The 144,179-nt window shown below is 39.2% G+C and overlaps 4 protein-coding genes across 13 annotated transcripts in view; 1 reads left to right on the top strand and 3 right to left on the bottom strand.

The window, feature by feature from the left end:
* Positions 1-756: 756 nt before the first annotated feature.
* Positions 757-46,611, bottom strand: limk1a (LIM domain kinase 1a). Of its 3 annotated transcripts, XM_068710419.1 has the most exons (16): positions 46,421-46,611; positions 44,035-44,134; positions 24,639-24,777; positions 11,520-11,629; positions 10,202-10,417; positions 9,777-9,882; positions 9,378-9,583; positions 8,818-9,004; positions 8,447-8,533; positions 6,686-6,817; positions 6,398-6,457; positions 5,872-5,937; positions 5,330-5,498; positions 5,104-5,159; positions 4,328-4,485; positions 757-3,979 (listed from the first exon to the last, which is right to left on the bottom strand). In XM_068710419.1, the coding sequence occupies exons 1-16, from the start codon at positions 46,476-46,478 to the stop codon at positions 3,811-3,813; spliced, it is 2,019 nt and encodes a 672-aa protein (XP_068566520.1). In that variant the 5' UTR covers positions 46,479-46,611; the 3' UTR covers positions 757-3,810. The 3 variants fall into 3 exon arrangements, with proteins under 3 accessions (XP_068566520.1, XP_068566528.1, XP_068566537.1); XM_068710427.1 differs by lacking the exons at positions 44,035-44,134; positions 46,421-46,611 and adding an exon at positions 36,394-36,633; XM_068710436.1 differs by lacking the exons at positions 24,639-24,777; positions 44,035-44,134; positions 46,421-46,611 and adding an exon at positions 17,306-18,489.
* A 1,227-nt stretch (positions 46,612-47,838) lies between these two features.
* On the bottom strand, positions 47,839-98,035 carry elna (elastin a). Of its 8 annotated transcripts, none has more exons than XM_068710454.1 (56): positions 97,664-98,034; positions 88,519-88,587; positions 87,997-88,044; positions 86,619-86,774; positions 85,907-85,933; positions 74,071-74,151; positions 73,873-73,962; positions 71,443-71,517; positions 70,963-71,037; positions 70,251-70,298; positions 70,037-70,099; positions 69,521-69,553; positions 69,355-69,429; positions 68,341-68,382; positions 68,164-68,247; positions 68,021-68,071; positions 67,814-67,903; positions 67,257-67,307; positions 67,094-67,165; positions 66,325-66,414; positions 65,763-65,813; positions 65,600-65,671; positions 64,840-64,920; positions 64,629-64,679; positions 64,421-64,537; positions 64,227-64,262; positions 63,931-64,077; positions 62,896-63,117; positions 62,239-62,367; positions 62,050-62,136; positions 61,910-61,942; positions 61,544-61,624; positions 61,406-61,444; positions 60,980-61,093; positions 60,751-60,885; positions 60,462-60,575; positions 60,186-60,245; positions 60,042-60,074; positions 59,011-59,103; positions 58,881-58,916; positions 58,437-58,487; positions 57,292-57,318; positions 57,182-57,196; positions 57,024-57,053; positions 56,804-56,830; positions 56,282-56,308; positions 55,549-55,596; positions 54,338-54,397; positions 54,199-54,234; positions 53,907-53,942; positions 53,510-53,578; positions 52,801-52,839; positions 52,046-52,102; positions 50,914-50,949; positions 49,460-49,540; positions 47,839-49,349 (listed from the first exon to the last, which is right to left on the bottom strand). In XM_068710454.1, exons 1-56 carry the CDS (start codon positions 97,737-97,739, stop codon positions 49,303-49,305), a joined length of 3,813 nt encoding a protein of 1,270 aa, XP_068566555.1. In that variant the 5' UTR covers positions 97,740-98,034; the 3' UTR covers positions 47,839-49,302. The 8 variants fall into 8 exon arrangements, with proteins under 8 accessions (XP_068566555.1, XP_068566563.1, XP_068566572.1 ...); XM_068710462.1 differs by having other exon boundaries at positions 63,931-64,074; positions 86,619-86,777; XM_068710471.1 differs by having other exon boundaries at positions 56,282-56,305; positions 86,619-86,777.
* Positions 98,036-136,015: 37,980 nt separating this feature from the next.
* On the top strand, positions 136,016-143,830 carry LOC137872317 (protein NipSnap homolog 2-like). Its single transcript, XM_068710515.1, has 10 exons — positions 136,016-136,130; positions 137,203-137,342; positions 137,431-137,476; positions 137,847-137,941; positions 138,553-138,623; positions 138,752-138,892; positions 140,398-140,429; positions 141,662-141,756; positions 142,582-142,665; positions 142,828-143,830. Exons 1-10 carry the CDS (start codon positions 136,039-136,041, stop codon positions 142,890-142,892), a joined length of 861 nt encoding a protein of 286 aa, XP_068566616.1. The 5' UTR covers positions 136,016-136,038; the 3' UTR covers positions 142,893-143,830.
* Positions 143,831-143,832: 2 nt separating this feature from the next.
* psph (phosphoserine phosphatase) overlaps positions 143,833-144,179 on the bottom strand; it is a 2,699-nt gene continuing 2,352 nt past the window's right edge. Inside the window, exon 6 of the mRNA XM_068710525.1 lies at positions 143,833-144,179. This exon is cut by the window's right edge and continues 176 nt beyond it. The gene's annotated coding sequence lies outside the window, so the exon portion shown is untranslated.

Below are 144,179 nucleotides of genomic sequence, written 5' to 3' on the forward strand. Positions count from 1 at the left end.
CATTAGAGGCACAGTGTAAATGTTTATACTATGACAGCTAAAAAAAACCAACGTATATTAACGTATTTATGTGGTACATTATCGTCATACATTAATATTATTAGTAGTAGTAACACTAGTAGTATAAAGTCAGTCAGTGGTGGAATGTGACATAGTACAAGATTATACTTTAGTCTGTGCTTTACTTGAATCCCTTATTTAAAATGTGTCTATTCAAATGTTTCATTCCACTATTTATTTGGCAGCTTGTAGTTACTACTATTATGAAATCAAGATTTTAAATGCATTTTCAAATTAATACATTTAAATAAATGAATTGATAATACACCTGTGCTGCATTCGAATGAGTAACACTAAAAAATATACATACTGTCCGCCAAAGGGTGATGAGCAGCTGCATATTATGTTTTTCTTTTATACTATATAATTTCACCATAGAAATGAACAGCTGAGATAAATAGTGACATCTAGCGGTCAATTTGTTAACACGTTTCTAATTAATTCACCTTTTCTTTTCCAAGCAAACGCAGGCACTATTTTGTACCACTGTAGCCCACACATTAAATAACTGCCAATAACGCAGTTTTCTTCTAGTGTGACCTCAGCAGATTTTACACATATTATTGGAGCTCTCACACTTTGTTCTCTGTGTGTGCTTCAGTATTACAAATGCAGAGGAAGTTGATAAGAGTGATTATGAATAGACTAACAGTGACTGAGAGAGACATCATCATTATTGTACAAACACTTTGAGTCTTTGGTTTGTTTTAGACAATTTTATTTGTAGCTGTGACAAAAGGGAGAAAAAAAAACAGTCGCCTCCTCAGAGTCTAAACGTTCGCGTTCAGGATTAAAGTGCAGAATTGTTTTCACAGCTTGTGTAAAAAAAAATTAAATAAGAAATATAATGTTAAAATATCCAAACTAACAATGGAGATCTGGAAAACATAAATAGGATACAGAACAAGATGAGATCTCATACAACATTGTATCAGCAATGATATTCAATCCACTTAAATCAGGCTTGCACTTATGATACATAAAAAAAGGAAATCAGTTCACGTTTTCGAGTCGTTGGCAAGGCTAGCTTACATCAAAGGCACAGCATTGTTCAGAGGTAACGATCCTTTGCAAAGAAGTGCTGCGGCAACATTCTCATTGATCCTCAACACGTCCTCACAGACACACCTAACATGCTGGACAGAACAGAAACATGGCAAAGCCACTTATGTACAGTGCATGCCCACGGACGAACACACCAACCAGTGGGGCTTGTTCTACAGAAGCATATTTTGTGTTATCAGCCTTTACATTGACAGAAGGTTACATGCTCTGTGAGTCTCACTGTTAAAGTGTTGAATCCTGCTCTCCTATTAAGCCTGCTGAGTTAACTGAATTAATAAGAAAGATCCAGAAAAAGTACGGCCCTGAGCCAAAGGAGTGTGACGAGGAGGTGAGAGGTGAGTCAGGCCAGTTTAAGTGCTCTAATATCAGAAAGACCAGCAGTGGTTGCAGCCTCTGTGGGCATCACACACAAAACCAAGCAGTCAGAAAAAACACAGAACATCATTCGCAAAGGACCAGTCTGTAGGCAGCAGGCAGACCTGGGACAACACATCCTCTCGGTAGCAAAGACATTTTGGTGCCAAAGCTTGAAAAGTAAAATATAGTCATGCTTTCCATAGATATATGACTTCAATGCTGAACCATGCACAAAAATGCATGTAAATATTTAGAAACGTTTCACTATCAAGAGGATGCATTTCCCAGGTCCCATTTTTTACAGTTGAAAGGCTCTATCAGTGTCTTGCATTCATATATCTACCTGAACCAACATCATTTATTTCCTTATCACAAGTAGCCCAAGAGAGGAAATTAACAAACATGGCTTCAACCGGCCATTTGGTAATATAGTGCAAATTAAAGTACTCAAATCTATACAAAAAGATTTCAGTGGTTATATATATAAAAAACAGATGATGTGTTTTTACTCTTTCCTTTTTAGCTTGACTTTCTTTGTCTTTCACTCTTAGTTTTCTTATTTAAAATCACATCATTTAGAGACAAAAAGTAGCTTGGTTTAGAAGTTGAGCAGACAGAGTACATCATGCAGTTTGAGAAAACAGCAGGAAATTAAAAAAAGAAATGTTTTTAGATTGGAGACAGATCATTAATGTTAGAAGGTGCAAGAGAGATATCTGACAGTGGAAGAAATGATTTCTGAGGGGTGAGCATATTTATGCAATGTACGTAGACAGATGCACAGACAGACGCATATATACATGATATTTACAGCTGAAATTTACATGTAAACACACAGTGGGTCGTCCACAGGAGGAGAGACAAATATGTGGACAGACAGCTGACATTATGAGGCAGTACTTCATCACACCTGAACTACTTTACAGTACATGAGATGAGAGTGAGGAAGTGATTAACATTTGATTGCCCTCAAAATTCTAAAATCACATATTATATATTATTAGAGTTGATGGTAATATGCAGATTTAGCAAGTTTAATTTGATTTAATAATCCAGTATTACAATTAAATTTACTCCAGCACATGAAAAGATGGCAGGTCAAGTGTTGAGAAACACTTTTTTTGGATGACAGACTGTAACATTTACTGAGCTTAAACTGAGGGTAGGGGATATTTTGTGGTGATCGCGTTTGCGATAAGATTCCTCTTATCGCAAACGCTAAAAGCCCCTAACCTGCCACAGTAGCGACAATGTAGAAAAAACAACAACAACAAAGCTTTCAGCTGTGCCCTATCGACTGCAGTCAAACTTTTACTCTTCGTAATTTGAACTGATCGGCCAATAAAAATATGGCAATGTAGCATACGTATATAAAATATGTCTGTACATTTACAATATTTAAAACATTTACAATGTACACTGGTATGTGTTTGAATGTATAAGATGCCACATCAATGTGAATGAGATGCGCTAACAGCTCTTTAAATTGGGAGACAACGTACCGAATCTATGCAAAAGATCTCAATGTTAAGTCAGTGCTACACAATAAATGAGGGAGAGGGGCCACAGACGCATGTAGGTCTCGTAGTTTGTGACCAAATGAGGTCAGAAGGACACGATGAACCAGGATGTGACCTGACAGCATTATTTACACTCATGCATTCTTCAGTGAATTATTTAAAGCTTGAACGGTTTAGTTGGTCTTGTAAAAGTGGTCAGCGAGTTGATCTTGTCCTTTGTGTCTTAAGCGACAGGCGGGCCCTCTCTCCTCTGCATTTTTCTTAAGTTCAGTTTTGATGTCTAAACCAAAAGCAAAATCAAACCAAACTCACACAGAAACACCTGCAAACACGTACAGTACTGCACAATGTAGAGGCCCAAAGTGAGGAGGCTGAAGCTTTGCTTTATGCCTGGTCTTTTGGACTACTTTGTCCTTATGAATATACACACTACAGTAAGTATTTTTTAATGGTATGACCGCTAAAGTTAAATCTACGTGATTCAAGAGTCTAGTCATGATTTGAAAGTTGGGTCTGATTGCATATGACACGTTCCACTTTAGCTTCGGGTGCAGCAGAATCAAGCTCTCGTAGTTAATGTCTCTTGATTTGACTTTGAATGTGTGTGTGCATCTTGCACAGGTGGCTTTTCAGATCCACGTGTTCCCCCTGAGTCTGCCCATTAAGTCTGAGCAAGCCTACGCCCGCAGCTTCAAACGTGGAGGAGCATATACACGACTCCTCCGACCTTTGCTCCGCCATGAGGCAGATGATCGCTGCCCATGTGGGGGGTTACTCCAACTTCCCAGTCCTCCAGTCGTGTTAAGCCTTACTCCGGCTGTTCGGGGTGGGTGTGCAGGCCGTTATCAGGGCGCGCGATGCTGTGGTTCACCCAGAAGGCCTTGTGCAGCTGCTCCACTTCAGACACCAGCGGTAGACCAATGTCCAAGTGCATCTTCAGGTTCTCCAGCCACTCCTCAAGTTTGGAGAAAGCTGGCCTAAAGATTAAGAAAGCACATAGGCGTCTCAGTTTAAAATATTATTATATGCCTTTACATTCACCCCAAAACACAATAAAAAGCAGTCCTCTTGTGCAGAATTCTAGCTAGAACTGGTTCTTGTTTCTTATTAAAAATATCAGTAATATAGTTCTCAGTGAAATGTTGCACAATAACATCTTATATTTGGTAAAGAAACATTGCCACTGTATATACTTTATTAGGGTGAGCTACAGCTAACAGATACAAAATTACCCTGAAACTTTGAGTGAGAGTAAAAAAAATGTATGTTGGGTGAACCGAGCCTTCAGGTAAAAATTCAATGCAGATTTATTGTAGATATCTGACCGTTTGTCTGCATCAAGGTCACAGCACACAGCAGCCATAGGGAAGAAGGCAGGGGGACAGTTAGGGGGACAGAAGTGCTCCAGGAAACCAGACACATTCAGTCCGAAGTCCATCGCCCTGGGGAGGTAGTCTGGGTCTGCGTTCACCCTGCCAATTATCTGGAGAGGGCAAAAAAAAATAAAAAATAGAAAAACGGAGAGAAAGAGAAAGAAGAGTTAAACATGGATTCTCCTTCTCCGATCTGCTGAAACCAGTAAACCCTCCAAACTGAAGCTGATCGTTCCCAGCAAACCACAACCACCGTTTGTCTGCCTGTTGGAAGCCACATGAAGACAACTTTGCTTTCCTGCTCCCTCTAATCCCTAAAATATTCTCTGGCTAATGGTGTCCATCTGGGGAAGTCATATTCTGGGGCTTCAGAGAGACTGAACTAAACTGTTGAGCGTAAATCATGTGGATGGAAAGGAAAAATCTGGAATTTTGGAGAAGCACGACTTTTCCCTCGTAAATTTAAATAGATGTTTCATAAATATTGGGAGGACTTGACATTTTTGAAGCATGGCTACATTTTCCATATTTTGCACGAAACCTGTCAAAATACAAAGTTTAGAACAATGAAGCAAGATTTCATTTAAAAGTAACAAGGAAAGCAACTTTAACAAATTACTTTTAAGCTTTTGGGGGAAAAGCAATGAAGCAATTTTAGTTCTGCTAATCAAACAGTAACCCCTCTGAAAAACCTACTTGCTTTTATATTAGTACTGAGAGTCACTCACCTCGCAGAGCATGATACCAAAAGAAAAGATGTCTACTCTCTCATCGTAGCTCTTCCCTGAAAAGGGAAAATGACAAAATTAGGCTGTTTTTAAGTTTTAGGAGGAAAGCCACATAAGTCATTAACTGTAGTTTTCTTCATCTTAGGAAGACGTGAATCGGTTTAAATAAATAAATTACTATTTCCATATTACTTAAAAAAGACACGTGTGTCCCTGTAGATCATACCGTGGATCATCTCAGGAGCCATCCAGTAGGGGTTTCCCACCACGGTGTACCTCTTTCTACGGTCGTGCTTCTTGAGGCCGGGCAGTTTACCATGTGACAACTTCTCCTCGTGTTTGTCGTCCACCATGAGCCGCGCCAGCCCGAAGTCTGCCACCACCACTGTGTTGTTCTACACAAAGAAAATAAAAAACATCATAAAATGGTTATTGTTATGCTGCAAGCATGCCTAATACTGCACGAGAGAGTGATACAAGAGCTTCAAGGTAACAGCTTTACAAAGCCTGAAATTCAGCTTCAAGCTTCTGATTTCTCTTAGGGTGGATTTTCCAAACACATTCAGATGTACTGACTCTGTTTGAGTAGGGCAAGCAGGAAGTTTCCACTGCAAGGTACTGCTAACAAAGCTCAGTTTTTGAGGTGCCCCAGGAAATGACAGAGGCACAGGTGTTAAATCCGCAAAGAAAACATAGTGTACATACATGAGGTATGTCCTCACACACACACACACACACACGCTCGTACAGGAATGCATAAGGTCTTACCTCTCGGACTAGACAGTTGTATGAGTTCAGGTCCCGGTGGATTATGTTCATGGAATGCAGATATGTCTGAGTGACAGATAGATAGACAGACAGACAGACAGACAGCAGAGGACAGAAGGGAATAAACAGAAAACATAGAAGCTTTTAGTGGTGCTGTAATCTGAAACCCATGCCAAGAGGAACAATCCTGCCTTGTTTCATCTCAAGTAGCTGGTGTTGTAAATACAATGATCCAGTCATGCACAACATTCTTCATTGTAGTCATATCGAGGGAAAACATTAAGCAGTGGTGGTCTATTCCTGCAGGAATTTATGCTGTAATTTCAATAGTGGGGGATGGAAAAGATTGTGCACATTATTAGCAGAAGTGTTGTGTGTGCAACTTGCTAACACGACCAATAGAGGGAGACAGCAGGGAAGATAACCTCCTTTACTGCTGCATTTCAAGGAATTTCACTTTCTGAGGAGGCTTCACAGTTTACCGCAACTATTAAAATTACATGCAATTTTCAGTCATTGAACTCACCATCCCAGCAGCTATGTCCTTGGCAAAACTGACCCGCTGGTTCCAGGGATAGTTGCTGTCCTGTGAGCAAAAATCATGATCAAATGTCATTGTCTTCAGTGGCAGTTGACGCTGATGAATCATGACATCTAAACAAAAGGTTACACCTACAAATTACAAAGACTCCACCTGAGGTAGTGCAAGACTAGACCGTTTCCTCAATTACTAATAGCTCTACTGAATGCATTTTGAATACTGAGCAGGAAGCAGACAACCTCAAATGTCTGCAGGCACACGCTGCCCTCTCACCATTTTCTTGATGATTTCTCTCAAGGTGCCTCCCTTGATGTACTCTGCGATGAAGTTGAGCCTCTTGTCCTTGTAGAGGACTCCGATGAACTTGAGCACGTTGGGGTGATCCAGGCAACGCATGACCTTCACCTGATCAAACAAAGCAGACATATTTACACACTTCACACAAGGATCTTGACAGTCTGACCAAAAAAAACATTAGGTCTGGGTAAAATTAAAAGCGATAGTTTGCCATTTTGGAAAACACAAATACTGCTATCATCAGTCTTTTCATCTTGAGAAAGTAAATTAGTTTAGTTTTAAGAATACTTATTTGAGTATGAGCATTTGAGAGTCCAAATAAAGTTTGAGGATTTTTCTCAGTTGGAATTAATTGTACCAATTAATTTCAGGGAATCTAGTTGCTCAAGATTGTTTGTCAAAAAGTTGATAGTCCTATAATCAGTCTATTAAATGTGCAGACTGAATGTAATCAGGTGGACAACGTCTAGTTCACAAACTGACATCTAAATCTCAGCTTTAGTCAAACCTTTGTCCCATTTTCACTGAACCCCACAACACATGCTTACAGGTTTATGCTCTATTTATTTTGATAAGCAAGGCAACGGAGAAACTTCCTGCATAGTTGAGAACTACTAAATAAACACAGAGCGCCAAGCAAAGAAAAAGCTGCCCAACAAGTGTGATGTAAGAGGTTACAAGTAGTGTTCACAGCACTACTACAGTATGACACCTCGTAAAACATTTCCCTCCCTGAGGGTAGGGGTGTGAACGAGGAGGAGGAGAAGGCTAGTCTCTATTACACACACATAAACCTGAAATATTATCCTTCAAGTCTCATGATGTCTTTGTCTGAAATGTTTGGTGCATTCCTTTTCTCAAACCAGATCACAAGACACTGAGTAATGGGAGACTTCGGCAACCTACAAACAAACAGCCAGCGAGAGTAATAGTCATGCTTCATTGTGGTTGGGGTTTGTTTTATAGCCCCTCTGTCGTCGTCTACACCAATTACAAAGCAAAGACTCTGTATTATCGTAACCTAAAAATAAATCTATTACCCCACACATACGGGAACAATTTTCCTGAACTTCAAACATCCCAATTAGAAGGTTGTTAAGTGGATGAGTGAGTGAGTCTACAATACAGAAGTAATTCAGATCACTTCAAGGGTAAAAATAAGTCAACAAGTCTGACGGAATCCTAAACTTCAGCGTATGAGTCATTTTCTGTTATGTTTGCAGATTAATGGAAGGACAGGAGATAAATTAAGCTTTGTGTGGCAGTGAAATGAGTTCTACTCTTCGTCCATTTTTTGAGAGAAAGGACTGTGTTAACACTCCCTTTTGTCCTATTTCAGAAGTAATTTCACTGTACTTTCATTTATTCAGGTGAGAGAACCCTTCCTTTTTTATTCAGTCATGTCCTACATTCACACTGAGGAGATGCTAATTTTAACTACAATTTTCAGCTTCTGGTCATGATCTTTTTTTTCTTCTTCCTCAGCACAGATTTTCCCAGCTGGTCCAGAAATTCAAACCGGCAACAAACGTACTCCTCTAACTTTAGGGTACAGACTGCCCTCATTTTGCTGACTAAAATTATGTTTGTATTCAAGGAAATTATTAATGAATGTACCGCTTATTTTATGATCTGAGGTCAACACTTAATGATTTCATATTTCTGTTTAGGAAGACTAAATAGAAAACTGAGTTAATCTTTCAATCCTTAATGACGCAACATCTGGGATCCACTCACCTCTTTCAGGAATGTTCTCTGTGTCTCGTCATCAAAGCGGATCAACTCCTTCATCACCATCACCTCCCCAGTTTCCTTGTGGGTCACCTACAAGATGCAACGATGCAAACAATCAAGCTGATCAACAAGCTGGGAGACTGAGGCAATGTTAACCATTAAGTGTATGAGAGTTTCATTCCTTCTGCATGTCAGGAAGGGAAATACAAAATGAAAAAGTCCAGGATATGTTATAACCAAAAACATTTGAACCTTCTGCCGCTTTACACTTCTCTTTCTTGTTTCAATGCTGCCACCTTCTGGACATTGTGAGTATGACAACATTTGTTCTCTAAAACGTTGATGAATGCTGCAGATGTACTTTACAAATCTACCTTGATGGCCTGTCCAAAGCAGCCCTTCCCCAGCACCTCTCCATGGATGAGGTCAGATGGGCGGAAGATGCGATGCGTCTGATTGGACACAACGCGGAGCGACTCTGATCGATTGATGTCCTTCCTCTGGGAGATGGGGGACGCTGCGTTGCTGGAGCCTGGTGACTTATCAATGCTGTAGCTCCTCCTGGAGGGTGAGAGGGGAGACGGGAAGAGTCACAGGAAGCGAGAGACGAGAAGGAGAAGAATAATAGGGGTAGAGAAGTATTTGATTAATGTTTGCTGCTGCTATGATCTCATTGGGAATAACAGAAGTTTTCATCTAAGCTTATCCTTATCAAGGACAGGTTCAGTTTAAATGGACAGGAAGAAGCTCATACACTTGACAACTTTTCTATCATGTGCTAACTCAAGTTAGAACTGAACCTAAAGGAATTCATTTTTGGCAATTAAATATATAATCTACACATTTAGGGGTAAGAGCGACTTTGGTTCAGGAGGTAGAGCTAATAGCAAAAATATCTCAGTCTGCAATAAGCAGCACTAAATCTGTTTCTTACGTGATGATACGGGATCTCAGGCTGTTGATGTCGGGGTTGGGGGGCTGTGTGATGGGCAGGATGGGGCTGGGGCCCCCTGACAGCGGGGTGGACAGGGGGCCGTCCACTTGCTCTTCAGCCTCTGAGGAGCCTCCCTCCAGACTGTGAGGGTCGTGTTCGATGGTGAGCTGCAGCAGCCGGCTCGTCTCCTGGATGAGCAGGTCGATCTGGAGAGGTAGCGTTCAGATGAAGGTGCTCAGTGCACATTTACAACAACAGAGGTCATTATTATAGCTGGAGAAATTCTCCAATGGATGGAATCTGCTGAAATGCTTAACAGTGCTGCAATGAAGAAAGAATGAGATCAAGATTTTTCATTTGCATATACAATAATGTAAAATCTTTCAGTGTGGTCAATACCTCATCCAGAGGGACATTGTGAATGGGCGTCCCATTGATTTCAAGGATCCTATCTCCAACATGAATGGAGTTTTTCACATCTGGACTGATGCAGTCTGGTTCCACCCTGAATAAAGAAGAAAAGCAGAACAAAATATCTCTTCAAACACCTTTCTGCACACATTGAAACATTTTTGTTTGGACACAGACCTGTTCTCTGATAAAGTCTCAGCTCATTTGAATAACAGTGGCTTAGATTTCTGCTCATTTCCTTTTTCCTTCCCCTCTATTATACATTTTAAATGAATCCCATCTATCACACTGTCTACCCTTGCTCATCCTTTGTCTTCCTCCACACTGACCTCTTCTCCTAGAGTTACTGTCTCCTCTCTTCACACAATGGCAATCCACAAAACACCCACACAAACACGGACAGATGGACTCACTGGGAGACTCTGACAGTGGGTCCATGTTCAGGGCTGTAGCCGTTGGTCGGGCTGAGCGGCTGGTCGATGGCCACAGAGAATCCTCGTCCTCTGCGTCCGTTGTTCCCCTCGGCGGATGCCGGGATGGACACAAGTGTGACCGTGTGAGGGATCCGTGAGCATGGCGTGTCCGGCAGAGACACCGGCGTGACGATGGTCTGGTAGTAACAGTGACCGCTGGAGCCAGAGAGGAAGTGAATTGGAAAGAAGGAAGAAAGTTATGAAAGAAAAGGGAATCCTAGTGAGGTTTCTGGCTCTAAAGCCGTCCATGCAATCATAAGGGGAACATCAAGTTCTCATTACTGCAGTTTTATAGCATCACATGTTGCTTTGCTGAGTTTGGGAAAACACTGAGCTAACTATTATTCCCTGAAACATGAAGAATGCTCAGAATGTAAGGACTCATGACATAGCTATGAAATGATTCAAAACTAAGAGACAAAATGTAATCTGAATGACCTTTTTACAAAACACACAGCCCACTTTGACCCAATCGGGTAAACCTCTTAATAAATGTAATGATCTGAGACAATCCCACTGTCATCATCCATTTCCACTCAGAGAAGAGGACAAAGGCTGCTCTGTCTGTTTGTATATCTGTGTAGTGCAGCTTGTTACACATTGAACGCTGGCAGTCACAATGACACAACCCCGGAGCTAAACAAGTCAAGAACAACCTGAACCAGAGACAGAAACCAAAAGAGAGGGAGATGATTTTTTATAACGAACTGATTGTTGTATTTTCAGGTTTACGATTAGCCATCGCAACAAATTGAAATGATCTTCTCTGAATCAACTGTACTTTGAGCAGCTTTTTGTGTTGTATATTTGGTAGAGAATACCAAAAAAAGAAGCAACACATCTCAAACAGTGTGAATGTGAATTTCCACCATGCATTACAGTCAGTTGTCGCCACAGTTGGTCGTAGTGTCGACAAAAAGTCTTTGAAGCCCAAAATAAGCTGCATGAATTTAAGATTTTGTCAATCAACTGCAGCTTTGGCTTCTTGTACGTTTTTTGTGGATTCATTACACTTCAAAGGGATTTCAAGGGGATTAGTTTGTTGCAGAAGAGAGAATAAGGAAAACTAACTAAAAAAAGAGAATAATAGTTTGGTAAATTAGTCGGGTAACGGAGCTACCACACCATAAACTGCACAAGCTTTGATTTGCCAGTTTTAAAACATCAGGCCGGTTTACATTTCACAGTGTGATTTGATTTTGACAGACTTTGATATTCAGGTGTTTGCATGTCTTATAATATTGTGCTTGAGGCTCACCAGTAGAGTTTGGATCTCTCCACCAGAGCGTATGTGTCGCCATCCCCGATAAACGTCCTGCAGTTCAGACAGGTGAAGCATTCTGGGTGATATTTCTGTTCCCCTGCAACCTGTTAAGAGAAAAGCCAAAGACACAGTTAAAAGGACATTCTGTCTTCTCTGGGCTGTGAGCATTCAATGTACAAAGATGTCAAAAGGATTGTTTTCTGATCTCTAGTGAAAACACTGCAGGCCAGGAATTCACAACAGTGTTTCTGATGTGACCGGAGCAACAGGCAACATGAGGCTTTGATAACTGGTCGGGGAAGTAGGGCGAGGTCTGGTCACTGAGGGTAATACTGAGAGCTGGGAGATTGAATTTGCTGCTGCCAGATCCCCCTCCGAGAGCTTAGGGCAGTTTTGCAAACAAGAAGGAATTGAGTTATGGCCAAAAAGCAGAGCAGGCAATGAGCAGATTAATCACACGGGCAGATCTGAGGACGACGCCGCCGCTGGAGGTTTCAGCTCTCCATGTTCTTCAGACCAACGAGAGAAAACCAAACACTTTATAAGTATTCACATAAATCACGACAAAATGAGAAGATCAACTCCATCGAGTAACAACCTTCCCACTTTCACAGCTGCTCATTAAATCTGTTTGTCCTTGCTTGTGACTCTGATCGACTGAGACATCGATTAAGTGGCCCACACCTCCACATATATCAATATCGACCCCCTTTTAACTCCTTCAAGGTAATTTTGCGCCCATCAATGTAAATGAGCCACCCACTCGCATACCTGATGACTTCTATGATTAAACATGAGCTATGATGGGTCGGGTCCACCAGAGCCGTTTGCTCCCCTGAGGCTGTGCTCGTGGTTTCATTTTGTGCTTTAAGAGGCAGAACATTTCGGAGGGAGTGAGCCCTCTGACAGCACTTCTCAACTGCAATGATCTGCATTGCAAATTTAGTATACCAAGAGTGAGGTGGGGCATTTCATGGATGGGTGCTGAACAAAGAACAAACTATTAAATCCAAAAGAAAAACAGAAATTTGGCATTGTGTAGTATCATTATTTTAAAAGAAAAATGATATTTGCATATTATTTCCTTTAAAAAAGTACATTTAGGATATATTAAAATACATAATTCAGAGAAAACATCTAGAACATAAAAGGTTTACTAATATTTGTAAATATGATGAGCAAAACATGAGCTCATGGATGCAGACAGAAGTCTGAGATGTCTGAGATATAAACTGCTGTAAAATTACAGCAGAACTACCTATCACCCGAAAAAAGAAACCCTACTTCTAAATGGTCCATAAAGCTGAAAGTAAACGGCGTAACTGAGACAAAAAGGAAGAAAATGTGAAGATCAAAGAATCAATAAACTCCCTACAGCCATATGTGTGCTGCCCCACCCTCCTTGGAGAGCAGCAGTGAAACCAAGAACACACACCAACAGATAAACACATGCTGACGACCCTCAGGCTGCAGGGACGAAGACACTGTACAAGCATATTAATTAACTGCTTTTTAAGTAATTAATCTGAGCAGAACCTTCCAGCAAAATACCAGGAAAACATGCCACAACTTGGTTTAAAAAAAAAAGAGGAAGATAACATCCCCACTTTGCTGTATTTTGTGAAGTTATGGTTTTATATCCTCAATTTTCCTGCTTTTAGAGTGAAATCAATAAAGACTGACCCTGCAACAAATAGGAGACACACAATAGGCAACTTGCAGATGAAGAATTGTCCTCCTTTTCAACCTTGTTTAATGTCCATGTTGAAAATACAACATTATTTTAGAGAGACAGAGAGACAAAGACAGAGAGAGAGAGAGAGAGAGAGAGAGAGAGAGAGAGAGAGACAGAGAGAGAGACAGAGAGAGAGAGAGAGAGAGAGAGAGAGAGAGAGAGAGAGAGGAGAAACCAGATGTAATGGCTTTGTAATGGACATGGAAAGAAAGCAGCTGTAGGGTTTATTGACCGACTTAATTTCTTTATGTGTCCTCCAAGCAGCCTCATAAAAAGGAGCCATAAACAATAACTGTCTGATATTGCCAGCAAGAGTAAACACAACGCATCAGAGAATCAAAAGTATGAATGAGAGATGAGTGAAGAAAATCTAACGACGTAACCAAAATAAGAATACTGTGGAATGGAAAGATCATTTCAAAGTTAAATACAACTGTTTTATCATGATTTTTAGCATCAGAGTCATTAGTGGATGGCTTTTAATTTAAATGTGTGTGTGTGTGTGTGTGTGTGTGTGTGTGTGTGTGTGTGTGTGTAGGTGTGTGTGTCACTTAGGTGCAGCCCTACAAATGGGAAAGACCGGAAGAGAGGACAGCTGGACGGAGATGAAAAGGGTGTGTGGCTCTACACTGTGGCTGCTATTTGCTTGCCAGGCAGGCATGACACACACACACAGACACACACAAACAAACACACACTCTCTTAAACAGCATTTGACAGGCGACAGCTGCTGTGCTCACATTTAGGACATGCTTCCTCTCCAAAGAGTAGAAATGAAGACAGTTAAAGAAAAGGAGAAATATCAGATAAATCATCAGTCTATGTGATATCAAACCTTCCAGTCTCAAACAGTATTTAATTATTTGTGATTAGCTCATCGTGCTCGCGTGTGTGTGACTGCGTTTAAGTCGGTCATGAAGCCTCGTGGCCTTTTCTAGTGACAACGAACCAAACTGTGTACACGTGTCTCCCCGGGGGAAGGGTGAGAGGGTCGACGGGGTCCAGAAGTAACTGTGTCAAGTTGCAGCACAATGTTCAGTTGCCATGTGTGATGAGGATCTCAGAAACAATTTACATTTCTGTAGCTTACATGCTGAAGTTATTACACTCAACTTTTTAGTCCCATATTTACCATATTATCTTTTTTTCTTCTGATCCCTTCCCTCCTCATATGTTTAATTTGATCTTTTAGAGGCCTGGATTGGGTTGTATGTTGGAACATATCTGCCAAACATACATGTGTGTTTCAGAGTCCATATGCATGCAGTTTAGATGGAGTGGGAAATATCGGATTACACTATCTTTAATTAGTAATTTAGTGTTATGGTATTGCCATAGAGGTTTGTAATTTAGGGGTACGTTAGACTATTTTTGTGAAACGTCATTTAAAATCCTCCCAGTTTACATCAATAATAAAGTGAAATAACATATGTCATTATTTCTTATACTACCTTTGGTATGAGTCATATTAACAAGCTAACGTTTGGTTTGTCAGTTAGCTAGTTAGTTTAAAAATGCAGTAGTTATACCTTAAATTAAAAACAGTTTTGGTGCAACTCGTTTTCATTTAGTGTTGATTGAGTAAATACTAAATGAACTAGTTATTTTATATTTACTAGTTATTGTAAATACAATAACTAGATACGTTTCAACTTATGAAGAGCTGTTACAAACTCAAGATCTCACTCTCACCACTTTCCTCCGACACGTTTATGCTAAATAATGTCTTTGTCAATGCAAACATGGTTAAGTGGATGAGGACCGGCCTGAGCCATCGGTGCCAGACTCACAAAAGAGACTACATGCGATGGTCGTCCACAGAGACTGCCGTCTTGGCGTGTCAGGGCCCTTAAGCTTCGTTTGTTTTTAATGATTTATCTGTGTGACCTTAAGTTAGCTGTGGAATGTGAACGGACCCTTTTAAGCCATCTGGAGGAATTTATGGTGGTCTAATGCTCTCAGCGACACTAAACAGTGAAGAAACATGTTGGTAATAAGTCATGGATGCTTTAACTCCTCCAGACCATCAGTCACCCATGTTGACTTTTCCTAAGCTACGGTCTAGGTTAATACTTCTCTGGATTATAATTAGTTTGGACCTAATGTTAAAATTTGAGATTTGAGATGAAAACTATACAGTGACTCATAGGCCACTAGAACTGAAGATTGTAATAATAATACAGAGATAACAATTTGAATAATTTGATTAAAAAAAAGGTTTTCCTTAAGAAGTTGATCTCTCACTTCTACTTTTTAGTTGCTGTTATTATTGGTTATGTTTCAAACTCAATCATTTAGTTTCTTTTTTGCCCTCAAAATATTTCTGATTTTCTCTGTGAAAGTTTCCATTTTCCTCACATCACTTCACATTTCCCTTGTTGATTATATCTGGTGATGAAATGGGCCTGAGTGTGTGTCTGCCAATCGTCAGTAATAAAAAAACACACAGATGAAGAGCATCATTAGACGCCAACTGTTCAGATATAAAAGAAGTTACTTGAAAATAAAAGGCAAGGTGATTATCTGATGTCTGTTGAGTGAATCAAGGGGCTGATGATACGTCTGAGAGACCTTTCATAAAATCACGACATGTAGTAGCTGAACATTTTCCTCTGATTGAAGTAGATGAGTATTTGTCAGACACAATGATTAGCCACTTATCCAATCCAGCACTGCATTTTAGACTCTTTATGAGTAAAGTAACTTGGAAAATGTTAACTAGCTCTGCTGGGCCAAGCTTTGGTTGAGCACACAGAGGTTGGAAGTGCTGAGGAGCATTCTATACAAAAGCCATGACTTATGTGTGTAAGTGCATGTGTTCATACACAGCAGGACCTCATCAGGGAACCTCTACACGCCTGCTGGTCTATTTACCTCAACAAGTCCCACATAAACACCAGTTGGACCCTCTGACTTCACTCCGCTCCGGCTAAATGTGGAACGATGAGCTCATAACAACACCGCTGGAGGTGCTTCTGAAAGGCATCGCTAAATTACGGGAGATCTGGCTCTCCTTAACCCTCCTGTTTGATGTAATGAACTTTACTTAAACAGCCAACCTTCATTATCTAAACTCAAACACACATTCCATATGCGACTTAGAATCAACACGTAGCTTTAGAGTTGTGTTTAAAAAATGATGTTGTGCGGATGTTTTGAAGAAAAAGAGCAAAAAAACAACACGTGCATTTCTGATAGAGCTTACAACTGGGTCAGAGCCCCAAAATGTGTCTAAGGGAATTCCTCAAGACTGATAGAAATACAATGTATGATCAAGATGTTTCACACTGTTGCAATCAAGGCTGTTGGAGTAGAAATGAAGTCAAAGGAAGGCATGATCCTGGTGCCCTTTTAGACTTCCTACAGTAGACATCATTAAACCAAATACAATTAGACTGAAAGCCTGAGAGAGAAAACAGTAGACCACATTGATGCTGTCTGAGTGGAAACCCCCTTCAGCTACAAACTATCACAGCATCCACTGGCCTCGGCTTTACATGTCGTAATGTATTCCGCTTGTTCCCTCCTCTCTGTTGGTCATCCACAGTAAACTGTGATTTACAGTGTGCCCTTCATGTAGGTGGTAAATAAAAATAAAACGGTGAAGTGACACAGTTATCAGACACTGTTGCTTATCTCTGATTGTGTGAACTCACACACTTTGAATCCTACTTTTATCAGAGGAAGAATGCTCTCTATAAATAGCACGAGTGGCATGGCTCATCAGTTTTCCATCACATGAAAAAAGAAAAAGCTAGAGCGCTCTACAGTAACAGAGGAGCAAATCTGTAATGATTAGGCACATGCAATACACTGACCCACTTTAAAATGGCACACAAAACACAGCAGTGCAGAACATCAGACTTTAGCTTTTTAAATCAAAGAGATTAAGATGGAAAGCATCTCTGCAGGAGCAACCGGCAAACCCATCTCAACCAGCCGCTTGAGGCAGTCAGCCTCCCTCCCTGCCTCCTCGCCGGCTCCCGACAGTACATCACCCATCAGACACCCGGTAACTCATGGCAGCAGCAGTGAACAGCCTCACCTTCTTATCCCTTTTCCACAGCCTGAGACAGCAGAAGCTCCAGAAAAACAAGTCTCCCACCATGTCAGCGAGAGCCGGCGACTCTCCTCACTGCCTAGTTCATTCCAGTGAGGCAAGCGATTCCCCCGCTGTCACAACAAAACCCTGGCAGCAGCCAAACCGGCCGGAGAGACGGAGCTGCGGGAGGGAGGGAGGGAGGAGAGAGAGAGAGAGAGAGAGAGAGGGAGAGAGAGCGAGAGCAGCCCACGCCTTTGCAGCTGAGCTCATCTCTGAATCAAAGTCACTCCTCCTTGCCCCCCCCCCCTTCCTTTCCTCGTTTCTCTCACTTTTGCTATGACCTCATCGTTTCCTGTTTGGCCCCGCCCACTCTTGCACACGCGCCACCCGGCTGCTTCAACCACACACACGCACACACACACACACACACACACACACACACACACACACACACACACACACACACACACACACCCTTCCAGCCCCCCTTCATCTCCTGGTGTCTTCAGTTAATTCCTCAACCCTTCTCTTCTGCCCCCGCTCCTGCAATCTCATTTCCAAACCAGTTACAGTTACAGCCTTGACTCATGGGGTATTACGTGGGGGAATGTTCTACATTAGTTAATTTGTTTGTGTTTGTATGTGGAATTTCATTTATTTTGTAAAAGTCAAACAAAGGCACAATAGCATTGTTTAAAGAATATGGTAAACACATTTAATGCTGCACACTGTAGAAAATGACATAACTTTATTTGACAATTAACCGTTAAGTCACTAAAAAGGTCAGAAAATACTGAAAAATGTGTGACAGCCCTTGGTGATGTCAATGATTTGTGACATTTATGTTTGATAAGTGACTTAAATGATTCAGTTGATCATCAAAATCAACCATCGACCATTCATTTTCTGTAAATCGCCTAATCGATGAGTTGTTTCAGCACTAGTCCTAGTTATAGTTCTAAGTGAAATTAATTATATGAACTACTAGAACAACTGTTATGATCACAAACTGAAGCTCTTTCTCACTGTAACTTTTCGAACACAGTGTGTGTGTGTATGTCACAATTTTTTTCTTAAAATTGTCTGGCTTGCCAACGAAATCCTTGTTTGACATTTTGCAAACTGCTTAATTAAATATTCAGAAACAGTCAATAGATTAGTTCATTCTCTCGCTGCACACTAATAAGATGACGACCAAGTGAAAATGAAACTAAGAAAGTGACAAGAATTTCCACTTTCAACAGAGACACAGTCTTAAGTCGTAAGTAGAATAAGTGTGATGTTATTGTCTTTCTTTAAATGTAGACAACAGATCACAGTCACACAGCATTGAGTATAAATTAAAACATGTGATATACTTGTGTGATTTTAATTATAATGTCTTATTAGCTCTGACCTTCCTCTCTACTTCTCTCCTCTCTTGCCTCGTATATTTCTCTCCCCAGGTTTATCTTTGCTGCTGCGTCACTCTGTTTCCCGCCCTCCTGTCTCTGGCTCCGTGTCTCACTGTCCTTGCGGTCTCACTTTGTTCATGTCCCTAACATGTCCTGCATGCCATGTGTCGACCCCTCAGAGGACCATGTGAGTGGGAAGATATTAATACTCTCTGCACTGCCTGTTAGTTCTTGTGTTAAAGCAGCAGAGACAGAATGCAAAGGGAGATGTCTTCTACAGAAAATGAATAAGTTAGAGTGGGCATTGCTTTGTGGAAGCTGCATCAGTAACTGCTCCAGAAAAATCCAGACTAAAGGTCAACAAACAGAAAATGCAACAGTGGTGTTAATGTTGTATTCATACACAACTAAAAATATAAATTGGACATCAGTGTTATAGTCAAAACACTATTAAAGCAAATACATTTTATGAATTTCTTTTGCGATGAGAATTTCTTTTGCCTTTTGTTATTCATTTTAGTTACACCATCATATACAACTTTTAAACATACTCTTTCAGTTCCTGCATACATACATATCTGTACCTTGGTAGTACCTTGTGTCTGTCACTAGGCTAATTAATGGCAGCGGAAACAAGCTGTGTGAACACTGACATTATCACCTTTGGTACCATGACGAAAAACTTGAATCAGTGACTTCATGTTCAATGAGGTGCGGTGGAGTTTAGTCAAACCTGCAGGCGGTTAACTCAGAAGTAAAACCCAGCAGCCCACAGGGGGGATTTCAGCCCAGAGAGGCCGCTGCTCTCAGCCCACAGAGGCTGCTGCTCTCGTCACAAGTTCCTCTTTGGAAAAAGGAAATGCTACACAAGTTTCAATAAATCACTTTAGTGAAGGACACTGATCAGGGTATGATCTCTCTTAATCTCAGTGTTGATAATCAGTGTTCAGTGATCAGTGTTTGAAACAAAACAAAAGATCAACACAAATACTTGAGTCCGATCCTCCATCACAGCATTGAGCCATCCAGCTTAAGGGCCCTTGAGCAAGACACTGAGGCCCCAGCAGCTGTATTAGACTTCCCTCTGTATATGAGACTCACCTCTGACCTCCCTCAGGAGTTTTAATGAAATGACAACACTGTGACAGAGTGCCGTATCCAGACTGGGTTCAACATCACTGATGAGATCATCAACAACTGGTCCTGTTGCTAGGAAAACAGTGTCCCAACCTGAACTGCAACAACATCTTAACAAATACGATTACCCAACACTTTCCCCACACAAAACAATCATCAGGCATTTATAAAAACAACTGGCTGATTCCCACTCAACCACAGAGCTACCTCACACCAGTGGGAGTTGAGAAAGCACAATAAATATTTGGGACTTTCCATTGGTTTGGTGGCCAACCCCCCAAAACATCTCCATTTCTCAATATTAACCACATACGTAGGACCATGTTTGTACTCATAAAGTAAGAATAATTTCAATGCAACTAAACCCAGATCTGCTGTCTCTCACTGATCTGTTAGGCAGTTTAAACGAAACCATTACATAAAATATAACAACAAATCAACAAATGAAACAAACTTCCCTAAAAACACTCACTATTAGTCTCACTTCTCCGATCAGGTCGGTTATTTTAGACAAGGATGTCCATGTTTTACTTATTCTTTCACATTATTGTTTTTCATTGCTTTCTTTTTATTATTTGTAAACATGTATAAGGGAAATATCCAAATGTATTTTGTAACAGAAAACAATGTGATGAGGGGAGCTTTCAGATCTGGATTTGAGTACATATGATGCCAAAAATGTCCCAAAGAATCATAAGCACTTGTGATTTCAGGGAAATGTCTTGGATTTCACCTTCTGCTATTTGTAACTTCTTGTAATCTCAGAAACAAAGAAAGAGAAAATAAGAAATGAATTAAGTTCCCAAGATTCAACAAAATCACTATCAGCTTCTCTGAAGCAGTCACATGATGAGTGAATACACAAAACAGCTAATTCATGATTGGTCATGACAATAATGGGACCTGATGCACTAACAGCCAGAGGTTTAATTATGGAAGCCTTTCAAGAGAGACTATCTGAAAATGAGCACTGCTATCTCCTTATTTAATCGATATTGCATCTTTCGCCCCTCTGTGATGAGGATTTTCAGCCCATCTTTGAGTGTGGAATGAAACACTTTTTCATCCCAACGTTTGACTAACAACAAGTTATACAAAACACTTATTTTCTAGTATAACCGGGCCTTTACAGTCAAACACGTAGCCTTTTATCCAATCATTCAAGATAATCCAACATGCTCAAGCTTACTCCTCTAATTATTTATCTTATCTGTTTTCCCCTTTTCCACAAGTCCACTTCACTGACAAACCAAGTCGCTAATATGCACCTACATCATCACTATTAAATCAAAGGCTGTTCGACCCAAGACTTAATGTCTTGCTGGTCAAATTTACACATTAGTGTGGAGAGCATACTGATACAGAGCGTTGTGGCAAAGATAATGCAGCGAGGAGGAGAAACTGTGAAACCAAAGTTTTTATCTAACAGGCCCAGGTCGATGTCTGGCCCCGCTCCCATCCGCTGGCTCCCAGCCCTGAGTTGTTTGCAGAAAAGCTGATCGACTCCAAACTGAGTGTGGAGATGGCTGGGGCTGCTGCACATTCATCTGTCAGTAACAGGTGTGGTGGACGTTTAGAGTGAACGAGGGTTGGTAGGAGACGGAATTCAATTACATCAGTTAACTAGTATTCAGCACATAAATCAGTCTCAGTGAGGGCAGTGAATAACTGAGTCACTTCCTCCAGCTGAATTACTATCAGTTTACTCATGCCTGAAGGTGCTGACTGGAGCAGAAGCAGCAGATGATGAAGATGAACATACACCTGTTTGCATCTAAACATACACACACCAGCATGTGCACAAACACACAGACAACTCCCTCAATAGAATATTACAGTCTAGGAGATCATAATCAATTAGGACAACTTTTATAAACTGCAGATAATCCGAAAAGCCCTTTTGAGGCATACTGAGGCCCTGAGGCTACAATGCGCGCATCCTGATCAACTGGAGCAACATGACGCCCACAATTTGCTGTATTTAAATACACACTGTGAGGAAACAGGCCAGATCAAGAGAGTACAGTAGTCGATGAGCAAATTGTAAAAAGCCAAACCAAAAATGAATCACTTGTTTCTTGATTCATGGCCTCCTCAATAACTTCTCATCATTAATAAACATTACAGTCCTCTAAATAATCAAACAAACAATCTGTGGCGAAAATCTGACCTCCTTGGTGGAAGTAAAAAGAATGTTTAAAGATATTGCATTAAAGTGTTTGGCACATTTTCACCTTTAGAGAGAAAGTAGAAATGGAGGGATGTACTGTAAACAAATAAGAGAAGGTGGCAGCGAGAACGGCTCCCGTTCTTGAACAAAATCGGGTGCACAGAAGTGACAAGGACAGAAGAAACAAAGTACCAACACTCACAGGAAGAGGGTCTTTTTTTTGTTTATTAGGGGCAAAAAAAAGAAGTGTTTCAGCTAGATGCGTTGACACTGTTCATAGTTTCTAGCGTTCGTTTTTTGCCTAAAACAAAACAAAAAAAGACCCTCTATCTGTGAGAGCCGGTGCTTTGTTTCTTATGAACTGTAACCACTCGGATACCAAAGCTTTCTACCAATGTGTAGTTGTGAGTAACCAATTGGAAAACTATTCCAAAACATTGTTTTTTTTAAAGAGCAAGGCTCAGCATGTATGGTGGACATCACCTTCATGGGTTCTATGTTTCTGTCTACAGACTCTGACTCAAAATCTGCATCATAGAAATGTGTTCACTGATTGTGACAGAAACCTTTTCGGATGCGGTGGTATCAGTGAATTTTAAAAATAGGACTGTGTTTCTCTCCTAATCTGCACAGATGCCAGAGTGACTGTGCAGGACTGGAGAGGACTCCTTCTTTCTGGGTGTGGCACAGACGGAGGGAGCTGACCTTCATCTCTACATGGTAATACAATTGGTCTGGCCATCTTGGCAACTAGACGCTGATTGGCTGACCGATCTCAAATTTACTAAAGTGTCACTGCCGAGACAGTCAATCAGTGTTTTTGCACTGTAAGAGGAGCAATAAACCAGAGAAGGAGAGAGAAGAGTGTTGCAATCTCTCAACCTCATTCACTTTAGAGTCTCCTACATGTTTCATTACTGAGATTGCACTGCAAGGGGCAAGCTGTCTGGAGGCAAAGTAAATGACAACACACACACACACACACACACACACACACACACACACACACACACACACACACACACACACACACACACACAACACACACACACACATGCACACACTCAGAGATACAGAGAAAGGCCGAGCCATGAATGATTTCTGTTCTTCGTGACCATGGCACATGACCTGCCAGAAGCTGCTGGCTGCTGTATCTGACCAGGAGGCAAATGTGTCAAAGAAGATGCTTCATGTGCAACGAATTAACTCAGTTCATATTTTAACCAGCTTCTCCTTTCAAAGGAGCATCAACAGTCTTAAAATGATCTAAAAAGAAATCTAAGTAACAAATACTAGTACTGATATTTTGTCGAAGAATAAATCTAAAAAAAAATAAGTTAATACCCATAATTGTGTACAATTTACCAGCACAAATTGAAAATAAAAATGTTTAATCCCACTTCAAAAAGGACTTAAACATTATAGTGAGTCTGATACTAATGAATGCAAATGATTAGTTAGTGTTTTCTGTGGATAATTTCCCGTCAAGCTTGATGTAAAGTAGACAGGCGGTAGTTTTCCAGAATATGAGCCTCACACAGCTGACAGAGTTTCCACAACGTCTGCTGCCCTCGCTGATAATTACAATTTTACTTCATTGGGTGATTTGAACACAACATGGATTACAAAAAACAACTCTACGAAGTTTAGCAGTGTTGAATACCCATGCTAAAAACAATATTTATGATTCATTGATTATCAAAATAGCTTTCTGATTAACTAATCAACAATAAGACACGCCATAACTGCGTTTAGGCTGTATTTTAATTGACATTTTAGTCTTTAGTACGGTAGATTACAACGTGTTTAGCAAATTGAAAGAGGCAAAACTCAACATACATTATAGGTGTTTGTGTGTGAGTTTGGAGAGGTATGTGTGTGCATGTGTGTGTGTGTGTGTGCAAACCCAAGCCCTGAAAATGTCCTTGCATTTGTACTCAGAGGTGGTCTGTGTTTGGGGCTGAAAAAAGGAAAATTGCAGCTGCACCTCTTCAACCAGCTCAGCAGAGTTGAGTTCGTTCAGAGCAGGAGATGACCAAATAGGCACAAAAAAAACCCTGCAATTGTGCTGCTGAAAGGAAAATAGAGTCCTTTGACAACATATTCTATTTCAACAACATACAGTATTAATCAGTTTCTTCAAGCTTTGAATGTGTGTGATTCCATCACTAATCAACAAATAGACACGACTCTCCTTTGATGCTTGTATCTTGTCTTTTCTATAATGCAGCAGCACTTATCAGCGGAGGCTCACTGTATTGTTTATCTGCTTTCCGGTGCTTTGACCACATCTATTCTACCTTATTCAACCTCTCTGCTCTCCTGTGTCACAACAACAAATCCGACTTTCACTGGTGGTCTGTAAGACAATCTGATAAAGCAGCCAAAGGGCTCGGGGTCAGTTACGGGTCTGGCACAGATCCTTGGTGTACGTATGTATGTTGTCACACACCAACCAGTGAGGATGTGAATGCATGGACTTAGGTGTGTGTGTGTGTGTGTGAGTATGTTTGTCCTCTTGCATGTCTGTGCGTGGTGCGAGTGTCACAGCTGCAAGCTGTAACTCGAGGTTCATCAGCAAACAAAGAACCAGGCAGATGATGAGAGATGAGAGTCGGAGGATGGATCCTCTTACCATGATGAGGCCGGTGGTGATCGGGTCGTTGCAGCCGTGACACAGCTCCCCGAATTTGGCCCAGTAGTCCTTCTTGCAGAAGAGCCGTCCATCTTTTTCATAATACCAGTGGGACAGCGAAGCGCTGCACTCACAGCACCTGACAGAAGAAGAGACGGCAAGAGATACACGAGCAGTTGAGCAATTAATTAACATATTTGTATGCCCCCCCCAAAGAAAATTAATATCATAAGGTCCCAGAACTCAAGAGGGATGTATTGAAATTGCACAACTAACAGTCCAAAACCCAAAGTTATTCAATTTACAATAATATTAAAAAAATATTAAACAATCTCCACAAAATCACATTTGAAAAGCTGGAACCAAAATATATTTCGCAAATTTGCTCGATAAATGACTAAACATTTAATTGATAATGAAAATTGTTCATCAATTGTCTGTGAAATAAGTAATTGATTAATCAATTATTATTATATTTGTATATATGTATTTCTTCATTTGCAGAAAAAGCTGAAAACAGTGTCCGACATTATCAGTACGTCTCTGAATCAGCAGTTCAGACCTCCAGGTACTTTACAATGTTAATGTGTTGACAGAACATGATGTTGTACTGCACTCTCTAAACTGCACTTGACTCTTCTAATGACACCATGCAGGGCCTCAAATTATAGTTTTCATGGTGATAATAATCCCTTTGTGGATCTACCACACACCACCCTGAGGAGGAACAGACAAATGAGAGATCACACCAAAACACACAACTATGACTGGACCAAAGAAAACATAGAAATGGCACAACGAAGGAACACAAAACAATGTAACTGCAGTAAATGACAACAACATACTTTTTAGTGCTGTCTGTGCCATATATAAACATTTAATCAACCAACATCCTTCAGTATCAGAATCAAACTTATAATATACTGTATTTATCCTTGATGGTTGTTTTGACCATGAACTGAATATAAGAAGTGGATGTAATCACTATGATATCACCCACTGGCTTGTGGACTGCCATTTTGAAAGTTCTGCATTTTGGTCGTTGCCATCTTGTCTTTTTGCAACCACAAGTGACACGAGAGGGGGAAGCTAAGTACAACCAAACGCTGAATATAGGCTAGTTAGCTTATCTTGCTAGCTTCCCTTTCAGGGCGGAAAACAAACAACAGCAGGATGTGTCCCACCAAATGTCAATTGGTCAATTGTCGTAGTAACGATAACGTTATATAACCACTGCGTCTTGTATCAATGTTTGTAGGATGTACACGGTTATGGCGTTTCATTCATTACCATAAATAATGACCAGGTTACGACGAAAGATGACAGCGACCAATGCTATTTCCACAAATGTATGTCGCTAAAACAATTTCTTCCTCTTTTGAAACATGAAAGAAATGTCCAATGTCATATGGCTGCAGTATTGTTTTTATTCATATAGCACCACTAGTGTAGAGATATCATGCAAGACTCCCATTCTTATCCCCGGGGGTTCGATTCCCGGGCGGTGGACACATTATAGTGCTTCTTGTTGTCTCATTAGGCTACCTGTACTGTAATCTTAATCTTATTTCCTTTTGCAAAAAGTGCCCCTCATGTATTGAAATCACAGTACAACTTAATAAAGAAGAAAAGAAGAAAATATACAAGAAAACCAGTACAGAGCAGACAGCAGCATGGTATGTTTTGCTACTCTAAAATTGAACCCGTTTTCAATATACTTTGTGAACAGACAGTCTGAGCATCAGACATATTCACCCGTAGAGTCTGGTCTGTCCAGAGTGATGTCAGCCTGATAGGCATGAGATGCTGACAGAGTGAAGGTCGGATGACAAGGAGTCGGAGACAGACAGAGGGTGATAACATGGTGACAAGGCTGTGGGGAGGCTATAACAAACACACATTTAGTCCAGTGACAATGCAAATAAGCAAACAAAGTCTTCTGTAAAGGCGGGTTTGAAATTCAAAACAGGTGAGTAAACTTCATTTCCTGGTGATGTATGATAATTCTAATCAAAAGAAAGAGGCTGCCAACAATCTCCTGTAACTCAGGCCCATCTGACACACCAGGATAATCCAGGTAGCACATTACTGATCTTCCCATGACTAGTAAATGTGTGTGTTCATTTTCATTACGCCTTGTTTGTAAACATATCTTCATGTATTCGTTGATAAGTGGGGACATTTACTCTGCATGTGGCTATGAATCAAAATGTGTGCTAATCCCTTTGCTTATGGTAAAAGCATTTCTGTATGGGCGAATTGGTGCACTTGCATCTGCGTGCTTTCAATCTGTATAAATCCGTCTGTGTATAACGGCCATGACAAAGTGAGTGTCTCCACTCCTTCCCAGTGGAGCTTCCCTCCCATCAGCCAGCTGTCTGGCCTCCCAGCTCATGGCAGCTTAAAACCAGCACTGTTTGCTCTGAAAATATTAAGGAGTGTGCATGGCTTCAAAGGCTGGAGCAGAATAATTTCCTTTGTCCCACATCTCATCCCAATGTCCTGTTTACATTTACATATGATTCAAATTTCTTCATTCTATTGACATTGCTGAGTTCTTAGTGTCTGGCTCTGATGTGACAATTATGAATACAGTGGCTGTCTCATTTTCTGGCTAAAATCTACTACACTTTGGGCTTATGGAAAATAGTTATTGGCAGTTTTCTGACATTTAATGGACCAAACAATTGATCTAGTAATAGAGAACATAACCTGCCAATTAATAATGTAATAGTCGTTAGTTGCAGCCCTACACACACCATACTGTTGTAAAATTGTTCTGCGAGGGCTTAAATGTGACCCGAAGCTGTGCAATTATATGACTCATCTTCTTTTTTATCTTTCTCAGACACAAGAAGACACTTTGCTGTTGAACATGTTTGTGGCTGGTTGGTAAAGTAACAACTAAAAACTTGCTAATATATTCAGCAGATGCAGCAACTCACTTTGACTTTGCCAGAGGTGTTGCACCTTCTGTCAAACACATATGTAACCTTGCAGCACATGCAGACCCACGCATACAATTTATTTATCAGACAGACAGGCACACCCACTCTTCCCAGCGCCTGCATGCAGAGCTTCACTGCAGCTCGGCAGATTGTGGCAGAGCTGCTTCCGTATGCAGCGTGTTTGGGTGAACATGGGGGAGGAGGAGAATTGGAAGTGGGTCAAGGCTTTCAGAAGACGTCCGCAGCACCGAGCTACTCAGCCGTCTTGGCTCTTTGCCACTCAATAACTGCCTTTCACTGCACACACCCATCCTGCAAACCCCTGCTGGGGCAAAGTCATACTTGGGGAGGACACACAGGTGCACATAGACGTGTTTGCACACGCACACGCACACGCACACACACACACACACACACACACACACACACACACACACACACACACACAGAGAGGAGTGATCTTTGCGCTCTAAGGTTCAGTTCCTTTGTAGTAAAACCTCTCGGAGCAGAGCTGGAGTGGCAGCAGAGTAGTAACGATATGACTGAATACATTAGTGACTCCCACATGTAGACTCCAAATTTCTGCCTTCAGGACAAGAATCTTATCTCAGAGGTGGAGGAGACAGGCTGCAACGCTCCAAACTTCTATGAATATATAAAATCCCACCACCATAATAAAAAGAACGTTTTTTTTTCTTCCAGTTAGTGTGTGTTTGTGCTCACATTTGGGTGTTTTTATGTGACTGTGTTTGTGTGTGCATCGGCACGGACGTGTAAGAGGATTATCAGTGTGAAAGATTCAGAGAGTCTTTGCCCACTCTGTCATGATGCTCCGAAAATCTAGCTGAACACAAAGCTTAGCAGTCTCTCTCTCTTTCTCTCACACGCTATGACACCTTACTATGAAATCTAATAAATATTACAGGCCCTTTAGCAAAGAAATGATTGATGATGTTCAAGAACAGAACAATAAATTACTTTGAAAAAAATCTGTAAGAGAATATGAGAAAAGACTAATGTAAGGACAATAAAGACTAAATGACATGAGCGTTTCATTGATTTAAGATGCAGTGACCAAGGACATAAAAGTCAAAAGACAAACAAAAAGGCAGGATGCTCAATACATAAATAACTCCCATGAACAAATGAGAGGCAGTAGAGCAGATTTCAGAAGCTATGAAAACCAGCTGGATCCCCCTGAGGGTCAGCAAACAGCCAATGACAGAGAGGATGAGAACGAGGGAGACGAGTTAGTAAATCTGGAACTGTCCCCCCTACTGCTCAAATCCCTGATGGAATTAGCTAAAAGTGTTTGAGAGAGAAATAAATTCCCTTTTCCAGGTCAAGAGGAGAAAGCCTCTAACCTTCCTGTGTTTGTGTTTGCTAACATTTGACTCCAGCTGAGTTCTGTCACAATTAATTCACAAGATACTGTGAATCTGAAGGGTTTTGAGATACTTAACAAAAAATAAGACAAAGAACTGCAGCGCTTTGAGCTGAACGCTAACGTCAGCATGCTAACATGTGACATCACAAAGGCCAATTTGAATATGCTGACGATTAGCAGCAATAACATGTTTACCATCTTAGTTTATTATGCTAACATTAGCCAATTACTACTTAAAAGGTCAGCGACCACAAACCAAAGAATTGGACAAATTAAACTTTTGAAGGCATGATGGCCCGGTTCATCCTCTGGAGACAATGACTGTTAGCTGTAAGAAGTGGTGGAACCCAAAAACATTCAAACATATTTGTTTTCACTACATTTCTCTACTCTTAGCTTATTTTTTTTTAATTATTAGATTGTTTTACCTCTTTTAAAACATTCAAATGAAAAAAATCAGAGAAGAAAAATCACATATGTAACAGGTGATGAGGGGTTGATATTCTTTTTAATTTTAGGGGTCATGATGCAAAAACGTTTGTTGCGATTCTCAATATGTGAACTTGACACCTTAAAAAAAGTAGTAGTTTAGTGAGTGTGTGTTTGTAGGATCAAAATAATATTTATTTCAATTATGGCCATGCCAGATGAATTAAGCATACACTGCATTTTATTAGTCTACTATAATTCATGTTTATTATTCCCAGTGAAATGGTCTCATTGGACAATTCCATGATCTAATATGTTTTTGAATGCCAGCCTGACCCAGGTCAATACCTAACATGATTAATTTGTCCCAGTTGATGTGAATGAGCTTCATAGTCTGAATGAATGAATGAAATCAAATTCCCAGAGGGACTGAACTGCTGAAGGGGATGAGTAAATACACTGAAGGATAAATTATGACTTACAGGTGCATTAACAAATTAGAAAAATGTCTCATCTGCATTAACATACTGTATGTCACCATTGAGCATATACATACACACACACACACACACACACACACACACACACACACACACACACACACACACACACATATATAGTTATTTGATTTGTTCATGTGGGTTTTTACTAAAACTAAAACAATGAAACAGAAAATTATTCTGTAACTATTTCGACAATGTATTCGTAGTTTCAGTTATAGATATTATATTTATACAGTATAATGGAAGGTAATTGGCAGATTCATTTGTTAGTTGTAGGCACACAGTTAACTGCATATCAAAATGAATCAGGCAAAGCAGAAGTCACAAAGAAACACACACATATGTGCATGTAAATGGCAGATATGCTGATAGACAATTCATTATTAATTAAGGTTAAATGTTTCCATTATTTCAGTCGTTTGTTGGTGAAGCATACTGAGCTTTGTGGTTTAACATTATTTATTATTTTAACAACTATTATATATTGTCTAGTCTTTTTTTCAATGAATTGCTTAACTGTAAAAAAAAAACTGTAAAATGTCAAAAAGATTGAAAAAAACCCATAAAAAATGACATCCTAAAATGTCTAGTTTGCTTCAATAACAGTCCAAAAGACAAAGACATTCCTTACATTTGCAAATCCTTACATTTGGGAAGCTGAAAATTAGGACTATTTGCCATTTTTTTCACTATGTTTTTACTATTAGTCAATTAATGGTTTCAGTTCTAATCTGAACAAAGCAGTGAAGTACTATATGCAAACATACAGCTGTTGTATTTTACATTCTTGGTTCTCACTGTGACGTCGTTCAAGATAAACCCTCAAATGCCTCCCAGTGAAATAAATACAAGACAAATCAAGCTGACCATCCAGCTCTGGTCAGCATGTTATGTTATGTGTGTGTGTGTGTGTACACAGCCACAGGTCATTAAATGACGCGCGGGCTAACACCGCTCCAGGAAGCAGGAGGAGTCAAAAGGAAACAGTGTGTGTGTTCTGGTGGAGGTGTGAGCAGGTTCATTACCGACTGACAGATGCAGAGCTGAAAGATTCACGAGAAGCCACACCTCTCAAACACCCCCCAACACACACATGCACACATGTGCACATCCTCATTAATAATTAAACCTTTGATCATTTTAGCCAAGCTCAGAAGGACATCCATCACCTTTCTATCTGCAAAGACAGCAGAAACGCTTTTGAGTACTTCTGATCAATAAGCCAATACACCGGTTTGCTGGGCCTTCCAGTAAAATCAGTAAAGTCAGGCAATAAATGTTGAGCGAACCAATTCAAATAAATGTGTCTGATCCATGACAAAGTACTCAGCTGTTACTTTACTTGCAGGCTAAGCTGAAATCCTCCCAGACAAAGAGAAAATACAACCTCTGGGAAAGAGATGAGGGGGGTTGTGGGATAAAGGGATGCACACGCGCACACACACACACACACACACACACACACACACACACACACACACACACACACACACACACACACACACACACACACACATACACACACACACACACACAGACACACACACACTCAGACAGACGGGTGAAAGACTGTCTGGGGGAGACCCCTCTCTCTTTTCCCTCAGAGGAGACATAAATAGATAGAGATTCCTGGTCCAGTGCCAAGATTTTCACTGCTCAATGAAAACCAAAGGATTCCCACGTGGAGATGGGGATGAACGTACCAATGTGTGTGTATGTGAGTGTGAGCACACTAACAAACAAAATCTACCTATTACATTTATTTGGTTGAATTAATTTGGTTTGATTCTCACACACATACACACACACACACACACACACACACACACACACACACACGCACACGCACACGCACACGCACACACACACACACACACACACACACACACACACACACACACACACACACATATCCCATTCTCACGCCCCCGTTTTTGTTCCCCTTATTTCATCCTCCCCCCTCTCCTACCCTCCTCCTTCTCCATGGCAACACAGAATGCCATAGCGATGATGTCACCCTCTCACATAAAGAAAAAGAAGCATTACCTCACCACCACATGCTAACCCCTACATTGCTCTCCGTTGGGTGGTTTCTCTACCAGGAAATCCCTCAGCCAATCAGGCTTCAGTCTGTTCCCTTGACCTTATCAAACACAAGCTCAGCAGCTTTTAGACCTGCGTTAACCCCTCAAGGAATTTGTTTTTACTACATTAACTAACTAAAACACAGCAGAGGAGAGCAGGTTGTGCATTTTAAACAAAGTAGTTTTGGCTCTGCACTGACTATGGGAGACAATCTCCCTATCTGTGGCCCTGTGGTCCATTTAGCTGGTAAACCGGAGCCCTGGCAGACTGTGAGTGAATGATGAGCACCGCAGCAGTTTCCTTTGTGACCGTTAAGCCGCCCTGACCGACTGATTGTCAGCACAGTCGTCTCACTTGTTCTACTGAGAGGAAATGATAATTCAGCAAACTCTGGGAACCACGATGAGTGTTTCAGCAGGATTCAGGAGAGACAGCAGAGCTCCGGTTCTTTATCAGGTCTCTTAAACAGAATAGTTTAGGGTGTCTCCAACAGCTTAAACACAAAGTGAAGAAACGGATACATGAAGTGAAAACAGCCCAGTGAGTCAGTTCAGGCTGAAAGAATTAAATACAAATAATAATAATCAATGCTGTGAATTCAACATCAGACAGGCTTTATGATTTGGCTTATCAATTCCTGATAACAAAGAAATACAAAACAATAATTGTCATTATTAATTTGTCAGGTAGTTTGACTGACATTTTAAGAATCCACACACCCCACTTGTTAACAAAAGTTTAGTGAAACTGAAAACTTCACAGTTTAAATCAGAAATAATGATACCGTAGACTGGAACTATCATAGATAGTATCATAGTATATAATATTTGTAGGTTTCTGAATGTATTCAGCATCTCTGACTGATAAAAGTCACCATCTGCCACCATTAAAGTCCAAATAATATCCTCAATTTGTCTCCCAAAAAAAATCAAAAGTTTATATAAAACATCATGTTGTCGATTCAACATCTAAACCAATCAGTAGTGGCGCCTGATCCAACAGCAGAAGTTTGGTCGGTGGAGTCGTTGGAGAGCAAATGTGGCATCTGGCTACAAAAACTGAAGCCTCCTTGATCTCGAGAGGTTAACGGCGCCTACGTTTGCATGATGTCAGAGACAGTTGGGATCAAGTCGGACAGAAATCCTACCAGAATGCATTGTGCAGTGAGCGAGCCTATTGACATAGAATCCAGCAAGTCCAGTTGGAGTAACAGATTAATGCATTTGTTAACACTCACAGGACAGTTATCACAACAGCTGCTGTTTTATCATTCATCATGATCATCGCAAGGTAAATGGTAGAAATACAGCATTCACTTTACAAAATAATGGACCAGAAACGTGTGCTTTCAATTGGCCAAAGCAGCACCTATAGCTGGATGACGTCGCTTTGTGTTACAGCAAAAGTTCAGCCAAGTGGAATTCAGGAATGACCTTTAATGCTTTAATGCTTAACTTTTTCAGCCAACAGGGAAGTCCTGAAGGTGCCATCATGTCAACAAATTTGTCTTTATGACACCTGAGCAAAATCCATTCAATGATAAAGTATCTTTAAGTGAATTCTGACAAAGACAAATACTTCTTATGAAATGATCAAGGTCAATAGAAAAGTGACGGGACTCACAAAATTGAGAGAAAATGAGGGCGTTAATCTTCCTTTCTTCACATGCAGGGTTTACGTCTGGAGTTTATCTGCTGCAAACGGGACCAAATTGAATTTTTTCAAAGTGTGATTAAAGTATTGTAGTGAGAGTCAAAGGTTGACGCTCGGGAGCAGGTGAATAATCAAAAAGTTTTAACACTCAGGACGACTCCTTTCTCCTCTCTGAAAATGTTATCAGCAGGTATGAACCCTGATGACGTTATGGTGAGGAAGATGAGGAGTTCTTGGTGCAGACACAGAGCAAAGTGTTACCGGATGTGTGGAAAAGGAGAATATCATTAAAAAAGCTAACAGCTTTTAGTGCAAAAATGACAACATTGGATATAAAACTGAATGTATCACAAAGTTTATGTGATGGACTGGAGGGAAAACAATAGAAGTCTTTCTCTCATGAAGTTTACTCCTTAATGACTCAATTAACCTTCTTTTATTGGAAAAAACATACAAGATAAAATTATAATCATGTTGTTCAAAACAACATTTTATGTAGTGTCAAATTAAGTTTCATATCCTGCTGACATATCGTATTAATACCTAATATCTCAAAGAAAAGAAAGCAGGTTTGTATAGTAGGAAATGTTTCAGGTTAAAAATATTCATGAATCCAAATAAAGCGATTTGTGGATTTTACTTTGTCTTTACACAAAAAATATTTAATGTTAGTTTGGGGGAAAGTGCCTTTTTAATATTAAATTTAGACAACTCGTCTCTGTCTGCAGCTCGATTCATAAATTCATGATCAACTCTAAAAGAATCACAAATGTTATCTCCAAAAATCGAACATGCATGGTGCATTCTCAATAAATATGCATAAATCTAAGTATGTATGGACAAATTCCTTAAATAATAATAATACATTTTATTTATATAACACCTTTCATGCATAAAATGCAGCTCAAAGTGCTTCACAGAGGAAAATAAAAACAAAACAAATGAATAAAAAAGAAAGCAGCAACGTTACATGCAATGTCATCCTAAGAGTAAAAAAAATCAATAATGTACTAAACGACTGAGAGCGATGGCAAAAATGAAAAATGTAAGGATATAACCAATGAACCAAGTCAGAATCACATGGATTCATATATTTATACTGTTTGTACATATTTACACAAGTATAAATATACATGAGCATAAAGTTATTTCTGGCTTCCTTGGAGTAAAAATGAAAACTAGACGTTCAATGAGATGAACAAATGAGTTTTCCCTTTTGACAGCCTGGTTGTGCAAGATAACATGCTTATCTACTTTTAAACACACACACACACACACACACACACACACACACACACACACATCTGAGATACATACAACTATGTTAAAACCAAAACTTGCAGAGTCACCCTTCAGTATTTTGACTCACAGGAACATACGTCCGGTGACATGACAGAAGCATTCAATGATAATAATGAAGTCCACAACACACACAATGTCCGTCACATGCAGGACAGCAGGGTTTGATTCACTGTCTTGCTTTGACAAAACAGGGAAGTCACTAAGAGACAGAAGTGTGACTGATGTGTGCTGCGTCACGAGGGAAGTGAGAGACAACCAAAAGAGAAATGAGTAAATCATCTGCACCCACAGAGGGACACCTTTCAGTCTCTACATCCCTCTAACGGACTCTGTACAGTACAAGATACTGTAGTTTTGACACGGTGTGTAATTCAAACACTGAGTGATGACGTTTTGTGCTTAACATTATAATGAACTGATCATAAAAAAACGACATTGCCTATCAGCTGACACAATAAAAGGTATTTTATGTAACCCTTTTCTCACACATTTAATGTTTTATAGATTAGTAAATAATGACCATTGGTTGCAACTTCTATATTAGGAAATAAGAAAATAATTTAAGCTTCAAAAGTGTTTGAAAAGTTTTGTTAGTTCGATAAAAAAAAACAGTCCACATCAGTATAGAACTTGGAAAAATTAGCCATAATCTCAATTTCATCAATATTAAATTCAATAGAGCTTCGGCTATTAGTCAATTCATTGATTTGTTGATCAAAAAAATAAAATAATTGGCAACTATTTCAATTGATTTGAACAATGCAGAACATCTGATGGTTATCACATTCTCAAATGTGAGTTTGCTTCTTTCCTTGGTTGAACATATTCACACAGTAACACATGCAAATGGTCATGTACATTGTAATAAATTTAATATTCTTGGTTTTTGGACTGTTTGTTGGACAAACAAAACATTTGAAGATGTCACTTTGTTTTATAGTCCAAACTATTTCTCAATTAATCAAGAAAATAGTCAGAATAATCGATGATCATGACAATAATTGCTGCAGTCTTATTCAATAGACTGCAAAACTGACAGAGACAAAAAGAGACTAAAAGTCATAAAAGTCCTCAGACTAACGGAAAGTTTGAACGTTTATAATTCTATATAGCCACAAAGCAAACTCCATCTACTGAAGAAGACCGTGTGATATGGTCAAAAGCAGAGGAACAAGCAGGTAAGTTGACCTTAAGTCAAGCTCTTTTTGTTCAAAGTTTCACTCAGTCAGTGACAGTATTCCATAACAAAACTGTAACGTCGGTTCGGGCCCTTTGTTGCATGTCTCACCCCTCTCTCTCTCTCTCCCTCCCCCCATTTCTACACCGTACATCTGTCAAACAGCAAAAATGACCCCCAAAAATCTTAAATCTATTAGGCCTTCGTAACATCCTCCTCAAACCTGAAACTCAACAAACATCCAGCCACATACTTTCACTGGTCCACTTACTTTCTGAGTTGCTTCTCGCTGCGTTGGTCCTTTGCTGACATGTCACCCGGGGGAGCGACGGTCTTGTTTTGACAGTCAGAAGACAGACTCATGTCAGCAGCTCTGATGCTCGACCAGCCTCGCTGTCACAACCATTGACAGTGACTCTCTCTCTCTGTCTCCCTTCCTCTATTTCCTCTCAGTGCAGCTGCACAGAGGGGTCATGATTCTCCATCAACTATTTCCTGTCCTCCGCCCCTCCCACTTCATGGCCTTTTCTTAGAGCCACCCTGGTAATGTGAACTCCTTATTTCATGTACTATTCTTGTATGCATCATCTATTAAACCCTTTCCACCTCCTCTCAACTCATTCAATCTGCCAACCTCCTCACAGGAGCTGAGATGTTTTGTTAAATAACACAACAGTTATCACATAAGTTCTGTGATTACTGTGATTACTTAATTTAAGAGAGTAACTTAACTCACAGATACACAAACAAAAAGTCTCATTCTGGCTGCAGCCCGTCTGTTCACAAACCAGCTGAGTCAGATATCTCTACACTTCTATCAGCGTCATCGACCAACTGCTCAGATTGATCCGAACATCCTCCGACATCTGGCCTCAGACACACAGAGGAGCCTTGCTGATAATTTGGCAAAGGCAGTATATCAGCTGATATCAACTTATCACTAATATATACACTATATATTGGTAATATTGTATATGTCTGCAAATCAATATTAAATAAATTAGAGTACACCAATGTCTAATACATGTTTACAAATAAATATAGGTCAAATAGTTTGTCCACGAGAGAACTGTGACAAGCTTATTTAATAACCAAATTTAAGGGGTCCTTATTCAAAAACAGTTTGTTTACGCAACTTTTTCAAATGAAAACATATCGGCTAAAGCACTGATGTGACTATAAAATATAAATATCTGCCTCAAAACTGTCGTATTAGTCGGGTTATAACACACAGTTCTCTTGAGTAACACCTGTAAATAGATGGTAAGGCCTATGCATGATGCATGAAACTAAACATGGGGGGGTGTGCTATAATTTCAGGTGATGCATTCAGATTCCAATACGAAGATATTTTAATTTAAAAAAGCATCAAATTGAGTTTTGCCTCATTAACATCACTAAACCATCAACACTGTCAGAGTTCAGTATTAAGATTTATGTTTTATTTACTCAGCTCAGTAAACTATCTGACAAATAGGAGCCATGAATCGTCCATCATGTCCTGCAGCTCCTGTCACCGGGCAGACTTCATCTGCAGGTAGAAACAGCTGAGTCACTGCAGCCCTTTATGTCTGTTTCTGAGCCAGAATTCACTGTTTCAGAGAGCTGCAAGGAAAGATATGGTGTAGCTGAGACTTTGCTACATCTACGCATGATTCTGGTCGTAATTATTTAGTGATCTTTATCTTTTATTTAGACGGTGGCAGTAATGTTGCTCGTTCAGACGTGAGTCAGGGTGACAGAGGGACAGATGGAGGCAGAAATGTGTCCTACAGCACATGGTGGCAATGGAGGATCTGCAAGCTTTATGTCAGCTCTTTCTTAAAGAATAAGAGGCCTGAACAGTTTCAACAATTTTTTCATAACATCTGTGTCAAAAATGGGAGCACATGAGTATGAACCAATCACCAAATAAATTAGAAAACAATACATGTATTAGTAAATGGCAATGCACACTTGATGTAAAAGAAGAGGTTGTCAGCTAAAGAGCTAATGAAGCGCAAGCCCATGTCGTCCTTTGGGACGACGGTTGAAGCAGAAATAGTTTCATTGGGAGCAGGACGGTGCTGCGCTGTGCTGCAGAGAGACTGCAGCACGGGTCGAGTATTCAGAGTCCAAAACAAGCACATCTCGATCAGATGAAGATTCTCACCTGCTTTACCTTGTTTAATGCACATTTCTAAAGCTATTCTTATCAATATAGCTACAGACAAATGGGAACAATCATGAAGAAATTAATTTAGCAATAAATTAATAATAAAATAAAATGCAAATTCCACAGTGAATGAAACCATGAAACCAAAAGGATCATCATACTAATAAGCAAAGGACCAGAAATCCTCTTATTCCTCATTCCCGCGAGGCAACAAGAGGTTGGGACTCTCTCCAGAGTCCTATTATAACGACGCTGCACACCTTCTTACATCTGGTGTCCTTCCTCAAATATCAAGAGCTGCTTTAAATTAATTCCCTCAAATCCACATTGAAGGCAATAAAACTCACCCAGGAGCTCCCTGATGAGAGCCCTCACTGAGATGCACCTGAAGAGCCTTTTCACAAATATTGAATTAATAAATAAATTACAATTTTGAAATACTGTTTAATTTAACAGAGAAGCAGGTTTTCAGTCACACTGCAGAACTGTAAGGAACATAAAATTAAAGGAGACATGACAAATTTGAAGCAAAGACTTTGGAGCATCTAAATGAAGACTTTTGGGTTTTTTTGGCACTAAAAAAGTTATTACCTGCAACTTGTATCAATATACAGTTGGTCTATTTTCACATGTCACAGAAGGAAAGGCACAGGAGTAAATTATAAAATGAAAAACAGCTGAATTTCATGTAGCTGCTGCTTCAGTTTCAGGGTCTTGGTGTTGTGCATTTTGCCCCACTGTCACGGTTTACTGGGACACTTGAATAAAACAGAGCCATTGTTAATGTTTTTTAGAAGTTAAACCGAAAGTGAATACACCCAAAATGTTGGTAAAATATCTTGTTGCAAAGGAAAAGTGTGAAGCAGGAAGTCGGTCTGTAGGCTGCGATGGATGTTTACAACAGGCGTTAGGTTTACCGTTCACCTTTATTTTCTTCCGTATACCTTTGTCTAACCTGTGGGTTTGACTGTCTGTTTGTGTTTCTTGTCCCATCTGTGTCCCGTCTTCTTTTTGTGATAAAAATCCTCTGAGCGAAGAGTCTGGGACTTTTTCTTGTTGATATTTACATGATATGCCACCATCTGGGGTGTTGCTCCAATCTGTGAGATGTTTTTTTTCACTACACTAAACAGAGAGTTGTTCAAAACCACTGTGGATTATTTTCAGGTCATGTTTACTGCTCCATTCTTCTTCTGTTTATTATAAACAAACAGAAGAAGTGTTGCAGCGTCGCAGTCAGTTTTTACTGTGCCAGAGATTTTTTTTACAAACGTGAACATCGACAAATGTAAAATGTTGTCAAAACTGGTTTTAAGTTATATTTGTGTGAAACATCTTTTTCTCATAGCTCTGTGAGAGCTAACATGTTAAAGTACCTGACAAAAGTACTCAAGTACTCGCAATAACTAAATGGTATGGCAGCGTTCCTAATGAAGAGGATACTGTAGTGTTTGCAGTTGCGGTTGAGCTTTGGGACGAACAGAAGTCCAACGATGGAAAAACAGATCTGAGTTAGAACATGTTCCCATGAAGGCTGCTGTATATACAGCGAGTATTTTTCTCTCCACCCTCGGGACCCTGCAGTCTTCAAACAACACTCTGAGCACTTTCATTTTGCATTCCCCTCTGCTATTATCGTCTCCACTTCCTCTTCACTGGAGTAATGCTGCAGTTGGATATTTATTGTTTGGATTTAAGCTCCGTTCCTCAGTCCCACTAGTCAATTCTCCATGGAAGTCTTGTCTGACTGGCGAAGTCGTCTTAAATCCTCCTTTTCTATGACAATCCTGCTCCTCCCCGAGGATTCGGATCTGGGTCAAAGAAAGATTCCCTATCATTTTTAGACACGGTGTGGGAGGTAGAGAAAAATCTGGATGATTTCTAGGAGGATGCAACACTTTCTAGGAAACTACAACTCAGTTTTGTTTTTTTTTACAGATTTTGTTGCTCACACTCATATTAATTAAACTGTTCTGGTGTGTGTTGTGTCACAGAATTGCTGAAAGCTGCAGGATGATATTCGACAGCTCAAAAGGAGTTTGAGGGAGCCGGCACCATGCTCAAGTTTGCACCTAATGATGGTACGGTTACAACAAAATGCAAAGTAATGCTTTTATTTTATATCAAAGTACAAAGTGCATACAAATGCAAACAAACAAAAAGGTGGAAAAAGAGTTCACACACATAAATGCGAGAGAAGTAAGAGAGAAATGCAAAAATGCATAAGACTTCTAAAAAAGACACCCTACTTCTGCAATCTGCAATTCTTCATCCACACTGAGTCAGCCAGCCATCTCCTCATCACACAAACGCACACACACACACACACACACACACACACACACACACACACACACACACACACACACACACACACACACACACACACGCACAACACAAAATAGAAGATAGCCTCCTCAGATTTCCCATTCAGACATCCAGGCGGGGGAAATCATTAACGACACATTGAGAGGTGAGTTTTCCACATAGCAATCTGCCAACCAGCTCAGATTAACGGAGTGACAGGAGGAGTGACGTTGACGATGCAGATGGAGCTTTTCAAAAACATTTAAATAAAAGAGTCACATTCCTTTTTTTACCTGTTAAGAAAAGATACTCATGTGGCTAATGTTAGATACACTGTACAGATAAATTGCCTCATGTGATGTCACTTGATACTCAGTGTGGAGTCAGAAAGACGTAAGCTTACCAGCCCTCTGTAGTCTGCTCCTCATTAGAGGTCTGCAAGCCCCTCAGGACTCAAAATGCTGAGTCCATTCGGGCCGGACTCAGGCTCATTTAACTTCTCTGCTTTTATTATTATTATTTATTGCGCCTATATATGGCTCTGTGTCACAGCGTGTGTGTGTTTTTGCATGCATCAAAGACAGCGTGTTTTAGAGAGATTGATTGGTAAGTGAGTGGTGTTAGGCTGGATTTTTTTTTCGCCCGTGCAGGGCTCTACATCTTATCTCTGCGTGAGGCTAGCGGCTCAATGCTACATTAGCCGCCACTCGCATAACTCACCCAAACTTCAGAATTGACTGTCGACGGGCGAGCTGCATTGTTGGTAATGTAATATCCTCTTAAAGGTTTTTAAGAGGAAAAGAATGTGTGGAATAAAAACAACAATATCTGTGGTTCTCCAGTCTGCAGTCTATTTGTGCAAAGAGAGAGTAAAATATCATTGATTGCGACTTTAAGTTACAGCCATCTCTTTTCGGGCACTAAGGTTATTTCTGAATGTTGTGAGGCAAATAACTAAATGTTTCAGTCAGAACTCCTCGACAAGAAGTTGTTTGATCTCCTGTTTGTCAGAAAGAAAGTTGGCTCTACAATAGATGTGAGAGACGGAGAGACAGAGGTGGAGATATTACATAAGATCATCAGGAACAAAAGCTGGAGCAACATCAACAACAACAACTGTGTCCTATTAATAATACATACAGGAGCTTTGTAAAAACTGGCCCACTTTCAAAGTAAATTACTCCTGACTCATCTTAATGAGATTATCAGCACCGAATTCATCAGTCATAGAGCTCGGTAAGGTTTTGGCTGCAGTGTCATGGTATCAAAACAACAACACACAAACACTAAAAGGCACTAGCATGATGCTAAATAGGTGCAGCCGATGTGTGAGAGAAAATTAATCAAACAACAAAATAAACAGGTCTCAGTTTCTGCTTATTTATCTTGTATTCAAGTTTCTGTTGCATACGATAACTATTTGTTTTCATTTAATAAAGGGAAATTCCTGTGTTGAAAAATGTTTGTTTGATACTTTATGCTTCCAAATAACCAATATAAGAATCTAAAATTTCATAAAAAGCAGAAGTCTCAAATCGCAGTTTAGAGTGTAGAAAGAATCAATGGCCATTAGTGTGTCTCCACCATCTGTGAATCTCTTTACATTCATGTTCTCAAATGCATCGTGTTATATGACCTGAGGCGACTGTATTGATCTGAAGATTGAGTGACTCACACTATTTGTAAAGTCCGGTCGGGATGACACACATGTAGCATACATACTTACAGTCAAAGACACAAATAAGACGAGAGCTCCTTGTGAAAGATGCTTACAGAGAGAATGTGAAGCAACTGGGGAATCTAGATTCAGTCTGAGGTGAAATCGTTGGAAACATTTTTAAATTATGAGAAGTTCTTGAAGTGTCTCAAAACGTGATGACTGGGTCAGCTACTAAGCGGACCTTGAGGTGAGATTGTTTCTTGAAGGGCAGGGTTATAATAGCAATGTATAATAATTAAATAATATCACATCTAATTTATGGTTTGGGAGGCTGCTAAAATGTTGTAATTTCTGTCTTCTACGAATCAGATCAGTTCAACAACAGACACGATTTGTGCTCAATGTTAAAATCAACATACTGGTTAAAATCCAAACAATGTGACCAATAGATTTCTTTCACACAGAGACACATGAAGTCTCACTGCCCACACACACAACGTGCTGCAGAACAATTCATCAGAAATCCAACTGAGAACAAACCAAAGGCATCTTGTAAATAATTTCAATATTCACACACACTCACTTTTCAAATAAGCTTTTTCAATCTCATCGATCTATAGCTACTGAGATGTAGAGAGAAACCTGCTTGAGACTGAAACACAAACCGACACAAACTACGGTTGACATGTGTTGATAAGGAGGACAGAGCAGAGTCTCAAATAACTTTGAAATCAAATTCAATGCTCGATGATGTTTTTGAAAATATCGGTGATTGTCTCGGTCAGAGCGGTATGCGGTATCTCTATGTGTATTCGTTTTTTGTAAACATTATTTAAACACAGCTTCTGTTGCTGTGGTGAGGTGCGTCACAGGAGTTATAGGAGTAATAACACATGGTGTTAAACAAATAACCTGAACTCGTCTCTTACCCTGATACCATAACAATATCCAAACAATGCTTTTGAACCTGACTTCAACTCAAAGACAAGAAAACCCAAAAGAGGAAAGTCACATAATCTCCTGACAACTTGTGAGAAAGAAGAAAAGACAGAATTAAAGGAGATTTTCTCACAAAAAAGACAAGGGGGAGGAAGAGTATTATTCATATTACCAGTACACTAAAAAAGTGCACTGAGAGAAGAGTTTAAACACAAAAGGTACAAATGTGCCTGATGTGGAGCAGGGCTGAAGCGAAAACAATTTCCAAATCTATTAAGAAAACAGGATTATTTTCTTTTTGGATTTATCTGCTGATTAATCTCTTGATTAATGAAGTAATTTACTGAAAATAGTAAAAAATAATTCCCACATCATAAGGTGATGTTTTAAAAATGTTTGTTTTAACACAAAACTAAAAGCTACTTGATTTGCTATCATCCATGGCAAAGAAAAGAATACAATCCTCACAATTGAGAGGCTGAAACCAGCTCCTGTTAGTGCAGCTCCTTACTTGTGATTATTTTTAATACTTTGTTTTATTTTTATGTTCATTTTCTGCCTTTATTGGACAGTAGAAAGATAATAGAGAAAGAGAGGAGAGAGAGAGAGAGAGAGAGAGAGAGAGAGAGAGAGAGAGAGAGAGAGAGAGAAAGAGATGAATTGAAACAAAGAGTGGATTCACTTTTCTGTCCAGTGACCAATCCTGTCATGGACTATTTGTTTCAGCTCCACACTCCTCCATTCATTCATCCAGTGGGGCAATGAGACACTCCATCGCTGCCCTTTAAAGACTTGTGAACCCATGTGAACATGTTGAGACGGGAGAGCGGTGAGTTTAGTGTTGAACAGACCTGAAGCAGACGGTGTGCCAGTCGTTGTTGAGGGCCTGGAGGTACTGCTCATCGTAGATCCTCTGTTTGCATCCTGCACAGACGGGCAAACTTCCTCCGGCTGAAACACGAGACACGGAGGTTAGAGGATGTATAGGTGTCCATGGTTTTATAGTTCAATATGCATAAAATCAACAGCAGTTCTTTGATGGGGTGTAATAATCGCTGATGTGCATTTGCATGTGACTGTTATCTCTGTTCTTATCTTGCCTTCAATGCTCCAGATATCAAACACACAACACAGAAAATGCTTCATCACTACAGACAACATTCAACACGAACATCAGCAGCAGTTTCAGTGAGAGAATCCCTCAACAGTTGTGAAACAACTCATAACAGTGAAATAAAGGAAACTTTTTGCTTCTAATTAAAGAATAATATTCAAACGTTTTCTTTACACTATTGGACGTTATATAATGAAACTGAAATTAAATGGTTTCTAAAATCAAGCAAATCAAATTACTATTAATAATTCAAGAAAATTTGTGTCAAAATAATACTATTAGTTCTACTTGTTACTTATTAAAAAGTAATATTTTTCAACTGTTTTTAGGTACCGCAGAATGCAGACAGATCCGATGTAGCATCTGTGATAGCATGGAGTTATTAAATGGGTGAAGTTGCAGATTGCAACCGACTGAAACTTCTCCCCTAAAAGTCCCTTTGTCGCATCATAGTGACAGTTCTCATCATAAACGCAGATATTATTTTAGCTTGTAAATTGTTTTTCAGATCGAAACTTTAAACCATTACACTTGATCTGAACAGGTGTGGGAATCATAAATTAGGTGCATAACACAAAGCAGGGGATACTTCATGCAAAATATTGCAAACACAATTGTTGGCAATAGATCATGTTTCTGCAGCTGAAAAGTAAAACATCATACACTGTATTTATTACATTTACTGCATCATTATGAGCCTTCCGGTGAATATTTTACAGACACTGGAAAATAAAACAAGTTCTTCTGAAAGTTGAGAGCAATATGTAGCTGCATGCCATATCCCATATGCAAAACAGCTATAAACAAGAAAAACAGTGCTGAACACAGATCAGTTCAGAGTTCAATCCGCAACACAACGTCTGTATATTGTTGGATCAATGTTGTATGGTTGCAGCTTTGATTACTCGTCCATCCTTCCGTTTGAAAACTGTGTTGGCAGAGGTTTTGTGCAGTCGGCTGGTTGCTGTAATGACTGAGTGAGCCGCCCTGCTGTAGTAGTTTTATCGATCATATTACCTTGAAGGCAGTCTGCTTTGTGCTGATGGCTTTTCTCTCCTCTCCCTTCACCTCTTTACTAATGAATATGTTTCACCTCATCTCTGTTTCGTGGCATTTCTCTATCTGATAACTGGACCTGTGCTGGTCTCAGAGAGAAGGCAAACAAAACACACCTACATTATCACAGGTATTTACCAAGTATTAACAGTAATACACAATTATTATACCAAAGCTTGTTCTAGAGCAATTGTTCCCAACATTTATTTAAACATAACAATATCCATTTGCGTTAGTTCTGACCAGTTCAACCAAAAGCTGTATATTCCCCTTTTTAAAGTCCAGAAGAAGTCAAATAAAGTAGTTTACAAATAAAAAAAGATTAGAGGGAAATAAAAAAAGAACATTGCTTTGTGTAGCATGAATATACTTAATCATCTCACAACCCATACCCATGGTGGGTGCCAGGTCGGAAACCATTGTGCTAGAATTCAGTAAATGTTCCTCTCAACAAATTAGATAGAGGTAAAACTTTGTTATCATCTACTGAGAGCCATAATTAAATCAATACCCATCACACAGAAGGAGATAGCTGAGGATCGTTGGGGGGAGATTTTAATCTCTGATGCTATTACATGTGCCTTTGCCAAAGGAGCTGCAGCTCCTCATCACTTCAACTTTGAAGCACCTTTAGGTGATGTTTGGCAATACAATACAACTTCAAGCTGCACCTTATGAAACTGTGTCATTTTGCATTAATCACACCACAGTCCTCGGTTTAGTTGTATTAATGTAACTAGTTGTTTATAAGTAGAATATGTGTGCACATCCTAGATGAAATGACTACTGTGCATGGCCTGAGGGTGACCGCTGCATCCAAACATGAGGGGTGCATCAACTCGAGAGAAAACATGTCTTCAGTCGCAGCACAATATGGACATACAGCCTGACGCTGCACATACAACCAATGCTACACTGTTGTCTGAGTGCGATTGACGAAAAGCGACGCACAAAGTAGGAAAAACATAGTATAAAGCATGATGCTAAGCGGCAGTTTCGGCGGAGCATCCGTTCCGCTGTCTCTTCATCTCCCGCCCCGCCGCCCCACGCAGCCAGCGGCTCCTTACCTTCCTCCTCTCCCATGCGTTCGTCCTTCCAGGTGCAGCAGAGCAGCATCAACCTCATTCACTCTCCGTCACCGAGCTCCGACAGAGAGCCAGCCGCCTCAGGTCGACAGATAACCGGTGTCCGACCACCACCACCGCTGCCCGCCCGGGGGTCGTGTTGCTGTGCTTCGGTCCCTCCCTGCGGCGGCCCACACAGCTTCCTCCTGGCTGGCTGCACGTTTCTGCGGCGCTTCATTCAAGAGAGCTGCTGACCAATGAAGCAGCTGAGCCGGGGAGAGGAAAACACGAGGCGGCCAACCAGGAACACTCCCTGCTTTAATTAATGCGTGGCTTTAGGGGCGGGGAGGAGGGACCCAGTGCAGTGCAGTAAACACCACTATGTGGGGCTTAGAAATAACAAAATAACTGCTTAATAATTGAACCTCTATTTATTTTACTGATATTTTCAATTGTAAAGAAGGAAAACATAAACATAGAAAAACATAGCTTTTTGAAACTATTTTTTTTTGTTCATTTGCTTGTGAAATTAAAGAGTAAAAGATACAAGCAGTGCAAGTGTACTGCAAGTGGTAAAGTTTACATTTCAGCTGATGAGCTGCAATGTGCACTAAAAGCAAAATGTGAAATGAATTGAATCTTTTAGTGGGAGGCTGAACATGTAACAATGTGAGAATGTCTACAGGCAAGCAGGAAATGTCAAAAGGAGGGATAAGTCAAAAGTTTAAGATGAATAAATATTTTTTTTAAATTCAGGATTTCTTTTAAGAACAACACAACAATGGCATCTAAAGGCAACACACAGTAACAGGACAGTCCCAACATTGTTTCCCCAATTATTGGTAGCACCAAGTTACTCTCTTGTAGAAATATACTGTACGAGCACAGACATGTATTACAGCATCATACTGCAGTTCTGCAGTGACACTATTTCTAAAGTGGGACGTTATTAGACTTCTGGAACAAAAGTGTAAGCTTCTACAGGATGCAGATCATGGGTCAGTGGTTCTCCCAGGAGATCTTCAGAGAACAGCAACATGAGTTCATTATTTCCAGCTGGCACAACAATAACAGTCAGTGAAGTTACCGCTGAGGCAAAATGCCTTCCCCTAATCTGTTTGTTGTCATTACAATGAAGAGCTCTGCCAACTTTTTCACATATCTGATCTTAAAATACAATAAATCTGATGGTTCCTGATTAATTTTGCCCAGTGGGACAAACAGAAAAGATGTAGCAGAACTGTTGCAACAAGACTTATACCTGATATGTTATCGCTTCGTGGTATGTGGCTTATAGCAAACTGATCTACCAGCCGGGACACTCTGAGCCAGGTGGTTTTCATCAACTCACAGGACAAACTGCTGCTGCTGCAGTGGAATGCACTCATGAAGAAAAACTAAAACAGATCAGACAACACAAGATCTTTTAACACATTGTATTTTGTTATTTAATGAAGCAAATAAATGCTGGATTCCAGGAACAAGTCACATGTGTGTCGTGGAAATATAAAAAGTGCAAAACCACACTGTTCCTCCTTATAAAAACAGTTTTAAATAAAGATGAAGAGTATCCCTTGGCACATAAGACAAGGTCTGACCCAGCGAGGCTCAAAGACATTTCTTACACAGCACCGAGTGAAGGAACCGAAGCCAGCGTTTATCAAATTAGTACAAAATACAGTACACATTACAGAAAGAGATGGGGTCACTTGGCAACAGCGCTCATGAACCTTTGGTCAGTAAGCCTTTTTAAAAGCAGCTCAAGTAAATGAAGAACAACGGGAGCTCATGCCTCACATTAACACTTTGTCTCTCCCATTAAACAAAGTCTTATTCTGTATGACAATTCTAAACACTGAATAAATGCAAAAGCAAAGGATGTTCACACATTCCTCATAACAATAAAGCTATGAGTCAAAGAATGGTGCAAAAAATCTTGAATAATCATGTAATGACAAGTTACATAAATGTAAATAACTGCTGCAATGAGACTAAACATTTGAAGCAGACTACGGCGCTCTATTCAAGACACATCATGAAACATTCACACATACATAATGTAAATGCCAGAGTAGTATCCGAGTTACGTATTAATCTACTTGGAAGGCTTTCCCATGGTTTTTAAACATCCTGTAACGTCTTCAGCATGTCGTTCCTCAGAGCAGAAACTGCTCTTCATACATCACAAGTTTGGCAACATTAAAAATGCAGAGAAAACTGAACTGCATAGCAACTAGAATCAGCAAAGTTACTGAGAGCAGATGGGTTGGCCAGAGCCCCAATTCCCGCTGCTTTATACCCAGCATGCCTAAAAATAGCAGCAGAGAAGACGGGGAGCAAGAGACGACACTGAGATGGGCCAGATTTCCTCAGTTTTGGGATGAGCCTCGACCAACCCAACCCCTCTGACATGTCAGAGAGATGACAAGCTCCACACAGTGAGGTGCGACAGTGTGGGCTGTGACACTGAGGACAGTTCACCTTGCTTTATGGTTCAAACCGCAAGAGAAATCATTCATAGGTCACATTGACAGTCGATGGTTCAGTCAGTCTTTCACACAACAGTACAGCCATACACGAAACACACGCACATCCACGCACAAGAACAACACATGGTGACACATACACACACTCTCTGTATTCTAAGTGGGCTGGTGCAGTACGGGGAGTAAAGCTGCAACTAACATACGTCACATCGGAGTGTGTACAAAATTCTGGGTCGGTGGGTTTGTATAAAAACAGACGTTGAAGTCAAGTAAGTAAAAAACCAAACAAAACACCTTTACATGTTTTCTAACGGGGTTTGTTTGCATATAAAATGTACATTCTAGATCATGCAGTAGCACCATGGTGTCTTGAGGTCACACTGGATCTCAAGAGATCCTCTACTTCCTCCTGCCACAGTATTTGCCCTGGCATCCTGCAACTCCACCTGTAGCAGAGAACATCAGGATTATTGTTCAGTATTTTCTAAGGAGATAATGCAAATTCACACACATCTGTTTTTTTCAAACTGACTGGCAATAGTAAACAATCTTTTACCTCTGTAGACTCCTCCTCCTCCTCCTCCTCCTCCTGCACCACCAAGGAAGCCTTGCAATGGGCCGTACTTTGCTGCTTTGGCTGCAGAACAACACAAAGAACAAATTAATCAGCTAATTACTTTAATTAAACATTCCCTAATGCTATATAAATGTTTAATGACTTGTCATGTCCACAAGAGGTCTCCTGGCTTTGCTGTTACAGCTGAGTGGAGTTTATGACGAGTGGATGTGTGGTGCTTGACCACAGCACGCACACAGCAACTATGATGTACCACCAGCCTCCCAGAGAAGCTGTTATACACTAAAGACAGAAGGTGCTGTGCATTAAATTACAGATGGATTTATTGAAGGAAACCATGAATCTGGATGTTCCCCTTTAAGGTCCACTTACTAGCTTTTTCCAGACCTTTCAACCACATCTCACAACCAGCAATGCTAGTAAGTAGACCTTGAGTTAGGACTATTTTGTCACGTTTGGGAATTAAATTTTTCAACTTTTGATATGTATGGGATGTTAAATAAAGGCCTGCAATAGGAGTTTTCACATTGTGGTGCATCATTTGCACTGCTCACAGTTAACCATCAGACTGTATGATGTCACTGGCTCACACAAAAATCTTCCCATGAAATATCATCAGGACGGTCTCACTGTTAACGTATCAACGCCTGATTTCATATCCCTGTTACATCTAAAACAACATGGATTAACTAGACCATATTGTATATGAATATATATAATGATGGAGTTCCTGCTGAGCCTTCATTCATTTGACATCTAACTTTCTTTACATCTACAATGATTGTTTTTCTGTGGAACAAAAATGTCAATCAATGACGGTTATACGTTTTATTGTATTGTGTGTAATGTAATCGTATGTGGGATCCATCCATCCAGTCAATCACAGGTCTGACACAGAGACATCCATTCACGCTCACATTCACACCTACTGTGCTGGCAATTTAGAGTAACCGATCAACCTGACATGCATGTCTTTGGGCTGTGGGAGGAAACTGGGTCACAAACCGTTGAGGGAAATCAATTTCATTCATTCAATACATATAGTACATTTACAAAAGTGTCCACGAAAGCTGTCGATACATCAGATACTGTGAGAGATCAAAGCGGTGACTTTAGTTATCTAAGAAACCAGACGTGTTTCTATGAATTAATCCCACCGTCCGTAATCTCAGATGTTCAGGAAAATGCAGATTATCATGAGTTCAATGTACTGGTTGTGCTGTGCCATCTGCACTGACAAGCACACACAGTGACAACCCACCCTTTTCCAATCTCATCCTAATAATCTGACGTGTTGCCAACAAGCAGAGAGAGAAATTGGAAAATAGGTTGAGGTGCAAGGGACACTTTTATGACTGATACTACTTATTATCACTTTCTAATGTGCTGTTTTTGGGTGCACGGAGAGATGTGATGAGGTGGGTGTTTGATACCTTGTTGAGGAGTCAGTGGGGCTGGTACATATCCACCTAGACAACATCAAAGACAAATGAGAGATGAGATAGTACCATTAGAGTAATGCCAGGATGAAACCTCTTTGGATCTGTCACAGTGCTTGATATACACTATCCTGGCCAGGATGTGGTGAGGAAAATCTGTTGACATTAGTAGTAGATCACATGAGAGTCATTTAGATCTGCTGAGCTGTCTGATCCAGAGACGCTATCAGTGTATTCAAGTAACCCAGACTTGCATACACAGTGATGTTTTCCTGTCTGTGTTTTGCATTTAAAAGACACGGAAAAGTAACAGAGGGAAGGCGCTTGTGATTTTGCCCATTTAAGATGCTGAAATTTGAATAACGTGACCTCTGAAACAGAAAAAAAAATCTTTATTTATATTTTGCAATTGGGAGGAAGATTAGAATAAACATCAATATAATTTCTATTCGCCTCCCCTGTCTAGAGTAATCCAATTCATCTCTCTAATTAGGTGCTCAGAGGAGGAAAAGGCAAGTCATCATTATTCAAACAGAATTTAATTCAGTTTGGCCAACGTATTTGGTTAAATGTTTGACTTCCAGTAGCAGCAAAAACAATGATGACCAACTCTGAATGAAAAGGGTTTAAGAACTGTTTAGTAACTATACTGAAGTAAACATGGTCATGTGTAATTTCATGGAGCAGAAAGTATAGAACACTAAACCAAATCAAAATGATGTCATAGTTATTATGTTAAACCACTTGTGTTTCGTTTGTATCCATTTTTCTTCACAAGAAATGAAATAAATGCTCTTCTGAAACAAGCACAAAATAACACACACACACACACACACACACACACACACACACACACACACACACACACACACACACACACACACACACACACACACACACACACACAGCATCCTAATACTGTCTTCTTCCTTCACCTCCACCTCCACCTCCAAGATAAATGACCCTATTCGGGTGTCTGTTGGGTCCTTTCCACTGATTTATGACACAACCGATGGTCCTCAAAGGTCACTACTAAGAATGCTGTTTACCAGCAAAACATTTCTAATGTTTGTCCCTATACGGACTCATCAGCAGAGAAGATTTGCACAGGGAGCAGCAATGGTACCTTGGTAGTACTGCTGGGGGTAACCTCCTCCATAACCAGGAGCCACAGGAGCCACACCTGCAAAATTAAAAAGCAGTTACCATTGAGACTCATTGACAGTAAAATGAGACTCATTGACAGTAAAATGTTTTCAGCGTGTAAACTGACAATACGAGATTGACCATTCAATATAATAATTAGTGTTGAAATATATAAGCATTAAACATCTTTAGGTTATTTGTTAATAAATAACCTAGTGATACATGCAGTGCATACAGTGAATATGACAACTTGACCTATTTATCTGGAAGCCAATAATTATTCACCATTTGCCAAAGCTCTCTTCTCTACTGGCAAATGAGGGAAGTTATTAAACCATCTGTGGAAGCATTTCACACAGACAACTATCTCTGTGGCCATTGGGAGGAGGATTAGGGCCATGAGTTTTAATGCTCGTATAGTATCTGTGGGGCAGTGAGAGGAGGCTGTAGCTTTGTGATTACACTCATCCTCACTGATGGGCGGAGGAGGAGAGGAAGGACAGAAGCTACACTCCCCAAAGTGTAAAGTGTGTTGTGGACAGCTGAAGCCAAATGTGGGCCATATTAACCCTCTGTTGTGTCTTCTTTTGTTTGTTTAAACAAAAACAAAAAGATAGATAGATAGATAGATAGATAGATACTTTATTCATCCCCAGGGGGAAATTTGTTAGTTATAAGAGATTATACAGGAGGAAAGGAGCAGAAAATATCTAGCAAACATGCGACGTTCCTCACCTTGCTGATAAACACCGCCACCTCCAAGATTGCCGTAGCCTGTTGAAATGAAAAGCAAGTAAACAAATCGTGATAATGTGTCTATTCTTATGACTTTGTGTGCAGTGGGTATAACTCATTATCAGTTTTGTTAGCATTTCTCCCCCTAAAGTGACATTTAGCCAGTGGCTCAGCTGAGGTCACATTAACAACCTCAAGACCCAAACGTCCTCTGGCAGAGTTTTGTTTTTCAGGGCAGGACTCTCCGGGGGTTTGTGTTATCTTCAAACAGTCACACTTTGATGTTGCACACAGTATAACTATAACAGTAATCAGTCTTCATCAGGAAATGTGTTGTTGACTTGCTCGGTTTACAAACTCCTAACGGTACTGCAATTCTTCAGGGATTACAGCCTTTGGTGGAGCTGGACTTTACTAATAAATGCGTTTTTCCTTTGGCACATGAAATACTTAATAGATTATGTTCATACCGCAAATGTTTCTTTAATACAATAAATGTCAATACGTTCGTTCTAATTTCTTCAGCAGAATCTTTGTCACAATAAAAGGAAACAAAACAGCACTTGTGACTAACACTTGATTCTTTACTGTACAAACAGTACTAACATATTCTAGCAATATTAAAGTGGGAAGCAGGGATCAGTGTGGATCTTCATATAAAGTCTTTATGTTTCCATGTGCTGTAAACCTAACAGGCCTGTTACACTACCTGGTTTGGGTGGTTTAGCTCCAGCACCAGCACCTCCCAGTCCAACTGCAGAAGGATAAGTCAACCCACCTGTAACAAGAGAAAAACAACTGGCTTAGATGTGGTGTTTACGACTTACATGGTTCACCCATAGCTGTCCTGTAAAGAAAAACTGGAGAATTAAAACACCAGTTGATTTCCTTTATCCAGCTATCCAGTATCCAGCTGGTTTCTCCTTCCTGAAACTGAGCATACAGAAACTTATCAGCATGCTGGTCAGTTTCCTGCACAGGAAGTGCGATGCGATGGCATCTCCTGACCAACTGTCACTTTGAGCACTGGGCAGAACGTTCTAGTTTCTTTTTTTAAGTCGGGGGAACATTGTGTAACAGTGCTGTCAGCCTCCTCTCATACATACCCTGGCCATAACCATGATGATATGGCCTGTATCCCCCTGAATCATGATGACAGAGAAAAGTAGCATTATTGTCTGGTTGGTCAACTCATCGTCTACAGTTTGTGTCGGGGGCTGCTTCTTCCAAGAAATGGCGATGGTTGAACCAATGTTATCATGAAAAAAACTCCAAAGAAAAAAAAAGTTTTTTTTTTGTTTATATGCTTTATGTTTCCCCATTAACTGACACGTATGTCTAGTGTTTACAGGATTAAGTCAATTTTACATGTTAAATGAAATGCAGGTGAGTTCTAACCTTGATAACCACCGGCTGCCAGTGGGATTCCTGCTCCTGCTCCACACACAACAAAACAACATATGAGCCTTCACATGGAAACCAAACATGATGCAATTTCAACCACATCTATAAATGTTTGTAGAAAAATTAAACTTGCCTCCATAGGTTCCACTGTAGGGATATCCACCTCCGGCTTGACCAACACCTGCTCCTGTACCTAGGGAGTAAAAGTGTTAGAAGACTGGAAGTGTGAAGATTTAAATGAATATTCCCATTACAATCGTTCATGCTGGCTTCATCCTCTGCAGTTTTAGATTAGCTTCAATAAAAAGCACTGCACTAGTTATTGAGTTAATCAGTCCAGTGGATTGTTTCATTAAACAGGTTATTACTTGGAAAACTGAGATGAATCAAAAATAAAAGAGGAATGTAATGTAGACTTCAGGTACAATCATCACAATTCTAGATTATTAGTTTGTTGTTTTCATTCATAACGTTGTGAAGGCCACAATCTTCCCTCTTCTGTTACACTCTGCCTTGAAAAGTATGTAATATGTATTGTAATGTTATCTTAATAGTGTCCAATGTTTTAACATTTATTTCACCCCATACTGTATGTTTTTGACATTATTATTCAATGTTTCTTGGTTTGTTTTATCGTCTTGTATGGATGCTCCTTCTCAGGGACAATAGGATTTATCTTGATATTTGACTGATTGGGTTGGACTAAATGAAATGCAGGAAAAACACCTTACATTAGGTCTCGAGTCAATCTCAGGTAAAATAGTGCAGAATAGCAGAAATACTGTACAACTGTAAACTTGCTGATGCATAAAATTGATGACCTATTGGATCTATTGGAGGTGTAATTGGGTGGAGAAAGGCCTGATGCAGCTTTTCCTAATATGTTAACCAACGTTTTTATCGATTCAAGTTGAGTCACTAACTGTCCAGACAGAAAGTGCACAGTAAGATAAATACAATGTGTGAAAGTGTGATCTATAACATTGAATAGGATAATAAAAAAAAGTGTATTGATAACATCATTAGGATGTTTTGATTTAGAAATGAAGACTAAGACAAAAAATACATTTACAAAATATACAAAGTGAACTATCTACCCAACTATGAAAGTGGGTAGATATTTGCAAACACTGGGTTGCATGTAGAAGTTGTACTTCTGTCATGAATGGGACCTTTCAGGAAAAGTTAGATGAACAACTGATTTAATGTTGACATTGTGGCCATGGAATGAGCAAACTCAACTATATGCATTGTGGGACACAAGGAGTAGAAAGTAGGTTATGTTGCAACAAATACATTATTGTACAGATCAATTCTGATTGATGATTTGTTAGCCATCATTACCTGGTAAGAATGGTTTAGGTGCTTTGCCACCTGTGCCAACACCAACACCTGAAAACAGCAATGTTTCGTATTATTATAGTCACTGGCTGCAGCAGGGACTATTGACCATAGCTGTTCACTCTGTCTTTGTCTCCACCGTGTGGCCAGATGGATGGATTGTATCACATTACAGTTTTTCTCAATTGTTTACAAACGGTTTTCTGAAAGCCTACCTCATATTTTTTAGAACTCTACACACAAAAGGATAATCTCCATAAATCTCCTGCAAAATAGAATTCTGCATTCAAAACAATATATATTTATGTAGATATATTTTTTTAGCTTTATTGATAAAGCTCTGATTGTTAATTGAACAATTGTGCAACCCATGTTTGCCCATGTGAGGAGTCAGAGCCTTAAGTTTGACATGTTGAATGGCAGGTGTTCCATGTGAACATAAGAGCTTGCATTCATGAAGATTGTGCCAAATGTTAGAGAGTTGTGTGTAGTGTTTTGAAAAAAGTGTGGTGTAGAACTGCAAACTGAGTGTAAAGCAGGAAATGTGTCTGTATGTTATCAGAATTGGTTTCAGGTGTTTGGTACATGAGTTACAGGTTGTGGTCATTGTGACTCAACTACCAGTATTAACATGTAAATAATTGAAAAAAAGTGTAAGTTTCAAAGACAAACATAACTTGAGTGCTAAAAACAACATGGAGTTCTTAAATCAATAAAAGTATACATATTGGCCTACCTCCAGGATGTTGGACTCCGGTTGCTACTAAAGGAGAGAAGAGACTAATACATGAGCTATGTACAACATTTTACTAATTAACACAAATGAAGACAAAAAGGACAAAAACATACACAACATGACAGCCCATCTAAAATGTTGGGATAAAAGCAAAGCTTGTCAAAGGAAAATTAATCTTGTGGCATAAGGTAAAACAAAATACAACTGAATACAAAAGCAAATACTGTAAATACAGTATTAATACTAAAGAATGGTTCAGCTTTCAACTGTATGATATTTCTAAGACTCAACTGCAACTAAATTACTTTGATTATTATGTATGGAACTGATTTTTATTATGATTTTATTCACATACATATACTAATTGACTTGTAATCATTTGTTTAGATTTATTTATTCAGGCTTTATTTGAACTATGAAAGTCACATGACCAGGTAAACAATGAGATTAGTTGATATCACAGTGTGAGTCATATTTATTACATCAGTAAGTCTCAGATACAAACAGATTGTTTACACTTACCAGGATGACCGTGTCCTGACGGACCAACTAAAACACAGGTAAGAGTTACATCAGTTAACATCCTGCATACCATTTGGTAACAGACAAAGGGAGAGCAATCTCGCTGAGAAAAAATAAAGCTTAAATAGAAAAAAACTACATTTGGTATAAACACTACTGAATATTGTAAATAGATTAATAGATCAGATTAAATTCACATGCAAAAGAAAATGGCTCTTACCACCAGAGGGAGCTGCAACACCTGCTCCACCTATGATAAATAAATACACAAGGTGTTGGTCATTTATCTATTGACTGAATACAAGATGTGCAAAATAATAATCGCTAAGTTTTTTGTTGTAAATTTTAATATGAGAATATATTTTTGTACATATTTACCAACACTTGTGCCAGCTGTGAAATAACAAAAAGTATCATCAAATTAAGCTTTGTGTAGTAAGTATATACAATGATAAAAAAACAACTGTTTTTTTTTATGTAAAACTTACCACTAGGCTGAATAATTCCACCAGCAGCTGTCAAAAGAGCCAAGAAGATACATTATGAAAACAGGTTAAGACATACAACAAAATCAAATAAAGTAACAGCAAAACATATTTTAAACTCACCGCCTGTTTTCACACATCAACCACAAGAAGTACAAAAAAAGGAAAAATATGTTTTAAAATATAATTAACCAACAACAATAATTTTGTTTATTACTATAACAATAATTAAATATACAGTGTTAATGATGAAACTATAAAAAAAATGTACAAAAGGAAGGTTTGGGAATAACAAACAGGAACAAGACATACTCCTTTCAAAATAATATAAAACAAACAATTAACATGACAATGACATGATAGTATTCTATAGCAGGGGATTCGCAGTTCATTTACATTCATACCAATATAAAACTGGAGATCAAATGTCACATTATTATCATGGCAATGGTTTTATGAAATGTAAACTCAGGAAATATATAATTAAAAAAATCCCCCGCTGTAGAACTTGAACTGTAAAACTGGTCAGGAAAAAGTGCAAGCTCTCATATTGTCAAAAGAACTGTAAACATTTAAGAGCAATCAAATGTGGGAAATTGCATTCCAGCATTAATGTATCCCTTCCTTCTGAATGTCTACTAAATTAATAAATTAGATTTAATAAGATGTTAAATGCATGAAAGTAATTTATCAAGCTCAGCGTTAGTGTTAGTAAAAGGAAAGGAGAGCACAGGACAAGTAGCCTACTGTTGGTGAAGTGATATCATCATTTAGTAAAATAAGATTTCTACAGTCCAAACATTATTTGAGAAGACAAATCATTAATTGTTAAAATCTGAAAATGTAAGTCCCATACTGTAATTTCTGGCCATTTAAATTATTAGTTTATTCTCATAATGTATAATTGAATACAGGTAAAATGTCATTTGATTATTATTTATAATCTTAAGACAATGACCTGCAAAAGACTCATTTCAATAAATAAAAGACTCTTTCTCTTTAACAATAACATTAACAAATAGTGAGAGGACTGTCCCACACTACATCAGAGTGGCAAATACATTACAACTCAACTACAATTTAATATATATCAAATACCACAGATTTCACTTCGTGGTCACAGGTTTCATGCAAACAGCAAGTCTTACTGGGCCGTGGGACCTCTGGGGTCTTGCCAGTTGCGGCTATAGGCGTGGGCTCTGTCAAAAGACAACAGGTTCCAGTTTCATCTATTGTACTTTTAACAGGCGGAGAGTGAGAGAGACTAGAAAAGGCAAAAGCTGTGAGGTGGACTATGATACAGCCACAGTTTGGAGGCTGTTAGCTAGAGGTGGTCAATAGCTGGTAGCGCTAGCAGTAAAAACAACATGTGAGTTTTGTGGGCAGGAAATGGGTGAAAAAAATGTGGAGGGGATAAATGATGTTATAGTACTGGTGCAGTAACCCCAAAGTAGAGTGCAATTGTCATATACAAGTGGAAATTGGAACTTTCCCTCCCAAATGCTTGATATAGCTGCAGCTAAAATATACATGTGTAAAAGTGTGAACAGGAAATGTCCCAGGAAATGCAGAGTCTTGGCATTTCACTGTACCTGGTTTAGGAGTTCCAGCAGGCCCTGCGTCCTTCGCTGTAAAAGCAACAAAAAAAAAGGCCATTCACAATGTAAAACATATTAAAAAATGCTCATCTAAGAAAATAAGAAACTCTATTCTCAGCTTTACCTGGCACCAAGACAGCAGAACCATCTGGACCACCACTGACAACTGTACCTGGAGTAGCTCCTGGCACTCCAAGTCCTACTCCAGTGACGCCTCCTGCAAGAGGCACACACGAGTTCAGCAAAAGCATGCCACTATTATCTGCTCCTTTAAACCACAAACAGCTTTTGTGAACGTTTGTTTTCAACTAGAATGCTAACAATAATGGCTCTAATATATCTGACTTTTCTCTCTCTAGTGATTCTGTTGAGGAATTTACCTCGTCTTGATGAATGGATAGCAACAAAATAATAGGAAGATTCAAATTGGCATTTGTTTCCTCTGCAATGTATTTCTTTCCGTGACGGCTGAATATCGCCACAAAATGGCAAGTCTAGATAGGAGCCCTTGCTTTTTGTTTGGGACTGACCCTATAATCTGGTGTTTACTGTTATTTAACAACATATGTATGTTTAAGGTATGGTCATTATTGTTTGTGAATGGTAGAAGTAAAACAATGATTGAATGACATAACTTAACATTAGATGACAATTACTACCGTTGCATTGGCAATAACTCATGATATGGTTACTCAAGGTAAATTGGTCCAATGAGGCTTGATAGAGCAAAGTCAGGTGAGGTTCTGACTTAGAGCAATTCCAAAACCGTTACAAAATTGCGACTGAGCTTTGGCTAATGACCAATAGAATGAGATTGCAGACCCAGGCGGTCAAAATAACTTTCCTTCGCAGGGTCGGGGGGCTGAGTTCACCATTAGACGAGGTCTGACATCTAATAAGAATGCCTCCTGGACACCTGGTTGTGGAGGTGATCCAGACACTTCCAATTTGGGGGGAAACCACAGGGCAGACCCCGAATACACTACATCTGGCCCAGGAAAACCTCAGGATCCCCCAGGAAGAGCTGGTGAACATAACTGGGGAAATCAGGTACGGGCTACCTTACTTAAGTTGGATGGAAATTGTCAGCAGGTGATTTAGGAAATATTACTTTTTCATTTGTATAAGATGACTGAATGATTACGAGGTTCTCACCATATTTTGGTGGTTTCACACCGCCTGGATATCCTGCATGAAAACATACCCCCATCAATATCTTTATCTTGAAACTTTGTCACTTTGTATATGACAAATCATAGTACTTCTACTGTCTTTCCATACACACTGCACATTCAGTACCTCCAGCCCCAACTCCTCCTGGTGCAAGTCCTCCAGTACCTCCCAGTCCTCCTGTGACACCTAATTAAGGAAAATAAAGCAAGTTAAATGAGTTGTACAATACACAACAATTGTGTCTTACCTGTTATAATCAGTTTATACACAATAAAGTGAGTATGAATGTGTAGTTTATGCACCAATGAATAAAATCTACGTAGGATATGATAAAATAAGAGAGACTCAGAATCAAGTTATGCATTTCTGAATGTGTGATATTTGTGTGCTTATTTATTATACCGTATTTAGCAGCTTTTGCGGCAGCAGAATATTGTCCACCTTGTCCTGGTACAAAACCAGGACCTACTCCTACTCCTCCAGTTCCTAACCCTGCTCCAGCTCCTCCTGAAATTCCTAATCAAGTGAGATGGAGCAAGTTATATGATTAGTTAAATTATTGAAATCTAAGAACAAGTAGGATAAGTTAAAGTAAGTAAGACAATAGAGTTTTAGTCATTGAAAATTGTTTCCTCTCAGAATTACTTCATACACTATTGAATGTCTCTGAATGTGTGCCTATTTATTATACCGTATTTAGCAGCTTTTGCGGCAGCAGAGTATTGTCCACCTTCTAATCCTGGTACAAATCCAGGACCTACTCCCGCTCCTCCTGTCCCTCCCAGTCCTCCTGTTCTAAATCCTGCTCCAGCTCCTCCTGAAACCCCTAATTCAGTTTGAAAATAGTAACCTTCCAACCAGAATTTGTTCATTTCAGAAGACATCTCTCTGACAATTTCTTTTGTGCTCTTTTCACTTACCGTATTTAGCAGCTTTTGCGGCAGCAGAGTATTGTCCACCTCCTAGTCCTGGTACTCCTCCTGCCCCCCCCAGTCCTCCTGTCCCTAACCCTGCTCCAGCTCCTCCTGAAACTCCTATTGAAATGGAGTTAAGTAAATTCCATTATTAGTTAACAAATTAGTTAACAAAAATGATAATACGTAGGATAAGTTACAGCAATTATTGTACTGTACCGAGAATACATTTCTACATAATAAAAAAACATGTGTATGTAGTATTAATATGACTGTATGCTTATTTCTGCTGTGGTTTCCTCCTACTAGTACAACACCAGGTGCTCTTACAAATGGTCTAAGGTAAGGTCCAGAAAGCATTAAGACGACTCAGATGATTATTTAAATTAGCCAAAAAATAATCACAAATACTACTAACAGAAAACATCTTACCATACTTTGGGGGTTTGACTCCAGCACCAGCTCCATAACCTGCCGGGAGGCAACATTATGTTTGTGACTAAAGCAAAGCAGTAGAAACACTCTCATTGTACAAAACCTTTTCGTCTTCTTATAAATTTGATGACTCACCACCATAGCCTCCACCACCAGGAAGTACCTGCCCTGCTCCCCCTGGAACTCCGCCTCCTCCTAGGCCTGCTCCTGGGACTCCTGTTTAGGATTGAATAAAGAACTAATCTTTCATACACTGTTATGAATGAAAGGTTACAAATGACAGATTTTTTTTGTAAGCTGCTGTCATTACCATTTTAGCAAACCAATTATGAATAAATCTACAGTATTATGCATTTAAGGCGCAATATTCCAAAAGTAATTGTAACATTGGAATTATGTAATAATGAGTAGATCAGCACTGCATAACAGAAATAAGTCATTCCACACCAAGTGACATGGTAATCAATACACAATGTAAAATGGTAAACACCACAGTCTCACCATATTTAGGAGGTTTAGCACCAGCCGCCAAAGCTGCAAAACAACATGCCCAGAAGAGGTTGGATTAAAACGTGATCTTAAAATTTTGCCAAATTAATATTATTACTCATGTAGATGAAAGGTCTGTGTGGCATGCTTACATCCATATCCTGGTAAAAAGGGGACTCTTCCAGGAACTCCTCCTCCACCTGCACCACCACTTGGAACTACCCCTGCACCACCTGGACCTTTAATGGAAAATAAATAATCATGCACACTCACTTAAAATGCTACTTGAAATGCAATGGTTTTGGTCTAGTATATATTTGCAGAGATGGAATTCCAGTTACCATATTTAGCAGCTTTGGCAGCAGCAGAGTATCCTCCACCTCCCAGTCCTCCTGTTGCTCCCAGTCCTCCTGTTGCTCCTAGTCGCCCTGCACCTCCTAGTCCCCCTGCGCCTCCTAGTCCCCCTGCTCCTGTGTAAGACATATTTCCATGTAAAACATTGTCATGTTTTAATATAACAATATTTGGAATGAGTTTGCTGGCAATTCAATTGATTGTATTTAGAACAATCAAGAGGAATTATTAAGAATCAAGAACAGATCACAGCAGCCAAAGTGAGCCTTCCCCTCTTCCTGTGCATACTACACAAGCAGATGTATGCAACATCACTTCTTTCTCTCTGGCTTTGCATCTGAAAGTGTTATCAAGAAGGTTGTATTTAAGATGTAATGGCAGGTACAGGGCCAAGTTTGAGCATTGCCAGGACCGTGGAGTTGCCGGGTATTTCAAAGGTAGACATATCAAAGCTATAAAAAAAAAAGCACACACGACAGCCAGACCATTGCTTATGATCTCAGCCCCTCTAATCTTAGGGTCTTGGCTTTTCACCTGGCCTTGATATTGTCTGACTCACACATCGCTGATTACCAGGAATCTGTATACACCCAAAGGAAACACATGACAAGTTCTGAGATTTGATAATAGTCATTTATAATTACCATATTTAGCAGCTTTGGCAGCAGCTGAGTATCCTCCTGTTCCTCCATATCCTCCTGTGCCTCCAAGTCCACCTGTTCCTCCAAATCCTCCTGTTCCTCCAAATCCTCCTGTGCCTCCAAGTCCACCTGTTCCTCCAAATCCTCCTGTGCCTCCAAGTCCACCTGTTCCTCCAAATCCTCCTGTGCCTCCAAGTCCACCTGTTCCTCCCACTCCCCCTACTCCTGTGGAAAACAAGTTTATCTAATGAGCCTTTTTATGTAAAGCAAGCTGCATGGTTAAATATAATCCACTGAAATGAGTTTGCTGGCAAAAACTTAAAATAGACCAAATAAGAAGATGCTTTTGTGACTACAGTGACAAACCTAGTGTGGTTGTGTTATTGTAGGCTGTATACTTTCAGAACAATTAACACCACCATAAAAACTTTAGTTTCAGTTTTCATATAAGCAGCATGGGTTAAAAGCATTTCATATTCACATTTCAACATAAACATTTGATGAGCCATTTGAAGGCTGACCATGTCCAGTTACAGTCTTTGAGTGCAACTGAAATCACATTTTATTATCTTTTTTTGCAGTCAAAAAATAATATTTCATCAACGTACAGTAGTATACATAGTACAGGTATAACTTTTAATAAATCAGGTAATGTTATTAAGATCATGATCTCTTTTGCAAGAGAGATGCGAATAAAGCACAACTAAATAATAAAGTTGCTGATCATAGCTGGATTTTATCTTTAGTTGACAAAAAAAGTTGCTTTCCATATTTAGCAGCTTTGGCAGCAGCAGAATATCCTCCACCTCCTCTGAGTCCTCCACTCTCTAACTGTCCTCCTCTCCCTCCTTGTCCTTCAATGCATATGGGAAAGGGAGGCCAAAACAAAACACAATTATAGCTAATACTTACTCCACAAAGTTTACACAGATTATTGTAATTGTGAAGACACAAGTACAACTTTTATGGCTCACATAACAACATTATGTTAAGTTAAAAAAAAAGGGAGCATATGATCATGCCATTTATACACCATACCATATTTAGCGGCTTTGGCTGCTGGTGAATATCCACCAACCACTGGTGCACCTCCCGGTACTCCTCCGGGTACCCCTCCTGGTACTCCTCCTGGTACTCCTCCGGGTACTCCTCCGGGTACTCCTCCTGGTACTCCTCCTGGTACTCCTCCAGGTCAGAGAGAGAGCTTTTTACTAAACTTAATGTAATATTAAGTACCTTTCAGCAACAGGATGAGTAAATAAAAAAAAGATAAAGATGAAAAAAAGATGATTTTAAATAAGCTTCAATGATACAAAAAACATGAAAGTTCTCACCATATTTAGCAGCCTTGGACCCAGCTCCATATCCAGCTGTAAAATATGTAAACATAGGGAAGCATATGATAATGTTTTTACAACTAAAGTACTTACAAACAAAAAAGAAGGCAATGAACTTTTCAATCATGAGGCCGTCAACATGACTATAGACTTTTAGTTTTGTTTTTTATGTCTTTTGCTAGACATCATACCTCCTGGCAACTGCCCTGGATACAGACCACCAGTGCCGGCAACACCTCCAACACCTCCAACACCTCTAACACCTCCAACACCCCCAACACCTCCAACACCCCCAACGGCACCCAAACCTGCAGCAGAGAGCACAGACTTTACTAAGATACTAATATGTTCTGTACTGATGTTATGCAACTTGTCCTGGTAATGAATGTGGTAGTCTACCGTATTTGGCAGCTTTAGCCTGAGCAGGTGAGATGGCCCCAGACCCCACTCCTGTACAAAGAAAAAATTATACTAAACCATTGCAGAGGTTGGCAACTATGTCTTTTTATTGCCACTATCAAACAATTTTATTTCTGGTGTGGAATAAACTATTTAGTCATAACTATAGACTTTTAGTTTTGTTTTTTATGTCTTTTGCTAGACACCATACCTCCTGGCACCTGCCCTGGATACAGACCACCAGTGCCGGCAACACCTCCAACACCTCCAACACCTCCAACAGCACCCAAACCTGCAGCAGAGAGCACATACCTTAGTAAGATACTAATATGTTCTGTACTGATGTTATGCAACTTGTCCTGGTAATGAATGTGGTAGTCTACTGTATTTGGCAGCTATAGCCTGAGCAGGTGAGATGGCCCCAGACCCCACTCCTGTACAAAGAAAAAATTATACTAAACCATTGCAGAGGTTAGTAAGACCCAGTAAAAGTTAAGATTTAAGCCATGTAGTTCATTGGTACAGAATAATTATTTATTTTTAGTTAGTTTAGTAACAGCTTAGTTGTTTGCATATTTTCATTAATTCCTTGTGGATCCCTAAAGTTTATCACTTATTAATTGTGTTAATCATTCATTTGCTAACTGTATCATGGTTGTCCTGCACCATAAAGTCTATAGATGACATTTAAACAGGATCATTCATCAACAGTTTTGCTTAACTTGTGCAGCTTGTTTTGCCTCTATCACAAAATCCCCAAAAATAACCTATCAACAAGACATGTTGAGGTATTCTAAATAAGAAAATAATGGAATGTTCCATTCTTTTTCAAAGAAGATTGGTTACTATGTCTTTTTATTTTCCACTATCCAACAATTCTATTTCTGGTGAAGAATAAACTATTTAGCCATGAGGGAGCTAACATGGCTTTTGACTTTTAGTTTTGTTGTTTATGTCTTTTGCCATCATACCTCCTGGCAACTGCCCTGGATACAGACCACCAGTGCCGGCAACACCTCCAACACCTCCAACAGCACCCACACCTGCAGCAGAGAGCACAAACTTAATGAAGATACTTGAATGCTCTGTACTGATGTTATGCAACTTGTCCTGGTAATGAATGTGGTAGTCTACCGTATTTGGCAGCTTTAGCCTGAGCAGGTGAGATGGCCCCAGACCCCACTCCTGTACAAAGAAAAAATAATATTAAACCATTGCAGAGGTTAGTAAGTCCCAGTAAAAGTTCATATTTAAGCCATTTAGTTCATTGGTACAGAAGAATTATACATTTTTTCTTTCTTTCTTGTGGATCCTCAAAGTGTATCACATATTACTTGTGTTGTTCATTTATTAACTTTATCATGGTTGTCCTGCACCAACAAATGTATAGATGATTGTGAAACAGGATCATTCATCAACCTCCTGTTTACAGTGCTGCTTAAATTGTGCAGCTTGTTTTGCCTCTATCACACAGTCCCCAAAAATAACCTATTGGCAAGACATGTTGAGATAGTCTAAAAAAATAAATAATGGAAGCCACATCTGACCATGTTGTTCTTCCAAAAAGACTATGTCTTTTTATTTTTCACCATCCAACAATTCTATTTCTGGTGTGGAATAAACTATTTAGCCATGAGGATGCTAACATGGCTATTGACTTAGTTTAGTTTTTTAAGACTGTTGTTGGACATCATACCTCCTGGCACCTGCCCTGGATACAGACCACCAGTGCCGGCAACACCTCCAACACCTCCAACACCTCCAACACCCCCAAAAGCACCCAAACCTGCAGCAGAGAGCACATACCTTAGTAAGATACTAATATGTTCTGTACTGATGTTATGCAACTTGTCCTGGTAATGAATGTGGTAGTCTACTGTATTTGGCAGCTATAGCCTGAGCAGGTGAGATGGCCCCAGACCCCACTCCTGTACAAAGAAAAAATTATACTAAACCATTGCAGAGGTTAGTAAGACCCAGTAAAAGTTAAGATTTAAGCCATGTAGTTCATTGGTACAGAATAATTATTTATTTTTAGTTAGTTTAGTAACAGCTTAGTTGTTTGCATATTTTCATTAATTCCTTGTGGATCCCTAAAGTTTATCACTTATTAATTGTGTTAATCATTCATTTGCTAACTGTATCATGGTTGTCCTGCACCATAAAGTCTATAGATGACATTTAAACAGGATCATTCATCAACAGTTTTGCTTAACTTGTGCAGCTTGTTTTGCCTCTATCACAAAATCCCCAAAAATAACCTATCAACAAGACATGTTGAGGTATTCTAAATAAGAAAATAATGGAATGTTCCATTCTTTTTCAAAGAAGATTGGTTACTATGTCTTTTTATTTTCCACTATCCAACAATTCTATTTCTGGTGAAGAATAAACTATTTAGCCATGAGGGAGCTAACATGGCTTTTGACTTTTAGTTTTGTTGTTTATGTCTTTTGCCATCATACCTCCTGGCAACTGCCCTGGATACAGACCACCAGTGCCGGCAACACCTCCAACACCTCCAACAGCACCCACACCTGCAGCAGAGAGCACAAACTTAATGAAGATACTTGAATGCTCTGTACTGATGTTATGCAACTTGTCCTGGTAATGAATGTGGTAGTCTACCGTATTTGGCAGCTTTAGCCTGAGCAGGTGAGATGGCCCCAGACCCCACTCCTGTACAAAGAAAAAATAATATTAAACCATTGCAGAGGTTAGTAAGTCCCAGTAAAAGTTCATATTTAAGCCATTTAGTTCATTGGTACAGAAGAATTATACATTTTTTCTTTCTTTCTTGTGGATCCTCAAAGTGTATCACATATTACTTGTGTTGTTCATTTATTAACTTTATCATGGTTGTCCTGCACCAACAAATGTATAGATGATTGTGAAACAGGATCATTCATCAACCTCCTGTTTACAGTGCTGCTTAACTTGTGCAGCTTGTTTTGCCTCTATCACACAGTCCCCAAAAATAACGGCAAGACATGTTGAGATAGTCTAAAAAAATAAATAATGGAAGCCACATCTGACCATGTTGTTCTTCCAAAAAGACTATGTCTTTTTATTTTCCACCATCCAACAATTCTATTTCTGGTGTGGAATAAACTATTTAGCCATGAGGATGCTAACATGGCTATTGACTTAGTTTAGTTTTTTAAGACTGTTGTTGGACATCATACCTCCTGGCAACTGCCCTGGATACAGACCACCAGTGCCGGCAACACCTCCAACACCTCCAACACCCCCAACACCCCCAACACCACCCAAACCTGCAGCAGAGAGCACACACTTTATATACACATATATTCTGTACTGATGTTACACAACTTGTATTGTGTTTTTCATGATAAAAAAACATTGTCTTGGTAATGAATGTGGTAGGGTACCATATTTGGCAGCTTTAGCCTGAGCGGGTGAGATGCCCCCGGGTCCCACTCCTGCACAAAGAAAACATATATTACGTATTCTTTGGTCTATTCTACCTTTCTACTCCATATCAATTAACAATCCACTCGTAAAAAACACACACCAGTTCCAACAGGATATCCAGGCCTTGACTCAGGGCCACCTATTCCTCCCGGAAGTCCAGCGCCAACATTTCCAAAGCCGTAACCTGAAACATTGTAATGTGAGGCATCATTAATCATTGAGCTGATGCAACAGTTATTCAAAATTTGTGCAGAACATTTTTAAAATGTATTTTTACCAAAAGGCAGTTTGCCACCTCCAGGTTGTGCGCCGTAGCCACCTGAAGAGAAAAAAAACAGTATTTGAGAGAAAGTTGAGCCAGAATGATTCAGTGCATACACACATGATCATATGACACAAAGGGTTATCGTTAATACAAAAAATGTGTAACAGGTTATGAAACAGTTTCAATTTAATACTGTTAACTCTATATGACCTATATAAGCACACGGCAAAAATCAGCAAGCCATGTTTGGATAGTAATTCTCATATACAAATGTAAAACATACCAGATTCTCTAGATGTCTAAATATAAAAAGAATGTAAGCCATTTAAACACATCACATGTACACTGAAAACCAGCATGGCTAAAGATTATGGTCAAATGTCTGGCCACTGTCTCTTTCTGTCTCTACCATCATCATCTCCTCTTAATCATCAAATATAGGCAAAAATGCCAGATAACCTGTAATAAGTTAAAGAAAAGACCACCATTTCAGTGATCATACAGTTGTGATTATGAGGACAATGATAAAAATTAGAGTAGCATAAGAAAAAAATCATGATAATAGAATAGATCTTTTCAAATGAATTCAGTTTTGTAGACCCGTCATCCTTTTATTGATGGGATTTTACAGCTGCTTTATGGACATGGGTGAGTTGGCGGGCTTACTGTATTTTAGCAAAGTTTAGTAGCAACGTGAATTGGCTCATCCACTGCAGGACTAGAAGCACAGTAGCATTGCTGTTGGAATCTCTACAAAGCAGGTAATGGAGGCAAAGTTCCGCCTTTGGGGACTTCAGAAAGTTGACATCCAGAATTAAATGAAAAGAACGTTTCTGGGGTCCCTAAAGACAGAGTCCTCTCTTTGGAATCAACCAGTGATAAACCCCTCATAGAAAACCTTAGGGCTGTACCCATAGAGGTTTCCATAGGCCGAGTAAGACTGTCTGTATGCTGGATAAATCATCATCATCATCATTATATGAACTGAAGAGTCCAACTTCTGAATAACATAGATCCAGATCACACCTTGTAATTTGGGTGATTTGAGGGGGTATCCATGGAACACACCGGGCTGCATCGGCCCACCGTACCCTCTGCTTCCTGTGACAAAATAAATCAATTTAAATCCTAAAATACAAATATATATATATATGTGTGTTTGTAATACATCAATAATCATTAATAAAGTTACCTGGTCCTTGACCCCCTTGTCCTCCCCCTCCAACTGCATAATATAAATCACATAATCCAATTAGACACCGAAAAATGGCCAGTCAGCCAGAACTCACACACTCATGATTTTAGCTACATGTTTTCTCAAACTTGTTCTTGAATGAAAGAAAATTCAATTCAGTTGAATTAATTTATGTATAGCCCAAAATCACAAATTTGCCTCAGAGGGCTTTACAATCTGTACAACATACAACATCCTCTGTCCCAGAACCCTCACAATGTTGTCTATCTATCTATCTATCTATCTATCTATCTATCTATCTATCTATCTATCTATCTATCTATCTATCTATCTAGATAGATAGATAGATAGATAGATAGATAGATAGGTATACTATATACATAGTTTCATCTTTGTAGGACTGCTGTGCTGCCATGTTTTGCTTTGTTATTTTGTTTAAAGGAAGTCAATAAATAATAGTGCTCCAAACTAAAAATACATGCAGCATTCAATGATTCAAAAATTAAATCTTACTTGACTTGGAATTTAGGTCAGTTCCTGTGGCAACCCCAGGCAGAACTCCACGTCCACCAAACCCTAAAGGAGCCATAGACAACCCCCAAACCCCCGCAAGAAAAGCCTCATTAAATCCATGTACAGTCCTTGTTTGTAAAAGCATTGAGCAGTCCAATGTTGAAACACTTGACAAATAGTGAGAAATAATGGTTAATCTATGAATAAGACAAACCTTGTCCTGGCACCAGTCCACCTTGGTAAAGTCCAGGCACACCCACACCTGCCAAAGCCAATGAGAGGATAGTACTTCACTCTGCATCCACAATATAAATGTGAGAGGGATCTGGCATGCATGTGCAGCAAAAAAAAAAGGAAAATGACATGCCTGTCAATCATTATGACAAAACACTACAACAAAAAGAGTCAGGCAGGATGCAGCAAAGCCATGCGGGTGCTGCTGGCATCTGACATTTGTTGTCTGTAATCTTTTATGTAATTTTTTTTAGCAGTTTATATCACATTTTTTATCAATGAAATCCTCTTTGGAAGAGAGATCATAATATTGGAAGTTGGATTTTTAAAATGAGCAAATTTTTTCATAGCCTCTTACTAGCACAGCAGAGTCAAAGTTAAGCAAAACCTATAACAACAAATAAGAATATAGACATTACATTTCACAGATTATTGTATGTATGCATGTATAATGTATATACTATAAATCCAATGTTTATTTTGTTCCTTATTATGTATCCTTGCTCTGTAAAGCACATCAAATAAACTATGTTGTATTTGAAGTGCAATGATAATTGTACTAAAATAATTGCCATGCACATGACCAATCTGACACATGCAAAGAAAAAATAAATGTTATGTGACTCTGCTGCCTAGTGAACTGCATCCTGTCTGTCTTCAGCCCTTTGAGTTTATTGTTGAGTCTACAAAACCTGGCACTTTGGCAGCCTTCTTTCCAGCACCAGCACCACCTCCTCCTGGGAGGCCTGTCTGAGGAATAACAGGCACTGAAAAAAGAAAAGAAATATTACTTAGCACATGCAATATATAATATATTTATATATATATATATACAGTGTTAAAAAAACATCTTTCTTGTATGGTCCAAACAACTGTAACTATGATTCCTGCCTCCCAAGAACTCTCAACACAGTTAACCACGTTCTTTAATTTTTCTTTATTACATTAGGAAAAGTAATATTTTTGGAGGCCAAGGTGGCTCTTCGTCTGAGAAATCACTCAAGCATATACCTGAAGAAGAGCCAATTTGTGGTATGAGATGTTGGTAGTATTCCTAAATCATAAAGTGGAAATGTTAAAGGTAATGGGAGCAGTGTTTCAAGTCCTTGGGAGGCCGAAATCACAGTATGACAAACTGACATAAAAGGAATGATGTATCGTGTGTGTCTTGCCTCCAGCGGGCACTGCGGCTCCAGTTCCAGCGCCTCCAGGACCTCCTCCTGTCCCAAGCACAGTGCCTCCAGTCCCTGTTTGAGAATTAAGTGCATAGACAAAAATACAGAATATAAATATACAACTTTAGGTTTGAGGTCATAGTCATTGAACATCAGAGTAATGAAAACCTTACAACACACATATTCTATAGTTGAACTTCTCATGGCCGCTAGAGGGCCCTGTGATACTGAAAAGCAGTAATGAGCAGGTGTGTGGTTTGTGCCAGGCTTGACCTCTTCAGCAGGTATTCAGATTCATAGAGTGACCATTGGTATTGAGAGCAGCTAATCGGGCTCTATATGTCTGTCATCACCCCATAATCAAAAGCAACATGGCTGAGTTTTAATCTAATCAGGAGAGGCAGCTAGCATGCATGGCATTTGCCTTGCCTCATCAAATGCCTCATTTCTTTGGCTATCCCCTCATAGAGGAAATGAGCCTTCAGCTTCACTTGTAAGGGAGTTTGGCAGCAGGATAAAACACATTGGTTTGTTTGTTTAAACTTTTTATTTTTTACATTTATTTTTATCTTAAACTCCCTGTACTTAGCCAGTCAGACATTGCGCACTGCCTTTAAGTATGTGGCCTGGGAGATTTGGTGAGGGAATGTTTTGTCTTATCTGTGCTTCTTTATAGGAATTAATTGGTATTTTGAGTGTCACAAAATGAGTACACACTGATTTCAAGAAACTGCAGTTTTGTCATTGCCAACTAATACTTTAGAGTAGGCTCTTTGCCATAGTACAGTCTTGGCCATGATCGGGCCCTGCAGAGGCCCTGCTTAATCAGCCTGCCTAATTTCAAGCAAATTATGTGCACATACACGGCACAGACTTTATTTCTTTTGTAAACGCATATATTTCAGTAGTATAGTAATATATTGAATCCAATACACCCAAAAGTCCCCCCTTATCACCGTGTACGCCGCATACTTTGAGGTCACGCTGTGCTTTGTTGAAGTTCAAACAGTCCAAGGTTTTCAGGTACACCATAAAAATGTACATGTGTTTGCCAAACAGTGTTTTTCATGCCGAGTTACCATTAATGCAAAACATTCATTTTGGCTTTCTCATAACATGAAAGCATGCTGATCTATCAACATTCACACATGTGAACTTAGGTCAAGTTTGTTCAGTAGTCTGTCATCAGGCCAAGAATCAGCTTACCTCCATGTGGTCCTGCAGCTGTGATTACGACAACCAGAGTTTCAGTGGTATTCGTTAATATAAAAGATTTAGGGAATAATCCTCAAGGAAACTAATTATTGTGCTTTTTTATGTTCATGTCTCAGCAACTACTTTTAATGTGGGACAATGCTTGAAGCAAGCATGAACCAAACTAAATATTTATCCAGTTGATTACCTCCTAAACCAGGCAGCTGGGCAGATGACCACCATAGCCAGTTGATGTGGATGTTCCCTATACTGATAACTTATTCCCCAATTTGAACCTTAAAGCGCTGAATAAACTCCACAAAATATTATCGTAACATTAGGAAGAGATAATAATAATTCCTAAATTCTAAATAGCATACCATTTCCATTCCACCTCTACACAAGAAATATGAGAACCAAACTTGGGTCCCTGGAGTTTAAGGGATTTTTACTGAAAGGTTGAAACTGAGTGGAAAGCCACATTATATCACGGCAGCCATAAAAACAAAAAAAAACTCAATACAAGTGGTACAGGATCAGTGTCTCATTCCAACAACCAATATTACATTATCATGTTTGATGACCCCCAGTTTCCATCACATTTGTTGAGTCTCCTGCACGGGTTTTGAAGGAATGCTTGATTTTTTAAGTCAAGAAAAAAAGGGAGTCTTCATTTGTTGTTAGTATGTCCAATAGTAGCATCCATAAACAAAAGATGCAAGGTTTGAAATTTAAAGTAAATATTGATGCACACATCAATTTTACATAGTTAAAAATAATAAGAATCAATCAAATGTCTGATTTCTGCAATGTTCTAGTGTAATTGATATCTTCAAAATCATAGTTTTTGACAACTTGTATGGTCAGCTAAAGCAACATCTTTCCATCTGTCAATTTATAAATACACTCAAAGTAGCAAAGAACGTAAGAGAAGTCCATTCCACCAGGTACAAGCACACCAGGGGACTGCCATAAAGTGGGTGATGCTAAATGCAGTACTTCTTCATAAATGTCACACTGGGTCTCAAATCGGAGCTCATAAGGGCCCTTAAGTTGTCCCATCTGACTGACTTATCTTTGGAAGGAAAAGGATGCCATTATGGGTTTGATGTAGAATACCAACCAATCAATATACCAATCATTCAACTCGTGGCACCAATTAACTTGTGCCATCACTCCCTTTACAGGATGCTGTTACATTTCTATCAAGACATTTTCTGCCATCTGCTGTACCTCGTTTAGCAGCCTTCTGTCCAGCTCCTGGGAAAAAGCCCCCTGTGCCGCCACCATATCCACCATATCCACCATATCCACCATAACCACCTAAATGAAACAAAGCGGCAAAGATGAGAGAGGATTAAAATGTATGTTTTTATAGAGAGAATATAATGTTCTACACTTCTGTCAACTAAATGTTGGGTACACTCTCACCTCCTCCATAGCCTCCAGCTCCCAGGCCTCCAGCTCCAAGACCACCGGCTCCTAGACCACCGGCTCCTAGATTGCCATAACCTGGATGGGAAAGATGGACAGGTAGTAGAGTAATGAGAAAGACATGTACTACAAACTGTAGATGAGGACAAGGGGAGTCAAAGAAAAGTAGCATAGCTTTCGGCACTATGGCTTTAATTAGTTACTACTGATTTATTCAGCAGTAATTACCCTTAAATAAGCCTTCTCTCAATATTTCATCAAACTATTTTTCAGGACCTGCAAGTACTACAAACTGTACATTAAAATGAAAATAAAGCACATGAAATATGACATAATATCATGTGTACTTAATTAAGTTTGATTGAAATGAATTATGTTTCTAGAGTGAAGGACTGCAGTTGACCCTCACTGATAAAAAAACATGAGAGACCAAAATGGTTAAATAATCTTCTTATACTGTATTGGAAACACTGGAGGGAGCAGTTTGTTCTTTCCAAGACCAAAAGTTTCAAACTAATCTATGGGTGGCAAAAGCTTTTGGCTTGACATTTAATTAGTTATATCCAAGCTTGGGGTTCTGCTTGCTGACAAGAACAAAAAAGGGAAATGGAAAAAGTAAGTAAAGAGGGAAAGAACCTAATCTAAAACGCTCATCACCTGCTCATGCTTTGAAAGACTAGACAATCTTTAAAAGTATGTGCCCGAATGTACAGCCAATAACATTATGTATATTGAATATATATAGAATACTTTAGTACAGTAGGCCTATCTGGACAAAGTGAGTGAAGGTGGGATATGATTAAAATCTAGATTTATTAAGTGGAAGTTAACTTTCTCCAGATAGCTGTCAAAGTGATACATTCCTATTTTCTAGGGCTAACAAGAGACTCCATGTTGTAGAACATGTCGGGCAAATGATTCTCATAATTGTTTTTCTCAGAGTTGTATTGAAAGAAGCTGTGAGCTGAACAAGTTTCCCAATCAGAGATAAACATGTTGGAGTAATGAATGTTTCTGAAACAAGAGGAAATTCGAATGCTGCCAGCAGGCTAGTCCACCAAGGAACTTGTTTTCATCAATACTTGTAAGCCAAAAAATCTGGGGTGAGAACAAGTAAGCTTGGGAATGAAGCTGAACAAGGGAGTGGGGGGTGCGATGGGGGATCAGTCTGGAGGGTGAGAGCTTTGCGTCCAGCAATCTGCAGGGTGCAGGTAATGACGAAGAGTAGGAATGTGATGGGAGAGACCGAGATAAAGTTGGAAGTGTGGAGTTTCATGACCTATCCTAGTCAAAACAAATGTGGGCATTGGTCTTGCCAAGGGCTTGGCAAACAGACTGAGCATGCAAGCCCAGATGCTAAGCTAAGCGCCCTTGCAATAATCCATCTCCTTCAAAGCTTTCAGCTCGAGACTCCTCGATTGCTCAACCATCCCCAGATGCACCTCGACGTAATAACAACAGTAATCAATTCTTATATAAATCACACTGATCTAGGGCTTTCCCTTTTCCAGTGTCTCTTGCATTGACACAAGGAATCTGTCTTAGTTGTCTCATTTTTATCAGTGAGCTTCACAAACCATTAGAATGTAAAGTAATTGAAAGGAAACAGACAAAAACAAGATAGTTACAAGAATTTTGGAACATTGCTGATGTCTGAAACTCTTAAAACAACTGTCTGGCTTAAAATGTTCCTTTACGACTGTAGTGTCTGGTCTAGCCTCCAGATTACAGAATGTCTCATGTGGTGTATGTGTTTTGTCATTGTGATTATGCGTGTCAATGGAAGAGAAACATGAAGAGAGTGGAGACAGGCAGGGCTGTGGAGACTTTTAGCTTATTCATCCATCATCTGGCTCACCTGTGCTTACATGTGCATGACCCGACCTGGCTCTGGCAGCTAGCTCAGGGTCGACCTGCACCTGCCACGTAGAGCTCAACTTTCTGATTTGAGATGAGGAGACGCAGACATGCAGAAGTCAGCCTGAGAGGATGCGTGTCTGTGTGTGTGTGTGTGTGTGACCATGAGTACAGGCCTTGGGCAAGGTTTAGACAAGGACGAAATAAAAGAAAAGAAACTTTACAGTATGTAGTTCTGACATCACTAGACACCGGGAAAATGAAACGCTTTCAAGTAACAAATACTACTCTGAAGGTTGTGCATTTTCAAGCTCAAAGTGACATGCTAACAAAATCTGGACCGCTGTCGGTTCCATCCCCTGATTGTATATTGGGAGGAGGGTAGAGTTTTTGTCCAAAAGCTCTCTGTTTAGCCATATTTACACCATCCTGTCAACTCAAAGAAGCATGCTTTTGTTGGACTACTATTGTTACAGCGCGTCAGCTCACACAAATAGACCTGTCTGCGCTAACACATTATTGGAAGTCAACACCAACGTTGTTTGTTGTCAAGAGCCACACACATGGAAAGTCTGCACCATGATCCTGATATCAAATCATCACTTTTCTTTGGTGCTGCTCCCAGTACTTGGTTGATTGCTGACAAGCTGAAGGATTTCTGTACACTAATGGTAGTGGCTTATTTTCTCTGTAACTCTCAAGGCATAATAGGAAGCCAGAGAGACCACTTGAAACCCCAACTGCCTTCAGACCTTGGACCAGCAAACCCTACAAAAAGGTAAACATTCTGAATACAAGACGACAGAAACCCAATACTACCTAAGAAATTGGAAAGTAAGTGATGCAGAACTGCAATGCATCATAGTTTCCTCCATTTAGATTTAAAAAACAGAAAAGAAAGTGTGACAGACACATGGCTTGCTAGCCAGATTCCATTCAGAAAAGACCACTGGATTTCACAGCTGTGCAGTGACAAGTGCACCTGCAGATTGTTGAGGTGAAATTTGGGATGGTGTGGCAGTGAATAATTGAGCATCGCCCAACGGTGGTGATTCATTTGTGGCGGCTTGCTTAAGAATGATCTCATTGAGGGTACACAAGTCTAGACCTTCTCTGACAAGGAAGGAGTCTTGTTTTTAGAGGAATGAAAACATGATGAGGGACAGGCTGCCATTTTCATTGCCTCCTTCTATACCATGTCATGTGCATTGGTATTGAAATTGAAGTCTGACACTGGAATAAACCTGGCCAGACAGCATGACTAGATCTTTCAGTGACCAGTCATGTTCTTAAACTCCAGTACAAGTGATGGATGTGAGCCAGTGTGAACAGACATATCTGGTTTCAATCTCCAAACTGAAACGTCTTGCTCATGCTCCATTGGGGTTAAGTAAGGTAATCTTCTGTTTCAGAACCAGAGGAGTACAAGAAACATTAATCAAATCATTGTCTTCGGCTCTCAGTCTCTTGCTCTTGTTCTCCCCGCTTCTCCATCCTTTTCTCTTTTCTTTCTCTCTTTCCTTTTCAAAAGTTGTGAAGGGGTTGCGCCGACCAGACGTGAGGTGCTAATAGCAGCAGCAACTAGAGGAAGCCAAAAGTGAGAAGCGAATGATGGATTTGCCCGCTCCTTTCCATCTCTTCCTTTTTTCTCCCCCTCTCCCCATTTCTCTACTCTGTGAACCCGCTGGGCCTGGTGAAGGGTTTAATTTAAGAGTGCAAAGAATTCCATGGCAGAGATCCACTGTAACTTACGGCAGACCTGCGGAAAGCAGACTTTGGAGCTGGAGCTCTGGAATGTCCAGGACATTTTTGAGACTTGTTTCTCACCATTTTATTTATTTTAGCTCATATTTAATCATGCAAACTGCCTCAGAACAAATGTCTGTTTTCTGAAAAGCCAAGGGACCGTTTCAAAAATTACATGAGAGCCACAGAAGAAGTGAGTCTTCAGCTAAACACTGGATTTGCTGTACAAACCATCAAACCACAAACACACAAAGAGTAAAGGACGGTTGCAACAAGCAAAGAGGAATGCTATGGCAGTACAAATGCTGCAATAGCACATACAGTGATGGAAAATCTTCATGATAAACTCATCTTCAAAGGCCCTCTGGAGGTCCCCAGACGATCAGCATTTTACTGTGAATGACAGGAAAATTCTGTTCTTCGGCTGTGGTCCCATATCAATTTTCACTTTGAAAGCAAAGGCCACTATTATGTCCTTCACTGCCATGACACCATACTGTTATCAGTATCAAATTATCACACTGTTCTACTTCCAAGTTGGTGGATGGATTGCATTCTTATGAGGTGACGCGGTACAAGCTGGATCAAACAGAATGATGCGAGGTGCTGTAGCGATTCCAGATCGCGTGAGACAAGTGGACACATTCAATCTCCCCTTACTTCCTCTCCCCCTCCTTCTCCTGTGACCTCCCCTGCTCCTTGTCACTTCCAGGTTCTCTGTGTTGTCAGTCACAGGCACTGAGCTGTGAAAAGCTGGACTAGTCACATGTTGGACAAATTAAGCATTCAGAAAGTCACACCACTACACACAAACTGTCTCCCACTCTGGCTGGCGTAAGCCAGCCGACTTTGGCGGCAAGCCTTTCATTGTTTTCACTTTCCTTTTCCATGGAGTCATTGACACTGTCAATGAGAGGTCCCAAAAGCCTCAGCCTCCCTGTTTGCCAGATGACCCCAAGTGCACAATTGTCAGAGCTCCTACGGACAAACAGGGAAAGGGTCTAAGGGCTCCTCATATTGTAACATTTTTGCTTTTGGGGCAGCGTCCAGATCCAAATCAGTGTAGCCATTGTTGGTAGGGGGCATTATTTAAAAAAAATTCTATAGGGGACAATTGCGTCACACTAAATAAGAGAATACGCTCTGTTTCGTTATGTTGTAAGCACTGTAAGCACAATGATGAAGCAACTTTGGATGGTCTCATCAACCCACACATTTTGGCAGGAGAACATATACGTCATCTCTGAGGGGTCTCACTAATGGCCCCAAATGAACGTTAACTGTAACCATTACACACTATGTGGATTACAAGCACGGCCACCGTGCCAAACTACTGTAGGTTGCTTTGCCCAGTGACGTCTGTGGCTGTCTGACCTCACCAGTCAGAATCCTTGTAGGTCTCTCACCTCCGCAAACACATGCTGTATTTCAAACACATCTGTTCTATGACCATTAGTGCTGTCCCTTAATTCAAACTGTGTTCATTTGTACACCATGCGTTACCCCATATCCACTGTGAGTTTGTGATGTCATTGTTTATGCTACAAGTCATAAAGAGCAGAACAAGCTTTGCTATAAGCTTTCAAGTCGACCCCACACTTCTCAGTTTTTCCCAGTTTCAGAGTTGAGAGCCTCTGCTGATCTACTTTTTATCCACTTCTAAAGGAATGTCACAATTGCTCTGCCAAGACTGAGTCCCTGAGTCTGTCTGAGGAGTTATCCTTAACCCAGAGCTCATACCATCGCCCATTTTAGCTTGGCACACACACTAACAGCATGTACTGTAAAGCCAAGCGGACAAGGCAAACACACTGCAAGCATTAGAGTATACAGTAGTACACAGAGTACATGTGCACTTAGAGAATCCTGTTTTTTTTTTTAAACTTCTCACTTCCAATAAGTATGTTCCCAGCCTAGAGAAGTTCAATTGTGCAAATGATGCACAGGGCCAGAAAAACAGTCAACAAACACAGCCATGGTATGTAAAGTTGGCCGACTGTGTTTCCTCTTCCAGATGGTCCACATATGCATCTAACTGTAATTCTACTGAATACTTTTCTGACAACTCAGGGTTGAGACTAGGGTTCAACAGGTCGGCTCAACTCAAAACAAGCACATTGAAACACTGACGTTAGTTTCATTGAGTCAGCCTCAAAAGCATTTCATGTACAGGCTATGATCATTGTGCAGCCATCTGAGGCATTTCAATATGACAAACATATTTGGGTGTTCGACAAAGGAAAACAAGTGAAAATAAAATTGACATAGACAGTGGAAAAGCTGTTTACCAAATTGTACATTACATGTTTGTAGAGGTTATGCAAAATGGGCTAACACATCAGGACACCTACTGTATACGGTCAAAGCTAAAGTCTTTTAAAAAAACCTTCATCTTCACAAGTTATTTAGTCCAGCACCGGGTCGGGATAAGTATTGAGAAAACCAGAAATCCAATACAGCTCACTGAGGTCAGATAATGTCAGTGAGTCATATCATTTCAAAATACAACATTGTTAAAAATGACTGCATTGGGAACAAGCAAAAAAAAAGAATAATTCAAGAATAAATGACTTACTACAGACACCTATTGCATTGACTATTTAAAATCCTACTGCATTTCAAAAGTATTGCTTTAAGTTGTGAAGCAACTGATGCAACATTCTCCCCCTTGTGTTGGACATTTTAATCAGCTACAACTATGCTCACCCAGTGTGGGTGAATAACCCAGAAAACATCATTGAAATGACTTACTCAGCCACAAATCCACAAAACAGGCCCTCAGTTTTTATAGTCTACTTCTACCTATAACTACAACAAGGTCATTCAACTGGTGATCTGTCTTCATGGACTCTTTCCCCATCACTACATAAACATCACTCAGGCTGTGCTGCCAGATGGATGATGGTGGTCCATGCTCCAGACTTGCTGGCAAACGGAGCAGGGGAGAGGTTGTGAGAGCATGCTAAGGGGTGGCTCATCAACTGACCCAAAGGCCATTATACTGGTAATAACATGCTCACAAGAGAACTACCAGGCAAACACGACACACAACAGGCTGGTGAAAGGCTGGAGAGCTGTTATTAAGTCATTGTGAAAGTTTCAGTGCAGTGTGGGGGGAAATACCACAGTTAGTAACTGTAATGTGTGGCATGCCTGACTGATTATACACTAATAAAAAGTAATAAAGCCCTTATCTTTATCTTGCTTTACTCCAATATCACTTTAATTCTTGAGATGGATTAGTGAGATTATCGAAGACGCGAACAACAACATCTGGTGACATCATTCAAGATAAATAGTTGGGGAAACAACATGCATTTCCAATGAGAACAAACAAGCTGTGATGGCTGTGTAAATATTGGGTGAATCGAGTGTAGGGTTGGCGTGGCTCCGACAATAAAAAAACATTCTCCTCTGCAGACTGTTCAAGTTCCAAGATATTGAAAGCTTGACACTGAGACTCAGTGGAGAACAGATTGAGAAAACGGGGAGGAAAGTGCCATCTTTCACAGTTCTTTTGATTTAATAAGCAACACTTGACTTATGGCGTGTGTCTGTGTGTTGAGATACTATATGTCCCCAAACTAATATCTGGATACATATTCAGTATTTGTGTGTGTGTGTGTGTGTGTGTGTGTGTGCACACATGTGCTAATGCTTTGTAATTACACACACATGAACATATTTACATACACTCACAGTTATGCACATTCACATGCAGATGCTTCCAGTCTCTGCCAGCTCAGTATAAGAGTTAAAGTCATGTGAATCGGGTACCAACCTGGAATTGTAAGACTGGTAAGATCTGTGGTAGTGTCAAGCAGTAGTTTGCAAGATGATTTTTTTTTCCTTCTCAAATTTGTGCTTTTGTCTTGTGAACTGCTATACTTTAAAAATATTTAAATTAAACAATTTTAGAGGATAACATCACTTCCATTGGACTTCTCATAACAGACGCACAGTCTATGACAGAGACACTCCAGTAATGAAACGCATATGTGTTCCAGGAGACTGAACCTCCTCCAAGCTCATCTTCTTTTGGCTAAACACTTTCATCAGTAATCTATCAGTCTCTTTTCTTTCTGCAAGCTATCTAAGCATGTATGTGTGAATGACGCATGTGTATACATGCATGAATGCATATAATGTGTGTGTGTGTGTGTGTGTGTGTGTGTGATATACAGTAAATCTTTCCATTTCTCTGCCTTTCCCTGCTCTTCCTGTTGTGAAGAGTTGTCACTCACTGCTTCTTCAAACAATGACCCTAATATGAACCGGAGGGTTTGAAGCAAAAGAATCAGGTGTATTCACGGGCGGTACTGTTTAACTCGTACAAAGATGTACATTATATTGAGAAGTATCCAAAATTTGTACTTTAAAATGAGTGGGTGGGTGATGATCTGCACATGAGCAATATTTATAGCAAAAGCCTTGAATTGAGTACCAGCTTGTTTTGGCCACAGCATGTGAAAAGTCAAAACCACCTCCGTATCTTCTGCAGTCAGAAGCTACTGAAACTCTCTGTTAACTGCAGGTTGGTCTGCTGTCACAGGAGTATCCAAGAATGGATCCAAAGGATACAAGATTGCTGACATTTTGCAGCATTGATCAATGTAATCCATCATCTTAAATTATATGTCTGTTGCAGTTTCTCTAAGCATGACTTCATCTTGCGCATAATTGTTGGGACTATTTTTTTTTAATTTTTTTTCATTACTTCACATTATTATGTGAAGAGGCAGTGAGGAGCCAAAATAAAGGCGAGATAAGAAGTCAGGACAATATCAACTCAACCTCCAGTTTATTTGGTATATTTATCAAGAGCTCATGCAGTCTAGTTCAACAGCCCTGCAATAAATCCTAGCTTCATGGAGGAGGCTGTAGTTTGAGGTGCTGCTGAGTTGTATTGCATTAGGTTGTAAACAGTGGTAGGCTCATATTATCAGGCTCAAGAACGTCCACGACAAACATAGCTTGGGCTGGCCGATCACGGAGGCTCTGTTCGAGCTAACTGCCGATGCCAACTCAAGGGAAGCCCCAAATATCCTACTGCCAGCAGGCCTTCAATTTATTTCCTTTAGTCATTACTATTTTCTATTCAAACACACCTCCCACATACTTTATGTCATACTAAGGATAGCAATAATGAGCGATGTTTCTTATAAGTAGTTGTGTAGACCCTCATTGATCGTAGGGATGAATAAAATATTAGAAAACAAGAGTGGTGTCTATAGTATGATTGATGATTGATGTAGTGTTATGTGACATTGCCAGTTTTCAGACAGTGAGAGAAAGGTGGAATGGACAGCATGTTGTCTTTCCTACCATCTTCAATTTGTATTGTTCTCAGGGAGTCAATTGGCCAGCTAAGCATGGACAGATACGGTAGATATCCCACCCAGAAACATTCTTTCTCAATCTAAAACAGACTACATAATAATAATAATAATAATACTACACCAAAAGCAAAAACAGTAACCTCTATGGTTCTTGTTAACTGTCTCAAAGTCTTCCTGAAAGTGACAAGAGGCTAGCCTAAAAAAAGCAAATTTTTGGCCATAACTCCGTGAGGCTTGAATTTACCTTTGCTTCAGGGAACACAGGAAAGGAGACGGCATCCAACAGCTGTTCGTGAAGACAAGTTTCCTCTTTCCAGCTTTCAGTGTTTTGTCATAGCTGGATGCTGACCGGCTTCACAATTAGTCTAACATTTACAAGGTCTTGCATGAGCGACGCTGCAATTCACTGCAGTCACGCTACTCACATAGCCAGCTGCTGTTCTCCATTATTGGCCAGGCAAGGTGTGTATCTGTGGAATATAATGTCACTGCTTGGCTTCCACACAAGAACTAATGGCAGTTCTCTTGCTGGTGTGTATGACTGTGCATCTAAGAGTAGTTTACCAGTGTTTGGAATTGTGTCTCTTTAGTAACAGAACGCTGCTTCATACCAGTGTGTTACCCTGACCCGCCCGATGGTTTGTTACACTAAACCATCTAAGAAGCTGTCATTGGAAACAGTTTGAAAAAGGGTAGGCACTTTCAAAAAATACTTGTCAGGTGATTAGATGAACCGTCTGTCGATCAAACTCTTACACAAGCGAGTCAGGAGATAAATGTAAACATCTTTTCCAAGTACTCTCCAGTTCGGATATAACTGATGCTATTGCAGCATCCACTCAAACCTTTTTTGGAGCCGCCATTGTTGTCACCTCTCTGCGTCGCCTCACACATACGTAAGCCGCGCCCCTAGCTGCCTGGCAGCATAGCTCATCACTGGAAGCTGATTGGTCTGTGCACTGGTTTACCGGACACAGACGCATTACTTGACGCCTGATAAGATGGATTTCCATGTGATATGTGATCCCGCAATATTTGCAGTGCAAGAAGCCAGCTGCCGTGCAAGATAACTAGTATGTAAGATTTAGCCGGAGTTAGTAGGCAGAAATGGAACATAATATTTATCCATGTTTTCACTGGTGTATAATCACCTGCAATTAAGAATCATTATGTTTTTGTCATCTTAAAATGAGCCCTTTATATCCACATAGGGAGCAGGTCCTCTTCAAACAGGGACAAACCAAACAGAGGTGAGCGGAGGGGTGTTTCGTTTGTTGCAATCTGCAATCTCACCGCTATATGCTAAATTCTACACAACTCCTTTAATTAATAAAAAAGGTCAACAAATTTTCAGATGCTAGAAGCATATATTTTCTTCTGGACATAAACCAAACACTTTCAAACTGCTGCAGATGGATTCAACCAGCCATTGTGAGAGGCTTACCTGCTGGTGAACTGTAGACGTACATTTGTACAGTAATGTAATACTTCTACACGGTATGTGAAAAAAAGATGGAATGGCAATTGCCAATATGAAAAGCCACCACTGATGGAAACCAACATTGGCAGATAATTGAACACCATTACAATAGCGATTACCTTGAAGCGGAACATATTACAACCCCTTAGTGAAATTGAAGTCACTACTTTCATTTAAAAAATGTGTAAAACCTTTGCTGACCCCGAATTGTGTGTAAAAGCTTTTCTGTTTTTTCCTACAACAGGACTAGATTGTGAGGGAGCAGCCAGACCCACATTGCATTGATCTCAAAAACACAAGGAGCTGCTTTTATTATTGTATGCCATGCACTATAGGGAGAACTCTAATGCATACAAAAGCCAAGGCAATACTTCCTAAGTAAGGCTCTGCTGATCCCAGCCAAAATAAACCTCCACCAAATACTGGATATTAGGTCATTTTCACAAATTGGCTTTCTGAAACTCTTGTTAGAGGGCAGAGGCGGGGCACTCCAGTGGGACCCTTCTGTAACCCACTTGAGCGTTATCAGGACTATAAGACTATTGCTTTGTTCCTTATCTTGCTAAACACATAGAGGTGGGCTGAGATTGTATCAGCAATGCTTACGGAAATTAAATGATGGCTAAACATTGCTAAAGCGCCAATGCGGCGTACGTAGACTGTGATATGGCAAAGGAAAATATTTACTGTATGGTATCAGAGAGAAGGGTAGTGGTAAATTTCAACACGGATGTTTCCAGATATTGTCAGAGTCTGGCGATACAATAACATTAATCAGTGCTCTGGCACCATTGTTTGGCAGGCGTTGATGGCCATTTGCACTTTGCCAATCATCACTCTCTAAAACAGCAGAGGTGTAGGAGTCGTGGAATCTGTGCACAGTCCCACCCAGTCAGGACGCCCCAAACAGCTGCAAAGCCAGTGTGAACCCACCCCGACGAAAACACAGGGGTGATAAGAAAAACTTGGTGACAACCAATCAAAAGACTGTTTCTCGTCAGCTGGTGCCCTGCATCTGTGTAGGTCTTCCTATTCTGTTGGTGTGGGAAAAATAATGTAGTCTATACATTTACCTACATTATCCACCCCATAACAATACATTATATTTCCTTCCTACCAAGGCACTTCAACAGTATATGTAGTGCTGAGGAATGTTCCATGTCGTTAACAAAACAAATCGGTTCACCTCTATTACAGTACTGCTTTACAGCTATTACTGTATTGTACTGTGCTGCATTGTAAGAACACAGGGTTGTGACTACATCTTCAAAGTATTTCATAAAACTGTTTAATGTACAATTTTTTTTCACAAGACAAATATAAGTACATACAGCATAAAACCTGCCCTTTCTTTTATTTTTCACCACTTTCCACAAAACTTAGTACCATGATGATAAATGTACCAACTTACCTGGTTTAGGGGGCTTCCCACCTTGTCCTATGGGGTGAAAACAAGCAAAATGCATGTGAGGCTATGCTTTTGCCCTGTAATATTGAAATATTTTACATGTGTGTATATATATATATATATATATATATATATATATATATATATATATATATATATACACGTACACACACAAATAACTGAAGAACATTTTACATTTTGTTTCAATGGCATTTTACAGAGTCTCCTCAAAGCAATTGTATGCTGATCAATCTTGGAACCCATCAGCTATTGTTCTAAAGACAAAAAGTTAACCTCTGGTCATTGTTTACAGTCTGATTAGCAACTTGAGACACGAGAATGGAGTTGGAGTTGAGAGATGTCTACGACCGGATTGTTTCATTGATAGCCAGTTAACACTCTGTTAACAGTTTATTTTTTTAGCTAATAAAAAGTTCAATTCTCATCAGACGATAGCGGATGGGTTCAGTGAATGCATTTTGACCAATACTTTCTGCCTCTTTCGCTCTCCACACAGACTGTTTACCAAAGCTCACTCAAACGTGATAGTAAATACTATTTGCACTACAAACAGAAACCAGAAGGTTCCAAAACAGTGTCCCGTTGCATACATATTCTGCATTCTTATGCAGATATCTCTCTATACACATTATATGCTGATTGACTCTGCTAAAACAAAAAAAGTGTCAGCAAGACTTTATTCAAATCTTCATACCTGCACCCAGTCCTCCAACACCCAAGCCATGGTGCCCAACACCTCCTGGCACCAGACCACCATGCCCAACACCTCCTGGCACCAGACCACCATGCCCAACACCTCCTGGCACCAGACCACCTTGCCCCACACCGCGTCCTCCACCTCCATAACCTCCTACTGACAGGGTGAAATGGTGACAGGTGTGATCGTGATCAATACTGGCATCATCATTATTGTTGTCAACAATTATCATTATCATTTGCTAACAAAGTTCATGTCATGTTGCCATGTCATTATCCTTTAGGGATATCAGTTAACATCCTGATAATCATTACTTACCACTGGGAAATGTGTAACAGGCCTCACATTTTTAAATCTCAAACCTCATAATATTTTCCAATGAACTGGCTAAACAACAGTGGTTGGCCCCACACACATTGTTTATTGCCACAGCAATATCCCTAGGATTTAATTATTCTTAGCCTGTGGTGGTTTGACAAGGAAGTCTTACAATGTGTTTCCTTCAGATCTGACCGAAAAAAAGTTGAGTGTTTACAAGGAATTTGTCTGTAAAACTATTTCTTCTTGTTTTAGTTAACATACTAGGTTTTTCGACAGAAACAAATTACAAACACCCACTAACAAATTTCAACTAACAGTTTAATAATCACAATTACAACGTCTCAACACATGATTTCTTGCTGCAGTCATGGTGTAAGTACTTGTAGCTATAAACAGGTTGAAGGAGGTCAAACTTGTTCAGCAAATGGGATCTGAAGCCATGCCAGGACACTGCCTACGGATGGTGAACTGTTGCTAAAGTGGACTGTGCATGCAGAGCTGAGTTTATCTGCTATGGAGGTGTGAAATGACTAACACCAGATAGAATATCTGCGGTTGAGCATGAAGTACAAATGTTGGAATGGCCATTTGGACAACACAATCAGGACCCTGGGAAAGCAACACTGTTTTTATGACTGAGATTATCATATGGAAAATATTTCATTTATAATGAGCTATGGCAAACATTTCACATATGAACCTCTGCAGCTCGATTAAGATCAACCTGGAATAAAGTTCAATACATTATTAAAAGTATAAAGTTACACTTAGTTGACAGAATTATTGAATAACCAAAAAGCAATGAGTTAAACATTTGATTCATCATTAAATCCCCCAGGTATCAGGGGCTCATGAAAAATATATTCAAGACCGATTTCTAAAAATTTTACAATATTATTTTCTACATAGAAACAAATCTTTTTTTATATATATATCCTAATCATTGAACAGTAGTGCACCAGTTCACTAAAAATCAGATGTGATTATTATAAACATATTTTATACAGTAGATGGGGGGAAAATAAATCATAAATCCAATGTTTCTTCTACTCACCTGCAGCTTTAGCTGGCTTATAGCCCACAGGGACTCCTCCAGCAGACCCTTGTAAAACAACAATCAAACAGAGAAGAGTTATGGTTGGCCTACATGTCATGATGTAATAGACAGTTTTTTGGCCCAGCAATATATTATTACACCAGCTGACTTTCATCCTACTTTCTTTCAGGACACCAGGAGAGCGTGTCTTGTGTCATATTAAACATGTATGCATGTTAGTTTTTATATTATGACAGACCAGAGGTCCATACAGACGTGTGTGTGCTTCAAAATCTATGTTCCACTTTAAAATGTGACCATACATATAGTATATACTACTTCTGTGAGTATATTTACTTTTAGTCCAATTGCAGGTTCACATTCAGATATTGTTATACAAGTGTTTCTTTTTAGTAAAACTTCTGGACTACAGTAGTATAATTCAACTGTTATAACTTGCTAAAAACAAACAGACTTTGTTTGTTGTGCCTGTGTTACTTTTCTTTAAACTGTCCAGACAGTCATTGGAGCCTCTGTTACCTGGAAAGAATCCAGTTCCTGGTCCAGCGCCTCCTGGTCCGATCCCAGCACCAGGTGGTACATACACACCTCGAACACACAACAGAGAAAGAAAAGGTCATCGTCTATCACCAACACTCGTGACACTAGCTAAAAGTGTCATAAAAGTATTTTTTTTTATTCTTCTTTTATTGCTTGCAACAGCATTTCTGGACAATAACCCAATTTATTGGATAAACATTTCTAAACACTTTGATCATCTGTGAAAGAAATTAAAAACGGAAATCTGTCCTTGGCATACACATTTGCCTCAGGTCATAGCAGTGATGTGGCAAACACAATGCAACGTGAACACTGCTGCTCCAGCCAGAGCCAAAGTGAAAGCAACAAAAAAAACGACTTAATAGGCTTGATCAGGAGAACATTCCAATTGTTTTCATTCTGATGAGGTATTGCAGTTGGAGACCTTCTCTCCGAAAGCTGCTGCAGCACTGTGGACACCCTCAACCCCCACCTACATCCCCTAGCCTCATTTCACAACTGATTGTTGGCTGCAAACAAGAATAATTCCTGAAATGGTCATTCTGGATCCCAGACATGTGGCGTCATGTATGCAAGAGCAGAAGCAGAAATAAAAGAAAGGAAGGCTGAAAAAATGCCTATAGTTGCTCTGGGACAACTAACAGCTAAATCCAACAAGGCTGGTGAGCTTAGGCCAAAAATACAAAGTTATATTTTTGAGGGAAAAACATGGTTTATATCACTAAAATTGAAAGAATGGAGCTGCAGGACCACAATAATTATGTTTAATGGCCCTTGCATGTGTTGGGAGGCCAATTCATTTAAACCACATGTCAAAGGCGTTCATGTGTTTATTAGCGAATGCTGTGTGAACACTGTGCTTTGAGTTCTGTCCACTGAGTGTGTCCATTGGGGAATGAACATTACAAGGTATTACTGTCTGATTTAGTTAAATGAAAATTGATGACACATGCCACTGAAGAATGCCAAAAAGCCCAAATCTATGCAGTTTATTAAAAATGCCTGCAATATTGCTCCATTGAAATGAAGAAGACTTCAACCTTTTCACTAACAAGCTGTGACATATTTAATGGGTTTGTGCCACGATAACCTCAGTTCTATTGCACTGGTGTGGTTAAGAAATTGAGCAGTGAGTGCCAATCAATGGAAGAAATCAGTGAAGTGCATTGTTCAGAAGTATACTCTAAGAATCAACTGTTGGTTGGGTTCTGAAGATATAACAGCATATAAAGGATACTGAGAACAAATAAATGTGGGTTAAGTAGCTTGTAAAGAAAATAACCAAGGAAGTATTCCTTAATTTTGGGTAGAAATAATTTGATATTTTTTCAGCAGTAGTTTAAATAGGAACAGTAATGGCAGCAGCTGTGACTTTGTACACAAAATTCCTCCCTGAAAGAACATATTGACAGATGAGAGGGAGGTAGACTTTTAACTCATCCCAACTCATTTAGATCTCCGAGTTGAATAATGGTAGAACTAATCAGTTTTCTTGGGGTTTGGCTTGCAATATTGAGGACTTACCGAAGAACACTCAGAATCCTGCAGGCTCAAATAAAAATGAGGAATAAATAATAAAGTCCAGGGTTATGTATTAAATTATCAAGTGGCTTAGTCAATGCAAGTAATGTGTGTGCATGTGTTTGCAGTCAGTTTGCCCATGCCATTGGCTTCATGGCAGAGAACTCAGGTGCAGGCACCACACGACGGGGGTTGGAGTGATTGTTCTCAATTCTGCTCCTTCATTTCACAATCAAAAGGAGGATTTCCTGTCTCTGCACTGCATGCGACGTAGGAGGGAGTGTGTGTCTGCTCCAGTTTTCCTCTTGCTTAGAATCCCATCGTGCTACTGTAGCACTGTTACAGGGTGCATTAGGTTCATTGTGACCGGGCATCCAAATAAGGCACATTCTGACATCGGCCAAGTGACCTGACCTATGTCAATACATTTGAAGATTTCTTCATGATTATCTTAATTATAGTCATCATCATCATTCACATACGTTCCTTGTGAACCAGGCCAGGTCATATGACTGTACTGGATTGTGTGTGAGGGACAAGATTGACTTGTATAGCACAAAAGATTAGACAAGCTTATCTCCAGTCAAGAGATTGCCATGAGTTTTTGTGATGTAAATAATGTTGATGAATAAATATATTACCATGTTGTGACTTGTAATAGTGATTTGATCTTGCCAAAACAATGGCTTTTCTATTAAAGGATAAGAAAGTAAGAATGTCAAATATAGCCTTATATCTACTGTACAAGTTTAGCAAACTAGAGCATGATACGTTAAAATCTCTTTCTTAAAACTATATTATTCTGCTTGGGACAGGTCCATTACAGTAAAATACAGCAGGATATGTGAGAAAATTGCATAACTTGTTTTTTAGACAGTAAATTATCTATAAAATAATGTTGTTTTTTTCCCATCTCACCATACATATCCCAACCAACCAGTAAGAGTAGCTGCTGCAGAGACAAGGATGTGATAATTCACCACCACATGAGCTACTTTCCATGGAGCGAAGATGGGCCCCACCTTTAGCCCACATTTTAGAGGCAGTGTGAATTCACAAAAAGTTGAAGTGATGCATGTTTTGAACACAGAGTTAAAAAATGTATAAATAAAGTAAAAAAATCTACTTTTATACATTTTGAAGTTACCTTGAGGATGATTACTGACATCCATACCACTTGTAGGCATATCTAAACAATCATTATGGACTGTGTTTTTTTCCTTTTGTCTGAAATTGTTATAATTTACTTTAAGAAACACCCATTTTTCCTCAGCTTGTTTCATCTTGTGAAGTCTTAGTGATTAGTGAATCTTAGTGAACCCCAGTGCTAAGAATAACAGCAATAGTTTTTTTTATAACACAGAGGTGTTTTAGGGGGAAAATCCTGTTACCACTTGACACATTGTTAATAAATCCCAAATCTAACAAGGAAGCACAATTCCTCAGCTTCCAGAGGAATTCAATTTGTATTTATACAACACAAAAAGGAAAAAGCTTAGATAAAAATCTTTTTCATAAACAACATATGTGTGCGAATGTTTTGGTCTCTCCAATTGTATCGTGTCATGTTCTGAATGTCGGCCTAGAAAGTATAAAGTGACATGGATCAACTATTTCACTGGTAAGATATTTTACCTGAGCATCAATAAAATTCAATGTGATTCTTAAATTCCACAGTGTATGTGGACATTTTATAGTGTCTTTAAACACTTTTTATGGGGGATATGGGTTATTGGGTTCATGAATAAAGATAGACTAGAAGAGAAGTTAGGTAATTGGATGTAAGAACTTAGTTTGTAATTGAATAAAGCCAAAGCCAATGATGTTTTTTTCTGTAGTTCCTCCCATGTTAATGACAGTCTTTGCAATTGCTCTTTGTAACATAAAGTTTAGTTTTACTTCATCTACACCAAACTGGTGAGTAATGTTATATTTCTACTACCCTGCGCTGTGGTTGTTTAATATTTGGTCTATCACAAAATAATTACAAAGAGTTGATAGAATACTTTTTTTGGTACATTCAAAAAGAAACTCATAGGAGAACATACACAACACTTACACATGCAACCTCACAAAAGTTATTACAGCATTTCCCATCCTTTACAAAAGACTTACAGTACAATTACCATTCCTGATCACAGTGCTGCACCCCACAGAGCTTGGGAAGTCCTGAGGAAAACTATTCTGTAATGTGTTTTTACTACTTTGACCACCTGACATTTACACAACTCTGCAACACTATTTCCATCACTCATGATAAAATGGAAAAATATTTTGGCAAGATGATAACTGTTTGCTGTGTTCAGACTTATCCAAAACCACTGTCCCCGAAGAGGAGGTTTGGATTTTCTCTTTATAGAAAGCTCTCATACTGCAACCAAGAGCAACAGTGCATTTAAGCAAACACTGCGGTTGCTGGCACTCTTACATCTCCTGTTATCAGACATGTGACAACTGGCTCACTATCAGCCACCCCTTCCACTGTCTATTTTCCACAGCATGTGGAGGGTAAAAGAGGAGAGTGTGAGGAGCATTAAATAAAGTAAAAATTTAAATGGGAAAGTCAATCTTTTTCTTGCACCCACCTCAACCCAATCCCGGAACCCATCTATCACTCTGACGATGGACTACCCAACGTGATTAGTGACTACTACTCGGACTACAAACAGAAACCAGAACTCTTCCGATGCCAAATTCCTGTCCCGTTGCCCATATAGATAAACCTCAACTTGACTCCGCCTTCGCTTTCTACACTTGCCCAACCTTGTTTTAGTGACACTTCTCTAAAGTAGAACATCGGTTTGAGGTATGCACTGGCAAACAAGCTCAGAGCCCACAGATGGCATTATTTTAAAGCCTCAGAAAATCAGATTCTAATCTTCTCATTGTTTAATTGCTGGCTTTTGGGGGTCTTGGGTGAAGTCTTCCTACGGAAAGCTGACAGGGTATCATTACAGAATTAGGAAAGACATGGATTTTAAACTAAAAAAGGGGTTTGTAACGGCAGTGGACTCTGCTGTAAGTATTTCAGAGTTGAACATGACAAAAGAATATGCCACGGTTGAAGATAACATCAATGTGATATCACAAAAAGCTAGTGGAATAATAATTTACATTATGACTCCAGTCCATAAACTGATTTATGCAACCATAGGTGCAATGTCAAATGGACCATAAAGAGCTACATTCACTATTGTGATAGATGTGAAATGTCAGACTAAATACAATGTGCCGTCTCTTTCTTTCCTCTATCTTAAGCTCTTTCAACAAAATATATATGATGTGACAGTTGAAAATAGAAGCAATATGACTGAGTTGTATTTGCTGCTGAAATAATGAGTATAGGACATAAAGCCATTTTTTTTTTTCAAAACTGAAATCATGCATTGGAATGTAATATTGTGGCCCAACATCTGAATTGTGAGAAAAAACATAACTGAGTGAGGAATCATCAATCAGATTTATGAACAAAATATTGACAGTTTCACTTTTACAATATCCTGGCAAGGAAAAAAGCAGTTTACATAGTTGAATAGGGAAAGCATAAAACCTATGATTTATGTGAAAGAGAACAAAATTGATGATCATCCAGTCCCGTCTGCAAACGTTTCATGTGGGAACAGGACATATTATTCAATACTTGTGTTGCTTAAACCTATCAAAACTTTCAAAGTAGTTTGGTTTGGTTTAAACCAATTATTGATGCCAAAGGCCTAATGTGCCATGTTTACCCTCGCCCTCTCCCACAATGTTTTCATGCCAGAGGATTTTGATTACATTGACGTAATGTGTTTAATCTTAATTTTATTTTATTACCATCTTGTCTCATCAGTTCATCATCAGTTATGGCTTTTTATAAAAAACTATTTTCTATATTATCGTTGTGCTCATGTTGTCTGTAAACCTAGAAGGAGTTGGACATCAGTGGGCATTTAGTGGGTCAAGATGAAAACATTCCTCTCGGGAGCAATTTCAGACTGCTGGCCCAGTGAGGCTGCTCGTTGCAGCTAACAGCCTGGTGAGGGCTGCTTACAGAGTGGCTGGAATGAATCATTTGAGTTAATGTGCTTCTTTGTTGAACACTTGGCAGAAGTTTTTTGCAGACCAAACATCTGACTGAGACGCTAGGACTGACTTTCATCCACAACCAAAGAGTAAGAGCTAAACAAATTATTAATTGATGTGTTTTTTCAGCAATAGAGCAGACTTGCTATTATGTAAATACCCTAACAGTAACTGTGCACATTCAGTATATCTACATATGTAAACGTGATACTTTTGTGAGAAACCTGTAGGCGTTTGACTCACTGACTCGTGATCCAACATTCTTACAACTCAGCCATCCATTTCTGAAAGACTTGGATTGTATCACACAGTAAATCAGGTTTGCAAAGATAAAACTACCTCAAAAATGATGAGTATAGTGCAAAGGAGTTGTACCCTAGACATTTACAATGCAGTCCGTTTTAAATTACATGTCTATTAAAACAACACATCCATCCCAAACATCCAGTATTCTCACTATAACAGTCTTAAGAGTAGTTACAGTAAAAATAGTAATTGGAAAAAATGTTAGTAATCGCTTCTGGCTAGGTGCTTTGATGCAGAAAGTGACTTCCCAGCCAGCCATCATGCTTTAATGTAAAACTGCAAACTGTGGATGAAATTGTCCAATCTCCTAACACTTTCTCAGGATGTGTGCCAGAGTAAGACATACAATACATGGAATAACAGTTCTTTCACAATAGCAAACCTTGGTCAGTCAGTGGTTGTAACCAAAAGGCTCCTTCCCAAATGATTACTGAATGAGGTCACCTCACTACAAATTACACCAAACCACTAAACATCAACAAATTAAAAGGACTTTGTGGGGCCGACATGAAAGATGTTCAAGAAATTGAACAAAAGCTCACATAAAAAACTTCCATGTATTGCTCAGACATTACTTCAAATGGTCTATTTCTTTAGAGTAATTGAGCACTGGGATGCCAACTGTGTGTGTCACATTAATCCAGTATGCTGTGGTTGGCACTCGACCTTGCCAGAAGAGGAATTAGAGCCAGAGAGGTGTCCACAACACATACTACGAATAAAGCCTGAAGCACCACTTGCTTGGGCAATCAAGACAATCAGTTTGGGTATCTAACATCTGACAACTATGGCATGTCATCCACTCTGTTTGTTTTTAATTTCACATACAACCAGGCGAGTGTCACTGATTAATGTATTAAATTCCTCTGAAGTCTCAGTGCTGAACCTGGCCAATGCCAAATGAGGCAAACTGGCTTCTAGAAGCACTAAAGAAAACATCCCACAACCCCTTCAAATCTTAGCAGACTTTGAAGGAACAGATCAGCTATGTTCCCCTTTTCATCGGCCACTGTCATTAAACTAATGACTTTGGCACAAGTCCACCTGCTGGATGTTCAGGTTTTCTGGAGGAATACAACATATATCAAGTTAAGAAACAGAGAAACATGATACTTTATACACTGGGCATTTACAATGTAAAAGTACATAATGAACAACAATGTTGGCATCATTTCAAAGAGAATCTGCAAATACCTAATGAGCTGTTCTCTCTTCCTTTCATTGGGGCAGTGAAAAGTTAGCTTGATTAAACTCCTAAATTGAGGAATCTATTCAAAGAATTGTATCAGCTGACAAAGGTCTGGGTTTGATTCGGTTATCAAATGTTGAATAAATAATAGAGGCCACTGAGCCCAAGCTGCGTCAACACAACCTCCTCCGTCGTACAAGGGAGCACCACCAAACATACTACAATACCTGCAAGGTTATAGGGTAACATGCCAGGGGGCATGTTTATTAACATACTCCTTCCCAGATGTTTTCTCTAGGAGCATAACTCATTTACACTTGTCGATGCCAAAAGCCCTGCACTACTCCATAATTCAAGGGTTGAATTCTTACCACCATAAGAGGTGTTTTCTGTGCAGAGGCAATAAACGAGTGCATTTGGGGTGTTAATGAGGTTAATGTTACTCACAGATAATTTACCTTTGTGCCAGCCAAGAGAGTTTTTTTTTTTCAAGTTAGAGTGTACAGACATAGATGGAACTACTTTGAGTGCCACAGGTTATGAAAGACAATCTCAACACTCACTTGAGATCAAAGATTTGTTGCAAAGCCAATATTGATATTAGCTGCCTCTACCTGCTACATAATTTGTTTGAATGTACCTTAAAATGTGGTTGGCACAAAGAAAGGATGAATGTGCTATAGAGAGAAGAGGGGCAAATACATTCTTAGATGATACATCTATGACCTTACAAAAACAGACGTTGTAAACTTTGTCAACATGATTAAATTAGAGGAAGCTGACAACATAACTATGAAAAAATTAGACTTCATATGGAAAAAATGTTTCTTTTAGGAATCTAACAATCTAAACATAATGGATCTAAAAGGACACTGAACGATAAGGAACACCAACAGCTGTGACTTTTAGGAAAATAAATACAACAGAACATGGACTTGATTCCATCATACCCAGCCCCAGATGTTAAGCATGTTTTCCAGTTTGGGGCTGAATAACTCAAAGAATCTCAGCCAAAACACGGACCAAGAACCTCATCAAAGCAATGCAGAAAAGGGAGAAAAAGCTAACTTCCAGGTTGAATGAGAGTGGGAGGAAAGGCATGCTCACTACTCTCTCACACCGTCTGTAACAGATAAGCCATAACTTTAAACTGCACTTGAAGCTAACCCCTCAAATCTGCTTCTTAAATAGACAGAACAGTGCTACTACTTCAAGAAAAGAAGGTCAGAGCTTTCATTGGGGGTGAATTTAAACCAAGTGGTTTTGCTAAGTGGAATGAGACCAGCTGGAGAAATTTCTCTTCCCGACATGTTATAGAATATGGTTTCAGCCATGTAAGCATACACTTTGTGTGTGTGTGTGTGTGTGTGTGTGTGTGTGTGTGTGTGTGTGTGTGTGTGTGTGTGTGTGTGTGTATGGGATTTAACTGTCTGAAATAAAATAAAAATGCATATCCATGACAAAATAGTATAGAGAACCATGCAATGAACAGTTGTTTTTTTATCGAATTTGTATTATTATGAATTTACGATGCCGGGTTATTTCTTTCAATACCAATTCAAAGCCATGAGACAATAACATCTAACAGCAGTGAGATGGAGCACCACTACTCAGGGCTTCAGTAAGGGTGCAGAAGAGCTGCCAGATCTTTCATTTTCATTACTGCAGCATGCAGCTTTATATCATCATGCATTCATAGCATCAAACCAAAACTACACAACAATGAAATTGCAAAACTGTCTGTTTTAAATTATAACTTGGATAAAGCCAAAAGAAACACTAAAACAAGTTAGCACTAAACACCATAGATTTATTTCATATAAATATACACTAAATTACACTGTAACATATAAATAATCAATGGTTTGTATATCTAAAAAATGTTTCAATCAAAATAAGTGAACGCATTCACTGATACCTTGTAAGTATCAGCAAAGCTTTTAAGTACTTTAGATGGTTTTATGTCAGAAATACAAACATTGCACCTGTTCTAAGTCTGTGATTGATGCAGCAAAAATATATTCACCTGTAGCTCACACTTACCTCCTTGAAGAGAAGGCTGAATCAGTGCTAAGAGGAAGAGTCCAAAGAGGAGCAACAGAATGTTTCTGTTAGCCATCTCGCTGGAAAATGCACCACCCCTCTCCCGATCAGCTGGTTTTATTCTCTTCTAACTAAATACCACAAGCCCGAAGTCTTAAAGAGCGGGAAAAAAAGGTGAAAAAAGGGAAAAATATATGAGACTCGACGTAATTAAAAGAGGGCAAAGACTACGGTTCAATAGATCACTTTGCTTTTTCCCCCCTCTATGTCTGGTGTTGCTGTTTTTATTCTGGTGACTCCTGCCAACAGTACAGACGCTGCTGCCAGCAAGGAAAGAGAGAGAGGGAAAGAGACACACACAGAGGGAGAGAGAGGGATAGACAGCCCCCCCAAAAAAAAAAAATCATCCAGAAGGAATTGAACTGTCTGCCAAGCATTTGCATTGAATACTGAGCATACTTATCTCTAAGAGTCAAAAGAGAGACTGAGCAACATACCTAGATAATTACCTGTTCTCCATGCGCAAATTTGTTACTGGTTCGTTTTCAACACAAGCAGTTACCTTTCTTTTTTTGTTTTTCTTAATGAAGTCACCCAGAGAACTTTGAGGCAGAGCAACTATCAGTGTGTGTCTCCAAAATATCAGAATAAGACATTACAAACTCAGTGACTGCAGGAATACGCTGGAACTAGCAGTGCACTGTGCCTGGCAGTCCATGTGTGCAAGCCAGTCCCAGTAGTTAACGAAAAAGGAAAACTGACGGCATCACACATAGATGACCAAGTGCAAAGAACCCAAGAAACATCAACCTGCTGGCCTGAGCAGTCTTCATCAGGATAATTGTCCTTGTCAGTCATGTAACAGAGATCGAAAGTAGAGCGAGGACCAACCTCAGTTCATTCTAAATGTTAGTGACTGCTAGAGGACTTGACCTCTGGACCATCAATCATCGTATTATATAGTTTCTTCAAAAACAGTCCTACCTACTGATTTCAATTAGGAGTTCAATCGTCTTTGTGCAGATTCATCTTGCCTTAACACGTCTATAGCCATAACTTAGGAAACACCTTACCGCAGACAAGGCTGTCATTGTCCATCTTTTTGTTCCGCCCTGGGACACATTTTTGGGATTTCAAGTGGAAGAGGTTGAGTAGAGGTAGTTTTTACTGGCAAGAGCTGCAGCCAAAGTCGTTACTCTCTCAGACACAAACCTGACAGACGGGGCTGTTGCACGCATGCTAATGGCTTCTGCTTTCCAAGAAACACAGTATCCTTCATAGTAGTGACGTCCTTCAATAGACTTTTTATTCCCTCATGCTAATTTCCTTAAATTAAGGTCAAGCATCCTTAGAAAATCACCCTACACTTGTCATGCCACTAATGCGCACATTTCGATACCTATGTAGAGCATAGATCTCAATTTTTCCCAGTTATTAAAAAAAAAGATACTGTAAAAAACAAAGCCAAGCATTATTGTTAGATTGAACATTGGAAAATACAAGGGTCTGATTAACAAGACCATAAACCTAAATGACAGACATCAGTTTAATTCATTATTCTTGTTAATCTCAAAAAGTTGTCAAGCAGGTGATAGGAATATAAACAAATTAAATGCATGGTGGCCCTGAGAGGTCAATGCACTGTAAATGAAGAAAACACCTGCACATAGACAAAACATAAGCAAATGAAGAAACATCTTGACGAACTTCACATCTGTTTGTCATATGGATTGTCTATATTAATAATTGTATTATGTTTGTCTATTCTGGGCTGTACGTTGGTGTGGTGGCTAGAACTGTTGCCTCACAGCAAGAGGGGTCTGGGTTTGATTCACGGGCCTTTCCCCCACGAAAGAGGTTTGTTTTTGGAGGGTCGAAAAGGACAGAGGGTGTCATATGCTGTACATATTGTAAAGCCCCCTGACAAAAATTTGTGATATTGGGCTATATAAATAAAACTGACTTGACTTGAACTGACAGACCTGGATATTAACTTACCACAACAGGTTTGTATATAAGCTCATTGAATTGTTTAGTTTGATTCAACAATTTAGTTTTGCTTTGTTTTTTCTCAGGGCACACCTGAGATCCCATTGCACTAATGTTGCAACCATTTCAGCAATGGTAATTTATAACTGCTATATTCCTATAGCAATCATACATACCAGAATGAGGATATTAAAGAGTGAAACATCTGTTTTTTTCAGGGAACTCATTAGATACATGACGAAAAAACACACTGAATAAGTTTGAAAAAGCGATTACAGTAAATAACAAAGAACATCTGAACTGCTCCCAGCTCCTATGATTACAGTAAATTCTTAGTTACGGCCAAACATCAGGAGGACACTGACCTAATGCTGTATCCTACAGGGTACTATACTTTCCACATTTGATTTAAAACCAAAAGCCCCAGGTGACTATTCTGTTCGGGAAGCAAAAGTGTATTCTGGATGAGGGTAGTGTTTTTCTCCATTTATTTGCATGTCTAAATTTCTAATATAGCTCATGTCTGGTACTCATTCTTTGGGCTGAGTTGAATGGTGTTTTTGCCAAAAAGGCTGAGATTGAACATAGACTTTGGATGAGGGATGATGAGGGGTCACACAAAACCTACTGTTATTAATTGTACCATAAATGGTGAGTTCTTTATAACACTTAGGTTGCTGTAACGGCTTGACAAAGTGCAATTTCTTCCCCTTTTCAAGATGATAAACTGATATAAAATATTTATTGTAGTTTGAGGTATAGTCAACGGTAGCATATTCTCAGTTCAATAAGTTCAACTTCAATGTCACCATTGAAAAATGTGGTAAGTCATTTGTTTCACCTTAATTTGATGTCATTAGTTTAACTGTGTACATCATTTATCTTAATTGTACCTTTTTGATTTTGAACTAAGACTAGTGGTATTTCATGGCAGTGGCAACTTTACTGTTTGTTTAACTTTACACAAAGAAGTACAAGTATCTGGCTGGGCTAATGTTTGGTTAGAAGCTAGCAGACAAACGCAAATAAACCCAATGTTGTTCTGTCAGCAGTCCTAGGTCACTGGCCAATCATATCTAGGGCGCAGCTGCAAAATCTGTTCTTCCTTCTTCCAGTACCATGACAGTGATGTACTTGGGATAAGGAAGAACTACAGAGTGCTACTTCAGCTTCAGTAGCTAAAAAGACCGCAATAACACTCAAAAATGTCCTTGGTCTCTTTGTTTGTGTTATGTTTCCAATAGCGAAAAATGGCATCCCAGAATACGAGAGCAGTGATATTTACAGAGGAGGATTTTATTTACAGTGTACATTTTACGATGTTTTGGCTGACTGATATTCAGCCGTATTCAGCCAGAGGGAGGCCGTTCTAGGCTGCAGCGGGGAGGATATGGCCGACGAAGACCCTTTAGAATCCGAGTTGCCGAGAGCAAACACCGACTGGTGGAGCTTTCACTGAAATTGCCCTCCGATGCCAACAGAAACGGAACCATTCAGCTGTATTTGAATGTCAGAGTGGGGAGTTTTTGTTGGATGCTGTCACCTACGACAACCCAGAGAGCGAGCCGTGACTGTGTCACTATGCATGAATGTTTCCCTCCACATTCATGCTGGAGATCTTCTTCAGATTCCCTAAGATAAACTGGAAAAGAAAACCATGACCAGCGGGGAGTTTTGGGGGCTATTTGTGTCAATTGATGTTCTTCTCTGAAGAATGAGTGAGAGCCGCCATGAGCTGCTGTCTCAACAAAGCAATTAAGCCCGTCTTAGTTCTGTGTAAGAGAGAAACTTGAATTCAGAATGTGTACATTGTATTTTTAGGTTTAAGAATATTTCCTGACATATTTTCCTGATTCATTGACCTTTAGTGATCATTTAATTGTTTTCAGACGAAGCAAACTCGTGCAATGCATCCTAGTTCATATAGGCACAGCAGGAGAGATCAGCTTTCTCGGTCAATATAATGTGCACTGGGGAATTGATTTCTTCAGTGGACTACATTTTCCATAAGCACTAATTGGACATCCACATAGAAGGTGGCGGATTTTCCTTTTAAATTGCCCAACATGCAGATACCCTTGATTCTCCCTTGGAGACAACCAACGATTAAAAGACCATTGCTTTAATGGCTCTCCATCTGCAGGCACACAGTTGGCAGAGCATCACAACATAATCCACGTAAACCTTCCAAGTACTTTTGGCTTTGGTAGAAGGGAAATTAAATCTATAAATACAACTTTTGAAGTAACCGCCAGAAACCATGTCAACCCACTGAGGTAGAAGTATATTAAATTCCAAGATTTTATTTACTTGACATACTAATTACTTCTGAGCTCTAAAACACAATAATGTGGTTTTCCCCAGTTCAGCAACCAATTTGAGACCAGCCATGCAACTCCAGTCAAGTTGCAATATGACAATTAAAATAACCTGGTCAACAGCAGCATTGCTCGTAAAACAGACAGATTTGGGTGTTTCTGCTGAAATGAGATAGATTCTAGGAAAGATGTTGATCCAGTTGTGGTAAACTCCTCAGCAGGGTGTGCTTCAGTATCAAGCACAGGGGGAGGTATTTCATGTCAGTATTAAATGCAATGCACAATCACATGTGAAACTGATGTGCTTTTGTGAAGTAAAATCGACAGGAAATTTGAAATGATTTCGAGAGAGAGCTATAATAAATGCTCGGTTGCCACAAGCAGTCAATGTAAATACACAATTTAGCTCATGTAGCTTACTATTACTCAGAAATGGGCAGGTGATTTTACTAACTATTGACAGGATAGAAAAACAGACCGTGACTTCATCAAAAAGATGTGTATTTACATTGTTCATGCTGGAATAATGGCATATTATTACTTTGAGTTGCTGGCACTTCTGCATAGAAAAAGTGATTTCAATTTCCAACCTGTTTATGCAACTTCATTTAACTATATGTAAATTGTATACACTATGGCTCCCAATCTCTCTTTCCAACTCACTCGTACCGTATGTACACAATGTCACATGGTATAAATTCAACATCTGTTCCCTTAACAGAAACATATTGCTTAGTGGTGGCATCCATGGTGAACTGATTTTGCTGTGATGGTCTCAGGTTCAAACAGATAGTGTAGTGATACAGATGGTGTTATTTTTTTGTGTATTCCTTGTAGCAGGAGGGGGACATTATTGTATAAAACTCTACACATGGTCTACTATTGGTACAATGAACCTTTGTTCACTGGGTAAGTGTTCACATCTTGCTGTTGGATGCTGTATTGGATCAGTTCTGAGATCGGTATCATGCAATAAACAGTGAAGTTGGCGAGCCGTGTTGGGTGGTTCTAGCATTAGTGGCATGCCAAGATTCTTGGATCTTCTCTTGATGTAAAGCTGACACTGAACAGATTGGTTTGAGGTCCATCCATGCTGGTTTTCAGCTACCAAATAACTTGCAAAAAGTCAACTAAAATGATCAGACCACAGATGGAGGCCTTCTATCTGCCTATGTCTACAGTGCAGTGGGACACTGCAGAGTGAAAACCATTGCAAACTGGTGGAGTGCCCTGGTGCAGTATAAACGTCATTCTTTAAATGGTCTTTGGTGTCACCAACACACACAGACAGTGTGTAGGCTGGCCTACATCCAAAGTGTGATACACACATCCAGACCACACTCCAGATGTGGTTTCTCTGCAGTCCGCTCCTTATACAAAGTAAGTTCCAGTGAACATCAGACCAAAGCTCGGGCACCCAGGGGAAACTGATGAGTTCTGGTAAGAGTCAGACCAGGCAGCATGGTGACTCATGTTTGGCATTAACATCTTCAAGACTCCAACTATTAGACAGCTTTGCATGCACACAAGCAAACCATCCAAGTCTCTATCTATCCATTCTCCTTCAACTTTTGCAGTGATCCCTGAATTCACTACATGGGTTACAATTACATCGACAATGAAGCCAGGCTAAGAGTTTGGTTACATAGTGTAAAAAAAAGCACTGATTAGGAATGTAACCTCTCCTGTAATGACCATTATTACTCAGTTTATCTATGTAACTTCTCTGTTTCATTGTTGGGCTTACAAGATAAATGGGGTTTTCAGTTTAAAAATGTAAGCAAGACAAGTGTATTTAAACAGTCATTTCCATTATTAGTTGTTTTGGGAGGAGCAAAAAATCCTAATCCCGATTACTTTGGTTGAAATTGAGATCATGGTTATTTAACACGATTACTCATTGACTTTGGAAACATGCATTTAGAAAGATAAATGAAAGTTAAATGCATTAATCTGGTGCACTTTGAGGCCAAATGAAGAGGCTAGATCTATGAAGAACGTTGTGCTTTAGTAAACAATTTAATCATTAACCCATAGGTTGTATCAATATGAATCTGATGACACCCAAAAAAAAGGTCACACCCACAAATCGTGGTAAACTAGACATGGTCCAGGATTCAGAGTCTGGTGGGGTTCAGTGTTGCAAGATGAACAATAATGATCATATTTGTACGATAAATTTGCCCTCTCTACAATGTACAATCAAAAGTGCCATAATGTATGATAATTCCTAAGTCTGTGTTTACACATCTCTTCTCACGAGACCTCTTTACAGTAGTGTTGAATTGACATAATTCACAGAAGTGAGGCTTAAATTCATTTTAAGCTTATCAGAGTGTTTCTCAGGCTTTCTTTGGCAGGCAAGTCCAGCAATGTGCCACACAAGAGAGAGAGAGAGAGAGAGAGAGAGAGAGAGAGAGAGAGAGAGAGAGAGAGAGAGAGAGAGAGAGAGAGAGAGAGAGAGAGAGAAGAGAGAGAGGGAGGGAGAGAGAGAGAGAGAGAGAGAGAGAGAGGGAGAGAGGGAGAGAGAGAGAGAGAGAGAGAGAGAGAGAGAGAGAGAGAGAGGGAGAGAGAGAGAGAGGGAGAGAGAGAGAGAGAGAGAGAGAGAGAGAGAGAAAGAGAGAGAGAGAGAGAGGGAGAGAGAGAGAGTATAGGCAGCCAGATAAAATCATGATGAACTGACTTTTCATCATGTCATATTACATAGCAAAAGACATGCTGAGGATACCTTAACCATTAACTGAGATGTTAACATTAACAACATGTTGAGCTAACACGTGGGGAAACTGTTTAAGTGAGGCCAAAATTATGGGCATTCCAATAAACTCAAACCAATGTTTCCCAAATTAAAAGGGTCATAAAGAACATAAAGTAACAACAAAATTGGAATTTCCTGCTTCTACAGATTTAAGTTCTGAAAAATGACTCAAGTGAAATTCGATTGCAGTTAGTTTGACCCATTTCTCAGAGCTCAGTTAAGTGCAGTGACACTCATTTCCAACACACGCACACTAACACACTTCCTTGACATTGTTATAACTTCCTTATGTCCCCCATAACGGAACTCTTGGGGCCAGCTTTGTGGCCAACAAAAGGGAGTTCACCAAATGAGATAAGTACTAAGTACCTTAGTTTACTCAGTGTGTGTTCTTAATGGGTGACCATGAATCAACGGCAGACTGTAGAAAGCCTGTGACAAACTGACCCAATCCAAAGATAAGCCAGCAAGTTCTCACACCAAGTCAAAGTGGGTCACACCCTCAAACGAGAGACTTTCCAAAAATGTGCTTGTTCAAAACAATCAAAATGAATCATGACGTCCATCTTGGGAACTTACTGACACCCTAGTAGTTAGTACTTTTGTAACCAAATACAGATCTCTCTGTTTATGTCTCTCATTCTCAGCATTCTCCTCATCTGACACTCTGTTGAGTGCTTAAAGAAACAGAGAGTACAATAGGTCTTCAGGTTATATACAGTTGAAACCAGAAGTTTACATACACTGCAAAAAGACACATAACTAATTTTTTTCTCACTGTCTGAAGCTAAATCAGACTAAACCTCTTCTGTTTCAGGTCCGTTAGGATTACCAAAATTATTTATTTTTGCTAAATGCCACAATAATGAGAGAGAGAATATTTTAGAGAATTTTTTATTTCTTTCTTCAAGGTCAAAAGTTTACATACATTTCCTTAGTATTTAGTAGCATTGCCTTTGAACTGCATGACTTGGGTCACACGTTTTGGGTATCCTTCCACAAGCTTCTTACAGTACTCTGCTGGAATTCTGGCCCATTCCTCCTGACAGAACTGGTGTAACTGAGTCAGGTTTGTTGGCCGCCTCGCTCGCACACGCCTTTTCAGATCTGCCCACAAATTTTCGATGGGATTCAGGTCAGGGCTTTGTGATGGCCACTCCAAGACATTGACTTTGTTGTCCTCAAGCCACTTTTGAACTATTTTGGCAGTGTGCTTAGGGTCATTGTCCATTTGGAAGACCCATTTGCGCCCAAGTTTTAGCTTCCTGGCTGATGTCCTGAGATGTTGCCGTAATATTTCCAGGTAACGTTCTTTCTTCATGATGCCGTCTATTTTATGAAGAGCTTCAGTTCCTGCTGCAGCAAAACAGCCCCACAACATGATGCTGCCACCTCCATGCTTCACAGTTGGGATGGTGTTTTCAGGTCTACAAGCTTCCCCCTTTTTCCTCCAAATGTAACGGTGGTCATTATGGCCAAACAGCTCCACTTTAGTTTCATCAGACCACAGGACATGTCTCCAGAAGTTAAGGTCTTTGTCTTGGTGTCTTTTTGCAAACTGTAATCTGGCTTTTTTATGTTTCTTTATGAGTAATGGCTTCCTTCTTGCTGAGTAGCCTTTCAGCCCATGTCGGTGCAGGACTCGTTTTACTGTGGATAATGACACTTTCTTACCAGCTTCAGCCATCATCTTCACAAGGTCTTTAGCTTTTGTTCTGGGGTTGATTTGCACATGTCGGACCAAAACACGTTCATCTCTGGGACACAGAGCCCGTCTCCTTCCTGAGCGGTGTGATGGCTGGACATTCCCATGATGTTTATACTTGCGTATAATTGTTTGCACAGATGAACGTGGCACCTTCAAGCATCTGGAAATTGCACCCAAGGATGAACCAGACTTGTGGAGCTCCACGATTCTCTCCCTGATTTCTTGGCTGATTTCTTTTGACTTTCCCATGATTTCAAACAAGGGAGCAGAGTGTTTGAGGTGTGGCCTTAAAATACATCCCCAGGTGTGCCTTCAATTAACTCACATGTTGTCAGTTAACCTATCAGGAGCTTCAAAAGCCATGACATCATCATCTGGGCTTGCCCACGTTGTTTAACGACATAGTACTTTTGGTGTATGTAAACTTTTGACCTCAAAGAAAGTAATATAAAATTCTCTAAGAAATTCTCTTTCTCATTATTGTGACATTTAGCAAAAGTTAAATAATTTTGGTAATCCTAATTGACCTGAAACAGGAGAGGTTTAGTCTGATTTAACTTCAGACAGTGAGAAAAAAAGTGTTATGTGTCTTTTTGCACAGTGTATGTAAACTTCTGGTTTCAACTGTATGTGTGTACATGTGTGTGTGTACATGTGTGTGTGTGTGTGTGTGTGTGTGTGTGTGTGTGTGTGTGTGTGTGTGTGTGTGCAAGAATGGATTGGCTGTGTCACTGGATCTGCAAGCCAGATAGTTTCAGTAACAGGTATGACAAAAGCTGTAAAATCAATGTTCTGAGGACAGATCAGGCAAAAAAAAAGAAACAAGCTGCAACTACAACAACAAGCTATTTGACCACTAGGGGGAAAAAATAATCCAAAACAAAGCAACAGCAACAGAGCAACAGATCATCTTATTGATCATGTGTTAGCAAACACCTTACTACATGCATATCCAGCAGAAACCCCACAGTAATCCCATTTCCTTTTACAGAGTTAAACCCTTATACTCTGGGTAAACAACTCTGGACAATGGTTTTCTTTTGGTTGAACAAAAAGAGACTGTTGTTTTGTTCAACACAAAGTGGGTCAGCTGTTATTCACTTACGAAATGAAACCCAATTACACACAAAGAGAGGACCAAAACAGAAAAATAGAGTCATATGAAAGAGCACACAAGAGGTTTGGGGCAGATTGCTTAAAATAAAGGCAGCAGAGCAAAATGAATAACAGGAGCAGCTGTTTTGCTCAACATATTCTGACCACACAGGTACAAACTGTGCTCTGATGGTCACAAACAAAACACTTTCTTCAGGATCTCTAAAGAAGCATATTAAAGCCTTTACGTATGTTTGACTATATACAGTGAGAGTGGTTTTAGTTAATGGCTTTTCTTTCCAACCTTTTGTCCTGCATATGCTGAGATCCTGTTGTAGGGGAGGATAATATAATAATACAACATTGCCAATGATGGGCAGTGGTGATACGGAGTGATTGCAGTGGCAAGTTAATTACAGGAGTTAACCAATGGTCCCCTTCAGAAAAACTTCATCCACATTATGCATTTATTACAGTATCAAACTGTCCATCTAAGACTGGTCATAAAGCAGATATCCCTGCTCTGTAAGCAGTGTATGTTCTGTTGAAAAGTCATCACATTCCCTGTGCAGCTGCTAAAAATTGCATGCCAGGTCGGATGTTTACCTAGAGCAAGATCACATCAGATAAAACCCCAGCACTCCCAATGTCATGGAGTAGAGTATCACTACAATAGCTAAATGATGTGTTGTTTTGGAGAGAAGGCCATGAACATTTCATCTGTACTGTATGGGCTCATTCAATAACTATATCAGGTAGCAGTACTGCAGTATGGCTGCAGCTTAAATGTATGTAAGTTGAGAGAGACTCACTATCACACTTACTAGTGAATTAACTAAAAAGTATTGTGACCTATAGTTCGAAGCGATAAACCTCAGTTAAGGAAAACGAGGACGCACTTCAGATGTGACAGACTGTAATGTTAAAATGGAGCAAGACTGAGACTGTATCAGTTGAACATACATCAGATCTATTCTACTTACAGTAGATCTTCATCACTATAACAACAATGCTACTTTTTCAGCCCATAAACGTAATAGAGAATAATAAAACATGTAATATTGAGTATGGTACAGTATAGAGAGTCCCACTTTATTAAACGGTGCAGTAGGCTTATAAATTGTATTTTGATTTTGAAATTAAAGTTTGAACTTTATAGGAGCTTGGACTGTTAAGTGATTGATTTTGCATGAGGTACATACAGTATTTGATTAAATAGTTGCGAAGGGCATTTGTGGCCTAGTATTTGTAGAAGCATGCTTGTGACATTTAGGGGTTTGTCAAACAGGCATTGTTCACTTTCATTTTATTCATATCACCCAACAAAATGTTCACAAGGCTATAAGCAGAGGACACCAATATACACGTACAATGACTTTATATTATCTGCAATAAAGAGAAGGCATGAAACCGCAGTTGTTTTCAATATGATAAATATCCTTTTATCCAACACAGAACTTTACCTAAATTACAAAATAAAGGAAACGTTTGAATTTGTTCAAGTCTACCATGACACATTACTGACATTCCTTTTGTCTAAATTACCAAAACTATAGATTCATGGAGAATGGTCATCAGGAAACAGCTTGTTTGATCATCCACCATAATCCTCAAAAGCGCCACAAATGTCATTCCAGCCTTCCAGTCTTAGTAATAATTTGAATTTGCTCAGCTTCACATTGCGAAATATCCAGCCTGATTTTGCAGGCCTGTTATTAATTATAACCCGTTCCCAAATTTCCCAGGACCTGCTGTGCATGGTTAAGTTTCCAAAAGAACATTTATTAGACAGATTATCCAGTGCTTTCCATTTATTAAAAAACCACCAGGTCTTTTTCCTCTGACTAGCTGTGGCATACAGTTTCATTCATAAAGTATGTATTTCACTTTCCTTCCAGTCTGTTTTTATAAGAGAGATGAAGTAAATAATTAGAAAGTAGCTGCTCGTCAGTGTAAATGTACAATGTGCATGTAATCCTGAACTCTGTTCCGTAAACCTTAATGACCCTGTTTCTTTCATTAAATAGCTATATTGAACTCAGTACTTTGTAGCTCAGACAACAACATTACATCACTCCTTATATCCCTTTTGTTTTATTGGTTTAAGCACAATCAAATTTGCCATATTTACTTCTATCCAGTAGCATCTAACAGGAAGATTTATGTTGGAGTAAATCATGTGTTGGTGCATTAAACAGCTGCAACAGTAATGCCACACTATCCACACTTGCATCCGCTTTCTCATCTGGTAATGCCTGAAATGATGTATGCTGCTTGCCTGACCTGAAGACAAGGCCAGGCTAACCACCACACTGTACTGAATTTGCAGTTAGGGGCCATGCACACCTATTGCTCCTCTCTGTAAGCATGTGCCTTAAGCAGGCATTTGCTCTTTAGGTTAGCAAGCATGAGCACTCAATAATACTTTCACAAGAGTAATCTTCTTGACGCGTGGGAACTGAGCCCTGGTTATGACATACAAACCATTGTCAAACCAATCAATCACAACATTACTTTTCACATGGCTACTTCTACGATTTACTGCTTTTGTATTGTGGCAAATACTGTTGTTCTCACCTGTTGTGCTCAAGTCACATTGTCCATTGATTTCACAAACTTTCAGGAGAGCGGACTCTAGAATTTGGTGTTTTAAGACAGAGCAAGCTTGTTGGGTGAAAGCTGACCTATGGTATCTCATAATCAAAATGGTAGTGTAACTGAAGCACACTGTGAAGCCAGGTTTGCTAATATTTCTAATGAATTGTTTTTCCAAGCACTATTTACTGGCACTGCCATTTCGACAGGCATTAGTTCCGTTCACTTGGGGTGGCAGTGACAGAAAACGCTTAAGAGTGAACATTTCCTCATGAAACAGATGCACTATTCAACAGTAGAGGCCTTTTCCTGACAATCCCTTTGGCACATTGTTGCAGTTGTCTCACATTCATCTAGCTATAATTTCTGGATGTGGTTCTTGGCATGAAAATATAAATGTTTAATGGGCAAAACCACTGCGTAATGTCTGTGATATGTCCACTGAACATGCTCAGGAAGGGTTTGGCATTATTGTTCTGTATGTGAGCTAATTAAGTAAGCACTGCCAGCTTAGTCAGAATGTAGACACCCCCCAATGTTACTCCAATTCTCCTGAAGTGCCTCTTGTTCTCTTGTTTTCCAGCAGCTGTAATCGCCTTGGAGGGAATGACGAGAGGAAAATGTGAACTAAGATGTGCCCAGGATGTGCCAGCTTTTTTTCCTTTTTGTTTTCTGAAGTAACTGTTGTCTGTTGTCACAGTCTTATCCATATTCTTAAAGGTTTATTGTAATGTCATGTGTTGAACACCATAGACTGATGTAACAGGTGGCGAACATTACATTGTTAAACACCTGTAACTGTTTTATAGGTGCATTATTATAGGTGCATTTGCACTTCAGTAATCAACAAACAATCTGTTTTTGAAGACAGTATCACACAGCGGATCTTTAAAACAACTACATAATAAAAATACAGACTGTCAAGAGAAACAAGATCTATACATCTTAAAGAAATTCTTAATGAAATGTGCATTTAATTACAGGACTTTGTGTAAATATGTTGTCATTGTAGCAATACAGAAAAGGACTCTGTAGGACTAGCTAATATCTTTAAAAATGAAGAAATCTGTCTATGTTTTGTTCAGAATTCTGGAAGTAGCTGACTTGAACCTGAGACCGAACATTGTCCCCCAACTCTGTACATAGTGCAAGACTCAGAAGAGATAATTTGCCCCGATATTTGATCAAAGTAATTCCCTAAATCAGGGTCAGAGACTCTCAGGAGTCTCAGTAAGTACAGCAATGTCAGCAGAAGCGTACTTTTTAAAAAGCATCACAGTCATCACAGTGGCATGCATCTTGGGGAATGTGTTCGCTTTTATTGCAAGTCATGTTCAAGAAAATTGCCTTTACAGCACACAATAGGAGTTTATAGCTAGAAAATGCACAGTATATTTGGGCTGAGGCTGCATCAGGAACTAATTTTTTGATTCTGTTTTCAGCTGTTTTCAAAAAGAGATAACAAGTGTATGCTACCCTAGATGGTTGTGATTCAAGATGTGACAGGTTCAATAGATATGGATTGCAACATCAGTAGAGAAAAAGGGTATTTTTTCAAAAGTAAAATTGTACATTAAATATGTATATATTCTCTTGCTTTACGATTCCTGACCAACTTCTATCTAAATGAATGCTAACAGATTACTTATCTGACAGCACATCACTGTTAAGCAGCACAAAGGACAATGACAAAAACAAAAACAAAGAGCTCTTAAACTCTGGCAGTGAGATAGATGAGGCACAAGATGTGTCATCAAACAGGACCACTGCAGATATGCTGTAGTAGCATCACGCTAACTTAAGTCATTTCCAAAATCATATCCAGATATGCAGATGGAGGGTTTTCAGTGAAGATGTGCTTATTCTTGTCATCGCTGTCTCTTTCCAGCTGGATAATATTCCTGTCTGTGATTTTTAAAAACTGGCAATAGACCCATTTGACATCACCCTAAGCCAATGAGGAGAAAACTGAGGCAGCAAAGAACGCAATATTAATGGACACCAGCTTTTGAATCATCCATCACCAGTGGGTACGCAGTTTGAACAACATTATCTGTACTTGTAGTAAAGCTTCAGCCAGGCCAGCACAACACCTATACAGTGGTTGCTGCTCCTTCTCCTTTCAACTTATCTAACAAGTTCTGGGTGGCTTGGAGTACAGCTGGGCCTAAGCTTGTGTCTGCCTATTCTCATAGGTTGTGAGCACTGCAAACTGGTCAGTGTAAGGAAAGAATTGGCACCCACTTAAGTACAGAATCATCATAAGTAATTAAGAATTACTATTCTTTAAAACAGATAATGCAATTAGCTCAATGTTCCATTTGCCAACTACCTTTTGGCTTTTCAAGAAGCATGTAAATAAGGAGACATGGACACAGACAAGCTTGGGCCTCAAAGGCCATGATATCTTTGAGAGCCAGGGGGGTCTAACAATAGATGTAAAATCTATCAAGTGGACAAGGACATGGGCTTTCAGGCCTGCTCTTACATTGGCACTACAAACTGCACATGCACTCCTACCTGAGCAGAGCCAAACTCGCAAGGCAGAGTGGCAGTTTCTTGTTGGAAGACGGCACCAACTTCATAGGCACCAGTAATTACTGAGAAGAAGACTATGAGCATGAGAGACTAACTGAGGTTCTGTCAAATGATCAAAACTTAAAGAGGATCGTAAAGAAAATTCTAGAGGGAAGCTTTATGTGCTAATAGACCACTGTGACAAAATAATGGACCACTGATGCCTTTCCAATATTACAATGATACATTTTAATCTCAGATATATTGGTGCATTTATTAGTTTACTACAAAACATATGTATGTATGTAGATCTTTCTGACCTGTGTTTTTCCTGTTAATACATGTCTGTAAACCACACCACATCCATGATAATGATTGTCTAAATATTTCCACCTATACATATAATGTATGTTGTCCATGTATCATCTGTTTAAGTAGATATTTGTTGATCGGTTAGAAAGATATATGTTGATGAACAGAAGTGCTGCCTCTACATATTGCCTCAAAACATTGTTAGTAATGTGCATCCTTAGGTGGCAGTTCCCCAGGGAACCTATTGTCCCTGTTGTTGTCTGAACAGTGTCATATTTGGAAATAAGAACATATAACTTTTATGTTGACTTTATATTTACCAGAGGGTAAGTAAATCATTTAATAGCATGTCTCAGATTCAGTGGTGGGCCGTCAGGGCCAGCAAAGCCTTCTCTGCTGGCCTAGACAAAATCACAAAGTTATAGCTATTTTATAATTTAATTATTTTTCATAAATACACTACATGTATTCTAAATATTTTTTTCCATTAGCTTAATATCTCATTGCACAGCTATTGTCTTCCTTAGTTGTTTTAAGTAGAGCTTTTATCCAATCAGATTTCACCCCTATGCTGGTCTCTAAGTAACAAAATCTGCCCGGAGGCCTTCAGAATTACAAGTGAATCCCTTTGCAGTTTATGTAAATGGAGACGATATTGTTGATTGTCATAGTCTTCAACCAATCAGATTTTTAGTTTGACATGTCGGGCATATTCTTTGACATGCCAGAGCCATCTAGCTGGCCTACAAGTACGTCACCATTAACGTGCGGCTTGATTGGTCAGTGGGCTAGCGTGACTGTTGTGAAACTAGCTAGCAGAACTTTGTAGTAGTAAGAGTTAAAGTTTAAAGATATGTAAGAAGTTTTTACGTGACATTACATTTTTTGCATTTTGGCATGTTTGGCCCTCAAACGCATTAAAACGGGTACAAGCGGCCGAAATGGGTTTCCTCAAGGGTGGCAGACATCTCCCTTAGAGAGAAGGTGAGAAGTTCGGTCATCCGTGAGGGACTTGGAGTAGAACCGCTGCTCCTTTGCATGGAAAGGAGCCAGTTGAGGTGGTTCGGGCATCTGGTAAGGATGCCACCTGGGCGCCTCCCTAGGGAGGTGTTCCAGGCACGACCAGCTGGGAGGAGACCCCGAGGGAGGCCCAGGACCAGGTGGAAGGACTATATCTCCAAACTGGCCTGGGAGCGCCTCGGGATCCCCCAGTCAGAGCTGGCTGATGTGGCCCGGGAAAGGGAAGTTTAAGGTCCCCTGCTGGAGCTGTTGCCCCCGCGACCCGATCCCGGATAAGCGGTTGAAGATGAGATGAGATGAGACACATTAAAACATATTCAAGAAATACAATTGGGGAGGCTCGACTGTCATCACTGAATGTCAATCGAGAAGAACCTCTTGCTGGAACTGAACCTCACCAATATACTGTACAACCGTGACATTGAACTCTTTGTAATCAAAGAAAGGAGGATTGAATTTGTCTTTATAGTGAACAGCAGCTTTGGTAAGTCAAATGCTTACCAAAGCAGAGTTTTTTTTACATCTGCAGTAACGTTACTTCTGTGTTAATTTGTCTATTGTGTCGTTTTTATGATATGGTTAATATTGTTTCCTCTGATGTGAATAATATTTGAATGGTGCTCTTTAGTGTGTGACGGAATGCGTGTTTTAGCGCCGCAGTTTTGCAGAAGCCTGTTGAATCGTGTTATTTGGGTTTTATGTATTTCTACCTGCTTTGTTGTCATATAACTATATGTGACTGGTTCTTGTGAGTTTGTTCTCGTCATTGTGTTAATTACATTGATTTTGATAACATGCATTGTCCGTTAATGACGCAGCATCCCGTCATGCGCGTATTCACGTATCTGCACTCTGCAGTTAGTGTATTTGTAGCCCTCATAGGTGTTGAGCTTCATGTAACATTTTATTTCACTGTCAAATGTTGCAGTGTTATGTGAATATGTTACAAATAAGAACCCATAGTTGTGGCGTCATAATAAGGAGGTGGTTCAACTGTAGTAGGACAGCACTGAAGGCCCAGGTATTAAATACACGTTCCACCACTGCTCAGATTCACTGGTAAAACACAACTGACTCATTTCCTGGCAATGCCTCTCTCAACAAATACTGTCTGACAGGCATATTATGGTTAAAATAAAATCTTCTCTGGTATGTTGTGACATAAACTTTAAAGAAAATTCATGAGACTTTCACTGCAAGAAATAAAAGAATGTAACTGGATAACTATTCAGGAAAACAATTAACTATCAAGAAATCAATAATCACAAACAAAAAGAGAATACATATTTGTACACTGGAGATAATGCCAGTGAATAGGATTTCACCCAATGTAAAGATGAGCCTGGTGCTGATATTAATAAATATACAGTGCTTGCAAATTATATTTAATATATAATCAAAGGACACAGCCCAAAGTATCTCACTAAGCAGAAGACATGGAAATACCTCAAACTTGTCAAGAGTCCACCTAAGCACTATCAGAGACAGATAGCCACACACAACAATACCTTTGGGGAATCATGAATTTCCAGTCCAACTGATATCTTTGGATTATGGCAGGAAACCAGAGCCCCTGGAACTTTACTTGTAAATAAATCCAACTACACAATCCATGTCAAGACTTTACTTCTCTTTTTCAAGAACAGATTGGCTAAGAAACCAAACACAAAATGGCTATAAACAAATGAAACTTGTAATTTGAACTAAACATGCAACAATGAAATGAACTATGAAAGTTAATGATTGGTACAAAGATTGTACAATGGTACACAATAATAGGAGAATCCCTCCTGAGTGGATAGTGACGGAGGTTGATGGGCACACAGATATGTAAGAAGCACCAGATGACCCAGCGTCGGAATTTGTAGGCCTTCTTTGAAAAGGGAGTTAACCCAATGAGGTTGCCGCTTGGTGATAACACTATAAGGAACTATGCGCTCATATCTGCTCGAGTGAGGCATTTAAATCAGCATCTGTTCAACCATAATTTGTCCTACTGTTCACCTTATTATTTGTGGGAATTAATTTCATAACATGCCCCTATTGTTTAATAATCACATATCCAATTACACTTCCTATCTGTCAGTTTCCTTTGAAATGTTACAGGTTCAACAGTATCTCAAGGCCTTCGGTGAACAGGTTCATAAAGGACTCCAAACATGGGTTACTGTCTACTGTTATGGCCCACTTTGTCAGGCTCGTTGACTTTTGGATTTATTTTTTGGGCTTGCTTTGCTGCTACTGCCATGCTTTCTCCCATACTTACGATTTTATCAGTGGTCCAGTGCGGGTGCTTTTCGTCTCATCTAATCAGTACCCTTCGCCTCTGTGGTTCGATCTGTCAAGACTGCTCAGCTCTGAGAGGCAGTGAAAGCTTGACAGAGTGAAGGATTGTTGGCTGACAAATGACTGCACATGGTGCATGATCAGTGCAAACTCTTATAACAGCCCACTGGCTCACCTGCCAGTATTTAGGAAAAATACAAGCTGTTGACCATAAACTGCTTGGTAAGATCATAAGAAATAAATTAACATGTCATAGAGTTTCATGATATATATGTGTGCATATGTTGTAAAAGAACTGCTAATGTGGTCGGGTACTGAACCAACATGAAAATATAAAACATAAGTGGAAACTCCAAGTCACTCTACATCATGTCTGCTACAGGGCGACTTCACTATGAACTCATTAATCACAAAGTAAAGCACACTGCAGCTGGTCATTATAACTTCAGAGATGTGACATCAAATGTCAATGTGATATCAAACCAAAGCTCACTAACACATTGTGTCAAAATGGACACAAAAATATGATAACAACTAAAAGATTTTGTGTTGTTGTTTCATAAATCATCAGAGTAGAATGACTCTTGTTATGAGTTTTGTCAGGCAATACAAACTATGTTACTGAAAGAAAACAGTAAAAGCCCGAAATTTATTCCACAGACCTTGCCTGGAAAATAACACAAAAATGCTTTTGGTGTAACTATGGCATGGTACACACCTATTGGACCCTTTCTTAGATCAAACTGCTGGCATTGAGGTGAAAGTTTTGATTTGACAGCTCTGAGAGCTCCTGATGAACTCAGCATGAAGTTTCTGGTCACATCTGTAAAAATACTACAGTAATACTTGTGTGGCATTTTTAATGGAAGATGAATACATTACTTTTTAACAAAAATGTGTTATTCACAGAAATATAACTAGCAGCATGTCCTTTGGATGACTGTCGCAAGGCTAGCATCCCAACATTTGGTTCTGTTTAAAAAGTGAAAATAGTCGGAGTGATGAAATTGCAATAGCGAGAAACAGGGTGTACACACCATGGGTTATTCAATCATAATTTATGACTTTGGTGAATCAGTCTAACATGGAGAGTGGACAAATAAGCCTTTTTATCCAAAAGTTAAAGTAAAGCAGAATTGTATGTTTCGGAGCACAAACGACAGTAGAGTTACTATACGGTTTTGTTTCTTATACCACTGCTATTTGTATCCTAAAAGCACAAATATGTACGCCTCACGGCCACCATGTATCTTTAAACCAAACATCTCTTAAGTTGGGGGGGGACTTTAACTGTATCAGGGAAGAGACATGGCTCCTTCTTTTCACCTCTCAGTGACCACCAATATGCAGAGGTGCCCAACGTATCTCCTCATGAAAACCATGACCCCTGACACACTAAGCTGACTAAAGAACTTCAAAGTCTGTGGTTCCAGTTTCAAAAATCTAAACACAGCACACAACAAAAAATATTAAGAAAACCATGTCCAATAATGGATATTTATAATGAAATCAAAGTTTAAATGAAGATTTAAGATTTAAGAAGATGGGCACCATCTAACTTCAGACATTTTGTTCCTGGTTTTCAGTAACATGAAACAGCAACTGTAGGACTAAAGTACAACAGCCCTGGCTACAAAATCCTAACCATCATATCACTAGTCAAAAATTAGCTCGTTCGTATGTTCTATCTAAATATTTAATAGTAATCCAGAGCTCAAGAGAAAACATATGAAACAGCTTATTTTACACAAATAATAAGTAGGGCCCAATACAGCACAGAGACTGATGTAATAAAATAACTCAATATGAGACAGAGCCAGAAGGCACGGAGACAAGTACCCGTGGATGTTTTTTTTGTCAGGGACAAACACAAGCAGACCAAGAATGCAAGGGAGTGCTGTCATACTGCTAACTTGGAGCATGAGACGGCCAAAGAGGTGATGTTTTTTGTTTCAGATGTCATGCTTTCTTAGCAATGTCTAGACTTTTGATTTCAAAGGGAACCTAGTCTTGGCAAAACAAATAACATTTTTATTATTGAGATTAATTATGTGCATGCACATGTCTGTATGTGTATGGGTTGACGTGGTACAGTAGAGATTTTTTACACCATTTGCCAAGATAATTCAACAAAACAAATCTAGAAAGCCATTGTTCTCATTATATTGATTCAAGCCATATTTATAAAATACCACAAAGCGAGTATTTATTCGGTTGTGAAGTGCACAAGTGAAATAAAAGGGAAAACAGCAACAAATATAGAACCATAATTGTTCACGTGTCATGTGTTAAAATGTGAGATTACATCCATCATACTTTAAGACAGGTGAGAAAGGAGGATTTAAACCAAGTGAAGAAGTTGCCATCCTTTCTTTAAGTATGTTTTTACAACCAAAAATAGTGAAGCTAAAGCACTTCACTTATGTTAAACTGATCCATTGTAAAACAGACAAAAAAACATATTAATAGGACCATTAATCGATATTGTAAAATGGCTACTATCTAGCATTTCTTCAGGAGGTTGCTTTTTTGTATGGGTATTAGATTTAGTTATCATTATCACTGATTCTGGCTTATATATAACAATTGAATGGTTGAAATGTTAAACAAGCTATCACACAGATTTATCCAATTCAATTTCTGGACTATCCAAAGTATTGGCACTAAGAGACCACTGCCCAGACTCTTAAAAGAGATTCCTGATATGTTTACTGGTGTGAGATATTCCAGGAGTCATATTCAGAATACATATGTACATACAGTAATTGTTGATTCTAAGTTCTACATCATTCTATGTTAATTTTATATGATTGTTGTATAAAACCTCTTCACAATAGATGAATGAGTAATGAAGCACTAGTTGGCAGGCAGCGGGTCATTTCACATGACCTCTTAACAAGTTAATGAATCACTCTAAATAGATGTAAGCAATCCTGGGAAAGCTAAACACAATAAAAAAATAAAGCGATAAGCTTTAGCTGTGCTGCAGTATCCCGTCTGTCACCACACTGGCAGAGTAGCTCACCCTAGGAATCTGTAACTGTGCGCCTAAAAGGATGTCTTCCATATGAAAACCTAAATTGGCAAACATTTGAAACAACATTGAAAGAAGAGGTGGGAATGTTGCCTTTTTGGAAAATATATTGAGAACATAATTTTTAAGAATTGCATGGGAGAGTAGGAGAACATCTTTGTCATGCGCTTTACTTGTCTCATTGGCTGTCACTACTTAACATAAATTCCATTTGTAACTTGAAAAAAGAGACCAAACTAAAATGTGGTTGTTGTTGTGTTGTTGTGCTCTCTGCAGGATGTCGTCTGTACTCAAACAAAGATTGTTTACGAGGTAAGAGAAGATTCACTCTGTAACGCTACAGAACAACTGTGAGTAGACTGAATGTTTTTGTAGTCCCAAGAACTACAACATAATTTTACATTATCTAGTTAAACTTTCATCTATATCATATCAATAACTGAATCTTATACACTTTATAGTTTTAAACATGGACCTTCATTATTTAGATCAATTTAAAAGATTAGGGGGTATCTGTAATATATAAGTTTTCCTAAAATACTGCTGGTTTTGTGGTGTTGGAATTTCAAATCTGATGCATGCAGTGCGTCACAAGAGCATCAATTGACGAGCGGCATTTATCGCTTTCAGTGCATTTAGGCCTTAGGATTCAGCACCATAACCTTATAGTCGCATACATTTCAAGCCATTTTTTTAATAAATAAAAAAAAGTGCAACTTGTAATACTTACTATTAACTAAGGGATTTATTAAGTCTGTAAAACCATTCTACGTGATTACAGTTAATCACCACTTAAGAGTAAATGGTACTGTGTTGACTTTTGTCAATGTGATGCTTAACACTGGAGGTTAGAATATGTCAACTCTCTGTCAACACAGCGAACAGAGTGGGAAACAACAGTACACGTGGAAAGCTTGCGGTCTAATTTTTGCCACCTGTTTTCTGTCTTTACATCATCAGATGGAAACCTCCCAGGTTCTGTTCATGCCTCAGCTCTTGAGTAACCATTATAACATCAGACACCAGGTACTGGCAAGAAGGGAGGCACACACATAGTCTCCTGAATGAAATGTTTCAGAGGATGTCAGGAATATTACTCAACATAAATTCAATATGTTTCAGAGGATGTCAGGAATATTACTCAACATAATTTCAATATGGATTAGATGTGCTTTTAGCAGGAAGAGTTCATAATTTACATCGTCTCAATGGCCGTATTTACACTTGGCTTTTTAATGCGACTTTTGTCGTCTAATCATGCCAGAACGCATTGACTGTCAAGTCTTTACGATCCCAGATAGAATCTTGCTCACATTGAGATCTAATCAGCCAGACCACAGGCAGAAGTGGCCTGGCTTGCACTGAGTTTGGATCCCAGTAAGGTGTGGACAGCATGTGGTCAAAATCCAGGAAATTTATCAAACGTAGGTCTCCATAATTTTTCTCCCACATGGGAGTTCCTCTCCCTAGCACGAGCAAAGGGAAGAGAAGAGGAAAACCTGGCTGTGGTACAGCTGAGACCTGCTGTCTGAGTCCTGATGAGTTACTGCTGATGAAAACCCAACATTTCCGGAAATTGCACAGACTTTTATTTTTTTTAAATTTATAGGAAATTAAATGTGTTTATCTACCATTTTACAACCGCTCCTTTGACCATTAAATATATCTGATCACTATCTGATCAGGCAGGTCTGAGTTCCGTTCTGACGCATCCAAACACAAAAGTCACACTGAAAAGACAAGTGGGACTACAGCCAATGGTAATCGTATGGATGAGACAATTGCAAACTATGTGGCGTTTATCAGTGAATGTTACAGTATGTTCCACTGAAACTGTACTATGTGTGAAGACTGAAGTTAGTTATTTAAAACTTCTGTCAGATAACAGGATGCAGTAGAGTCACTTGTAAACTAGTAGAGAAAGTTATTAGATTTTTCAAAAATACTCTACCTGAAAATAAAATAATGAAGTGAGCTTAAGGGACACCATCGAATCAATGTAAAGTTGAGTTTTCTACATGGAAGAAGTGTAACAAACTCACTCCAGCATAAAGTAAGAAATAGTCATTCCTTTTATTTCTAATAATTAAAAGAATTAAAATAATAAGTATTTTATTTAGTCCAATCCCTCTGTTTAGATGGTTTGAATTTCACCATTGGCTAAGTACTACATACTTCATATAATAATAACTCTTCATACTATTATTTTTATAAATACAATTATGAATGATAATACTCTTGAATTACAGAAAGGATTGTTCCAACGGTGCATGTATATAATATGAATATTAGGTGCTTACAATAACTAATGTTAACTTTTGTCAACCAGGCAACCTAATGCATTTTCCAGGGAAACATTAATGCAGCTGATGAACTAGAAAGCCAGAAATATTACATCACATTCAGATAAACTTCCCTTGTCATATATCACTGTCACAAATGCACAATGGAACTGTACAAAATCGGTGCTTGCTTCACTTTTTTGCTATAAATCACGAGGGGTTTATACACAATTTTGTTACGGCATATAATGAATTGCTTTTATTTCCCCCTGAATAACAGACCTAAGAAAAATATAATTCCCATAAAGTGTGAAGGTGTCATACAGTCCATCAGCTACTCGTCTGCTTTGATTGGGTTTGATAAGGAAGGTGTGACTGCTTTTCTGCTAAATTAATTGATGATCCTCTTGACAGTTGGTCAAGGACTCTGGTTATTGATGCAGCTGTGCTAGTGCTGTGGGAGGAATTAAAGATGTTGCTCTATGGTAAAAAGCCATGTGTACATTTCAATTACACAGATCATCAGCAGCTAACCATCAATTAAAAACTCCCAAGTGCATGACAATATTTATTTGAACTTATGTCTCAGGTTATCGATTCAAGAGGAAACGATTAGCCTTTCTGAACAACTCTAAATTGTGTTAACATACTGTAGATGGAGACTTGCTCTTTAAGTATCTGACAGACAAACCAAAATCAAATAAAAAGCACAAAATGAAAACAAGGTGTCAAGTGTAGTGCCTGTAGATTAATGCTTTTTGAGTTGGCAGTAAAACACTTAGTGCATGCAATCTAGAAAATATGAAACAGTAATCCCTCTGCAGTACAAGATGCCATTCACTGACTGCATTTTGATTATACTTTGACTACACCTCAAATTAAATATTAAATGTAAAATTATATAATAAACAAATTACAAAAAAAACATATAAATGTTTACCAAAAATGAATCAGCTGGATATAAATCTGTGTGTCTGCTGGACAAAACTAGATACAGAAAATAAATCTTGATACCAAACACAATACCTAATCTAACCTTTTCTTTTGTGTGACACCCCACATACCCCACCCCCCCAAAAAAAACAAAAACAAAACATGAATCATGTTTATGACAAAACAGACAAACACGCTCATGTCAAACTGGGTTTTCTAGTGAATACCAACACGGTGTTGACACAAAAATGATTCACATCTGGGAAGCATCACAATTCAAAAGACTGAATCAATCCTCTCTAATTTCAAGGTCATGTTGGCAAAAAGTGCACCAAATGATTACATCTGTTGGAGCATGTTTGGCCTTTCAAATGTTGCAATTCCATTGGATACATCAAAGCCGGGTTGGCAGACTCTAATGCCCAATACACGGTCAAATGACATCCAGCAACAGTATTGCTCAAGAATGTTATGTGTTGAAAAACCGGACTGCAACATTGTGTTCGTGATTGCAGTTGCGGAGAGACTTGGTAGGATTACAGATAGATAGTATTACAGCCCAACATGAGTCCACTGCCACAGTACACGGACCCTATTATCTGTTTTGATGACTGCTGAAAGGACAACAGAATGGTTTAACATACAGTGCGTTCCCTGACTGGTGTGAATTTCTAGCAGTTCACAATCTAATTTGGTTTTTAGGAAGAGTGCAGATCAAAAGGCATTTTATCTAACATAGAAGAAAGTGTTTACATTATCTGAACATAGAAGAAAGTCTTTTTGGAGCCACGGGTCAAAGCATCACTAAGATGAGTGTAACAGTGACTTCAGTAAATTACTGTAAATGAAAACATGGCTTTTGTGGGTAATTCATTATGTCTTGGGAATATGGACAATCTGTGAAGACTAAACAGTGCTGCTAAACTTTGGGCATAACGTTTTCTTTCCCCATCAATTTTAATTTTGAAAACAAATATTATAAATTAAGTGCAGTTTCCAGGACTAAGCTCTGGAGTGATCATTTCCTTAACTTCAGCCATAAAGAACTTAAATCCCACTTCACTGACCTTTTCCAAGTTCTAGTTTTGTTGATTTATCATGTAGGCCAAAACAATTTCACACATGCTGCACATCATCATCAATGTTTTAACTTTCCCATAATAAACCAACATGGAACTATTGTTTGAAATTGCTAGAAAACAAAGAATTACAGTGTATTAATAGAAATTAAAATCATCTGGAACATAGATAAGAACAGAAGTGGTGTAGCACTGCTGTTAATGCAAGCAACTGCAATCTCTGGCTTGACAGTTCTAAACAAATGTTCAGGACATTGGATCTTGGACGGGTCACACGCATCACATTTTATCGACTTCTCCGCGGTAACAATGAGGTGAATTGTAAGCACAGACCAGAGCAGTTCCAAACAATGTAGTCGTCCAACACTGCTTTCTGTTTCTCACAAGCTTGAGTCCAACAAAATCAGTGCATTTTCATGAAGAAAGTAACGTTTTGTCACAAGCTTTTTCTTACCTGCTTAAAATCAGAGGACATATTTCAACACGTTTCTATAAATCTAGGGTCCACAGAAACATGCTTCGTTTCAAGGCATTTTTCCTTCCTGACGTTGTTTACTTTGAACATAAGCAGGTTTATTACTCTCATATGGAGGCAATGTTTGCCACATTCTGTCAGAATATCTTTCCATGATATTGATAGAATCGTCTTTTTTGGAGTAACTTCTCATTATCTTACTGGAACACCCTGCTGGTTCGGAGATGCGTGTATCTGCATAATAAACACTAACCACCATGAGAATATTATCAAACATGAAAAAGCCACAGAAAAATAAACCCTACAGGATTTCCCCTTCAAGTAAAACCATCTGTTGTTATCCGCTACAATGAATGGACCTAACATCATTCAATCTAATGCATTTGTGACATGGTTTGCACTCGTGTATCTTTGCCAAATCCAGACTGATCTCTGACATCTTATGAAAACAATATTGGGTTGGGTATCTGTAAGAACTTAAGTTGAAATAACAAAATATATTAGTGATATCCCTGTTGTTGGTACTGTGTGAATCACATTTTGCTGTACCTCTAAAGCAGCCAGGATACACATCTACCTTGTTGTTGTTAAAAAATTCAACTTAACGTACCACTCTATGACTATACATCTCAATTTCACTCATAGAAACTGTGTTTCATGATAATAATATTCAGATGTGCAGTCTGGCTCACGCTTTTGAAAAGTCTACTGCATGTGACCTAATACTGAAAACATTTGGCTGAGTGAAAGTTAACATGGTGTCTTATAAAATGCTGATGAATGTCAGTGGTACTTACAATAAGGAACTAAGAATTAGGTATTAGGCACCTAAGCATGTTTCCTGACCCTCTACTGTAAACTGTCTAAAAAATATGATTGTAAGAAAAAAAAAAGACAAACAATATGCATTACATGTAGTTTAACTGACACACACATACCAGATGTCTAAAGTTTATTATAGCTATAACTGTGAAGGTTATTTATCTATCAGATCTGAACAAAGGCTATATAATTAATTGATTCATGTTACTGGTAACTACAGCTAGTTTTACAATACCGAATATAAAGAGGTAATTCTCACTGCATGAAATGATTGATGATATTGTCATGCCATTTTCACACATTAAAGTGAAGGATAGCTGCATGTTTTGCCATACAAACATAGCTTTTCACTGTATTGACTAACTCAAAGTTTCTCTGTTCATCCTAATCTCTCTATGAGCTACCTGTTATGTCATTCATGCCCACATATGGTACAAAACTGAAGTACTCTCATGAGAGGCTGATGCAATGTCTGATGCAAATTAGACATGGAATTCACAGAAGATCCCTAAATATTTTGCAGCTGAAATATTATCCCAACATTAACCTCATTTCCAGTCCTTCGCTTGATAGTTTTGGAAATAAAATATCAAATCAGTGTACTTAAGTCACTACTGTGACTTTTAAAAATTGTAATCATAGAATATATTTTTGCATATACTATCAACAAAGGCATGTACTCAGCCCCTGTAGCAGACACATCCATCTAACAGCTTTTGGAAGCACAGTCGACACGTTGACATCTGCTGGTTTACCATTACGCTGAACCTAATGTATTGCTTTCAGAAAGCTACTTTTGCCAGATACCATCCCCAGATGAGGTATGATTTACTGTTGTCATTGGAAGCCATATGTTATATTAGCCTTTTTTATTAACTTGTATTCAACAGTTTATTAAGTTAAATGTATAGTTAAATTCAAGTATTACTCTGCTCTGTCTAACTGTTTATATCTGCATCCTAATATCTGTTAATATCTGGAAGCTAGGCTACACACATCCAGCATGACAAATTTGTCTTTTTAAGCTAATGTCTAATGCATTTGAGGAAAAGAAGTTCAGAACTGCAGGTGAATTAAGGTCAGAAACATGTCAGCATGACGACGAGAGACAGCAATGTTTTCACTTAAGCTGTTTTATTGAACCACTGTGATTTGCAGTCAAAGTAACCTTTCTGACTAAGCATTTTTGTATTCCAGTTGTCTCAACAGCTAATCATAAATCTCAGTAATAAACCTCTGTTATCTAAATGAAAACCTTTACCACGTAAAAAAAATAAAGGCCGACTGTAACACAGGCTGACAATGGCATGACATGATGGGAAAACAACTGAACATTTCAATGTCTCAGTTTACAGTACTAGACTCTTTTCTGTCCCCTTCCATCTTCCCAAATTGTGGATGTGGCTCCTCTGATGCCACCCATCCTGTATCCAACGCCAAAGGTTTCTCTCTTTTCACAGGTATTCAGCAAGAAGATGAAGATGATGAGTACCTCCAGGACAGACTCCTGTGCCACTGACTGTGAGTAATCAAACTTGAATTATACATGGTAATGCTTCACCAGGAACATAAAAACATTTTTTTTTTTACAGTACAGACTTCAGGGGGAATGTTCCTCATTTAGACCCTTTTGCTAAATTACACCATCTGCCATGTCAACACCTTAATCACCCACTCATTCCCACCTCTCAGGATCACTGTGCTTCTGTTAGCATTTCTACAGAAAAACAAATAAGGCTAGTTTTTCCAACATTCATCATGTAATCTATTGCAAACATGAATAATTTCCCAGATTCTAATCTAAGGCTTCAGTTTTTCATGAACTAAAATAAATAGTAATATACATTTGTGCGTGACTACTAATATTCCTAATAAGATAGTATATTGATCTTTTTCTGCCTAAAATTAATTAACTTAAGAAAAGTACTGAGGTTGTACCTCTTCTTATCAAAAATTACAGAAGGTAGCTATTTTTAAAACATCTATCTAGACTGCCTTTTCAAAATTTCCAAAATAGCCTAAACCTTTTTTATCTTTCCTTCTCAGAGTGCTGTTCCATCAGCCAAATTTGCTCTGCTTAGGTTTCAGGCACTTGTTAGTAGCCTATGGATGGTCTTTTTTTTCTCACTTTCAATTTCAAAGTCCAACTGTAGTCCGATGTAACATCACAGCTATGTTGTGTAGGATAGCGTGGGATCTCTTACCTCAAAAGTAACCACAGTAGTCTCCGTGGAGTGAGCTCTCACATCTGGCCTTTGTCCTGCAGGTCTAAGTTGTAGTGCTGTGGTTTTTGGTGAGATGAAACAGATCATAATTGTACTATGAAATTCATATTGGACCACTAATTTTACCTAACCTCATCTCTAGCAACGACCAAAGCCTGTCAAATATAACCTCAAATTAACTGCACTTACCAACAACACTGTGACTATTCACCATAGCTCCATCGTGTTACACAATCTTTTGAAATGCAGAAGTCATGTGGTTAAATAAAAAATATTAAACCATACATTTACTGCCACATATTTACAAATACACACAATGCTCTCAATAATCATGTATAATCACATTCGGTCTAATGTACATAAATATATACGTAAAATTAGATTACACCTCCAGTCTAAGTATAAAATCAACGATTACAAATGCTGATTACACCCGTGGAAAAAATATTGAACGTTACATTTAAAAAGAAAAACTCAACAGTCATTTTTTTCTTTCACTCTACTGTCAGTAAACAGAAGGTGAGTTCAGTCGATGACGTTACCTTGAAACTTTGGCCTAGAAAATAAGAATTCCTCCACCTACACTTTACAGTCTATCCTTTCCAACGTTACTGCCCGCATTTAACTGTAAAATGAAGACCACATATTATGAAATCACTGTAAAACTGTGAAATACAACCACCAAACCAAGAGTGAATGCTACTAGCTTAGCTAGTTTTACAGCAGGTGGTTTATTATTGTAAAATGAACACTGACAGGTTGATGCAGGACTGAAAGAAAAAAAAACAAGACAAACTCACCCCTGCTTTGAAGACTCCACAGGCTCCACAGGCTCTTCGGGCCAGCATAAAACGTAAAATGTAATAAAGTCTTCTATTTCAGCTCCAAATTCAGACGGCTCAGACCCAAAAATGGCAGCCGGAAGTGATGTCTCTCTGGTTCCGATACCACTGATGCCAGAATTTTTATTTTATTATATATGTTATATTATGAGGAACATCTATCTGTATAAAATATTTTATATTTCCGAATATTATAATAAATTAAAAATGTTTTGGCAGATTGTACAAAACATGCAAGGAGATGTGTCATTTCCGGTTTAATTAACATGAGTAAAGCCATATTGTTTTATCCAGCTCAATAGCAGAATCTTCAAAATAGCAGAGATTGAGGACAAAGTTTTGTTTTTCAAAATGTTGGCTTGTATTTATTTAAAAAAAAAGAAAACGCTACAGATAAAATGACAGCCCTATTCAATGTTATTTATCTTTGTATATATCTGAGGTAGCTTTGACCATGTTTATTCCCTATGAATAGAGCTAAATAAAACAATCACAATAAATATGACATTGTCCATCACATTAAATGTTGGAAGTGGTAAAAAAGTGAAATTAAATAACTGAAACTTATAAGCAAATAATTTGTCATTGTTGAGCGTCTGAGCCTGCAATATAGTGGCTGGCTAAGAAATTAAATACTCTTCCATGTTCCAGGATCTGGCATTTCTGCTTTTTTGCTGTATGAAAACGTACCGAACCGTGGCACCACTGTGTCGTATTGATCCGAACTGATAATTTTGTGATCCGTGGTTGTTGGTGTGCCGGGGGATCATTTTAATGTAAAAAATGTACCACGGCTCAGAAAAGGTCGAAAAACACTGGTTAGTTGTTCCAGTTGCCATGGGACGGATGATATAATCATGACAAAAACGTTTGATCAGGACGAAGGAGAGACAATATTTAGGCCTACCATTCATCCATTAAAGGAAGCTATCTCATACATGCCCACTGTTGAGCTGTGGGAAGGAAGCCCATGCTCTTTTTCTGCCATTTCATGAAATAATATTGTTGAGAGACCTTGGGGCCTGTGATGTATGAGAAAAGCACCGCTGTGATCTGTGACGCCTTTCTGTGTGTCTTAAGATGTAAGTGCTAAATTGCTTCCAGACAAACATCTCATAGGTTAAAAAAGACTCATGAAGGCTGTTCTCGCCCTCTTAAAAACCTTATTTTTGGCCTTGCGCAATGGACACTTAATTTTTCATTCACACCTCTGACCTCATGGTAAAGTATCACTGCATAGAGAAGGAGTGCAACGCTTTGGATGGACGAAAGAATAAACCAAAGACAGACGACGAAAGAGTCCGACGTCATGAAATACCACAGTAAGCACACAGGATTTCTGTATTTCCCCAGACCCCATTCTATCCATTCTCAAAGGCTGATTGAGGGATTATTTAAAAAAAAAAAAATATTTATATTTATTTTATTTTTTTAAATAATCCCTAATATATATATATATATATATATCAGCAAGCCAGAGAACTCTAGACCAGACAAAGGAGACTTGATTGTCCAATACAAAGGTTAAACCTCAGACACACCCTTTCATAGAAATATATAAATCTTATAAGATATACTATGTTTATATGTTTTTTGTGTTTTCTTTACAAATCAAACAGCATGTCACATCATAAAAGTTAATTTGACACAGAATGGTAGCTTTCAACAACTCAATAATTTCAATAATTAATATTAGACTCACCCTTGTGAGCATAAGCTAAGTTTTCATTTTGTGTCATCGACTCCGCCTTCATAAATAATAGCTCTTTTCCTCACTCATTGGGTTGAGTAAATAATATCCTCTGTCTTTCAGTAAGTTGCATTGCTGTGAAAACATGTCATGTAAGTGAATTTGTATAGCTGGCCTACAGGGCAGTAACACAGCAGCTGACATACACTGTACCTGGTGGGAATGCAAGTAAAGAGGTTTTAAACAGGGGTGAGACTAAGAAAGGAAGACAAAATATCACTAACTGGTCAAAATGGTTTTAAAAATAATAACTTTACTCTTGGATATATTTTTTTTCAATAGTCAGGACACTTATGACATACAGTGGTGCTTTGGAAGAGAGTAAATTATTTCAAGTATTGTACAATTTTGATGCACTTCAACTTTACTTGAGTATTTCAATTTCATACCACTTCTTCTCCGCCATTACAATCCCACTAAATGGAAATATTGTACTCTTCCCTGCTCTGCATTTATTTGTCAAATATAAATACTTACTACACTGTTATAAATAAACTAAAGGATGTATAAAATCATGAAAACTAGCTCAACATTGACAACTACAACAGTAATAATAACCAATACTTAATTCCCACTGGTACCAATTTTCTACCATAAGTGTTTTACTTTTATGTTTTAGGCACATTTTTAATAATACTAAATTATGTTTTACTTATGTAAGATTTTTTTAATGCAAGACTTTTACTTGTGATTTTAATTATCTGCGTACTTCCTCCAGCAGTGATACTGTAGATAAACCAGTTAGACATTAACAATATGGAAACATACGTACATGAAGAGAGGAAGCGTGTAGGGCCATGAGACACATGATGGATGAGCGGAGAATCACATTGTCTTCATTGGTCAGTGTTTGATCTGGACTCCATTGATAGTGTTCCCTAAAAATTACAAACATCAAGAAACACAACGTTGTTTTAAGCCTGAGTCCCAGTGGTCCGTCAACAGTTGAGATATCACTCCAGGGAATATTTTAGAGTGGGCACACTCTGGTAATTCTTGGCAACAGTCATTTTCTCATCGTTTCAATAAAAACATAGACATATTCCAGGATGTTAATCAGCTCATATGAAACATGATAAATGTTTTAGTGCCACTGTGTGCAGTAGTGCTGCTGCATTCACTCACGGCTGTGCCCCGACAAGACAAACACAATTTAAGCATTTTCTCACAAGTCCTACAACATTTCTTGGAGAGCTTTTCACAGCAAGCATGTCCTTAAAGCCAAAGATAATAAGAGGAGGGAGAGGGACACTGCAAAGACAGCCGGTTAGATAATTTGGCTTGAAGATTTTCAATTTGCTGATCCACCCAGGACATACAAGGCTGGAGTCAGGAATTTAGCTATGTGGGTTCAAAAGAGTTAAGCAAAGACCATTTTTTAAAAATATTTCTAAACTCCCTGATGAATGCCATCCATGGTTTTCTGGTGCATTAGTGGGGGATTCATATCAGCTGTTTTTACAGCTGTTCTTCTTGAAGCCCTGGTTTAGAGAATCTCATGGTATCCAAGCGAAAACTCAGTATTTTGTAAGGGATTTTAGAGTTGCAGGGAAGCACAAAACCACCATCAGCATGGTCTTGTACTACATAAACGAAGAACATGAATCAAAAAGATATATACTGCAGCTGTTCAATGCTGTGTTTAAGACAGAAGCCACAAGAAAGAAACACATAATTACAGCATAAGGAATAATAAAAATACACAATATACAATAATTTAAAGATAATATGACATTTGAATCCATATCTGGCTTCCTAACTTAAACCCAAACTCCTAGTGGGACTCGAAATAGACAATTATATATTTAAAACATGAACATTCATTCATGACCCTGTAAAAAGTTGTTTCACAAAAGAAAACCTCAGTGTCCACTTACTTGCTTTTTTCTGGAGCTTTTAACCACTGAGGTTTGCTTTGTTGCAGTTTGAAAAACCTATAAAATAGCTAGTGGACATTGGGGTTGGGATTGTTTCGTCAAAGCTCTATATCCACTTTAAAACCAACACAAACAAGAAGTCCTAAAAGTCTAAAGGATGAAATGATAACAGCAACTGAGTTTGCATGTCAACAGAATCACCTCCATGACCATTGAACTCCATCAGCTAATGAAAACTGAGTGATGAAGTCAAAAGATCTGCAAAGATCTAACAGGTGGACCTAAGATGAGGATTGTACTAATGATTTACTTTAATTTAGCTGCATTGAGTCATGAAAACAACACAAGATGTACACTCAGTTGCCAGTTTATTAGGTACACCTGGCTAAAACCACTGTTGGGGATGTACAATGTTGATGACGTTATCAGGTGTTAATGGTAAGTGATATTATACGATGATGTTGCTCGGGTGGAGCATACTACAGGAGACAAAGATGAGCTCAAGAAATAAACTGTTTGGCATCACATGCAAGTTGATGCCGCTGATGAAAATGATGGCGGATTATGACACTTTTGAATAAGGATCTGAGCCAGTTAATTCCTTAAAATACTCACTAGAACATACTGGATGCACTCTGTCATCTGATGTACAAAATATAAGTAAAATAAACAGGCACAAAGTGTAACAAAGGTTCACTCAACAGTGTGATGAGACTCCATAGAATACATTTTACTACAGCAGTAATGAGGCACAGTCTATGTGCAAACTTTGTAAAATGCTGATTTCACTTCTTCCATCAATAAATTGTTCCCTTTGTAAAAGTATTCCACGTCCGACTGTATTCATTAAAAATACAGATCAAGTTATTCAAATGAATACTGACATTATAGGAACTGTACTGTACTGATTTCCAAAGGGTATGAGCACTATTGGACATTAATGATGCACGTGGCTGTTGGTCCTTTCAATAAATATACAATCATGTAAAACAGGAAATAAGTCCAACATATTCAAATGTTGGATGTTGGTTAAACTAGTGAAAGCATGCACTGAAGTTAAAAAGAAAATATTTCTTACAAACATAAAATAATGAAATAATAAAATGAAGGGCACAATTTAAGTGGATACAATCATACTTTGAATTCCCAGACATGTCCACATTTTGCCTGTTTTTATTCAAAAATGTTTCACAGAGAAAACACTCCCCTATGATTCATGTCTTTGAACTTAGAAACAAATCCCTAGTTTCTGAATTCCACTGATGGTAAGTCTTTCTCCTAAAGCCAAATAGGCTTTAGCAATATGGTCCCCGTTAGCTTCATAGTGACTCTGTCAAATAATAAATCAATCTTCATTATTCCTCCACGGTTACAACCCAGTAACCTCTCCATTTTCTGCAGCAACTGGATGCTATACAGTTCTGATGTGCTCTTCAATGAAGCCTTACCGTACAATATTTAAAAAAACAAAAACAAATATCCTCACAAGAATCAGCATTTTATCTTCTCAGGTTTTGGTCTGAGCTGCATGCCAGTATTGCAAAGATCACGCCCCTAAGACAGGTTTGTGAAGTAAAGATAACTGAATCCAGCTACGTTTGAGGATGGGATAACATGTTTCACACAGTGTAATTCAGTCTGATGGTGTCCATATTATATTGTTCATGTAACTGGACAGTGGTCTTAGCAGTGCACTAAAATTGCTGTTGATGTGCTAAAGATTAGATTGTGGCACCCCCTGCTGTTCAACCGGTGTAGTATGTGTTGGTGAGTTTACAAACTAACTGCTCTGACATCAAACAACCACCTACAACCCCTGCCACCTTCTCACCTCTACCAAACAACCCCCCACCGGCACTGAGGATCTGCGAAGATGTGAGTCGGCTCTTTCACAGACAGAAGATCAGAAAGGCACCAGGCCCAGATGGTGTGTCCCCCTCCTGCCTGAAAGTCTGTGCTGACCAGCTGGCCCCCATCTTCACTGGAGCTGTGTGAAGTCCCCTCATGCTTCTAGCGCTCCACAATCATCAAGGTCCCCAAGAAATCCTCCATCACAGGATTAAATGACTACAGGCCCGTTGCCCTGATGTCTGTGGTCATGAAATTCTTTGAAAGACTGGCGTTGACCCACCTGAAGAACATCACAGGACCCCTGCTGGACCCCTTGCAGTTTGCCTACCGTGCAAACAGGTCGGTGGATGATGCAGTCAACATGGGACTGCACTACATGCTGCAACACCTCGACTCCCCAGGGTCATATGCAAGGGTTTTGTTTGTGGACTTCAGCTCAGCGTTCAACACCATCATCCCGGAGGTACTTCAACTTAAACTCTCCCAGCTCACTGTGCTAGCCTCCACCTGTCAGTGGATCACAAACTTCCTGTCAAACAGGGCGCAGCAGGTGAGGCTGGGAAAAATCACATCCAGCACCCAGACTATCAGCACTGGCGCCCCCCAGGGATGTGTGCTCTCCCCACTGCTCTTCTCCCTCTACACAAACGACTGCACCTCAGAGGATCCGTTAACTCCTGAAGTTTGCAGACGACACAACGGTCATCGGCCTCATCAGGGACGGTGATGAGTCTGCGTACAGAGTCGACACCATCAGGAGAAAGGCCCAGCAGAGGTTGTACTTCCTGCGCCAGCTCAGGAAGTTCAACCTGCCTCAGAAGCTGCTGATCCTGTTCTACTCGGCTATCATCCACTCTGTTCTCTGTTCTTCCATCACTGTGTGGTTTGGATCGGCCACCAAACAGAACAGAAATAGACTACAACGGATTGTCAGGTCTGCAGAGAGAATCATTAGTTCCAGCCTGTCCATCACTGCAGACCCATCACACCCTGGACACAAGCTGTTTCAACTCCTCCCCTCTGGTAGGCGCTACAGAGCTCTGTACGCCAAAATCACCAGACACAGGAACAGCTACTTTCCACTGGCCGTCACTCTGATGAATAATTAATCATAGTCATACTGCACTACTACCTCTGTTTGCACTATTACCTTAATTCCATTGACACTGTTGTTGCATTGTTGTATAGGGTTATGTTCATATATACAGTATTTATACACATTTTGAATATATATTTATATTGTACATAGTCGTTAAATATTTATGCTTACATCTTTCCTGTTTATTGTAAATTCTGTGTATGTGCGTAGAGAGCAACAAAAAACTGGAGTCAAATTCCTTGTATCCGTAAGCGCACATGGCCAATAAAGCTGATTCTGATATTGATTCTGATTCTGAACTGCTGAGATGTATTCAAAGTATTGTATTTTGTAGTAAAGCCTACAGAAGGGACGGATTCCCACTTGTCTTCAGGGTCCTCATATCTACCACAGACATTTCTACACGTCATAGCAGGAAAGGCACAGGTGTTATTAATAACCTTAATTCAGTTGTATTGTAGCTCCAGGGCGCTGCTGTTGTGTTGGCTCATTGGCTTGGCTGTATGTGAACAACAGAGCCATCTTTATTTATATCAGTTACACCTTTGTTTTCTCTGTGACAATTTAAAACATCTGCTGTAAAAGAAAAAGTCAGTAGCAGCAACTTAACTGGTTTTCTTCATCAACAATGTAATGAATGAGGTCTCTTTCACTATTAAGCATTGGTGCTACACTTGTAATGAAATAGACTCCAATACAGTCCTGATGTCAGAAAATAATGTAGCAACTATAATGTCGAAACGGAGTCTATTGAATTATATTATATTATATTATTAGTATTTACCCATACGGAGAAATTCTTTAGGTCAGACAAAACAAGCATTGTGAAGCTGTCACTATAAATTGATAATGGTGAGGGCATTTAACAGTATTTTCTGAATTTTTTAAAACCAAACATTCAATTGATTAATGGAGAAAATAATCAGCAAAATAATCCATAATGAAAAATAAGATAAGATAAGATAATCCTTTATTAGTCCCGCAGTGGGGAAATTTAGAGGATTACAGCAGCAAAGTGGACAGTGCAAACAAGAGACATAGTAAAAAACAAGATCAAAACAAGTATTATAAATAAGTAAATAAGTAATAAAACAGTAAAGAATATTAAATAAGTAAAAAATCCACAATAACAAAAATATTATATATACAAACGGAATAATTGTTGTGTTGCACAGTGTATTTATATTGCACAGATTTTTTAGTGTTGTGTGGTCTACTGGGAGCAGTGTTGAATGACCATCATTAGTTGCAGTAATACAAAATAGTTAAAACCAGCTCCACCTCAACCTATAACACTCACGGGGTATACTTGTCCTGTATTGATTACTTTTACTTGTAATACTTAATAAGCAGGCTACATTTTCCTGATTATACTTACATACCTGTACTTGTACTTTTACCTGTGACGGTGAGTTTGTGGTATTAACACAGTATGACAGTTGAGGTGCTGCCCCGCCACCTGGTGGTCAGATGTGGTAACTGCGCCTGTGCTTGGAGAACCGTTGAAGATGGCGACCGGAGTCCTTCACAGAGTGAGCGGTGGCCTAGCTCGGGCTACAAGCAGGGCCCAGTCGGCCGGACAGCTCGTCGTGTGGAGCAGGTGGGGCCAGTCTTCAGTGTGCATGTTCAGTAATCGTCTCCGGAGCGTCTTGTTGTGTCAGCTCGTGTGTCATTCTGCAGGTTTCTGTGGTGGGGACGATGAGCTCGAAGCAAAGCTAGCCCGTTCACTGCTAGTCCTCAGTGGCCTTCAGCTTTAATCCACACCAGAGATTACTCCTCATAACAGTTTATACCCGGATATTTAACATTTAAAGCTGCGTGTATTTGCTGGTGAAGGTGAAATAATACAAGTTTCTGTCATCTTTTGTTATTGAGCCTCTCAAACGCTCAAGGTCAATTTGGATAACATGTGTGTTGTGTTTGTTTATCTTAATAATAGTTTATAATTCTGAAGGATGCAGTGTCGTTAATGCACCGTTAGTGGTATTCAGATCTATTACTTTAGTAAAAATAGAGACATCAAGGTGTTTAAACACTGTTATAAGTAGAAGGCATGCATTTAAACATGTACTTAAAGTAACGTTGCCAACAGCAATATTACTCATTTTGCAGAATGTCAGAATAATGTACATTAACGTTTTATAATTGGATCAGAATTGTTGATGCATTGATCTGTACATCACTGTAATGTTGCAGCCAGTGTAGATGGAGATCAGTTGTATTCATTTTACTTTGCATGCTGCTGGGTAGATGGTGAACTCTACCCCCAGGGATCAGTCTAACCTTTTAATAATATATCATATGTGTTGACTGTGTTTCTAATCTGAATCTGCAAAGTAACTAAAGGTATCAAATAGATGTAGTGGAGTTAAAAGTACAATATTTGCCTTCGAGTTGTAGTTTAGTAGAATTATAATGTGGCAAAAAAAGGGAAATACCTAAGAATTTGAGTGAATAACGGAGCTATTGTTCCTTACAACAATAGCTATAAACCTGAAAGAAAGTGGTAATGGAAGCATTTTGGCTCATATAAAGATAATACGATTATTTGAGAGTAAATCTAACATCTGACCAGAGATTAGGATTCCGGTCTTAATGTAGATTCATACTGGTCATGAAATCATTTCTCATCTATCCAATTGTTGTTCATCATGACTCATCTGTGTTTGCAGAGGATTTATGACATCTACCAGCAGACACGGAAAGGACAGCTGGTTCAAGTCGCTGTTTGTGAGGAAAGTTGATCCCAGGAAAGATGCACACGCCAACCTACTAACCAAAAATGAGGAAAGTAATCTGTACAAAATTCAGTGTAAGTTCTCCTCACAGTTTTTGTACTTTAACAACATTTATCCTGGAGTAATGATGGGATTGTTCTTAAGTACGAACTTCTTTTTCAGTCCATAATGTCAAGCCAGAGTGCCTGGATGCATACAACAAGCTCTGGTGAGTGTAATTTCATATTATCGTCTGAGCCGCATGCTGTTATCTACTTGTATTTAAGAACAAGTAGTGGCAGTAGCAGTAGCAGTAGTAGTATATGACAGGGACAACCTGGTACACTGTTGTCTATTCTATTCTGAGCAGTCTATTCCTGTGAGGTCATTGACAAGCTGGCATGACTTCAATCCTTCACAAACCGTCCTCGCTCATACCTAAGATGTCTAAGATGAGTTTGTCTATTTATAGTTGGGGAATAGTTTTGGACTTGCAACCTTTAGACAGGAATGTCTTCAGGAGACTTGAATGCAGATTGAAATGCACCGGTGGTTAAACTATATCTCAGTAAGTGGCTGATGTTTCTCATTTATCACAGTGAGGAGGTTTTGCCCTCCATCCATGCTGACAAGTACTACCCCTGTGAGCTGGTGGGCACCTGGAATACCTGGTATGGAGAACAAGACCAGGCTGGTAGGATTACTAACATCAAAACATCTGCAGTGTGACAGGTCTGAGGTCTGCACAGTTTGCAAATCAGCAGGCTTGTTATACTGCATACCTAGAGACACTGTAGTACTACCTTATATGAGCATTCCTGTGTCAGTGTTTCTTTTTCTTCTCGTTCCACAACTACATTATATGTTGCATTAATTGTTGTCCACAGAAGCACAATGCAATACTGAATTATTAGCCTGATAGTACTAGTACACACAGACTCATATATCCATGAAAAACAATACAGTGTCATTGCTTAATATGACCTGTACAGACTATCAACCAGTTGTTTTATTAGCTAATGATCTTCAATTATTAGGATGCAGTATATTAACTTTTTAAAATCTATTGTAAAAATAAAACATTTTCACAAAGACGTATGTAGTTTAGGAAACTCCTGCCGTGTATTGATCCAACCCTCTTGCACAGGGGGAAGAACTATGTCAAATGTTATAGTTTCTAAGTTTTAGGGTTGGAGGAATGTTCTTTTTTTCTTCATATTATTTTATGAACCTGCTTTGAATCAGTTGACCTTTCTGTGGTTTATGTGATGCATCTCTGATATATTTGTGTGTCCCTTTCCCTAGTTCATCTGTGGCGTTACAGAGGTGGATACCCGGCTCTAACAGAGGTGATGAACAAGCTCAAGCAGAACAAGGTAAAGACTCCCTCAGATGCATCTTGTTTGTGTCTCCCTTGTTAAGTGCTTTAGTAATGTGCTAACAACAGAGCATAGCCGTCAGTCAAAGTAAAGCTTATTGATCGGTGCCCGTTCACCATTGGCAGGAGTTCACAGCTTACAGGAAGGAGCGGGGTAAGATGCTGATGTCTCGCAGAAACCAGCTTCTGCTGGAGTTCAGCTTCTGGAACGAGCCCGTTCCCCGAGAGGGCCCCAACATCTACGAGCTCCGGTCCTACCAGCTCAGGGTGGGTAACACGCCGACATAGTTGTTCACATGTAGATGTTTGTGACAGAGTGAGAGGGTGAGCCTATAATATAAATGACTGGGCTAATAACCAGTTTGTTTTATAAACTTCTGTTCAGGGAAAGTTGACTGATCACTCACTCTATGAATAAAGTTGGTCAACTTCTGAGCAGCTGGGGCTTCAGCGCTACTCTTTCATTTTTCCTCACTAACGTTTTAACATTTAAACTGATGATCTCCAAGAATCAGAATCAAAAACGGTTTATTACCAAGTATGTTACACATACAAGGAATCTAGCTTTGTGATTGGTGCGTGACAATAAACATAGGGCAATAGTAAAATAAATATAATATAAATAAATATAAAAATTGTATGAAGTCCAGAAACAGGATCCTGGCGTAGGTTCCCGAAAGAGTCCAGATGCTGGAGGATGAAGTGGAGGGCCATGTTGACTGCGTCGTCTACAGACCGGCTGGCTCTGTAGGCAAACTGCAGGGACAGGACTAGGTGCTCAACAGTCTTCATAACCACAGAGGTCAGGGAGGGAGAGGGTCTGGGCCGCCTGCTTTGCGGGGGTTCTGACTTTAAAATAGCCTGTTAGCATCTTTCTCCAGGATAGAGAAAGTCGCGAGGGACGGAGCGATAGGCCCCGCTTATTGTGTCTGTAACAGTGATCTAAAGTGTCCTCCTCTCTGGTTGAGCATTAACTGTCTATATTTGGGGAGTTCATGACCGAGGTTACCATTGTTAAAGTCTAATAACTAAGCAGTTCGGGTTGGTCCGCTCCACACACAGTATCTGTGCCTCCTGCACGTTGGCCTACGGTGGAATGTAAACGCCGACCAGTATGAATGAAGCAAACTCACGGGGGGGATTAGAGGGGTTTACAGTTTATGATAAAAGAGTCCAGATCAGGAGAACAGCGCTGCAGAATCACGGTCACGCTGTACACCACAAGTCACATGATTTGCTTCTTAGACCTCTAGATTAACTCCGCCCTCATAAAACTACTGCAAGACATGTAACGACCGTGTGACTTCAGCATTCAGGATGAGATGGGTGCTCAAACAGTCACCATTTGTGTGCTATTCTTTCCACCCCATAAACACTTTTTATCTACTTATGGACACAATCAGCAAACCAGTGGCTCAATGGTTAAATTGAAAGCAGTCCCAGTCCATCATAATGCTCAACACACGCCCGCAGATTAAGTCGTACTTCCTGATCTGACAAGAAAAACTGCCTTTAGATCAGTGCTCCCTGTGATATTATCCCTCATTCCTGCTTGAGTTACATCTTAGAGACAGCAGGGCGTTTGCTGCACCAGAGAAAGATTAGTGTAGTTGTTATTGCAGCTTATCTCCACAATGACAAAATACCTGTGTGACGTCTTTACCATTTATTTATGTTCGTGTGTTTACTCTGGAAACAAGGTGTGTTACCAATCTGTATTTTGGAAAGCTCATTTATTGTAATAAAGAATATTGTGTTTTTCTTTCTTCCAGCCAGGAACCATGATTGAGTGGGGTAATTACTGGTAAGGCGGCCCACATTCATTTTGATTCACTGAACTGTAGTTACAGAACAGTTGCACTACATGAAGCCTTCCTCACCACGCTGTCATTAATAAGAGCTATTCCACAGAGAGGCACTATTTTTAAGCTGAACTGTCGTACTCTCAAGCCAAGATTCAAATACAAGTGGAATATTATGTACACTACAAATGTATGTTCATAATAATTCATTATAAGGATCCTTTTTTTCGAGCTGAAAGAGCCAACGGGTCAACATTTATCAGGTTGTGAAATGCAGTTGATTGCAATTGATCTAAATGAAGACGTGAACGCCTTAGTTTTACATTTTAAAAATCTTTTATCTCTGATTGGATTTTTGTTTTGGTCTTTGTACTTGTCCCACTGGATTACATTTCGTAACTTGTTTTGCACCTTTGTCGGTGATGTCGGCTTTAACAGATAACTTCAGTGTCACTGACACGTCGTCATATTTTTAACTCTTCTGTATCTAAGTCCAGTTAACACATTTTTCCTAACTGTCATCTGCATGATTAGAACTTCAAAATCATCCAGGCTTTTCTGACTTGAGGCTTCACATTGCCCTTCTCCCTAACAAAGCAGACATGATTCATATTATTATAGGGGGGGAAAACACCTTTGATTAAAAGATCATGCTAGGACGAGGTCATTCTTTCCTAAAGCTACTATTGTTTTCATAAGTTTGCTTTTATGCTCACTTTAACCAGCCCATATTTGAACAAACCTCTATAGTCATGTAGATTATGCCAGCAAAGCAATTTCAATATAATTTGTGGAACTGAAAGATTAAACTTTTTCTTAAAGTTACAACAACACGAAGAACTAAAGCTTTATAGATTTATATCCAGACAGTGATTATGATTTGAATAAGAATGTATTTGCTTTGGGGGAAACATAATGGATTTAAAACACTCCACTCATTTCACATGGACTTGGCTTAAGTTAAGATTCATAAACGTGCATACAGTAACTAATAGCGTCACATCTTATGGTTGGATGTGATTTTTCTACTGATAGTTACAACTATGGACTTTACATTAACAAAAATCCAATTGTGTATTTGAAGAACAGTCCAGAATCAATTCAAACATGATTTATAAGTCCTTGTTTGAAGACTTGTCAAGTATCTTGTGTGTGCAGGCCTGGTCTTGTCATGCCACATGCAGCCCTGTTGGGTTTTGGCCTGCTTTGTGACGTAAGTTGTTGTTGTCTGCAGGGCCAGAGCCATTGGATACCGCCAGCACAACAGAGAAGCTGTGGGAGGGTTTTTCTCACAGATCGGAAACCTCTATATGGTTCATCACCTCTGGGGTACGTTCAGATTCCAGCTCCATGGGAAATTACTTACTGACAGTGTCGCCGCGCAGAGAAACATGCTAGTAGTTTCACATAAAATCAGTCAACAACGGTTTTGATAATTAACTGTTTAAGTCATTTCTAAAGTAAAATTAGTTTTTCTAAAATGTGAAGATGTTCTGTTCTGTATTGCGTTTTGGACTGTTGACTGGACAAAAAAAGCCGTTTGAAGTTGTCACATTGGTCATTTTTCATTATCTTCTGAAATTACAGCTGCACTAATTGATATTTTTAAACCAACATTGGATCAAATTACTTTGTGTAGTTTGAACTGTAGGGAAGAACCAACAGGTATGACTCAACATTGGAGTTTCTCTCAGCTCTTTAGATCAATTTAACACTTTAATGTCTTTGTTTTGATTTGGCCCACAGCTTTTGTTTTGGTTAAGTTTGCTCAAACCTGTTTCCAGCTGCAGCAGACGGCTATAATCTGTGAGAAAGCAGCAGATAAAGTTAGATTTTTCCTTTAGAAGTTGGCAGAGACCTAAAAAGAGATTAAACATCAAATTAAAATTCATCGGGTGGAAGCAAACATGACTCCAAGTGAATGCTCATTTTGTGTCTTGTCTTGTATTTTACAACTTTCGTTTTTTAAGGTGACGTCACCTCATGTTTACGTGATAATTCCACTGCAAGAAAAGCTGTTTAATGATTAATGGATAAAGAAAATAATTGTAACTTGCAGCACTAAATTAAGCAAACCTGCTACCGACTCTTAGTGCAGTGAATCACTTCACTATGAGCAGTGCTACAATATATTGTGTGATTTGTTGGTTACAGCTTACAAAGACCTCCAGTCCAGAGAAGACACGAGGAGCGGCGCCTGGCAGCAGGAGGGCTGGGACGAGGTGGTGTATTACACAGGTGAGCAAAAAAAAAAAGTAATGAAAACTCATAGTTGTGTGACTGGAATCTATTTAGGGCTTTATGCAACTTGTCTTGTGTAACAACATATTGAACTTGCTGAACCTGATCACAAAGACTTTAAACTGTGAGGACACACTAAATCTTTCCACCTATCTCCAGTTCCTCTCATTCAACATATGGATTCCAGGATTATGATCCCGACAAAGGCTTCCCCTCTGCAGTGAAATGAGAGCTGAGCTGGAAGCTGAAATCAAGTGGTCCCCTTTTTGAATGTTACATCCATCCAGAGCATCAGTTTCATTGTTACAACCTCCCGTCAGTGCTGCCAAACAACATCCCTTCTCTTTTCTTGTCCTCGTGTTATCACTTCAGGATGTCACCAGGACAGAGGAGGCAACAATGCCTGCCATGTATCAGCAATCTAAATAGTCAAAAACACTTAAAGGCCATGGCACTGCACAACTTCTTTATCATTTTGAGGTTGAGTAAATTTGGCCAATTAAAACCTCCTGATGGTTGTTATGTCGAACGTCTGGTGCCACTTTAGAACTGGTCCATGAAGAGAACTCCATCTCTAAGTTTAGAACCAACCAAAGTTACTTGAAAAGATGAGCAGCTGTGTGGCGTGAGGACAGATATTTATTTATTAAGTGTGCCGAGGAGTGGCACTCTGATGCAAGCCATGCCATTGCTGAGTGAAGTGAGAGAATGCCTCTGTATATTCAGATTTCTGTTGCTAATCATGATGATAAAAGTATGACATTATGTAAACCTCATAATTTTGTATCTGATTGAGGTCTATTATAAATCACACATTTTTTTGGCAAACTACTTTCAATTGCTTTTTCTGGATGTTCCTGGGTTTCCTGTCATAATCTTGCAGTTTCATGGTACTGTGTTTGTAACTATATGGCTTCTACCCTTTCTTGTGAAGACAGCATGCCTAGTTTAAGAAACGGTTTTAATCCAACCTGTTTTAATGGGGCATAAGTATCACTGTCCATCAATCGAGTTTGGCACCAAGTGGGCAGTCATGCTGCTGCACATGGTAATATCAGATTTTATTGTCAAAGGAAGCATGTTTATCTTGTTTGTTCATCAGGTTATAGGGAACAGTGTGGAGGGAAGGACAAGAACACAGATTAAAGCAGTTCAAACCACATCTTTGACAGCATGTTCTCATGTTTAATGCAGATATTCTTTACATGACTCGACAGTCATTGACATCTCTGGTTACATATAGAAATAAAACATTTCTATTGCTCATTGCGTAACAACACGCATGAGTTGTATTAGCTTACCTAAAGGCTTTGACTACACAATGTGCAAAAACACTCCAATCTTCTTCTAAACCTCCACACAAACAGTTATTCTTTTAGTGTCTTCTAGTATAAAAGTAAATAGAGTAACATTGTCATGAAGGTAAATTTGGTCTTGCTAATGTAAACATTTTCATTCATTATAAAAATCTATTGAAAGTAGAAAGAAAATGTGCAGGAATCACATAATCA

Source organism: Cebidichthys violaceus, unplaced genomic scaffold (genome assembly GCF_023349555.1).
Source record: "Cebidichthys violaceus isolate CVI_PGR_0920_01 unplaced genomic scaffold, fCebVio1.0.p SCAF_1, whole genome shotgun sequence".
NCBI lineage: Eukaryota > Metazoa > Chordata > Actinopteri > Perciformes > Stichaeidae > Cebidichthys > Cebidichthys violaceus.

Bases quoted from the DNA above. Each gene is read 5' to 3' on its own strand.
- elna (XM_068710446.1), bottom strand. From the start codon at position 97,739: ATGGCTAACAGAAACATTCTGTTGCTCCTCTTTGGACTCTTCCTCTTA. The intron at 64,538-64,628 runs GTAGACTACCAC...TCTCTGCTGCAG, and splicing joins GGCTAAAGCTGCCAAATACG to GTTTGGGTGCCGTTGGGGGT. The intron at 53,579-53,906 runs GTATGTATGAGA...CTCTTGTTACAG, and splicing joins TCATCATGGTTATGGCCAGG to GTGGGTTGACTTATCCTTCT.
- limk1a (XM_068710419.1), bottom strand. From the start codon at position 46,478: ATGAGGTTGATGCTGCTCTGCTGCACCTGGAAGGACGAACGCATGGGA. The intron at 9,584-9,776 runs GTATTGACCACA...CTACCTCTCCAG, and splicing joins ACAATGTCCCTCTGGATGAG to ATCGACCTGCTCATCCAGGA. The intron at 6,818-8,446 runs GTGAGTGGATCC...TTGTTTGATCAG, and splicing joins AGAGAACATTCCTGAAAGAG to GTGAAGGTCATGCGTTGCCT.
- LOC137872317 (XM_068710515.1), top strand. From the start codon at position 136,039: ATGGCGACCGGAGTCCTTCACAGAGTGAGCGGTGGCCTAGCTCGGGCT. The intron at 137,942-138,552 runs GTAGGATTACTA...CCCTTTCCCTAG, and splicing joins TGGAGAACAAGACCAGGCTG to TTCATCTGTGGCGTTACAGA. The intron at 141,757-142,581 runs GTACGTTCAGAT...TGTTGGTTACAG, and splicing joins TATGGTTCATCACCTCTGGG to CTTACAAAGACCTCCAGTCC.